We start from the raw sequence: 111,483 nt of genomic DNA, 5'->3' as shown, positions 1-111,483 counted from the left end.
CCTGTTTAATATTGTTTGTCATCCACTTTACTTCAAATTGCGTCCTCTTCTTCACTCGTGGTATACAACTTACCATTGCTGATAACAAATATTCTTTCACAATTTCCCACGCACTAGTGATATCCCGGCCTTCCAATTCCTGCCTCCATGAAACTTCCCGAAGTTGACGTCTAAGACTATTATAATCACCTGCCTTATAATTCCACATAAGTTCCCGTCTTTTTGATACTCCTGCATGTCTATTCATTTTCCAAGTCAACACCATATGGTCACTCTCTCCAACTGGTGGGAGAGACATCAACTCAGTTATTATCAACTCTTCTTATGCTATAACCAAATCCAAAACTTTTGAACCCCTTGTTCCCTCTGTTACATGTTGCCTAAGACATTTGTCCCTCAAGAATTCTAGAAATTCCATTCCCCTATTGCTACATGCATCTTCCTCTCTCCAATTTATACTACTGAAGTTAAAATCTCCCATAACAATCATTCTTCTTGCACTTGCAAAACTTAGCTGTCTAAACATCTCCTGGTCCCCATCCTCTGTGCTCCTGGGTCTGTAGCAACACCCCACTAAATATCCTGTCTTGCCTACCTCTACCTCACACCATACACTCTCAAAATGATTTGTCTCACTTCCTTCCAAATTCTCCACTCTTAGCGGACATAGATCATCACTTATCATAAGCAGTACCCCACCACCACGCTTTCCCCTCCTATCCTGACGAAAAATGCTATACCCAGTGACTTCTATTCCTGTTGTTATATCCCCTTCTGTCAACCACGTCACAGTGATCGCAATAATTTTTGGCCAGACTGATGCTATCTGCGCCACCAATTCCTCTCCCTTATTCCGGATACTCCTGGCATTAGTATAAAGCATATAAATGCCATTGTTTCTATACCCAGCATTATCCCTTCTAGACTCCACTGGGCTCAGTGTTACCTGACATTGTCTCCCTTCTCCCAAGTATCCATTCCCACAAGAGGCCACCCCTGCTATCATCCTCCCTGGGACACACTGACTCGTTCAGAACAGCAATCTCACCAGATGCCTACGTCCTTCCTCATTCAAATGTAAGTGGTCTCTCGCATACAATTCCTCTCTTTCCTCAAACGCACTCCAAGCATCCACAGATACCAGTCCTCTCGTCACACATTCTCGCTATTATGCCATTCAATATCACCGCTCTTCTGCTCAGCTCATCATTATCATACCTAGGCAACACGCACACTATTTTTCCTCTCTCTGTCTTCTTCCGTACAGTCTCAAGCAAAAATCTCATATCTCTCGCTGCCCGACTTACATTACCACTCAAGTCATTCGTTCCTACCATCACAATCATCTCATCCACCCTTTCACCTCTCTTAATTGCCATAGCCACCCTTTCTATTGTTCCTCCTGGCAAACACTCCTCACGCATCCTATCTTGAACACCACGGATCATTGAGTCGCCATACATTATACCTCTTACCATTCCCTCGCTCCTATTGTTTTCATTCTCTCCTCTTCTTTCATTCCCATACCTCTCTCTTCTACTGTTTCCATTCTCTCCTCTTCTAGCACTCCCATACATCTCTCTCATTCCCTCTCTCCTACTGTTTCCATTTTCTCCACTTCTAGCACTTCCATAACCCTCTCTCATTCTGTCTCTCCTACTACTGTTTCCATCCTCTCGTCTTCTAGCATTCCCATACCTCTCTCTTATTCCATCTCTCCTACCGTTTCCATTCTCTCCTTTCCATTCAATTAAATAATATCACCAATAATATTCAATGCTCGCCTACAAGAAATATTTAAAAATCTAAACTGGGAGGGAAAAAAGGTATCAGAATAAATGGTCAATATCTAAGCAATTTAAGATTTGCAAAACACCTGAAGAGCTAAAAGAAATGATTAAAGAATTAAGCACAGAAAGCAACAAATCTGGTCTCAACATAAATACTGATAAAACTAAAAACTAAAATAATGTATAACAAAAACATAAACCACAACCAAAAGACAGAGAAATAGAAAATGTAACTAAATTTAAATATCCAGGTTAAATAATTAACATAGATAGAAACTGGGAACATGAAATAAAATAAAGAATAAACCAAGGATGGAGACAATTTGGAAAATACAATAAAATATTTAAAGAAAACATACCTGTCTAAAAAGAAAAGCATATGAACAATAATGCATCATACCAGCTATGACATATGAAGTAGAAACTAAACTTGGAGCATCACAAGAAGACTGGAAAACAAATTAGGAGTTGCACAGAGAAACATGGAAATATCAATGTTAGCCATAAAAAGAATAGATAAAGTAAAAAACATAGATATTATTCAAGTCTTCTTGCAAGCCCAGAACATCTGCTCTACTATGCATAGTTCATCCCAACTTTGCATTATCTGCAAACAACTGAATACCCCCATCCAAATCTTCCCCAGTATCATTAACATACAGGTTGAATAGCAATGATCTTAAAACAGACCCCTGAGGCACACCACTAGTAACTAAATAAACTGAATACCCCCATCCAAATCTTCCCCAGTATCATTAACATACAGGATGAACAGCAATGATCTTAAAACAGACCCCTGAGGCACGCCACTAGTAACTCTCCTCTTCCGAGATATTGCTCCCCCATACACAACTTGCTGATACTTATCAGATATTTAATCTCCAATCCAATGTACTAGCCTAATATCCAACTCCATCTACTCTAGTCTGACTATCAACATATCAAGTGGTAATCTATCAAAAGCCTTTGCAAAATGTAAGTACAGGTATCCCTTGATTAACGCGATTAATTAATCCCTCGATGTTGCCGTGTATATCAAAATCGTGTTAATCAAATATAATAATTAATGCTAAAAATTACAATTCGTCCACGATCGATTACTGTATTAATAATTTGTTTTATATGGTACTCTTTTAGGAAAGATAAAAAAAAAAAAAATGAATGCAAAGTAAATGTTTACTAAATGCTTGTACCTACATTAGTTACTGCACGTTTTTATCAAAAAAAAGTTATCAAGAGTCGTTTGATCAGTTTTAGTTTTTTTCCTATCAGCATAAATTCTACGATAACAAGCAAAATTACTCTAGACTCGGCAAACAGCATTCCTCGTTTAACATCTGGATCCATATCCATTACTTGCTGCTTAAGTGATACTAAAACTGAAATATTCCATCCAGTTCTTTGATTGTTATCTCCTTTGGAACCTCACCATCACATTCCATTTGTTCGTTGTCTTCATATGCACGTTGTTGTTCAGTTTCAAGAAGATACTGAAATCTTTTGAATCCAATAATTCTTTAACATCTGCATCAAAACCAAAGTCTTCACCAATTGCAATGATTTCTTCAAGCATGTTGTTCACAGGATTTTGAAAACCACCTAAGTCATTAGTGCATTCTGCAAAAGGTATTTCCAAACAGCTCTCACACAGCTAGAAGACATTTGCTTCCACGAATCATGAATGTTTTCAATTGCGTATTTAATGTTAAAATTTTTCCAAAATTCTTGGAGCCTAATTGCATTTCCTCCTGTTGTTTCTATTGCCTCTGAGAATGTCTTTTTTAAGAAAACAGGCTTTGAAAGTTGCAATGACGGCCATGTCTGTGGGTTGTAGCAATGATGTCGTATTTGATGGAATTTTGGTAGATTTAAAGGAGCGTTAATTAAAACTCTTGCCGCGTATATAAAGGGATTGTCGCAATTAATTTTGAGGCGTTAATCAAATCTCGCATTAAGCGAAACCGCGTTAAGAAAGGATACCTGTATATTACTGTGCATCCATCACCTTTGTCCAATGAAGTGGTCACCTTATTACAATAAGGTGACCACTTCATAAGTAGATTACTAAAACATGACCTCCATTTAGCAAATCCATGATAACAGGTCTATAATATGATGCTTCAGTTCTGTCACCTCCTTATGAAGTGGCACAATCTTGCTTTCCTTCCACTCCTTTGAAACTTGATCCAGTGCAAGATTCATATCAAACAAACATGTCAAGACAGATGCCAGTTCCCTGGACATATTCCTTCAAAATATGTGGTGATATATTATCAAGTCCCATAGCCTTATTAACATCAAGTTTGCTCAATTCCCTATATACCTCTTGCTCATTTACAGTCAATCTCTCTTCCTCCTCATTATCAACTGGTCTCAAACTCTCCATGATGTCACATTCACAAGAATGAAAGACCTTTATGAACTTCTTTTTTTTTTTTTTTTGCTAGCTATATATCGAAAGAGAAGCCTCCATAGCTCAGTCAGTACAGACAAAGCCCTTTGGTTGGAAAAACCTGGGTTCAATTCCTGTCCAAGACATGAGGAACCTTTATCTGGTCTCTTTCAACTAAAGGTGAGTTAGCTGGTCTCGTTCGTAGGTAAGGGGTTTTTTCACCACGAAACTCGGATTTTTTGTTCCCCAGAACAGGCAAACTGGCCCTATGAACACATGCATTGACAGACATAGGACACACATAGGAGGCATGGGGCCAACCACCTTATCCTCAAGAGAGTCGCAGCTGTAAAGTCCACAGCTAAAGAACCTTAATGGTTCATGAAAAAGCTTAGGACAAGACATAATCAAAAGAACTCCCTAGGTTTTTTTTGGCTTCATTAGCTAACTGCTGCTCATATTTCACTTTTGCTACCCTTACCAACCAAGTCACCTTCCTTGCCTGTTCTTTGTAATCCTCATGGAATTGATTATTACCACTCCTCTTATGTTACCTCCATAATGCCTTTTTCCTTTGTATTGCATGCTTAATCTCTTCATTCATCAATTTCACACCTACCTTATTTAACCTTCTGACCCTTGGAATACATTTAGACATTGCTTCTACTAGATAGTTCTTGAATATCACCCAAGCAGCACTGATCTACTTTCCAGCTAACTCCTCATTCCATGCTATAACTGCAAGCTACCTCCTGTGCTTCCCATAATCACCAGTCTTCTAGTTCCACATATGCCCTTTACTCACAGAGGTTCCCACACTGCTGGCAACCACTCAGGTAATCACTTCATGGTCACTCTCACCAACTGGAAGATGATTTTACACCTCATAACATCCTCTGCTGAGATGATCAAATCCAAGAGCTTCATTCCTTGTGTGCCCTCTGTTACATATTGCATGTGGTAGTTGTCCCTCAAAAACTTATTTTCTTTTTGGTATCTCATCATCCCAGTCTATATTGGCATAATTAAAATCTCACATAATAATCATCCTTTTCTTATTTGCTTGGCTAATTTGATTATACATTTCATGGTCACTACCATGAAATATATAATCAAACAAAAAAAAATTAACTTTTTTTCTGAAGAGTGTTCATGGAATTAATTGAAATGATCAAACATCCTCAACAGTGCAACAAAAAAAAACAAGGGATGATTTTTACATCGTCTGGTCTTTTCAATTCAACATGACACGCAGACCACAAACAAGCAAACAATTTCATGGTAAATGTGTGCTCTCCATTGCTATTTCTATTTTTAAATATTCATTATGTACATTACTTGTAATAACCTGTTTTTAGAAAACAGTTGAGTAGCCAATAAATTATTTTATCTAAACTGTTTCTCTCATGTGGAACGATACTGGTAAAACATTTCTAATACATTTGTACTTAATTTTGAAAGCAGACTTTTGTAAAAATTTAATGACAAACAATTGTAATTACTTGTTTACTGCAGTTTTGAATACTTTAAGTATTTCTCTCTTTTTTGGGGAATGGAGGGGAGGAATTTTTTTGTACCTCATTTTGTCAGAAAGCCCCCCCCCATTTCTAGCACTCAAGAAAAGCTATAAACTTATAGTACTTTAGCATTAGTATTATGGATGAGATAAAGCATAGATAATATGGAAACTGTGCTCTATAGACTAAATATGGATATTTTTCTTAGCTATTTCAAGATTTAAAAAAAAAAAAAAAAAGTAGGGTGATGGTCTCACACTGGGAAAGAAATTTACCTACCACTTAATTATATTCACACACACTATCTACTCAGTCAACTAGGCTAGTAGTTTTTTAGTTTTTTTTCTTTATATATATATATATATATTAATCCAACTACAAATGAGAGGTTGCAAAATCTACAGCCCATTAGTGCCACATTAGCCTAGAATGATGGGTTGGGTGGGGTGGGGGGAATGAACTGATAATTTTCTTAAAATGGCTGTAGACTTAGGACGCAAGGGAACACTAATACACAAGGCTGTTCAAGAGACAGCAGTAGATAAAATGAAAGAGGATATTTGAAGTTGGACGGTAAAAGCACATCGAGCATTCGCTGGCTGGTTATAAATTTTGATTAGAGAAAATATTTTTCGATAAATATAAGCCATTTTCTTTCATTTTAAATAGTTCCTTTCTTATTCTATCAAATTCTTAGAGCTTAGTATCAACTTAAATAGAATTACTTTATTACATAACTTTGATTGAGCTCATATTCTATGTTTTTAAGTTGTGTGTGTGTGTGTGTGTGTGTGTGTGTGTGTGGTCTTATACAATTATATCTGCTTTACATGGAGGGAAAAACAAAACCAACTCTGACTTGCTTGGGTTATTATTTGGGATTACAGCTGAAACAAATACTATGAGTCCACAGTGTTCTTCTGGCTTGGTTTGCCAGTTTATTAGATGAAAAAGTTGCTGTGAAGAAACCTAAAAAAATTCCTTGTCACTTTGTTAAAAAAAGTGATCTATATCACTTTCTCAAGGGAAACATTACTGTCATAAATCCATGCCTTTTCATTATAAGCAAAACTTATAAGTTTCCCCATTCAAATTTTCAAAGTGATTCTATTCTAAATAAAAAAAATAAATAAACACACAGTGTTCAATAAAATACAAAATTAAAAATGCTGTGTAAATTAGATTAAGTAATCTATTAGTTGAGTTATACAACTTACAGAGCAACAGTTTCTCAGTAAGAAACAAGAAGCAGTTGCCTACACACGAGCTAGAATGCACATACAGAGTTATGCATATATGTATACATTACATTATCAATTAAACTGTTCAATACCTAAAACTGATATGATACAAAACCTAAGCTAAATACTATTTGAATCCTTCTATTTCTTTACGATCATCTACTTCTTTGCGCATGACTCGCTGATACTTGCCAGTTGTTTGGGGAACAAAGTACCATGCTTTAAAGTCATTACGTTCTGACATCAGCTCACGTACCTTCTGCTCTAATTTCCTATTAGCAGAGAGGAAAGAAAAGTTTTTTTAGAAAATGATTACAACATTTACATATGAAAGCTGGCAAAAACAGCAAATTTTTAACTGATTAACAATCTTTTTGTGTGTCATGGTGGTGCATTTCAGAAGAATACACAGGCATCTATTAGATTTAATATTTAACTCATAATAATGTCTGACATGTGTTCCATTAAAACAGCTAGGAATGTTATATAAATGTAGTGAAAACAGGATATACTTATAACTGTGTTTCTTACTCAAGGCATGAGTTTGATAGCATTTATCCTTTTTGTCAGTTAACTCCTATTACTTCAACATCTATTAGATTTGTTTTGTCACACATCTACATGCATATAACAACTTACTCTGAATTAAACCCAGATCTAGTATTTGTAATCAATTGCTGAACAATATAAACTTTGGTTTAAATTAAATTTTAAAATAATACTAATTATTATTAAAAAGATTCCTCCAGGTAGTTCAATGACTCACTGAGGGAAGGACACTTTAGTAAATCATACTTGAATATCCATCATCTCTCTCTTTGAACTATTTCACTGAAGATGCACTCATGACATCTAATGATAGCCTATCCTACATATCATGAGAAGAATTTAGACATTACATGTTTCCCAAGCTAAGTAGAGGGATTGTATCAACAGTTCTAGATGTCATCAAAGTTTACAGGCTAATATGATATAAGGAGGTCAGTTTTTATAATTAAGGTGTAGATTTATAGCTTAGCCTTCACTTCAAAAAAGATTTGTGGATACAGATTATTCAGATAGTTCTTAAGAAAACAAAAAAAATTAGACCTAGATGGTAAGTTAAAATGGCATATGGATGATTAGGATGTAATTAGACAAAACCACATTACTAATGATACTGGCAGATTAACAAAATCATGAATAGCAAAAATGAAGAAATTAAGAACAGTTAATGTAAGTAATTATAAATATAAAAAATTTAAAAATGCAATAAATAAATAAATAAAGCAACACAATTCCAATTAAAAAACCCAGAAACATTAAAAATTCTTACACATATAAAAGCATCCACATCTACAACATCTGTGACTAATAGCAACAAAGAATCACATCACCATTTACTGTCTTCCAAACGAGACCTATCATTCCTCGTGGAACCTCACTATCTCAACAGCCGAAGCCACACCTTACACAATTCCTATTGCCACAAAGGCATGCTTGTGCATTTATTTGAACTTACATGACATGTCAGAGAATGCAAAAACACCTCGAATCCCATTCAATCAAAATCTCCTTCCCAAAATTTGCCGCATTAATTTGTTCTTTCTCTCTCTCTCTCTCTGAACTCTGACAATGATAGCATGGACATTCCATCTACTCATCAGAATATCAAACAACCCTACCACCCTGGTAACACCACAGACTTCTTCCAGTTCTCTCACTAAATACATGTTAGTTCTCCTGGTAACAAGGACCACAAACTTGTCCAAGGTTTGTGTCCAAATAATCTGATTGGTATCAAGCCAGTCATCCCCCCCCACCCCAAGAAAGAATTCTTGGGCACCAATAAGTCATCTGATCCCCATTGGTATCTCCTACACCGTGTTAAAAACTTGTTCTCCAGAACTAACACCAATTCTATATCATATCTTCAATCTTTCCTATTCTACTAGCATCTACCCTACAACACAGTAGCAAGCCTACACTCAGCTCAGTTCATTCCAAAAAGTGATGTCAGCCAACAAAGATGATACAAGTTGGCCAGTCATTCTTTCTTTAGTTCTCTCAAAAAGCATGGAGAGGGTATCAGCAGCAAAATTCTTCACCAATTCAAGGCTCACCAGCTAATCAATGACCAACAATATGGATTCAATCACTTTTGATCCACAAATCTTATAGCCTTCATGATCCACCTTTGGAAATAAGCTATGGAAAGGTTTGGTGAAGCTAATGTGTTTGCTCTTGACATTTCTAAGCATTTAATTGGGTCTGGCACAGAGGCCTGCTCAGCAGACTACCATACTATGGTGTGCTTTCTATCCTTTGCAAATGGACTGCCAGCTTCCTCTCTGGCTGCTAATATATGTCACAGTAGATGGTTCCTCACTAATGCAGGATTACCCCCAAGGTTCTGTAATCTAACCTTCTTCTTCTTGTGCAAAAAATTATCTCGCACTTCAAATCACATTCATTTCTTAAAATTCACACGATAACACAAGAAAAGAATGAATACAATTTAATACAAAGCCATATATTTCAATCTAAAAATTACAGACCATATTTCATGGCATTTAGTAATAGGATACAAGATAGAACTAGAAAAATGAACAAATATAGAATTCTAAGAGCCAAAAACATGGCAAAAAAAAAAACTGAGGAAATATACTATTAGCTATTACTTAATTGTATTATTAAGTATTTAATCATAATAATAAAAATAAAAAAATGGGGTGTCAAAGCTCTATAACTGAGAGGAGACCTCCATATAGCCTTTAAAGGAATGCAGAGAACCGACCAGGGCTTCTGACCTAATGTCCAATTCTCACCTTCTCGTGCTGCACCCTGTTGGGTATCTACCTGGATACTGAGCGAACGAGGATGGGTTGGCAATTTGGGATTAAGCCAACCAAATTGTATTCTTATTGGTTAAACTAAAATAAAAAATGATGGTACAACATGACAAATTTTCAAGCTGGCTGGGGCGTCGCCCGGTTAAACAAAGCCCCCATTGTTTTCACCAGGAAACCAGGGCAAACAGCGAAAAGTCAGCTACTGGAACAAACCTGAAAGCACACCCCAACTCAACATCACCAGAGTTAAAGAACGGTACTATCAACATAAGAGGCCTGAATGGCAAAGAAATGGAGCTAGCTGAGGAATGGGGAATGGAGGAAAGAGTGCTGTAAAAGAAGTTAGAGATGATAAAGGTGACATGAAAACAGGAGAAAAAGATATCCTTGAAGTATGGAGTAATTATTTTACTAAACTGCTAAATGAAACAAGCAGTGATGACAGCACAGTGGTAAAGAACACTGACCAGGTATGCAGTCAGGAATATATATTCATACTTGAAGTAGAAAAATCCATCAAAGCCTTGAAATGTGGAAAGGCAGCAGGAGTAGATGATATTCGACCAGAAATGCTGAAGTATGGTGGTATAAGAGTCTTACAGTGGCTGCATTGCATAGTTCAGAAGGCCTAGACAGAGGGACGAATTCCCGATGATTGGAGTAGAGCTCTCAAAGTACCCATATATAAAAAGGGAAATAAAACTGAACATGAGAATCACAGAGGTATTTCCCTACTGAGTGTTCCTGGCTAGATTTATGCAAGTTTACTTGCAAAACAGTTGAGAAGAATTGTGGAAGAAAAGCTTGGTGAAGAACAAGCTGGATTCAGGCCAAATAGAGGCTGTCAGGATCAGATCTTCACTTTACTACAAATAGTCTAGAAAGCATGGGAATATAACAAAGATCTGTATTTAAGTTTTGTCGATTTGGAAAAGGCATGACAAGGTGCCAAGAGAGAAGCTATTCAATACGCTGCAGTTATATGGTGTCAATGGGGCATTATAGCAAGCAATACTTAGTCTTTATTTGAGTTGTAAGTCAGCAGTTAGAATTGAAGGAAGTACAGGAAGATGGTGTAATGTTAAATCTGGTGTGAGACAAGGATGTACATTATCCCCTCTGTTATTCATTATCTATATGGATCACATTATGAAGGAAAGTGGTATTAAACATGATATCAGAATTGGAGATGTTAATGTCAGCTAATTGCTTTATGCGGACGATGTTATATTTCTAAATAAATTCTCTACAAGATTCCCCGACTAAATTGAATGACTGTTGTAATAGATATGGTATGAAGGTTAGCATTAAAAAGACAAAGACAATGAAAATAAGCAGAAAAATTGAAAATATCAACTGCATTGTGAATGGAGAACTTATAGAACAAGTAAAACATTTCAGTTACTTAGGCACGATTTTTAGTGAAGATGGTAAATTAAATATGGAAATGGACAACAGAATCAACAAAGTTGGTAAGGTAGGAAGTCAACTGAATAAATTCATATGGAATAAGAGAGAAATTAGTCGGAATACTAAATTAGCTGTACACAAGACAGCGTTCAAACCAGTTTTAACTTATGGATCTGAGAGCTGGGTTAGAAGTAAAACACTTGACCAAAGACTAGAGACTCCAGATATGAGAGTCCTGATAAAACTTAGAGGCGTGAACAGGTGGCATCAATGACAATATCATATTAAAAACAAGGATATTAAGAAAGAACTTGACATTGTCAGCATCCAGGAATGCGTTAGCAGAGCTAATCTGAGGTGGTATGGTCACTTAAATAGAATGGGCGAGGAAAGATTAGCAAAACAAGTGTTCTCTGCCAGGTTGGCAAGAAACCGATCCAGAGGAAGACCAAGATATAGGTGGATTGATACGGTACAAAGTGCCTTAGACGGGAGAAATATAAGATCTGATAATGTTGGAGTCTTGACAAGTAACAGACTGATTTGGAGGAAAATTGTAGATAGGAAGTTAGTAATGATGTAAATTTGTCATGTAGTACTATCATATCCTGTACACCCCTTGAGGGTATATGTCAGGAATTTGATGATGAATAAAAAAATCTTGCCTTGCACATAATGGAATAAATACCAACCATAATAGCTTTTGGTCTGAAACACAGCTGTTTCATTAGTGTCACCATAAATTTGATTGTTTATTTAAAGAAAGCGGCGAAGCATTGCTCCATCGTTTGTACTTGAATCAGAATGACTGCCTCTCGTTTTCAAAAATATGGGAAAGTCTTATTTTAATAGCAGCTTGGTTATATAACTTCTAATCCCAAGTATGCAAACAATTGTTTGTGCCTGAAACATAGTTCAAGTCTAAAGATGGTACAACACCAGGGCAACTCATTGTAAAGGTGGGTAAAGCTCTGATCACTATTCTTAGTATTTTCCCATAATGTAAAGCACATCTCACTAAAAGATGTATACTGCAATAGATTATGGGTGGGGTCACTACCCAGACCGGTTTCTGAGGTCTTTTTTTGAGGTCTCCTCAGTGAGTAGCTAGACCCTAAATACCAAGGTTTTAGTAATACAGAACCTTAACAACTTTACCTATAACAGTTGCTGCAAGGTGTTTTTATTTTTAATAAGAATCTCTGGAGGAGATATAGATGTAATTAATTTTTTAACTTGGGGATACTGTATATTAAGGTTACCAAGTAATTTTATAAGCTTGGTTATTTAGCTCCTAATCCCAAGTATGCAAACAAACAAGTTTGCACCTGAAACATAGTTCAAGTCTAAAGATGATACAACACCAGGGCAACTCATTGTAAAGGTGGGTAAAGCTCTGATCACTATTCTTAGAAAATACTAAGAATAATGGGAAAACATTATGGGATAATACTAAGTATAGTGATCAGAGCTTTACTCACCTTTACAATGAGTTGCCCTGGTGTTGTACCATCTTTAGACTTGAACTACGTTTCAGGGGCAAACTTAATTGTTTGCTTACTTGGGATTAGGAGTTAAATAACCAAGCTTATAAAATTACTTGGTAACCCTAATATACAGTATCCTCAAATTAAAAAATTAATTACATCTATATCTCCTCCAGAAATTCTTATTAAAAATAAAAACACCTTGCAGCAACTTCTATAGGTAAAGTTGTTAAGGCTCTGTATTACTAAAACCTTGGTATTTAGGGTCTAGCTACTCACTGAGGAGATCTCAAAAAAGGTTAACGGGTCTGGGTAGTGACCCCACCCATAATGTATTGCAGTATACATCTTTTAGTGAGATGTGCTTTATGGGAAAATACTAAGAATAGTGATCAGAGCTTTACCCACCTTTACAATGAGTTGCTCTGGTGTTGTACCATATTTAGACTTGAACTATGTTTCAGATGCAAACTTAATTGTTTGCATACTTGGGATTAGGAGTTAAATAACCAAGCTTATAAAATTACTTGGTAACCCTAATGTACAGTATCCCCAAGTTAAAAAATTAATTACACATATATATATATATATATATACTTACTAGAATTAAGCAATAGATAACAATAAAGGTATCCCTCTATTAGCATGGTTAATTAATCCCTTAATGGCACTGCGTATATCAAAATGCGTTAATCAAATCTAATAATCAATGGCAAAAAGTACAATTCGTCCCTAATCGATTATTGTACTAATAGTTTGATTTATATGCTACTCTTTTAGGAAAGATAAAAAATGAATGCAAAATAAATGTTTAATAAATACTTGTACCTACATTAGTCACTGCAATTTTTTTTTAATCAAAAGAAGTTATAAAGCGTCGTTTGAACAGTTTTAGTTTTTTTCTTATCAGCATAAATTCTACGATAACAAGTAAAATCACTCTCCAGACCTCAGCAAACAAGCATTCTTCGATTAACATCTGGATCCATATTCATTGCTTGCTGCTTAAGCGATTCTAAAACTGAAATATTCCATCCAGTTCTTTGATTATCTCCTTTGGAACCTCACCTCAACATTCCATTTGTTCGTTGTCTTCATATGTGCATTGTTCAATTTCAAGAAGATCGTTATCAGTGAAATCTTTTGAATTTGAATCCAATAATTCTTTAACATCTTCTGCATCAACACCATCAAAACCGAGGTCTTCACCAATTACAACGATTTCTTTAACCAGGTTGTTCACAGGATTTTGAAAGCAACTTAAGTCATTAACGCATTCTGGCAGAAGGTTTTTTTCCAAACAGCTTTCATGCAACTAGAAGACACTTGCTCCTTGGAGTCACGAATAGCGTGTTTAATGTTACATTTTTTCCAAAATTCGTGAAGCATAATCGCATTTTATTCCGTTGTTGTTTCTATTGCCTTTGAGAATGTCTTTTTAAGAAAATAGGCTTTGAAAGTTGCAATAACGCCCATGTCCATGGGTTGAAGCAATGATGTCGTATTTGGTAGGGAAAATAAAAGTTTCACATTCTCACACAGATCATTAAGAGAATTTGGATGACTACGAGGCTAGCAGCTTCGTGGCGTGAGCATGATTTTGCGTGGTAAATTTAAAGGTGCATTAATCAAAACTCTTGACACGTATATCAAGGGATTGCCGCAATTAATTTTGCCGTGATAATCAAATCCGCATTAAGCAAGGGATACCTGTTCTATGCTTGCTCAGTTTTTGTTTTGCACAGCTGTATGTATAACATCACACAGCCCTCACTGTTTTAAATTTGTCTGCTGTTCTAGTTCTAACTTGTAACCTATTACCTAATGCCCCTGAAAATGATCTATAATTTCCAGATCGAAATATATGGCACAAGTATCCTGACAAAGGGAAGGCAATGATAGTTATGGACTCTACAAACTACACACAAAATGTCTCTCTCTTACTATATGAAAGACTGACTTACTATCAGGAACTGAATTACAATCCCACCTATAATCAACTGAGAAAATTGAACTCTTTATTACATGAATCTTAAGGCTTGATGGAGATACCATAGACACACTTAAAACTTATTTTGCTAGAATCCCTCGGTTCTATAGTCTACATAAGCTCCACAAGGAAGTCATTCCTCCTTGTTCACTGTCAACTGTAGAGATTCTCCTAAATACCGCAACCAAATTTTTAGCACACTTATTAAAAGCTCAGAATGGTAACTCCCACTCCTTCATAAAAAATTCATCTAATTTTCTGGATAGAGTGAAAAATCTTTCCCTCCAACCTGATTTAATAGTCAGTCAATACAGAATCACTTTTCACTAATGTACCTGGGCAAGTTTAAAGGAGGTCTTAAGTTCCTAATAAAGCCAGTTGGGGTTGGTAAGATTATTTTAGAGGTATTTAAAGAAAATATTTCGTCACAAAGATAATTCTAGAAATGTAGAATTAGTATAAGAAACAAGTCGTTAACTCAGGCAGTCGGCAAAGTGGCTCATACTTGTGTACCTGGCAGCATATCAACTGTGTGCCATTGGAAACAAATTTTTAGTGTCCACGCAGATAGATTTTCATTTGGGTGGCATGCTCAGTTTCCTTTAACTGCTATTGCTGTCTCCAAACTTCAGAGCTATTTCTAGTGTCACTAGATATTTTCATTCTGCAGTGTTTAGGAGAGGATTATTCATTTTGTTGGAATTGCTATTGGGGGTCTTTGTTATTACTGAATATTTCCTTAGGAGGTCTCTGACTATAAAGTTTGGAAATCCCAGCCCTAGAAGATACATTTCATCTGTTTTCACAAGACTGTCCAGAGGATTTATTTGACTTTGTTATTCACTCTTGCTATTTTCTTTGTCAAAATGAGTTTTACAGTCAAGTTAAAGGAACTACCATGGGTAGTCCACTCTCACCAACTTCTATTCAGAACTTGATAATGCAATAAATTAAAGATGCCAAGAAATTATATTCTTGGTTTAGTCCTTTGTTGAAGTGTAAGCAAACAATGTTTGGGCATGAAGGATCTTCATGATTGGAATCCTGCTACATGCATGAAGATTTGTGATTGTCTCACACCTTGTGAGACAATAAAACCTTTGACATAGCACAGTATGACCTTTGCTGTCCTTGCACCATTAAAACCATAAATCATCACCATCATCATCATCATAATGCAAAGCACAGCTTTTCGGATGTGTATTATGCTATGTTACTACCCAGGCTGGTTTCAACCTTTATTGAGATGAAAAAGTAAAGGGGTGTTCATCACAGGCCTAGAGTAGTTAGTGTAGGGATGCAAGAGAGCCTCATAGAGACAGACAGATAGTATGAGAGAGAGAGAAAGGCATCAGCTCTTTATTATCATCATATAGCCAAAGACTATCAGTTTTCCTTTTTCAGCAGTCTCATGCAGATGAACAACCAAAATACCAATTGAAACTAAAGCATAAAAATGACTGATACTCAGGTGGTTTCACTTATCCGAGTTAACACCTTGAGTTGGTCTTCTCTACCTGGGATTGCTCTCGAGTCATCCTTGAAATTGATCATAAGACCATATTGAACTAAGATGATGGAACCCTTTAAAAAACCTAAAAAACTTTCATGGTAAAAACTGACAAAATTTTATCTCTCCCTGCTGAATATTGCATAATGTGAGTGGTATACACCACATGGCCAAGAAATCTGATATATCCTAGAATGCTTCTCTTTGAATACAAAAATTGTTTCACTGAACAATAAAATTTCCACAATACAATACAATACAATATTATAAAGTATTTGCATGTCATATTGCTGGTTTTCAAATCCATGTTTCTTCCTAATCTTCCAGAAATGGTATTTTAATTCATTAATTATAAAAATAAAAATTCTTTTCTCATTGCTGAAAGGTGGTGGGTATTGCAAAAAAAAGAACCTATTCTGTCGTAAAAAATGGAATGCCCAACATATTACATAATCTGTTCCAAATATACAGGACAAGAGGACAGCTGTAGAATGCATGTTCTACAGTTTCCAATCAGCAACAGATGTCATAGATTGGCTTGATGATGTTAAAGTACTTCTTCTGAAAGGCAACCATATGCAATTCTCCAAGATCACTCCTGTTGGAAATTCAGTAAGTTATTAAACAAACTGTTGTCAGTACCCAACTGTGGAAGTTCGTGGCAAAAGAGACTTAAGATTTCTTTATACCAAATTTTACTATATTAATGAAAAGAATGTCATGCCAGGATGTTATAGCAATCTTAAAGTTAAGTACAGAATGCTGTTAATATTCAGGAACAATCTCAGCTTTTGGATTTTTATACTCATTTACTGCAAACAGGGGAAGATGGAAATCCAGGTAATACTGGAGAAGGTTAACACATGTATCGGTCTACAACATTTTATAGATTTTTTAAGCTGTATCGCTTAAATAGCAGAACTTTAAGATTGGAAGCCCAAAGCCTCTTTGATAGTTGAAAAAAATTCCTTTTTAACGTCTTGATATCAGTTAGAACAAAAAATTTGCACTAGGCTTACTATATAATTGCTTTTCTTCAGCTTCTGTAATGTCTGTAATATTTATTATGCATAATTGAGCTGGGGGAAAAAAAGATTTTAAGTACTATGGCTTTAGAAGAAAAGGAAAGTGGCCCAATTTTCCAGTCTTCTAAGGTTTCAATGCTTTTGAATACAAGTTCTTGAACTGGTAACATTGAGTAAGTGAAGAAGGGAATTCCAAGTATATTGAGGGGGGTTTTCTCTCTCTTAGGGGTTAGTACAAAAAGAATGCCTCAAAGATCCCACTATCCAAAAATGTTTAATTTTGTGTTGTCTGCATTAGCAGTTAATCCACAGACCTTTCTGAATTTTTTCTACATGGGTCCAATTATATGCAGATTTTTTTCAATAAATATATCGGAAAATTTTTTTGAGATTTGCGACAATTTGAAAAAACTTGCAGATGAACCGCATAACCTAGAAATATCGAAAAATTAAGAAAAAGTTACATATGTCATTAATGCATAAAATATACATACATGCTAGTCTATTTGATCATTTATTACCAGAAAAGATGCACAAATCTATTATAAAAAGTTAAAATTTATCAAAACTTATGCACACAAACACTTACAGACAGTACATGGCACCATTTGCAGTTCAGAGAAATGTAAACAAATGTAAAGAATGCAGTATTAAATCATAACTGGACAAAATTAATTGTTATTAAATAATTAGTTAAATTTACTAATTATATGAAGAGCCAAAGGCTTCAATTCGGTGACATGAACTTATTTAAGTTAAGGGATATTACATCCCATATTGTTTCTTAGCCGAATAAGAAACTCAAAGAGTTTCATGTCGAATATAGAAACTATATAAAGTTCGGCGATTCCAAGCGTAAGCAAATACCTGGATAGTGCAGCACCTGACCCATTTGGTAGTGCAAACTGAGGTAACTCATAGTAAGGATAGATCATGCTCCGATCACTATTCTTGGTATTTACCCATAATGTAAACTTAGCTCCTAGGAGCTGTATTACTGTAGTGACTTTCTCTCATAATGTAGAACAGTAATACAGCTCCTAGGAGCTAAGTTCACATTATGAGTAAATACCAAGAACAGTGATCGGAGCTTGCTCCACCCTTACTATGAGTTGCCTCAGTTTGCACTACCAAATGGGTCAGGTGCTGCACTATCCAGGTATTTGCTTACGCTTAGAATCACCGAACTTTATATAGTTTCTATATTCAGCATGAAACACTGAGTTTCTTATTCGGCTAAGAAACAATATAGTTAAATTTAATTAGCATAAATTAAAAATTTTATAACAATTCATTCATTAGTGGGCTAGGCTACCATAAAGCAATCATATTGCTGCTTCTTTGTTATCAATGCATGAATCGTTATACCTATAAATAAATGTGAATTTCTTTTTCACATTATTTTTTTCATTTTTAATGTCTAGTGTTAGTAATATGTATAACATCTACAGTGTTTTGTATCATATGGTGGAACTGTACTCCAAGAGATTGATGAGGCCAGGGACTTGGGAGTGTTGGTGGATAGGGAGATGAAGTTTAGGGGGGCACACTGCAAAAGTAACTAAATCAGCTCATCAACTCACTTGGTTGTTGAAAAATACCTTGACGAGCAGAGACAAGCAAGTTATTGTACCTCTGTACCGAGCCTTGATAAGACCTCATCTCGACTACTGTGCCCAGATTTGGTCACCTCGGTTCCTTCTTGATGGGGAGGAGGTGGAGAGGATCCAGAGGCGAGTGACTAAGATGATAACAGGTCTATGGAATGAACCATATGAGAACAGGTTGAAGATTTGTGGGTTGCAGAAACTAGTTGATAGGCGGAGGAGGGGAGATATGATTGAGACATTCAAATTACTAAAGGGATTCTATAGGATTAATTCAGAGGATATTTTTGAGATCAGGACCAGAGGTGGGAGAACTAGGGGACACCTATGGAAGCTGGGCAAGAGTGTGGTTAGCAGGGGTGTTAGAGCTGGGTTCTTTACTTTTAGAGTGGTAAATGAGTGGAATAAGCTGCCAGAGTCTGTTGTGGGTGCTATGACGGTGAACGAGTTCAAGACAAGGTATGATAGATACTGTGAGAATGTAATCGCATAGTTGTGTGGACATGATGTTTAGGGCCTCCCTCGATGAGTCTAAGGACTCCTGGAGTCGCCCGAAATAATAATAATAATAATAATAATAATAATAATATAAGAAAATATTGATGTAGGTCCTGACAGACAGACAATTCATCTCGTAAACAGATGGCGTAAACTTGCGGAATCATAAATACAGTAATGTAAATGTATTTTCTCTTCCTTATGATTTTCTTATCTCTAGCTTCCTTTATTGTAAGAATAAAGTACAGGACATAGTACATATAACACACAAAATGTTAATCGACTGTTTATGTTATCGGTAAAGCTTCTAGTCAACATTAGGCTATTAGTAATTAAGTTTTTGGGGAGTCAAAAGTTATACGTGGATTTTCGACTGAGCGGGGGGATCAATGTCTCAAATCCAGGCATTGTTCAAGGGTAACTGTATACGGAATCATTATCTCACAAAGTGCCTACTACACAGGCATCGAAAACCAAAGGATGAACTACATTTTTACCTGTATATAAAAAATTTTCATGACTACAGCCAAATGTGGAAATTTATTGCTAGCATATTAATAAATTATATTACACAACAATATGTTATAAATTTCATACAAATTAAATTGCAATATGTTTTTGGCAAAACAAGAATTAGTCTTTGAAATACTAGGGAAAACACTGGAACAGGGTAGATAACTTTATCTACCTGGGATCAGTGATCAGCACACAAGGAGGAACCAAACAGGACATACAAAATAGAATCCAGAAAGCACAGATTGCATTCAATATGATGAAGAAAATTTGGGGGTCCAAAGAAATAAAATTAAAAACCAAAATTAAGCTCTTCAACACTAATGTTAAACCACTTTTACTATACGGAGCTGAGACATGGTCACTAACAAAGGAAAACATAAATAAAATACAGGTCTATATAAACAAATGCTTCAGGAAGATACTAGGAATATACTGGCCAAACCAGCATCAGAAATGAAATCACTAAAAGAAAATGGAACTGGATAGGTCACACAATCAGGAACCCAGATAAAGAAATAGCAAGAACTGCACTAGAATGGAATCCCCCAAGGCAAGAGGAAAAGAGGCAGACCCAGGATAACATGGAGAAGAGAACTAGAAATAGAGGCAAGGTGGCTGGGACGTTCCTGGAAAGAGATCAAAAGAGAAGCACTGAATAGAGTCAGATGGAAGTCAGTGGTTGAGACCTTATGCTCTGCAGGGAGCAAAGAGGATAGGTAAGGTAATGTTTTTGGCAAAAGTTACAAATTTCCAAAAGACACAGTTAAAGAATTAATGTACAGTGCTTACAGAAAATTACGCAGAGAGACATTTCAGTATGGAATATGTCCACCCCCTAACCGCAATGCAGCTCTTACAATGTCATACCATGCTTAGCACCAAAGTGAATCATTAGTTTTTGAGGCAAACTGATTCACTCCTCCTTCAGAGCAAGAATAAGGCCTAGTTTGTTTTCTGGAGGGGAATTTTTAGCAGCAAGATATCTCCGTATCACATCCGAAATCTATGGGGGTTGAGATCTGGGGAGCATGCAGGTCACTTGATTTGATTAACATCCTCAGTCTCCATAAGTATTTCTACTGCTCGTGTATAATGTGGGGTGGCACTGTCATGCATAAAAATGAATTCTGCACTTACAGCACCATGGAAAAATCAAATACGCAGTTGAAGAACTTTGTTGCAATATTGTTCACCAGTCAGTCACTTTCCAGCACTTGTAGCTCAGTGCATCCATTAAGCATAATATCTCCTCACACAACGATGCCAGCAGCACTGTATTCATCCCTTTCAAAATCATTCTCACAAGTGTCCTCTAGAATTGGAGGAAAGCTTAAAACAACTCTCCTCTGTAAAGAGTACATTAGTTCATTGTGTGTTGTCCAATTTTTATGGATACACCACCACCGAGAATGTGCTCTACAATGAGCTGTGGAAAAATGGACACAGATTACAGGCCTTCCGGAATATAGACCTACTTGTCACAAAAGTCTTGTCAAGGTTTGTCAAGATATTCATGCACCTGTACTTGAATGGAGCCGACTTGTAAGATGACACCGTGTCACATTAATTACACATTTTGCTGTTATAACCAAAAATCTGCGACCTCTTAGCAAATGTTTGGAACACATTCCATTGGTCTGAAACAGTGCCCATTGCCTGGATATAATGCTATGTGAGATTCCAAACTCTCTGGCAATCAGTAATTCTGTGGCCTTCTTCAAGGTTTCCAGTAATTCTTCCACGCATGAAATCATCCAGATGATGTCTTTGAGACATTACAAGACATCCAAGTTTGCACATGTATTTCTTGATGAAAAGAGCTTCCTTCAAACACAATTCACTTAGTGCAGCCTTTTATTCTGTTGAGTGTTACCACATGACCCCTTTGTGTGCAATTTGAAAATTTTCTACTCAAAATCGTTAGTTATACAAATTGCCACAAGCTGATTCATCTGAATTTGCAGCTGTAGTCTTCAGAAATAGTGTTCACCCTTAGGTTTTGGACACCAGTGAACATCATCAGCATATGCTAATAACTATATTCCTTTATAATTGAAGGAACTGTTATTTCTCGCACAGAACAGCACAGCACGTGTATTTTCGACTTCCTGCAAGAAAGGTTCAAGAACCAATGCAAAGAGTAATGGACTAAGAGGGCAATCTTGCCTGACTCATTTTTGAATTTTGACCAGGTTTGATAGGAACCCATTAATGAGGAGGCAGCAGTTGAAGTTGCATAGGCTCCTTTAATAATGGATAGCAGCTTTTTACCTACACCAATTTGATGGAGGATGTGGAACAGAAAAGGATGTCGGACAGTATCAAATGCTTGAGTAAAGTCTACCGATAGCACTGCCATTTGCTGCTTTTTTTTCAAATTAACTAAGCAGAGTAGATCACATAGCAGAAATAGATTAAATTCTACTGCTCATCCTGGAACTCCTCCATATACCTGTCTGCTTTTAATTACATATCTCATTCCCACTTTGAGCATGTTATTGATAATGCAGAAAAAAATGTTGTAGTCAGTATTAGATAGAGAAATAAGTCCCCCAGCTGTTGATTAAGGTATGATCACTATTAGGTTTAGGAATGAGGATGGTATGACTTGCTACAAATTTACTTGGTATGTGTCCTGACAAAAGAAAAAAAAAAATAACAGTATAACTAGAATGAGAAGAATAAAATCTCAGGCCTTGTAGTAAAGTTTAATTCCTAGACCATTATGTCCTGGAGATTTTCTTGTCTGACATTCTTTATAAGCTGTAGTAACTTCAAATGCTGTAATGGGTCTGTCAAGCCCATCTTGGATAAGAACAGGAAAGCTATTAATGTTCCAAGAGTTATAATTTCCCACAGTACTACTGTCTTCAAACAGATTAATTCCTAGACCATTATGTCCTGGAGATTTTCTTGTCTGACATTCTTTATAAGCTGTAGTAACTTCAAATGCTGTAATGGGTCTGTCAAGCCCATCTTGGATAAGAACAGGAAAGCTATTAATGTTCCAAGAGTTATAATTTCCCACAGTACTACTGTCTTCAAACAGATTTTTACAGTGTTTTTGAAAGGAGTCAAGGATGCCTTGAGTGGTGGACATGTCTCATCTTTAAAGCAAATTTGAATGATAGCCCTTTCTGCATGGAATTTTGTAAGTTGTCTACTGAAGAATGCAGCTGAAGAGCCATCTGCTAGGTGCTGCTGTATTCTTATTTTAAAATTTCTTTCTTTCTTCTACTTGTTTCCCCTTTCCACTTCTATCCCTATGTTAATGTTTCTAATGATGTTGCTGCATTCTATACCATTGTGTTGGTTTGCTACAAACCAGCTTCTCCCTTCATACAGGTCTTTCAACTTTTTTTTCCAGGAAAGCCTTTTTCCATTCAATCATATTCTGTTTTACTGCTTGTTTGAATTTTAACAACATATCCCAGTTCCAGGTAACATTACTCCAGTTCATACAGAGGGTTTGGAATTTAGTTGAAAAGATCAATGGAAAATTTGGTGGAAGTCTCCATTGTCCAGAACTGATCTCTACATTTCCATAAGCGGAATTTAAGCAGAACTAGATTACGATCTGACATGTTGATGTCAAAATGTTTTATCTGAATTATCCTATTAATAAGGAAAGAAGAGATATAAATTCGATGAAGATGGGTACCAATACCTTCATTTATGTACATGGAAACCTGGAGATTATGACTGTGAATCCTCCATGTGCCTATTAGTTGAGTATAGTCTGGACTTATTTTTAACTGTGCATATCCCACTTTTTCCTACTGGGGCGTCCTACTTTGTTTAATGTGGGGTTTTCAATACAGTTCTGGTCTCCAGCTGCTATGATGCAATGGGCACAGTAGAAATATGGCTGCAATTCCTGGAAGAATTTTCTTCTAACTGTTCCACTGGATGGAGCATAAACATTTATAAACCTTATTACACATCCACAGCATTTCCAGTCTATTGTAAAGATTCTCCCTTCTGCATCCCTTTGGATACTATAGAATGATCCATGGAGGGGGGGGGGGGCAAGAATAAAAACTCTTTCTTCAGCCCTGTTAAATCTTGTAAAGCTCCAATAAAAAAAGAAGTGGACATCTATCTGTTGAAGTTTTTATATCTTCTGAAGTATGTTTCTTGGAGAAACAAAAATCTGATATTATTGCATAGCATAAGTTTCCATATAGCTTCTTGTTTAATTTGCCTGTGGAATCTTCATACATTTAATGAGGCAATGCAGAAAGGAGATGATATGATTAGTGAAGTGTCACTGGAGTCTTTAATTTGCAGATTATGGATGAACCTGATGAGGTCTTCAATCTGTGAAGGAGCAACTGTGTAGCCTGTTTCTTGTAAAATGTTTTCTAGTTTTTTTAATAGTTGCTTTTCATTATTTCAATTTCATGCCTATCATTCTTGATTTGGAAGCAAGTTATTTTCTTTACATGTAGATGATAATCATTCTGAGAAAACTTTGAATCAGTAAACTTTACTATTTTTTCTTTAATTGTATCTCTTCCTTTCCCTTTATTATCATGAGATGGTTCCTCGTAGTCCATAAAATCATCTAAGCCTAAAGAGTCTTCATTTGATGATCCACAACCTTCTCCATCTTCACATTTGTTATTATTTCTTCTTCTTTTAGATTTTGTTCCTTTTGTTTTAATATGTTGGCATATTAAATTCTTTCAGATGTCTTGCTTGATTTTCTGTTTATTCTTCATTTTCTCCTGGTATAACAGTTTCATTTGTTTGCATTTCATCTTATAAGTTCAGTTGTTATATTAGGTTCATTATTGGTATTTTCAACTAATGTTGTTAAATCTGTATTTGACTAAGAAAATGGCTCTTGCAGTTTGGGATTTTGGTCTAATTTCTGGCTGATTTGGTCATGCACTTTGTGATTTTACAAAGTATAGTTTGTTTGAAAGTGCTGTCATTACTAGACTGAATTGAAATATCTGGGAACTCTTCTTTATGCCTCTCCAATATATCTTCTTCTACTACGCGTTATTCCCGCTTCCCATGCAGGGTCCGCATGTTACTTTAGATGCGACTTCTTTGTTAGTACTACTCCCAACCGACCCGTCGCCTGGTCTGCCGCTGGGGTGGATATATTTTTGACTGTAGAGGCGTATGTTCATGGGCCGGTTTGCCTGTTTGCGGGATGAAAAACGCCAGATAAACTGGCGGAAAAAAACCCTACTGACCGCGCCCAAGACCGGCTAACTTGGCTATGCCTGAGGAAGATCCTCAAATTCCTCGCGTCTTCGACGGGAATCGAACCTTGGACACTCCTTCCCCAAGCATATGGTTGCGAAGCGCAAAGCCACTAGGTTGCGAAGCGCAATGCCTCTCCAATATATACGCTATTCTAATTTGCTCTACCAGTGCTCCCACTCTTTTAGTGAAAGTTTTGAAAGGACAGGAGCTAATACAGTGTTCACAACTTTTGCATTTCTGACAGGGTTTGAGACACTGACTAGCAATATCTGATCTCCAACTATCCCGGAGTGCAGATCTCCATCTGCACTCCGGGATAGTTTACCATAATTCGAGTTGTACCAAAATTTGGTATGGGCAACTTCATTCATTCTGAAAATGACCTCACCAGAAAACCAGTTTGGATCTTCACCTGATATATCCTTTCATATCTTACTGATTTTACCCCATATCTGTATAAGAATTTTATTACTGTTCTCTATACGTATATTCCATTGAAAATTCTTGCTTTTACTGTTTTAACCTGGCTTCCCAACATTACAGGAATTACTGTGCTACTTTAAAATGTAAAACCCTGTAAAAGTGTATCTCTTGTTTCCATATCTTTAACTACAATTAAATATTTCCCTCTGCCATACAAGAATAAATCTTATTAGCCGCAATTATCTTTTTTAAAACCTTAGTTTTAAAACCAAAATTCCTGGAATTTCGATGCCTAGAGTTTGCACCTTTGGAGGAATTGGTACTATTATCTCATGGGAGGAAAAGACTAAAACCTCTGTTTGATTGTAAAAAACCCTTCAGTCATAAGACTGAAAATAAAAATAATCCCGTGATATAGAAACAATTCTACAAAACCACAAACACTATATTTGAGCTACTATAAAATGATGACAGTCATGATATGGTCAAAAGTAATCCCATAACGCAAATATTAACTGCACTATCAGCAATTTTAATATTTATTTAAAAAAGCCATTGCTAGTGGGGAAACTATGACTAGCACCAGTAAAATAAAATCAAAGTGAAAAACCAAGGAAAGAAAACCAAAGTATTTATCTTGCTAAAATCAGAAGTGTCATCAATGAGTGATGTAAAAGTCATATATTTGAACTATATAAGTAGTTAAAAGGTGTTACACCTTAAAATACTCTGGATTAGAGATAAATGCCTAGTTTTTTTTTTAGTTCGTTATACTATAAATTAAAATGCCAAGAAATTATATTCTCAGTTTAATGTGTTTGTCCCATAATGCACTACATTATATACATTCTGAAAAGGTGTGTGTGTATTTTGCATTATGGGATACTAAGGCAATTGATGTGAAGTCATTGTCATTAGCCTCTATATACAAGTAATCCAGTCATGAAGATACCTTACGTGCAAACATTGTTTGATTACACTTGGATAAAGAATTAAACTAATAATATAATTTCTTGGCCTCTCTAATTTATTCTATTCAGAACATTTAGAAGACATCCATGTCTCATACACACACTCACAGTCTTCATTTTGGGTTGCTATCTGGCCCCACAATGAAGAAAAATTATCTATCTTTTTAGCCAATACAAAAAATCTAAATCCACATCCACAAATTAGGAAACAAAAAAAGAAAAACCATCCTTCTAGACATCCTACTCTACTACTCATCTTCAAGTGAACTAATTACAATATTTTTCACTTTATAAGATGCACTGTTGTATTGGATGCATCCCTTTTTTCATGTGAAATTTTTGGGGAAAAATTTTTTTTTTTTTGCAGTATAAGACACAAAGTTTTAACAATAATATATTTTTTTTTAACCTCTGGAGTCAACAGTATTGTTTGAGGGCACATCAGAAGTCAGAGGCACTTCATCCATATTAGCTATCTGTGAAAGTTCAAAACTGTTTTGTTTTCTAGCATTTATGATGAATCTGTGAAACTCGATAATTTTATTTTCAAATTCGTCTGGCATTTTTTGTGTTACTTGCATTTTTGCATGCATGCATAAGTCATTTCTCTTAATAAATCTAAAGCACCATGATGGCGACCCTGTAAAATCGATGATATTTCTTTCTGTTGCCAATAATTTTACTCGTTGAATAATCATTTTTGTGGATACGCAGGAAGTTTTAATTCATTTTTAATTTCTGGCCATTTTGCTGGTTTTCTGAGAAGATTATGTTTTTTAGAATTTGTACTATTAACCCCTTAACATACAAAGACGTCTGTGACACGTCTTTTGTTTATTGCACCACAATTGATTTTGAATTTTGGTTTCACATATAAATACAACCAAATATAGACACTAGACAATCTTGTGCCTATTTCCTTTCAGTTGAGAAAAGTTGCCAACAGCGTTATCGGCTATTTCATTTGCGTTTGCACAAATTCATCATTATTTTTCAAATAATGATGAATATGATTGAGCAAATCACCCTCGCCCAAAAAATTGGCAGAAAAACGACCGCTTTGTGATTTTTAATTGGTACGTTAAGGGGTTAATTGCTGCTCTTGTTTTCTCCAAGTTTGTACCATTTTTTTCTGTAGGCAGAGGCTCAAAGTGCTGCTCTACTGCCTTATTGCCATTCTTTTTTTGCCTACTCAATCATATTACACTTCAATGCAGTCATATATCTATTATCGCTAGCTTGGACGCAGTGTCTTTATTTACCAATGTCTCAGTAGAAGTAATTATCAGTATCCTATACAATCTCTTCCCTGAAGATAGGCTCACCTTTTTTGTCATTGCCTCGAATCTAATTATTTTAAATGGAATGACACGATATATGAACAACTAAATGGCTTAGCTATGGGCAGTCCGTTCCCCTTCATTGCCCTGTGCAGATCTGTTCATGGAAAAGCTAGAAACAGACATTCTTTCAAAATTAGACCCAAAGTTTTTAGTGTGGAAGGGTATGTAGATGATGTCTTCATAATTTGGAAGGACACAAAAACAGCTCTTTTGGACTTTTTAACAAAAATGAATTCTTTCCATCAAAAATTACAATTCACTTTGGAACTGGAAAAAGATAATCAACTACCATTTCTGGATACTCTAATCAAGAAATTAGCAGATGGACAATTTAAGCTAACAGTCTACCACAAACCAACACGCACTGCACGCTACCTTCATTTCAAATCAACTCACCATATTTCCCAGAAGCTCAGCATAATACATATGCTCAAAAATAGAGCCACCAACATCTCAGAAGAAAAAGAAATCTATAATGAACTTACTCATATTTATAAACAATGGCTATCCAAGGAATTTAATCAACAGAATTCTTCATAGCAACCCCCCACAACAACAATCTACCATCACTCAATACAAATCATCCATAGTTATTCCGTATGCAGGTACAGTATCATGAAAGATTGCAAAACTTCTGAGATCTTTCAACATCAGAGTTGTGTTCAAACCTGTCAAGACTGTCCGCCACGTTTTAAGATTGCCAAAAGACATTAATGCTGTCTTCAAACACGCTGGAGTGTACAACATCCCATGCTCTTGTGGTCTAAACTATACAGGGCAGACGCCAAGACGCCTCGAAATCTGAAAAAAAAAAAAAAAAAAATGAACATGTAGGAAATATTAATAACAACAGAACAGACAATTCAGGACTAGCCCATCATTTCACGATTACAAACACCATTTATTGGGATAGGAGCTCCATGCGTTATCTAGAAGAAGACTTCTAGGTTTCTAGTAGTCCTCCGTTCTGGAGAAAATCTTAACAGAAACCAGGGAATGATAATAGCTGACATATGGAAAACCTTAATAAGATCGCTCAGTGTGCCAGAATTTCATTTCTCTGAAAACTACAAAACGTGCTCACACAACAGTGACTAATAAAACACGCTCCATGTAATGTTATGTTCTGTTTCAATTTTTAATTTATACGATAGTATTACTCCAATTTCTCTGTACCAGCCACTTTGAGTTTACTCTTACCATTAGAAGCCAAACAGCTCCGTTGGCGAAACTTGTTGCCGTTGTATATTTATAAATCACTGGTCAATTAAAAATCAATATATATTTCAGTTTAAATTATCTAATTGAGTGATGACCAAATATAGCTTAACAATGAAAAGATTAAAGTCTAAAGACTAAAAGTCCAGATTTTGCAATAGTGCCAAGTCATCCCTGTAATGGACTTTTTTCTGACACTGAAAAAAGCACTATGTGATATTTCTTCAGATGTCACTAACTGCCTTTGGTTCCAAATAGAACAAATGCTTTTTAAGTCCAAACTTCCTCCTCCGAATTTGTGAATTTGTCTTACCCAGAAATGAAGCCCCCCCCCTCTACAGAAGAACAATAACTTTATTATTACTAAAGCAGATAAAGGAAAAGCATCAGTAGTTCAAGATCAAAATGAATACTATAGAAAATTAACTAATATTATGTGCTATTATAGATATCATCATAATCTTGCTAATGATCCTATGAAAACTCATATTAGGAAATTAAACACTCTTATAGATAACGTTTCTAGCTGGGAAGAGGAAACCAAGAAGAAACTCATGCTACAATTGGCACCCCTCCTCATTTATATGGACTTCCAAAAGTCCACAAAACAAATATTCCAATTACATCTTGTGGTAGACTGCACTGGCCCTACTTGCTACAAAACTGCTAAATACCTTTCTAAATTGCTTTCAGTGTTCACAGGAAGGACCTCTTCATGCATCGAAAATAGTTCTCATTTTAAAACAAAGATATCTGAGCTTAGTCTATGCCAGGTAATTTTTTCAGCTTAGATGTTGTGTCTTTATTCACAAATGTTGCTTCAGATGAAACACTTAACTTTCTTAAGCAAGACTTTCTAGCACATGTTTCATCTTATTTGACTTTGTCATTCACTCTGGCTACTCCACATACCAAAATAAATTTTACCAACACATACAAATCAAAAGGTACATCAATGGATAGTCCTCTTTCTCCCACACTAGCTAACGACTTCATGGAATGATTTGAGCAATGGATAATGAATAGCGTCGTTCCTTAAACCGTCCTTATGGTAGAGATATGTAGATGATGTTTTTGCTGCAGTATGGCACGGTTCCCATGCAGATCTACAAGAATTGGTCAATAAGAATCCTTTTCATCATCATATCCAGTACATATTTGAGTTTCAATTTGAATTTCAGATGGCCCTTTTAGATCTCCTGTTACTTCAACCAGATAGTAGTCTTAATTTCTCAGTGTTTAGAAAGAAAACACATACTAGATTTACATCCGTCCTCTTTCACACCATCATAATTGTCAAAAATCTGGCACTATTAAGACTTTGGTACATCAAGTATCTTCTCTCTTTCCTACTGAAATGCTGATATCTCAAGAAATAAATCACATCAAGCTCATCTTCCTAGGTAATGACTTTACCAAATCTTATATCTACAAGATACTGATAATTATAGTTTCCATGTCCTCTTCTCGCTGTGATAGAGGAGGGGGGGGAGGTCTATCATGTTACCATTCCTTATGTTAAAGGTGTCTCAGAAAGTAAAGCCAAATTACTTGGATCTGTTGGTCTACAAGTGTCCTGCCCTATCAACAAGATATCTACTTTCCTAGGCTCAGCTATAGATAAGCTTCTGCCTATATGGCCCATCCTGGAGTGTATCAAATTACTCACTAGTGTGGATTATTGTATTTTGGCCAAACATGGTATATCAGAGCCATCGTGTCATGATGAACATTTAGACTACATTAATTTCCATGAGTCAGACAATCTAACCTTGCAAAACAAGCTATCACCACCAGACATTGAAACCTTAAGAAAAACAATTAAGGTTCTTCATACAAGTAATAACCTCTTAGAACATGCATAGAAAAAAAGTTGTGAAACCTTGTTACATTGACAGAATCTAAATAGATGTGATAGAATTAAATTATCCATCTTATAGGAAATAGTTCTTTCCAAGTTCCAGAATTAATCTTTATTTAATTAATTTATTTTTCAATCTCTTGTTAAATTTATTTTTACTAGAACCATAATGTATTTAGATCATTACATCTACATCATGTATAGTGCAGTTTGCATAGTTTCATTGTTGTATCTACCGGTTTCTGTTCTAGTTGTTTAATTTGAAAATCATACTGAAGATGCCTTTGATACTGGGACAAAAATTTTATGCCAATAAAATATTTATGCAGTTAAAATTTACATTATGTTTAACTAATTATCATGTCTTAGATTTCAATTTGTCCAAGAATTGAATAACATGAAAGGTGGGCAAATGAATGAGATGTTCATACTCACTTGGTGGAGTTATACTGGAGGAAGCAAGAGATCTTGGCTGGTTGATAGAAATTTGAAGTTCAGAGGACATTGACCAAGAGAGATAAAAGGCTGGTAGTCCCATCGTATAAAGCTTTGATCAGGCTACATTTGGATTTTTGTGCTCAGATCTGGTCACCGGGATTTAAAGGGGATGAAGTAACCTTGTAGAGGGTGCAGAGATGGATAACAAAAATTATATCAGGACTGTACAATGTTGATTATGAGGATAGACCGAGGGCATACAGACTGTAGAGTTTGGTGGATAAAAGAGACAAAGGGGAGATATGATTGAGACATTTAAGCTGTTGAAGGGTTACTAATGGATTAACATTCAGGATATTTTTTTATATAGTAATCTGTTAGTAACCCTTCAACAGCTTAAATGTCTCAATCATGGAAGGAACAAGGATAAGGGGCAATCCTTGGAAGTTACAAAAAGGAGTGAGTAAAAATGTAAGAAGTATTTTATATCCCTCTGATACCTTCCAATATTCCATTTCAAAGCTTTTCAATAGCTTTCAGAACATTTTGCCACCTTCATGATACTTGTCTTTCATATTCTTACCAAATTTTTCAAATGACAATTATTTTGCTACTTTTACACATAACTTAGCTCCACATTTGGTCCCCAGAATTTGAAGGGGATAAATTAACTGTGGAAAGGGTGCAGAAGTGGATAACAAAGATGATTTCAGGACTGTACAATGTTAATTATGAAGATCGGCTGAGGGAATGTTGACTGAAGAGTTTAGTAGAAAGAAGGAGATATGATCGAGACTTTTAAACTGTTCAGAGGCAGTTACAGAGTAGATACTGGAGAGCTCTTTTACTTGGTGGAGCAGCAGGAAGGAGCGATGACAAGAGGCCATCCCTGGAAAGTACGAAAGGAAGCTGTGAGCAAGAGGGTGAGGAGTGGTTTCTTTGCGTGGAGGGTGGTGAAATCATGGAATGCACTGCCTGATAGAGTGGTGAGAGCAAGTACGGTCAATGAATGGTATGATAGACTGTGTTTCCTAGGAAGGACCTCCCGCAACGAATCTCTTGACTCCATGGAGGCCTGAATAATAATAATAATAATATGAAGAGCAGCAAGAGCATGGAATACACTGCCTAAGAGGGTAGTGAGAGTGTGCATTATGGATGAGTTTAAGGAATGGTATGATATACTATGTACCAACTAGTGTTGACCTCCCACAACGAGTCTTGTGGCTTCATGAAGGTCAAGCAAATAAAATGTACTCCACACTGCATTCCTCTGGAATATATATTTCCAACAACAGTTCTCAGTGCTAATCTCATTTAACAATCTTTCAAAGTAATTACTCCAGATACATCCCAAATATCTTTATCATCTCTGATCCCTTCTACAATACTCCATTTCCAAGCTTTTCAATAACTTTCAGAACATTTTGCCACCTTCATGATACTTATTTTTTCATCAACATCATCATCATCAAATTCCTGCCACATACCCTCAAGGAGTGTACAGGATATGATAGTACTACATGAAAAATTTACATCATTACTAACTTATTATCTACAATTTTTTCTCCAGATCAGTCTGTTACTTGTCAAGACTCCAATATTATAAGATCTTATATTTCTGTCGTCTAAGGCACTTTGTACCTTATCAATCCACCTACACCTTGGTCTTCCTCTGGGTCGTTTTCCTGTCAACCTGGCAGAGAACACTTGTTTTGTCACACTTTCCTCGCCCAGTCTGTTTAAATGACCATACCACCTGAGATTAGCTCTGCTAAAGCATTCCTGGATGCTGACAATGTCAAGTTCCTTCCTAATATCCTTGTTTTTATTTCCAAATATTGCCATTGATGCCATCTGTTCACGCCTCTAATCTTTCGCAGAATTCTCATATCTGTGGTCTCTAGTCTTTGGTCAAGTGTTTTACCTCTGACCCAGCTCTCAGATCCATAAGTTAAAACTGGTTTGAACACTGTCTTGTATACAGCTAATTTAGTGTTCCGACTAATTTCTCTCTTATTCCATATGAATTTATTCAATTGATTTCCTACTATACCGGCTTTATTGATTCTGTTGTCTATTTCCATATTTAATTTGCCATCTTCACTAAAAATCGTGCCTAAGTAGGTGAAATGTTTTACTTGTTCCACAGGTTCTCAATTCACAATGCAGTTGACATTTTCAACGATTCTGCCCATTTTCATTGTCTTTGTCTTTTTAGTGTTCCGACTAATTTCTCTCTTATTCCATATGAATTTATTCAATTGACTTCCTACTATACCGGCTTTATTGATTCTGTTGTCTATTTCCATATTTAATTTAACATCTTCACTAAAAATCGTACCTAAGTAAATGTTTTACTTATTCCCCAGGTTCTCCATTCACAATGCAGTTGACATTTTCAATGATTCTATCTATTTTCATTGTCTTTGTCTTTTTATTGCTGACTTTCATACCATATCTATTACAACAGTTATTCAATTTAGTCAAGGAATCTTCAAGACTCATAGTGGATTTATTGATATGTCCGCATAAAGCAAAGAGCTGACATTAACATCTCCAATTTCGATATCATGTTTAATACCACTTTCCTTCATTATGTGATCCATATAGATAATGAATAACACAGGGGATAATGTACATCCTTGTCTCACACTAGATTTAACATTAAACCATCTTAATGTACTTCAATTCTAACTGCTGACTTACAACTCAAATAAAGACTAAGTATTGCTTGATATAATTTCCCATCACCATATAACTGTCGCATATTGAATAGCTTCTCTCTTGGCACCTTGTCATATGCCTTTTCCAGATCGACAAAACTTAAATACAGATCTTTGTTATATTCTCATGCTTTCTCAACTATTTGTCGTAAAATAAAGATCTGATCCTGACAGCCTCTATTTGGCCTGAATCCAGCTTGTTCTTCACCAAGCTTTTCTTCTACAATTCTTCTCAACTGTTTCACAAGTATACTTGCATAAATCTGGCCAGGAACACTCAGTAGGGAAATACCTCTGAAATTCTCACGTTCAGTTTTATTTCCCTTTTTACATATTGTACTTTGAGAGCTCTACTACAATCATCGGGAATTCATCCCTCTGTCTAGGCCTTCTGAACTATGCAGTGCAGCCACTGCAAGACTTTTATACCACCATACTTCAGCATTTCTGGTCGAATATCAGCTACTCCTGCTGCCTTTCCACATTTCAAGGCTTTGATGGATTTTTCTACTTCAAGTATGTATATGTATTCCTGACTGCATACCTGGTCAGTGTTCTTTACCACTGTGCTGTCATCACTGCTTGTTTCATTTAGCAGTTTATGAAAATAATTACTCCATACTTCAAGGATATCTTTTTCTCCCGTTTTCATGTCACCTTTATCATCTCTAACTCCTTTTACAGTACTCTTTCCTCCATTTCTAAGCTTCTTCAACAACCCTCGAAAATATTTTGCCACCTTCTTGATATTTATTTTCTATGTTCTTGCCAAAGTCCTCCCATGACTTTTGTTTAGCTAGTTTTACACACTGTTTAGCTTTCTTACATTTCTCTCTGTATTCTCTAAGAGTGCAAGCTGACTTATTTGCCAGGAACTTTTGATATGCTTTCTTCTTTTCCTTCACTGCCTCTTTAACTTCCTGTGTCCACAATGGAGTTCTGATTTTTCTATCCTTGCAGACAACCTCACCACATGCCTCTCTGGCTGAATCAATGAAGGTTTTCTTCAAGGCTTGCCACCGAATCTCTAAAGTTTGGTTCCTGTTCTGAACTCTTTCATTTTTTGTTCAATAATCTTTGTGTATTTTAGTCTACAGTTCACATCTGAGAGCTGCTCAACTTTAATTCACTTTAAAACTTTCTTACATGTTATTCTTTTCAATATGAAATTCAATGTTATTCTGCTCAAGACTAAATAGTGATCACTTCCAATTTCAAATCCTCTGTACACTCTGGTGTCCTGTACAAGGGAGAAAACATCACTATCAACAATAACATAGTCAATGAGACTTTTCTTATTCCTTGCTTCTTCTCTCCATGTGAATTTGTGCACATTTTTATGTTGGAACATGGTGTTAGTAATAACCAGTCCATGTCCTGAGCAGAAATCCAACAGGTATTTGCCATTATTATTAGCTTTGCTCTTTTCTCCAAATTTTCCCAAAATATTTTTGTATGTCTGACAATCATTTGCTACTCTGCTATTTAGATCCCCAACAAGGACCAACTTTTCATTTTTCATTGTGTCTGTTGCTTTTTCTAAAGCCTCAAAAAACTCCTCCACTTCTACCTTAGTAGAACCTTCTGTGGGACCATAGGCACAAATAAGTCTCATTGTCCAGTTCCCCATTCTCGTATTTGCCCACATTACTCTACTTGAGACTGACTGCCATTCAAGAAGATTAGTCTCGTATTTAGTGTTGAATACAATGGCTACTCCTTTTCCTTGATTGTCATTGCCTGAATATAACATTTTGTATTTATTGCTCAGAAAGATCTCAACAATTTTTGTCTTTGATCTGGTACTTATCTAATTCTTCATCTAGCTCCATTTCTTTGCCATTCAGGCTTCTTATGTTGATAGTACCGATCTTTAACTCTGGTGATGTTGAGTTGGGGTGTTTTTTTCAGATTTGTCTCATCTTTCCTATTCTTACTAAATTCTTCCCATGACAGTTATTTTGCTACTTTTACACATAACTTAGCTCTCTTACATTTTTCTCTGTATTCTTTCTTCACAAATGATGATTTACTTGCTAGGAACTTTTGAATCTTTGATAAATTTTGTCTTCCAGGACTGTTTCTTTAACTTCTTGAATCCATTATGGAGTTCTGATTTTCCTATTCTTGCAAAAAACTTTACCACATACCTCCATGGTTGAATCAGGTATGGGAGTGACCACATGGCATTAAATGACATCACACGTAAATATCTAACTCTACCTGAAACTCACTGCCAATCAAGGAATATCTTTTTGGTGCTGAATGCTATGGCTAACATCCCATATTTATTATTTTTTAGCCTTCTTTCTCACTTATGACTGTGTAGCTCTTTTCTAGTTCTTCTGCCATTTTGGCATCATTTTCATTGATACTTATGTTCACAGTGCCTGTCTTTACTTCTGTTGATGTCAGATTTGTTCCAATAGCTGACTTTTCACTGTTCACCCTGGTTCTCTGAGAAAAAACAGCAGAACCTCATTTAACCAGATGATACCACAGCCAGCATGAAATTTCATCATGGCCCATCACATTTGTTTCCAGTTACAATTTGTTCATTTAGTATCCACGTATTCAGTTACACTAACATGGTGCACCATGATCACATGTGGTGCACCACATGATATTCACACCATGATATTCACAAAAAAGAAAATAAATGAACATTAACTGAAATCCTTCAGTTGGTTCTCCTTATTCCATTAAAACCATGTGGAAGTTTCCTGTTAATCAGTTTTAAGTTTAAGCAACTTTTTTGTTTGTTTAAGCTTCTTTTCTTTTCTTTTTTTTTATTTTTAAAGATAGGTGACATAATAGGAGAAAGATCTTCCTTTTGTCTTCCATTTATGTACTCAAGATTCACTGTTTATTGTGTCCCTTTATCTTCCACAAGTATTAGTTTTAAGTATTCCATACCAAGGAAGAAATTGTAAGACTCATATTTTTATGAAAGCATCCAAAATCTCCTTAAAGACTTCAACAGAAAGCAATTACATTGATAAACAATTCCTTGCTCTTTATGAATAGTGAATATTAGAGAAGGTGTACCTGCTCCATGTTTCAGAGATATTCCATTCATCCCAGCTTGCAGCTTAATTTTAACTTTTCCTCCACAGCCTGTTTGAACTCGAGCAGCATCCAAATCACACATTCTTCATCCGACTTTGGATCCCTCTTCCTTGCATAAATTAAGTTGATTATTCTTACTCCTCTTCATTCATCTCTACTAACTCTGCATTAACAAACCTACTACATTATAGTAGGCATTGCAAAGCAAAAGAAAATATTTTCTTTTATCCATTTCATTTAGCTTGCCTATGTCATTAATGTATTTTCAAGATTTCATGGGTAAAAGTATTTAAAAAAATGCAAATAAAAAATGTAATACATTGGCTATAAAGAAAATATATTCAATTTTGAATCTCACTGGTAAGAAGTTATCTTTTAAATTGTTAACTTCAACAAAATTTACCTCAATTTTGCTTTTTCAGTTTCTTCATTTATCATATGCATCATCTTTTCATATGTTTGCTGGGGGTTTGGATAAATGTATCTTGCAAGGAATCGCTGAATGGGATGCTTTAAAAAAATAGAAACGAACAGTGAAACTAAAACAAAATGCAATAGTTAAAATAGATAGTAAACTATTTCTTATCATCATAAATATATTAGGCAATACATAGTGCATATCATCAGATAACATATAAACAAGTATGTATTACAGATTTAAAAGCAGACTATAATAGTATTTGCATTGTTGAAACACTATATCCTTGTCTATACAAGCCTTTAAGAAAGCAAAATCGGCTCACTTCAGAGCAAAGGTAAATTTTATGCATGAAATTATACTAGCGCTAACACCAACATGAACTACCTATGTACTTACTATAACAGTACAGGATGTCTGGGCTACAGGTATCCAAAAATAACGGCTTCTAATGCAAGAACTACTCATTATAATTTATCAAACTACTAAAGCTCAGTCGATAGGAAATCTCTAAGATTTGTTTTGTCACACTTTCAAGGTCACTAGTGCACATGCAAAAAAACTTCTTTTCCTGGACACTGAAACGGAAGAGGAGGCCCAACTGCCTGGTCACACAGATCTCTAGATATGACTCCAGATATGAGTTTTATTAAAAACTGCATGTACCAGAGAAAAGTTCAAGATTTGGATGATTTGAAACACCATATTGTTGCAGCAGTTGCTCTAATAATGCCTCAGATGCTGGAAAACACTTGGCAAGAGTTCTGTCGAGCCACTAAAGGTGCCCACATTGAACTTCACTAATCTTCATAAAACTTTGGTGATTTACTCTGTATAATAAAAAAAATTATTTTAATAAACCTTATAGATGCTCAGATATGTGTGTGTGTATTTTTGGATACATCTAGCCTGGGCACCCTGTATAACAGTATCACTTCCTCTAATCTCAAAATTAGGACATATATCAAACTTTACTTTGTCTTAATGCAACAATCACTACCAAGCAAAAATATACAAACTGAATCAACTACAAGGTACAATTCTTGCATGTGTTCAAATCAAGTCTTAGAAGACAGGGTGGCAACTTACTGTTACTGGTCATTTATCAGAAGACGTCCTTGCTAAAATGAGCTTCCTAAATTTAATACTTAAACCAAACTCTAGAATGATATTATGATTTATGTTGCTCACTACATTATCATTTATGAATATCAAATTGTTATTGTTTTGCTGAGCAATTCCACAGACTATTACCAACCATAGTTGTAGAAAGTTTTTCTGATTGGTTACAAAGTAAGTTAATGGACAAGAAATTATATTCTTGTTTTACTCAAGTATAGGCAAAGTTGTACATGGACTAGATTCACGACAAGTCTACTTGTATATAGATGCTTTTGACAATACATCAATTACTTTAGTATCTAATAATGCACAGCATACCTCCTTTTGGATATATATATACACTGCTATTCATTATGGAAAAATTAGCTACCCAGATCAGCTTCGACCTTTATTGAAGTCTCATCAGTGAGAGATAAACAAATACCGACCCAGACAAATACCAAGATTAAATGATCCAATCAAATGATTAGATATAGCTATACAAAGTTTTTCCATTTCATTACAAAGCAAATTATAATACAGAGTATTATACAGATAATATAGATTATTTTAACATGTAATACATCATTCTACCACTTGTTGATGGAAAATATATGTCCTATTCCTTGATTTAACATCAGTCTCTTCCTCGGTCTAGACCCCATTTAAGTCTCATCAGTTAGGCAAGGATTCTGATGAGACTTCAATATTGGTCAAAACCATCTGGAATGGCTCTGTCCAAAATAGAATACTAAGGCAAGTGATATGAAATCAAAAAACTCTACATACATGCAGCCTAGTCATGAAAATTCATGTTCTCTGCAATGTTGATGGTGAATGTCTAAGTTACTGACTGTTTTCAATGCTCAGATATCTCATCTTAATTATTTATTGGAGGCCAATAAAGAGGATAAAAAGTTTCATATGTGTCTCTAATGCAGAGTCCCTAGATTATTTAACCTTCAGCTCCCCCACATACAATACAATAACTTCTATTAGTAGGAATGACAAAAAAATATTTTGCATTAAAAACTTTAAGAATGCAAGTATGGCTTCTCATGCTTAACTATAATTTTCATTTTCTTTTGGAAAAGAGAATATACTGATTTACATATTAAAAATATTCAGGTGTATGTGATAGTGAGAGCTTCTGTAGCTCTTTCATTACAGATAATGACCTCAAACTGGAAAGATCTGGGTTAAATCCAATCCATGATGCAAAGAACCTTTATCAGGGCTTTTCAAATGAGATCAGTTAGTCTCATACAGAAGTAGAAGAATTTTTCTCACAGAAAACTCTGTTTTTTTTCATCTCACAAAACATGAAAACCAGCCAAACAAACAGAGCCATAGCAGACAATGCAAACAGGATTAGCCACTCTATCATAAGCAGTAATCAGGTTTCTGAGGAACCAAGTTATTTGATTGAGACCATTAAACCTAACAGGAAAGATGAGATTGGGTGTTTGTGTGTGTGTGTGTGAGGGGGGGTGACAAAGAAAATCCAGGATATTTTAACAATCATAAAAATCTATGTATTGCAAATTCCAGTTTATCCTTACACAGCTGGTTCACACTATAGCAAACTCACTGGACCCACAGGTGTAGTTTGTTATAGTAAACAGCTTGCTATAGTAATCAAGGAAATTATTATAGCAAGCTGTCTGATGAGGACTTGTTATAGCGAGTCCATTTGTTATAATTGCATTTGCTATAGTGAGAGTTCACTAGAGCAGCAGTTTATTGCATAAATTAAGTTGATTATTCTTACTCCTCTTCATTCATCTCTACTAACTCTGCATTAACAAACCTATTATATTATAGTTTAACCTAGAATCATAAAAAGTTGAGCACGGTACTATTGCACCAGCGATATTAATTGTGATCCTTAATGTCCACCCCCACCCCCAACCTGTTGCATATCTTACCATGAAGACCAGCAAAAGTAAATGGAGACTAGCGTGGTCTTCATACTTTTAAATATTTATGTCACTACACATTTAGGTCAATACACAGAATACTTGCCAGTTCATCACATATGAGGTGGTCTGAAAAGTACTCGACCTCGACCATAGATGGCAACACTATCGGTAAGATTTTTTTTTTTGTAAGTTAGTACATCTGTCATAAGCATCCATGTCAAACTGCAAGTCATTCCATCAAGTAGTTTGTTTTATACAGCTGTCTGAAACAAAAGTGTTGTCAGTATCCCTTGAAATGGATAAAATTGAGTATCGTGTGGCTATAAAATTCTTCGTAAAAGCAGGTTTAATGCTAAAAGAAATTCATTCAAAGTTCATAAAAGTTTATGGGCACTCTTCTCCTTCGTTTTCGAAAATTAAGAAATGGGTGTCGAGTTTAAGCATAGCCGTACCAGCCTTGAAGATGATCAACATGAAGGATGTCCAAAAAGTGTAACAACACCAGAAATCATCGATCAAGTGCACGATATGGTATTTGATGACCAACGAGTCAAAGCGCGTAAAATTTCTGAGACTATAGGCATTTTGAAAGAATGTGTAGGATATATTTTGCATGAAGAATTGCATATAAAAAAGCTTTGCACAAGATGGGTGCCGCGCTTGCTCACAGCAGATCAAAAAATTATAGTCATACATACTAAAACTAAACATTTTAGAACCCACTTATTAGATACTTAAGGACAGAACCCATAAAGTATCATATGATGTGAATTTCATAAACTTTTATAGTCTATATATATTAAATTATATTATGCATGAATTCTCTTACTCAACTTGAGAGTCAATATCCCCCTGACTTTTCACATTGGAGCAATAACTCGCTTGCTGCAGTAAACAATAAACACAGGTAAAGCAGTAAACACGGGTTCACAGATATTTGCAGACTGTGTAATATATTTCTCAACAAATAGTGCAATTACAGACAACTGGGAATATAAACACTAACTAATGAATCACATCTCTCCCCCTCCAAAAAACTGCTATATACACTCAAGTAAACCACGTTGCAGGTGCAATATATGGTTTTGCTTGACACTACCCCATCATGAACATGTTAAAACTAAGAAATATATAGTGAATGTATTTCGAATATTATGGAAATCGGTTTAAAAGAATTAGCATTTCAATTCAATTGTCAGCTTGTTTTGTTTGGGTCACGTGATCTTTTTGTTAATACCGCACCAATCATATGTACTTCTTTAATAGTTGCTCTTTCTCTGCTGCCTACAATCGCACACATCTTTCACTTCTCATTAGTAATTTGTCAAGGATTGTTCATTACTTATCTCAAGTCTTAAATTACTGGTAATTTTTGCTTGATATAATGGGAAAGAAGATGACTCTATTTGGATAAATAACTTTGATTGCATACAAGGAAACTACTTTCGAGGACAGAAGAAGTGATGGAGAATAGAAGCTTCTTGGCAAGTCATACCCATAATCAGTTTTTTTCCCTGAAAACTTTAGTTTCTGAAAATCCCCGCATATATCTCGCACCGTAATTTTTTAGCTTTAATTTTGGGAAAAAAGTGCGAGTTATATTCGAGTAAAAAAGGTAATTTTTTTAGCTTTCAAATTCTCAAGTATAGATCACTGGTTAAAGACTGGATTTATAAAACACACAAAAGAGAGCAATATAGCAGATGTAGAAATAAGCAATTTCACTCCTCTCATTGATGATAAATTATTTATATTAAGTAAAAATGTATAGTATATCTTTATAAATTTTGCTCTATTAAAAATAAATCATATTTTTTTGTTTAAATGTACATCTAAATTCAAATAAAATACACATTTACAATGAAATATATTTTTATTATTATTTTGATAAGGTACCTGGTAATAATGAAAATTAAAGAAGAAGTACACAGATATCTTGAAGTTTCAGAAACACTGTACAAATATTTAGTCTGAAACATAGGTGTATATTACGTCTGTTTGTTTTCTTAAATTCCGCTTCAAATTTGGATAGACAAAACAACGTGATATGCACTTCTTACATTTTTTTTCAGCATCATTTCAATTTTGAATGTGAAACATTAAGCGTATTGTGTATTCTGTGTTTAAGTGACTTTAGACAATTTTTGACTTGATTTTAATTGTGTACTTATTTTTGGATTTTTGATAGACAAATAAAATTTTAAAGATAAGTAGTTTATAAAAGAGCCTGTGTAGCTCAGTAGATGTGGCATGATTTCGTGGCATGAGACTTGATTTCGAGTCTAGTCAGTGACTAGAGGAAATTTTTCTATGCCTTTTTTTGACCGGTTCCCAAGTTAGTCGACCTCTGGCACGGAGCAAGTGGGTTTTTTCTCCCGGAAACTCAGGTTTTTCGTCCTGTAAACTCAAGAAAATCGACCGTAGAACCTACATTATTTCAGACATTAAATACGAGTGTTAGGGACCACGAGATGGCGGCACTTGTTGAGCCGTCACTCTTCACTGCATGCCGCTTAATTAGTGATACCCTTGGGCCAGCTATCTCTAATTGGGTACCAGTGGAAATTGAACTGCCCACTCAATCTCCAAAAGTTAGATAGGGCTAAAAACAGCCTCGCCTACTCCCTATATATACAGGAATAAAAAGGCATTAGCTGATTTTTTTTAGTAGTTTATAAGTAAAATACATATTAATCAAAGGCGCATTTTGCTAAAATGCCAAAATTGCTCATTGGGCAGCATACTTTACGTCTCACATTGCCCTCAATAATTATAGTTTACCTTTAATTATCAAATTATTGTATAAATTAATTATTTATAGTAAAAATCCATAGAAGGCTTTAAATCAATTTTTTTTAAAATAAGATTTCATTGTTTTAAAACTCTTAAAAATAATAAATAAATTAACTCAAAATTAATAATTAATAGAAAAAGAATAATTTATCAATACGAAATTTATTGTCATTTAGATCAGTAATTTGAAAGAGAAAAAGTTATCGGGAGCTGCTTTTTCTCAAAAGGAAAAGAGAAAAGGAAGAGCAAGTAAAGAAAGCAACAAGCGATATAAGGAGATTTGGAATTTTAACAAAATATACCAAAGAGAATAAGTTTTCAACAGAACCAGCACCAAAAGTTCTAAAAATTTCAGCACCAGCTGTTGGAGCAGCTTCTACATCCTCGTCCACCAATACCAACGATTCCCCTGCATCGGCCATTGATACACTGATACATAACCATTTGTGGCGATTCCAAAAATGATGATAGCGACAAACAGGAATTAGGAACAGATGATCCACCTCTAGTTCATTCAAGCTTAACAACTGAATTAAATCTGCCTTCTACAAGTAGCTATGTTTCACGTGAAATTGAAACAGAAGAGAAAAGTACAATTGAACATCAAAACCAGGAAATCGAGAAGCAATGTAATAATGATAATGCAAAAATAATAATTTTAATGATCCCACAACATGGCACATAACCAATAGTAACATACAAATATTTGTTCAACATGGACCCGAGTTGGGCGATAATATAAGTGTTTATCCTGATACAGAAAATCAGCATTTTGATAAAAAAATGGTTTGTAAAAACCATGTCAAACAGAGAACAAGTACTCAGAAATTGGTTGACATATTGCAAGCAAAAAGATGTACTGTTCTGTTTTCCATGTATTTTTTTTTGGAAAAAATCAGAATGTATGGACCACTGCAGGGTTTCAAGACTGGCAGCATTTGAATCTTATGTTATCACGTCATGAAAATTCATTATATCATAAAAAAAATTTCGTCGAATGGAAAACTTTCGAATCAAAAATTAAGAAAGGCGGTTTTATAGACGATCAATTACAGGAAGCAATTTTAAAAGAAAAAGAAAAAGAAAAGTGGAGGCATATTTTAAAAGTTATTTTGGATGCCATTCTGCACTGCGTAAAAAATAATGACGCTTTGAGAGGAACTTGTGAAAAAATTGGTCATCCCAAATGTGGAAAATTTTTGAAGACGATAGAATAAATTAGTCATTATGATGCTATTACTGCACAACATATTGAAAGTCATAAGAAAAATCAAGTTAATTATTTCTCTCCTATAATACAAAATGATATAATTAATACAGTTGCTTCTAAAATTAGACAGCATATTATTTCAAATATTCAAAACGCAAAATATTTTTCTATTTTATTTGATAGCACACCTGACACTTCTCACCAGGAACAGATAACCCAAATTTTGTGCTATGTTAACATTGATCCTAACACGAATAAATGTAGCATTGACGAAACCTTCATAGATTTTATTGCGACACATGCAAAAACTGGCAAAGCACTTGTGAATGATATCGAAAAAAAGTTGATATCAGACGGATTAAATATTAGAAATATAAGAGGACAGTCATATGATAATGGGGCGAATATGGCAGGTAAATACAAGGGGATACAAGCCAAGATATTACGTTTAAACAATATGGCGAGATTTATTCCATGCACTGCTCACAGCCTTAATTTAATAGGCGTTCATGCTGCACAAACATCTGTTCAAATGAAATCATGTTTTGGAACAATTCAACAACTGTTTAACTTTTTTGTATATTCTACTAGTAAATGGGATCTTATAAAGGAAAAATTATCTGTTCGTCTTAAAGGTTTAAGTGACACGAGGTGGTCCATGAAAGCAAATGCCTTTAATAATACAATTTCTTAATGAAATGTGTGATGGACAAAGACAAGTTACAGTAGACTCTGTAACAAATGCTTGAATGTTGCTAAAATTATTAACAAAATTTAATTTTGTTGTACTATTAATATTTTGGGATACAATATTAGGAAAGATAAATAAAGTAAATTTGTTTTTACAAGAAAAAAAAACAGTCGAAAATGCTGCAAAAATGATAAAAGCTCTAAAAAATGAAATTCAACAGTACCAAAATGATTTTTTCAATTCGCTTCACAATTCGGCAAAAAGTTTAGCCGAAACAATAAATATTGAAACTTGCATTTCAGAAAAGAGACGGCACAAAATAAAAAATATGCCTGGTGAGAAAGCTACTGATGATTCGTTTGCCATGAATGAAACAGCATTACTAAAAAAAGAAATGTGTGAAGTTTTAGATCTAATACTCATACACCTCAATGACAGATTTAATGCTTTAAGAGGCAGCAAACGACTTCAGTTTTTTAAATGGACACGCTTTAAAAATTATGAAGATAGATGATCTCAAACGATGCACAGCTGACCTGGCATTGAAATATAATTGCAACTTAGATGGTCCAGAATTTGTACGTGAAATTGAGAGTTTCAAATATCAAGCTATGGGAGTTTTTGAAAATTTAGGCGATATGGACGCTTTTCAAATCTTGCAAAAAAATTACGGACTCTCATTAGAAAACACGTATTCAAATCTAGACATAGCATTAAGGATTTTCATAACAATGCCTGTAACAACAGCTTCCTGCGAACGTTAGTTTAGCAAATCAAAAACTGTAAAATCGTACCTTCGTTCTTCTCTTGGACAAGAGCGATTGACAAACATGTCTATAATATCAATTGAAAAAGATATTGCAAAAACATTAAATTATGACGATATAATAGATGTGTTTGCAAATGAAAAATCTAGAAAAATTTCTTTATAAAATATGCTGAACTTATTTATGTTTTTATTATATTATTTTATATTATACCTACGTCGTGTATTTCTTTAATTTATTTGTCACTGAATATGAATAAAAATTTGTTCTTATTTAATAGATTATTTATTTATACAAATACATAATTGGATTTACAGGCAACTCATTTTGATGAGGTTAACACGTTCATTGCCAATCATGTGATATCGCATGTTCTCACCAAACGGCCGGTCACGCGTTATCGTGTGGACGTCGCTAACTAAATAAGAAAATTAAAAAAAAATTGGCCACCACACGAAATTCCAATTTTCAGCTTGGCAATGAACGTGTTAATAGCAAGTATTTAACATATTGCATTTAGTAAAATTTAACTTGTTACATTCAAATTTTTCAAAATTTTTGTCATTTTTGGGTTGGGGAGGTGCAAGGTAGACACCTGCCAAAGGCGCTTCATACCCTTGTTACAGCACTGCTTCCACATATATCCGTTGATTACTTAAGTCTTCATATGGCTAACCACAACCCAGGTGATCATTTCGTGATCACTCGTACCAAATTTAAGGAAATGCAAAACCTGACTCACAATTACATCCTCTGATAAAGTGATAAGATCTAAAACTCTCGATAATCATGTGCCCTACTTTACATGCTGTCTTTAATTCCAATCAATACTGACATAATTAAAATCGCCCATAATAATCATCCTTCCATTGTTCACTAACCCAAGTTGCTAATACAGTTGAGCATTGCATGAGGGGGTTAAAGATGCTAACCCCCATCTCCTGCGCAGTCAAAAATCCACCTATCACTTTTGACTCCCCAAAAAAAGTTAACTACTAATAGCCTCCTGTTGACTGGAAGCCTTACTGATAACATAAACAGTCGATTAACACATGTTTTGTATGTTTTATTATTATATACTGTATTCTTACAATAAAGTAAACCAGAGAAAAGAAAATGTTATTAAGAAAATCATAAGAGAAAAAATTTACAGCAACATACAGTAAGCAACGGATACTGTATTTATCGATATCATAAGTTTACGTCATCTGTTTACAAGATGAATTGTCTGTCAGTACCTACATCAATATTGTGATGTAGGTACTGTTTACGTAATGTGAAAAAGAAATTCATTCTTTACAGGTATAATGATAGATGCATTGATAATGAAGCAGCAACAATATGATTGCTTTATGGTAGCCTAGTGTAATCAATATGATTGCTGCACATTATACACCAGTGGTTCTTAACCTTTTCGAAGTCAAGGAACACTTTTGATTATAAGAAAAATTTGGGGAACACCAAAAGCATTAGGGTCATAACACTAACAGTAAAAATATGCATGGACTTGCCTTTCATAAAAATGGAACTTATTTTAATGTTATACTTGAGCCTGTTGGCTTTACAGATTTCAGCAATATCAGGTCTAATATGTTATATAGCTATCCTCATCTTTTTGGCTATATTAGTAAGTCTTTCATGCTTTTTAGTTTGGTTAATATTGAGAAACTGAGCTCACACAAATATGATGTTGAAAACTGCAACCAAATTTTCAGTGCCCTTGTGGAAAGAGCTGGGCAATTCGGCTTGGACAAAATTCCAAAACTCCTCAATAGTCATTTCAGAGAATTTCATTTTTAGAGTACGATCCGCTGACAAGGTAACTAATTGTTTTTCTTGTAACAAAAATTCACAACTTGATGTATTAACTGTGCCAAATGGATTTCGTATCCAGTCATAATTGTGTGTATTTAAGAAAGGAAAGTAACTTGAAATCTTTTCTTCCAATATTGTTAAATGTTCTGTTATAATGGAAATAATTCCCTCGACATTTTTATTATGGAGCAAAGGAAACACATCTACTGTATTTTTTTCTGAAAAGCTGACAATTTGTGAGTGGATGTCAAAATATTTTCATTTTTCCCTTGGATACTTGTGTTAACACTATTTAAGTAGTTAAAAATATCGGCTAAAAATGCCATTTTAGCACACCAAATATCATTTTGAAAACATTTTACAAAATCATCTGTATCTTCATTTTGAAAAAAGGTCAATAATTCATTCTTATTTTCTAAACTTCAGAATAGCATTAGAATAGAATTAATTAGAATAGCAATAGAATAAAATTCAGAATAGGATATATGTGGATCACTGTACCCCTGGATAACCATCTTATTTCAGTATGCAAAAGCAAGGATTCGTACTTCGCTTCCATAGATATGTAAAGTTTTTTAAAAGGCGTGCTTTTAGAGGTCTTGCCTTGATTTACCATTGGAAATATGGTAAATTACATCAATTGCATGACCAGCAATATTAAAACCTTGTACAGGTTTTAATGTTGCCAGTCATGTTTTTGAAACTATGGATTCTCTGTGCAAAAAAGTGCATAGATATAATATTTGGGTTTATTTTATTTGTAAGAGGAACAAATCCTTTAATAGAGCCTATCATTGATACGTCCGTACAAATTCCTACACACAGCTCCCATCTAAGTATGACGAAACAGTCAAAAATATCTTGTCCTGTTGTACGTTCAGTAAGTTCTCTGCAGCACAGAAATTGATTGACTATTTTGTTTTCATTAATGAAACAAACTAATCCTAGTATATGAGTTTTACCACTAATGTCAGTGGATTCGTCAATTTGTAAAGCAAAATGTTGTGTGGAAAGTTTATTCGTAACTGTTTTCTCAATATCATCTGGCATATATTGAATTTTATGTTTTATTGTATTGTCCAAACGAGGAATTTCCATAATTTCCTTTTTTGCTTCATCGCCATATTTCACAACATGCTTGTGAAATAAGAGACTCCGTAGGATGTGATTTTAATTTTACAGCAATTAATTCAGCTACCTTATATGATGTAAGTTGTGCCTTATTGGAAATTAACAGTCTTTTCAAAATATTTTACTTAATTAATTTGCATGTCCAACAATCTCTTGAAATAATCTTTAGTTTTTGAAGCAAGATTGGCATGCTTCTTAGTAAAGTGGCATTTCCAGCTTAGTAGGAACCATTGCACTATTGGATAATTTTTTCCTGCATATAAGACAACGGGAAATAGGACATTCTTCCTTACTGATCCATGTAAAACCGCAACTTAAATATTCATCTTAATATTGTCTATTAATTTTTCTTATTTTACTATGTATAATGCTGTCTTCTGCATGAGACATATTTGCAGCAACTTCATTACTACTATTATAAATTTAGTTTAATCCTTTATCCACGTGTGAGCAAACAAAATTTGCACCTGAAAATATCTTCAGGACTAGGGTAAGGTAGTAACAACACCAGGCAACTTGTAGCAAAGGTGGACCAAGCTAACATCACTCCTATCTCAGTATCTCCCATAATGCAAAACACATCTCCTTGCAGATATGTATAATGGTATGCATTAAGGGAAGGGCCACTCGGCAAGGAGATGTGTTTTGCATTATGAGATATACTGAGATAGAAGTGATGTTAGCTTGGCCCACCTTTGCTACGAGTTGCCCAGTGTTGTACTACCTTACCCAAGTCCTGAAGATACTTTCAGGTGCAAACGTTTTTGCTCACACTTGGATAAAGGATTAAACTAAATTTATTATAGTCTAACCAAGTGAAAAATAAACTTTCAACATCATTACTACTACTTCCAGTTGTACTTGCCCATCATTAATATTTGCCTCAGGACCACGTTTTCATTTAATAATAAATTTATCCATTGTGTGCTACTATGACGTTAAACAACACACAAACCAAACACACATCACTGAATGACTGTAAAAGAGATGCTCCTTCCCACCCCTCCTGCAAACACATTACCTATAAAAGATATTCTATTGGTTTAGAAGTCAACGCGCATAGCAGTCTTCAGTTGTCAGGATCAGAGTAGCCAATTACACTCAGAACTGTGTCATGTGACATCTTTCACCAGCAGAATACTTGTAACCAGCTTGCAGAATGCAAGTGTTCCAGGGAACATCAGCTAGAAACCGCTGCTATACAAATATGAATCATTATAATTTTTTATTTTATGCTAATTAATTCAATTTAATTAATCAATTAATTAATAACAGCTAATTTTATTTAGTTATCACTTAATACTGCATCTTTACGTTTGTTTGCATTTCTCTCGACTGCAAATGACGCCATGTAGGGTCCATAGTGTTTGTGTGCACAAGTTTGATAAATTTTAACTTTTCACAATAGATTCATGTATATTTTATGGTAGTAAATGATAAAATAGACTAGTATCTATATACATTTTATGCATTCATGACATACCTTTTTCTTAATTTTTTCAATATTTCTAGGTGGTTCATCCGAGAATTTTTTCAAATTGTCGCAAAGCTCAAAAAAATTTTCTAATATATTTATTGAAAAAAATCAGAGTATAAATGAACCCATGCAGTTGAAATCCGTGTTCTTCAAGGATCAACTGTACATTTCTTCATCACCACCCACCACATTCCTTGGCCTATAGCAGCAACATTCAACTGAATATCTCTTCCTATCAATGTCCACCTCACACCAAACTACGTCAAAACCATTGCCACTATTTCAATCAAATACAGGATGTTTCAAAACAGGGGGGATACAACTTTGAATGACAACAGAAAGTAAATAGCGATAGATGAATAATTTTTATAACTGTACAAATGTAGCGTAACACTTGAAGTTTTAACACAGACAGTTAAAGTTCGATATCATTGCCTCCAGTAATTCTGCAGACGTCCAATTTGTAATCAGTTTCCTGCCACACACGGCAGAGTATATCTGGTGTAATTTCAGCAATGGCAGCAGTAATTCTGGAATACAGCTCATCCAAATTAGCTGGTAGTGGTAGTACAAACATTCAATCTTTAGCAAAAGCCCCACAAGAAAAAAGCTAACAGTGTAAAGTCGGATCAACAGGGTGGCCATGCTACTATAGGCACCTCTCTACCAATCCATCTGTTTGGGAAACGGGTGTTAAAGTACGATCTTAGGTCGGTATCCGGAGAGTTCATCGAAAAAGCAATTCATCGAATGACAATTCGTCGCAAATGCAATTCATCGAAAAAACAGTTCACCGAAATTTTAAAAGTTTCGAAATATTATGAGAAAATTGATCCATTTAGAACAAAACCTGAACCGTGAATAAGGAGAATACAATGCTACTTTCATAGGGAAAAATTATGGAACAATATGGTTCTTATAGTCTTTCTTGTCCGATAACTGTTTCATGTCTGTTCATGGGACTGATTTGCCTGTTTCCGGAAAAAAAGCCCAGCCGTATCTATATTATGCCTGCTAACTTACCTTTAGCAGAACAGGACTGATAAAAATAATGCCTAAATGGGATCCAACTACCCAGGTCTTTCTAACTAAACGACTTCATTTTTACCGACTGAACTATGCGGGCTTCATTATTGTTATTATTGTTGCTAGTAGTAATATGCGACTTCAATACAGCAATTATTATGGAATGAATTTTACTCAGATTCGCTATCTGAAACTTTTACAAGAAAATGTAGAACCGTTCCAGTTTTCAGTTCAGCTATATTCGGGGCGACAAAGAAATAATGTGTCCAAATTCTGTACTGTATTACAAAAACTCTCTGACTTAAATAACTTAGTAGAAGTTGTTGGTATAAGAAGCTGTCTGCATGGTTCAGTTTTTGTTCTAAATGGATTACTTTTACCATATAATTATCGAAAATTTAAAATTTTCGGTGAATTGTTTTTCGATGAATTGTTCATTCGATGAATTTTCCTGTAACCCTTAGGTCTGTCAGGTAATGAGGAGGTGCTCCTTCTTGCTGGAAATGCAAGCATCCGTTGTGGTCATTATCATCTAATTGTGGTATTAGGTACCCTTGTAGCATGTCCAGATACACACCACCAGTAATGGTGGACTCTGGAAAAAGAAAAAAAAAAGAAGAAGAAGGGGGTCCATACACCCCCTTCTTCTTGCTTATGGCACAAAAAATGTTCTACAATGGCATATGGATTTTCGCTTCCCCAAATTCTGCAGTTGAGAGTGTTTATTTGCCCACCTACGTGAAAAGAGCTCATCACTGAAAATGATCGTGTCCAAAAAGTCCTCATTTTGTTCTATCCAACTGATCATTTACAAACAGAAATCCCGGGGTATCATCTTATCGTCTTCCTTCAAATGTTGTAAAAGAGCAAATCTGTAGGGCCTTAAATGTAGATGCTGTCATAAAACACACCACAGAGTCACATGTGGAATTCCAATTTGACAAGATGCCTATCTGGTTGACTTTCCAGGCCTTCTCTGGAAACTTTCCCAAACTTCTTCCACAATAGCATTTGCAGCATGCGGCCTTCCTATTGACCTTGGATGACACACACATACACATACACAGAGAACAGCCTGTTTCCACAAAATTCTTGTGCCACATGTACATCATGCACCTTCTAGAAGGTTCTTTGCTGTATTGTGTGCAGAAATTCCTCTGAACTTGTGTTGCAGACTTCATTTTCTGAAACCAAAACACACAATATGCTCGCTCTGCACCATCAAAAGTCATTTTCGAATGGTGTGCCATATCATGCCATCTAGTGTTGTCATTTGGTAATAAAGTTACATAACCAAAAATTGATGTGTTTCACTACATTATGACACTACTCACTCAGCTTTTGTACGTCTTCTGAGTTATTCTTTGTTCTCCTGCAGTCATCTTGTAGAAAAAGTAATTTAAAACCTAAAATCTGGAAAGGCAGCTGTAGTAGATGAAATTTGACTTGAAATGCTCAGATATGGAGGTATAAAAGTTATAATGTCTGATTGCATAATTCAGAAGGTCTGGTCAGGGGATCAAATTCCAGATGACTGGAGTAGAGGTCTCATAATACCCATATATAAAAAGGGAAATAAAACTAAATGTGAGGTGTTTCCCTACTAGGTGTTCCTAGTAAGATTTATGCAAGTATACTTCAGAAACGACTAAGAAAAATTGTAGAAGGGTAGCTCGATGAAGAACAAGCCGGATTTAAGTTAAACAGAGGTTGTCGGAATCAGACCATTTTAAGACAAATAGCTGAGAAATCTTGGGAATATAACAAGGATTTGTATTTAATTTTTGTAGATCTGGAAAAGACATATGACAAGTGCCAACAGGAAGGCTCTTCAAAATGCTACAGTCATATGATGTAAATGAGACATTACATTAAACAATACGTAGTCTCTATTTAAGCTATATGTCAGCTGTTAGAATTGAAGAAGGTATATGGTTTGATGTTAAATAAGATGTGCAACAAGAGTGCACATTATCTCCACTGTTATTCATTATCTATATGAATTACATTATGAAGGAAAGTGATATTAAATCTGATATCAAAATTGGTGACGTTAATCTTAGCTCTTTACTTTATGCAGATGATTTCTTCTTAATAAATTCAGTACAAGTCTACAATATTTCTTGACTAAACATCAACTGTATCATGAATGGCGAACCTAGAGAACAAATAAAACATTTCAGCTATTTAGACACGGTTTTTAGTGAAGATGGCAAATTAAATATGGAAATAGACAACAGAATTAGTAAAGCTGGTATGGTAGAAAGTCAACTGAATAAATTTATACAGAATAAGAGAGAAATTAGAAAATACTAAACTAGTTGTATACAAGACAGTGTTCATATCAATTTTATCTTATGGATCTGAGAGCTGTGTTAGAAATAAAACACTTGATCAAAGACTGGAGACCTCTGATATGAGAGTTATGAGAAAAATTAGTGGAGTGAACAGATGGCATTATCACATTAAAAATGAGAGTATTAGGAAAGAACTTGCCATTGTTAGCGTTCAGGAATGTGTTAGTAGAGCTAACCTCAAGTGGTATGGTCACTTAAATAGAATGGAAGAGAAAAGATTAGCAAAACAAGTGTTCTTTGCTAGGCTGCAAGAAAAAAGACTCAGAGGATGACCAAGATCTCAGTGGATTTATAATTAAATAGTGCCTTAAAAGAAAGAAATATAAGATCTGATAATATTGGAGTTTTGAGAGATAACAGATTAATTTGGAAAAAAATTTTTAACGGGAGTTAGTAATAGTGTGACTTTTTCATGTAGTATTATCATAATTATTCTGTATGCCCCTGAGAATGCATATCTGGAATTTGATGCTGCTAATGATGATGATGATAAATTCAATCACCTTTATCACTGCTCACCACATATATCTGCTCATTCTCAACTACTCTACTCGTATCCTGATTTATACCATTTCTATAATGATCATCCTCATATATATATACAACATACATCCAATCTCTCCAACTTGGCTTGCCCTATTATACCGAGGGGCAGTTTCATTCATACAAATTGTATCAAACTGCCCCTCAATGGGAAACCCTCATCGGCAGACAGTCAGCCCAACAGCCAAGAACACACAACCAAAGTCAACAGGTGGCATCTACCTGTATATAACTATCTACCTGTGTAGGTCTACCTGTATCTCTCCTGTTTCTATCTTTATTACTGAAGTGTGTCTGTGTGCACATACTTTTAGTTATTATCAAGTCTACATTGTTAATTTCCTTAAACAATATACAATGATGATATAGTTAGAACAATGTAAAAATCTGGCAAACTATACTGTTGGATAAAAAGTCATAGATGGCCTTAAAATGCAGTCTCCCATAATTTTGATAAATTAAGATTAAGAGATATAAATATAAATAAATTAAGAGATTGTCCTCCCTGGGAATTTGAACATCCATGACACAAAATGGCTCCCCTACTCCAACTTCACAGACTAAACTGGAAGGGAAGTTGAATCATTTGCTATCAGACATGACCTAATGCAAATAGCTAATCTACCAACCAAAATAATCATTATTCTTCCAAACGCTGGACCTTTTCTTAAGTAGCTGTCACTCCAAATACTGTGGATGTCTCTCTCCTTGGCAATTCTGACCACAATCTTATTTAAGTCTCCTTCTCTACAGTTCATCCCCTTCTCAGCCTTGTACCCTATGGTACCCCATGTGCTAACTGGGATGATTGCTAGAATTTTTATGCCTCTTTTCCATGGTCAGATTGCTGCTTTCATTCTTCTAATCGAAAACTTCTGCATTGAACTAATAACTGAAATAATCCTCAATGAGAGCCTTCATTCCCATGCCAATGCAAGCATCCACCCTGTAACCAAGCTCTGGCTCTTAAAAAAACATACCTCTTAAGTCCATGATAAACATGCAGCTTATGGTCAATGGCTTAAATTAAAAACTCCAGCTTATCATTCAACTAAAACAAATGTAAAAAAAGTCAAAGATTTCAAAGAAGCTGAGATCAGAATGAAATGCAATAACCTTGCCTCCTGCTCAATGGGAGTCAAGCCTTTACTAAGGCAGTTGAGCATAACTTCTGTCCTATCCTGTTCCCACCTCTCATTAATCCTGATAACACCATGGTAACCTCGTCCAAGGAAAAGGCATCAGTTTTTTCCCTACAACTCTTGTCTAGATGATTGGCAAATCATCTCCTGTACTACTACAAACTGACCACTGCATGCCTCCTCTGAACTTTTGCCACAAGGACATCAGGAAAACCCTTAATCTTGATACCAATAAGGCTCCTGGTCTAGATGGTATTCCTCCAGTTGTGCTCAAGACCTGTGCTCCAGAACTGATACCCATCCTGTATGGACTATTACCTATCATATTCTTCTCACATCTACTCAGTAGCATGGAAGCAAGCCTACATCTAGCCTATACTCAAAAAGGGAAACAAAAGTCAGTCATCTAACTATTGATACACTGCTCTCACCTCAGTACTTTCAAAAGTGATGGAGAAGGTAATCATTAGCTACAACCAGCTTCTTCATTACTTGGAGACCCAACAGTTAATTAGTGATCACCAATACGGATTCTGCCATTCTCGTTCTATAGCTGGCCTCCTAGTTAATCTTACCTACCTTTGAACATGAGCCATAGAAAGATTTGGAAAAATCCATGTTACCACTCTCAATACTTCAAAGGCATTCAATTGCATCTGGCACCTAGACCTCCTCAACAACCTGCCATCTTATGGCATACCTCCTGTACTTTGTTATTGAATCACCAGCTTCCTCTCACCAGATTTCTTCATCCATGCTGGAATGCCCAGGGTTCTGTGCTCTCACCCACATACTTCCTTCTTTACATCAATGACCTCTCTCTCTAACTTCAAATTCTATTCATAGCTTTGCCAACAACAGTACTCTTCCTCATTCAATTAATCCTGCAGTAATCTAATGTCAGATGCCAGATCTTCCATAATAGGGACTTAAACACTGACCTCCTCAACATCATCAAATGGGGTGAAGACAACTTAAATTTTAATATAAAAAAACTCAAGCCTGCCATATTACTTGTAAGAAAAATCCTACCTTATCCTCTCTCACACTTTTGATAATGTTCCAATTTCCTTTCAAGATCAGTTCCAGTTTATCCTGGCACAAACATAATACATACATAGCCTCTTCAGCGTATTATGTCTCAGATCGGACAACCTTGGATTATTGTTCCCACATTTGGGGTGGAGCACTCAAGCCCTCCCTAAGAATTCTTAATAATATTCAGAAGAGGGCAATCTGCTTAACAGATGCCCCTTCCACCACAGGCTCCCTTCAGTCATTTTATCGTAGGTGTTTGTTTCTGTGCTGTGCATTTTCTATAGGCGCTTTCATGGGCATTGCTCCTCTGAATTGGCTGCTACCATTCCTCCACTTTCTTTTAGCCATGTAAGAGCTAGGACAGCCACTGGCCAACACTCATACACTGTCCAGCTCCAAAACACACCAACTAACTTCTCATCATCTTCCTTCATTTCATCCACCTCTATTCTTTGGAACAATCTCCCCAATATGTTTTTCCCACTTAGTACAACCTCCCATTCTTTAAGAAACATATCAATAGGCTATATTTCTCCTTAATCACTTGCCCACACGTGGTGTGTAGTGTTATGAGGGGGACTGAAAAGTTCTGATAAACACCTAGAACAAAAATGATATTAAAGCAACTGATATAACCACAAGAAAGAACACATCTTAAAACCCTTGAATCCTTCCCATGTTTTATCAAATTGCAATAATTTGTTCTTTTTCTTTTAGAATATATAAAAAGACATGTCAGAGGTTTTGAAGAAATTTGAAGACAGAGGTATGGGCTGTCATCAAGTTTTTTGTGCTGCACGAAAAGTCTACAACTGAGATTTGCCAAACTTTCTGTCTTTAGGGGACTGTGCCCTGGCATATTCAACAGTTGCCAGATGAGTGGCTATTAATGATGGGTATCCTGACAACAGATGCCCCCAGGTCAGGAAGAACTTCCACAGTGATCACACCTGAAAACATCAATGCAGTGCATGCCATGATCCTTGATGATAGACAAATACCAACTAAAATCATTGCAAAGACTCTGGAGATATCCAAGGAATGACATCCACCAATATCTGGACTTGCAGAAGCCCTCAGAGAAGTCCTCAAATGTTTGAATGCTGACCAAAAGAGAACGTGTGCTGTCATCTCAAGGGATTTTGGGTCATTTTGAGAAATTAGGTGCACATTTTTTGACTTATATTGTGACTTTGATGAAACACTGACTTCATCACTATGATCCAGAGACCAAACAACAGTCAATGGAGTGGAGACAGAGTTTCTCCACAGCCAAAGAAGTTCCAAACCCACAAGTCAGCAGGGAAGGTTCTTGTCATTATCTTTTGGGATATCGATGATATAATCCTTACCAAGTACCCCAAAACAGCAGAAGCAGTTTATTCAACAGCTCTGAAGGAATCGAAGGAGGTACTGATGGAAAAATGCCACGGGAAATTGAGCAGAGGCATGTTGCTTTTGCAGGACAAAAACACACCTGCTTGCATTGCTCATGAAACCCAACAGACAATACACAACTTGGGTTTTCAATGTCTGCTTCACCCACCCTATTCAACAGACCTGGATCCATCTGACTATTTCCTATTCTCAAATTTAATGAAACACTTGAAAGGAACAAAATTTACCACAGATGATGAAGTCATATCTGCAGCTGAGGTATGATTGTTGCAAATCAAGGAAAAAATGTTTTCCTTGATTTGCAACAAGGAAAACACTTTTTTTCTCAGAGGATTGCAAATGATGGAACAACATTGTAACAAGTATGTAAAACTTCATGGAGAATATGTAGAATAATGTGCAAATTACATGGTTTACCTCAATTGCTTCATGGTGATTATCACAACTTTTCAGCACACCCTCATACAGGTCTTGTGACCTTTCATGTGGGGTCATCATAAAAAAAAAAGGATACACTTTTTTTTAAGCTGACCAGGCACATTATAACCAACCATGGTTCCTAATGCACCACAAGAAACCAAAACAATGGACACATCCAAGGCACATCAAAAAAGATAATCACAACAATGCTTAATAAATATATATAAGTAAAATAAATAAGTATAAATATATGAACATACAAAATAAAAAAGTATAAATAAATATAAGCTCTACTCACCATTTGAACCATGTCAAACTAGCAAGTCTCATAAAGGATGAATTCTTAATGACATCCAGGAGTGTATTAAGCACCTTGTACCTGTGAAATGGCTGCTATAAACAGACAAGATCTGTCTTCAAGAACATATTAATGTTTGCTACCATCCTCATGCCAAGTTAGGACTAGTAGGTTATGCATTAGATATCCCTTCGTGCTGACTCCCACTATTTCCAATCCTTTTAGTAACTTAAATGCTTCAACCATATCACCACTTTACAACAGTTAATTAACAAATCCTCAGTCTGTATCATAAGGAGCATTCTACAGACCCATAATCTTCAACCACTTGCCTCTGGATCCTTTCCACCATGCCCTCATTCTCAAGAAACCAGTTGACCAGACCAGACAATAATTGAAATGTGGCTGTATCAAGGCATTACAAAGAGGAACAATCGTTTCCTTTTATCTGCTTGTTAGTGTGCTTTTCAATAATCAAGTAATCCTCTCAGTTACTTGGGCTGCCTTTACAATATATCCTCTGAACTTCAATTCTCTATCTGCCAACACCCAAATCCCTAGCCTAATCATTTCCTGGAGTAGAGTACAGGTACATCGATATGGTACATCACATGTAACTTTTTATCCAAAAATGCATAACTTTACACTTTTCCGCATTAAACTGGCATATATTACATTCTGATTTTACTTCACAGTATAAACAACACGACAAAGGAAAAAATAAATCAATTTTTTTAGCTTACTAATATTTCGCTTGTTTTCTATCTAGAATCTTCAGAGCACAAATTTTAACTGTGACAAGCACACAAATTATTATTATCATTAAGAGAGAGACTTCCAGGGAATCAGGGACTCATCGAGGGAGGCATACTACATGCACCAGCTATCATACATATTCTTGAATTCATTCACACTGCTTACACTCACAACATCCAATGGCAATCCATTCCAATCAATTTGATTGGATGGCAAAATGACATCCTTATTTTTACATGTGAATTTTCGTTTCAACATTGCAATTATCTTTTGAGTTGTATTTACAATATTTGCTACATGGCCCCTGAACTTCAACTTCCTATCTACTAACACTCCAAGATCTCTAGCATGATCAGTTTCTTCAAGCATAATCCCACCAATATAAAACAACATCGGATATCTAATCACGCTGAAGTGCATAACTTTACATTTACTGACACTGAACTGACACCCATTTTCCCATACCCACAATTCCAGCCTATTGAAATCATTCTGCAAATTCTGCATATCAGCAGCATTCCTGAATACTACTATCTTTGCATAATCAGCAAATAGCTGTATGTCGCTTGTCAAATTCTGCCCAGTATCATTAATATATAGATTGAATAACAGTGGACCAAGCACTGATCCTTCTGGTACACCACTAATTACCTTAAATCTTGCAGACTCACATTCCCCGTATACCACTTTTTGATAACTGTCAGTCTGCCATCCTCTTATCGATGCCAACAATTTATAATCCAATCCCATATTTTCCAATTTATGTAGCAGTCTGCCAAAAGCCTTAGCAAAATCCAAAAGTATCTTGGTGTATCCATTCCCCTTGTCTAGTTCAATAGAAACATTGTTATAGAATGTGAGCAAGTTGCTAAAACGTGACCTTCCCTTAGTAAACCCATGTTGCTCATTGCAAAGTAGAGATTCACTGTCAACCCATTTCTGAATGCGAGCCTTAATCAATTTTTCCAAAATCTTCACCACTCCTGAGATACTGATTGGTTGATAGTTGACACATAGGTCTTTGCACCACCCTTATGCAAAGGAATTACCATACATTCTTTCCATTCCTGTGGATTCTTCCTTGTTTTGAGACTCATAATAAACAGTCTGGTCAAAGGAATAGCCAATTCAGCTGAACACACTTTTAGCACAAGTACTGATATCTCATCAGTCCTTATTGCTGAATTCTTATTCAGTTTGCGCAACAGCTCTAATACCTCATCCTCATACACCTGAATTTCTTCATTCAGTGAAGAGGTAGCAGTAAGCTCAATGTCCCATACACCAAGTTGATAGCTTTTAAAAAAATGGGCACTCATTAGTTGAACAACCTCTTCAGCATCTGTAACCCTCACACCATCTGCATTTAGAAGAGTTATTCTTTCATATTCATTCTTTCTTTTACTTGCAGCATATCGACAGAATTCTTGTGGGTTGTCTTTAGCATGCAGAGTTAGTTGCTTTTCATGCTAGACTTTGTTTTCTGTACAATAGTTGTGACTATTCAAGCCTGCTGCTTATAATTTTCATAATGCACATCATCCTTATGAACATGGTATTCTGTCCACATCATGCTTTTTTTATTTTATTTTTTTTAAAAATTTTTTATGCATCTCTTGCTTAATAAGATTACACATCTATTTGATTCCTACCCTATTTATTCTTCGAACTCTCGGGACACACTCTGATATCGCAACATTTAAGTATTGTTTAAATGCTTCCCATGCAATGTCGATATTCTTCCAATCCATTAACTGATCCCATTCCTCTGAAATCAGAATACTCCTCATTTGGTCATAATTTTCTGCTTTGCAGTTCAGCATGTAAACTTTTCTGAATGAAACATCCATAAACTCAGTCACTTCCCAAGTGAGTACTGCATGATCACTGTCACCAACCGGAGGCAGAATAGTTACATCTTTAACTGAAATGCCCTCTGACACTATACCCAAATCTAACACTCTTTGACCTCGAGTTCCTTCTGTCACATGCTGCTTGAGAAAGTTTCCCGCAACAGCTCAATAAATGCATTTTCGTTCTTCTCATGAGATTCTACTGCTACCCAATCAATATTTGGATAATTAAAGTCTCCATTATAATTACTCTTTTTGTGCTCATCTTGTCTATTTGGTGATGCATTTCTTCATCACTAGCAACTAATCCAACAGGTCTGTAACAACACCCCATTATATAATTGATCTTGTTAGATTCCACCCTCACACCAGATGGCTTCAAACTCACTGCCACATGAAATACTGTTAGTTGTATTACTACAGCCATAAGTCTCAACTCTAACTGGATTCAAGTCATTTGATTTCATTAGCAGCATGCCGCCTCCTCTCTATTCATCCTAAAAATAGTGTATCCTTTACACTTGATACCAGTTAGTACGTCTGATTCTGATGGCCAGGTCTTACTAATGCTTACAATCTGAGGTCCCAACATATTGACTAAGGCAACAAACTCTACCCCTTTGTTTCTGATACTTCTAGCATTCATGTATAGACATAATAATAATCTACCTGCATGTTTTTTTGTATACTCTTGTCTGCAGTCTGCATGACACAGTTGGACAACTTGCAGATCTCCATTCTTCTCTAGTGCCTTATACATGTAGACATCTTTGCACACGTTTCACGGGTCCAAATCAGCTGAACACAGAGTCAAAATCGTTCTCTCCTTGTCAACATTTATATGACAAAGCCTATTCCCGTCATTAACACAGTTACATAACATTGTTGCTCTTACATTCTCACCATTCCTCCCTTCATAATTTAATATTCCTGACTCTCTGTGTTAGGTCTCATACCAGTTATTAGTTTGTCTAGACTCCTGATACCAAACGCATTCAGGTGTAGGCCGTCCCTCTTATACAAATCAAATCTTCCCCCAAACTTACTCCACACATCCAAAAATGCGCATGCATTCCTTCTACACTGCCAACGCATCAAATCGTTTGTCATCATAGCCCTTCTTCTTAATTCATTTTTATCATATCGATGTAAAATACTGACTATTTTCACTTTCTTCCTCTTCACTCTCACATCTTCGAACACCCCTTTCATGTCCTCTCTCATACCGAACTTATCGCAAGTTAAGTCATTAGTACCTACAACAATTAAGATTTCATTTACTTTTCTTTTCTGTTTTTGAATTGCTTCCTTTATATTCTTAACTAGGGGTGATACCCCCCCCCCCCCCGAGTTCCAGACTGGTAGGCCGGTTCTCCTTGAATTTTGATGACTACTCGAATTTTAAAGACTCGAAAGGGGGTTTCGAGTCTTCAAAACGCTTTCGAGCTGATCTTTCATTTTTCAAAATATAGGTGAGTTTTGGCATATTTTTCCAATATAACCTTGATTCATCAGCATTGAACACCTGGTCTGCATTATAAATGTTTATAAACTGTGAGAGTTTTTTGTTTAATAAGATTTCCATCCAAAGGAATTTTCTTTTGAGTGTATCTTCTTTCCAAATCATTGATTTCTTCATTTTTCTCTTAGAAAATTGAGCATGAGCAATGAGCTTTGCACTTACCATTGACCCAGCAATAAACACTTTCTCGGATTTTATGTTCATTGTGCTTGATTGTTTGAATTTTTGATTCATTTAAATTCAAAGTCCTTACAAAAACTAGTTTTTCCCCATTTTTCAACCCATCCATGATTTTCATTTTTTTTCTTCGAGAGAAATTTTCTTTTCAATATTCATTTTTTCCCTTTCAATGCAATTTGTGGCCATTACCATAAAAATAATTTTTTTACATAAAAAAGCATTACATATTAATTATGTAACTCACCAGAAAATAAAGTGCTCAGCTTGAGATAACAAACTTATGATTTTCAATGCACTTTCCTGGCAGAAAACGAAGACAATTTCTAACAATAAACACTTTATACGGTATACAATTGACGTACATGCGTGCTGTGTTTCCCATAGTATAAATTCGCTACTTATAACTACCAAATTTAACGAAGATAAAATTTGATTTTTAAGTCGCATGGTGAAAAATATATGAAAAAAAGGGTTACTACAATTTCTAGACTGTGTTTTTGTCAAAACCGCATTGTATAAGTACCGAGTTGAATAAGTACCGCATTATACGAGGGTTACCTGTATTCAGTTGTTTACTGATGATGCAAAATTGAGTAGAGCAATAGTCAATAAAGATGTGGCAAAGGTTATGCATTTTGGGGTGAAAAGATTACCAGCTGTGTACTATATTATTATTATTTCAGTAAACTCCATGGAGTCAACAGGCTCATCATGGGAGGCTCACTCAACAAGCAACATGTCCATCAAATGAACTTTGAAGTTATTTACACTCCCAGCATTCACAACGCACTCCGGCAATGTATTCCACTCACCAACAACTCTCTCCATAAAAAGTCTACTTCTCCAACCCTTCTTCACCACATCTTCATACAATTTCCAGAGATAGCCTCTCGTTCTTCCCATCTTGACATGAACCCTTTTGATAATGCTTTCTGTGTTAATCTGGTAGAAACCCGTAGCTAAACTGAAGGTCTCTATCACATCTCTTCTTTTCCACTTATCCACCAAACTCTGTAACCAAACATTCCCCAAATTGCTCTACATAACCAACACTCCAGAGTCCTGATATCACTTTGCTCATTTGTCTTTATACCCTCTAGTGTTTTCACATCAAAATGAAAACTAGGCAACCAAACATTCATGGACCTGTACTCCAGGAAATTGACGATGCCAGGGATTTGGGGATGTTAGTGGATAGGGAGATGAAGAGGAGTATATTGAATATTGCAAAATTGGCTAAAATAACTCATTGGATTACTAAATTACTAAGGAATACCCTACGAGGCAGAGATAAGCAGGTTAATATGCTTCTCTATAACAACTTTGTAAGACCCCATCCTGACTGGTATGCACAGATATGGTCAGCTTGGTTACTTGGTGAGAGGATCCAGAGGTGAATGACCAAGATGGAATGTACCTTATGAGGATAAATTGAAGATTGTGGATTACAGAAATCAGTTGAGAGGAAGAAAAGGGGCAATATGATGGAGACACAAATTGGTGAAGGGTTTTTAGAGGATTAATACAGAGGAAATTTTTCATAACAGGTTTGGTGGGAGAAGTAGGAACCATCCTCGAAAATACTTATTTGTATAATTGAGACATACAAAAGGATTTTTATAGGATTAATATAGAGGATATTTTTCAAAAATTGAATAAGAATGCATTTAACAAGGATGTGAGGACCAGATTTTTTGCTTGGAGAGTGGTGAATGAGTGGAATAGGTTGCAAGTATCTGTTGTGGGTGCTATGACTGCAGAGTTGAAAGCCTCTCTCCCAATGAGTCTGCATGAATGAGACTGCATGAAGTTACCCATATAATAATAATAATAATTTTGGTTTGGCAATTTAATTAAGCTTTTTCTTTCTTTGCATGCTGAGTTTGGAGACTGTAGCCTGTTTTTAATGACTGGTCCACTGCTTAAGCCAATCATGTGAATTATGTTATCTCAGGTATAATTAAGCCAGTATGAGAGGAATGGTTACTTCTTGTGAAGAGAAATGATTGGGGCTACTCTCCCATGGTGATCTAATTTTTTACGAGTATTTCTGTGTGTGTGTGTGTACTACACTTTGCATGCCCTCACCCTTTGACCAGTCTGGCCAAGTGATGCCTTATGAGGAGCTGAAGCTCATGCCTGTAGAAGTCCTCATTATTATGCATGTGTGAATGTGCATGCACATGCTCAATAAGTCAGAGCTCTTTAAGTCATTAGTGCATATTAACCTTGCGACAATAAGGCAGTAGTACAAGAGTTTCACATGGAAAACCTGTGTAGTTCTATCATTAATCTTTTACACTTCTTCAGGATATAGATGAGGAAATGTGCAACTTAATGAGATTTCGATGCAAATATTTTTGAAACTCAAACGTTAACTCTTAACCAGATTCAACCAATGAGTTTTGTTACAAGTTAAACTTATTAACTAGGTGGGTGCTTAAGGGTCAAAGCTATATAACTGAGAGGAGACCTCCACATAGCCTTTAAAGGAATGTTGAGAACTGACCAAGGCTTCTGACCTAATCTCCAATCATCACATTCTCATGGTTCACCCTGTTAGGTATCTACCTGGATACTGAACAAATGAGGATGGGCTGGCAATTTAAGATTTAGCCAACCAAATTGTATTCTTACTGGCTTAAACCACAATATTAAATGATGGTACAACATGATAGAATTTCATGCTGGCTGGGGCATCGCCCGGTTAAACAAGGCCCCCACATTGTTTTCGCCAGAGGACCAAAGCGAACAGTGAAAAGTCAGCTACTGGAACAAATCCCAAAACACACTCCAACTCAATATCGCCAGAATTGAAGATCGTTACTATCAACATAAGAATCCTGAATGGCAAAGAAATGGAGCTAGCTGAGGAATTAGATAAGTACCAGATCGACATAATAGGGGTGACTGAAACAAAAAAGACCAAAACTGGTGAGCTCTTTCTGAGCAATAAATACAAAATATTATAATTCAGGAAATGACAATCAAGGAAAAGAAGGAGTAGCCATAGTATTCAACACTAAATATGAGGCTAATCTTCTTGAATGGCAGGCAATTTCAAGTAAAGTGATGTGGCAAATATCAGAATGGGGAACTGGACAATGAGACTTATTTGTGCCTATAATCCCACAGGTTCTCCTAAGGCAGAAGTGGAGGAATTTTTTTAAGCATTAGAGAAAGCAACTGACACAATGAAAAATTGGTCCTTGTTGGGGATCTAAATAGCAGAGTAGGAAATGATTGTCAGACATACAAAAATATTTTGGGAAAATTTGGGGGAAAGAGCAAAGTTAATAATAATGGCAAATAGTTGTTGGATTTCTGCTCAGGACATGGACTGGTTATTACTAACACAATGTTCCAACACAAAAATGTGCAAAAAATTCACATGGAGGGAAGAGGCAAGGAATAAGAAAAGTCTCACTGATTATATTATTGTTGATACTTATGTTTTCTCTCCGGTAAAGGACACTAGAGTGTACAGAGGATTTGAAATTGGAAGTGATCATCATTTATTCTTAAGCAGGATAAAATTGAATTTCATATTGAAAAGAAGAACATGTAAGAAAGTTTTAAAACGAATAAAAGTTTGGAGCAGCTCTCAGATGTGAACTGTAGACTAAAATAAACAAACATTACTCAAGAAAAAATGAAAGAGTTTGAGAACAGGAATCAAACCTTGGAGATTCAGTGGAAAGTTCTGAAGAAAACATTGATTCTGCCAGAGAGGGATGTGGTGAGGTTGTCTGCAAGGATAGAAAAATCAGAACTCCCTGGTGGACACAGGAAGTTAAAGAAAAGACGAAAGCATATCAAAAGTTCCTGGCAAATAAGTCAGCTTGTGCTCTTAGAGAATACAGAGATAAATGTAAGAAAGCTAAACACTGTGTAAAACTAGCTAAACAGAAGTCATGGGAAAACTTTGGTAAGAATATATAAAATAAATATCAAGAAGGTTGCAAGATATTCTGGAGGTTGTTGAAGAAGTTGCGAAATAGAGGAAAGAGTGCTGTAAAAGAGATGATAAAGGTGATATGAAAACTGGAGAAAAAGATATCCTTGAAGTATGGAGTAATTATTTCGAAAAATTGCTAAATGAAACTAGCAGTGATGACAGCAGAGTGATAAAAAATACCAAGCATGCAACCAGGAATACATATCCATGCTTGAAGTAGAAAAAGCCATCAATAGTCTGAAATGTGGAAAGGCAGCTGGAGTAGATCATATTAGACCAGAAATGCTCAAGTATGGAGGTATAAAAGTTTTACAGTGGCTACACTGCATAGTTCAGAGGACCTGGACAGAAGGACGAATTCCAGATGATTGGAGTAGAGCTCTCATAGTACCCATATATAAAAAGGGAAATAAAACTGATTGTGAGAATTACAGAGGTATTTCTCTACTGAATGTTCCTGGTAAGATTTATGCCAGTATACTTGAGAAATGGTTGAGAAAGATTGTGGAAGAGAAGCTTGGTGAGGAACAAGCTGGATTCAGGCCAAACAGAGGTTGTCAGGATCAGATCTTCACTTTACGACAAATAGTCGAGAAAGCATGGGAATATAACAAAGATCTGTATTTAAGTTTTGTCGATTTGGAAAAGGCATATGACAAGGTGCCAAGAGAGAAGCTATTCAATACGCTACAGTTATATGGTGTCAATGGGAAATTATATCAAGCAATACCTAGTGTTTATTTGAGTTGTAAGTCAGCAGTTAGAATTGAAGTAAGTACAAGAAGATGGTTTAATGTTAAATCTGGTGTGAGACAAGAATGTACATTTACACCTCTGTTACTCATTATCTATATGGATTACGTTATGAATGAAAGTGGTATTAAACTTGATATCAAAATTGGAGATGTTAATATCAGCTTCTTGCTTTATGCAGGTGATGTTATACTTCTTAATAAATCTGCTACAAGTCTGCAAGATTCCCTGACTAAATTGAATAACTGTTGTGATAGATATGGTATGAAGGTCAGCAATAACAAGACAAAGATAATGAAAATAGGCAGAAACATTGAAAATATCAGCTGCATTGTGAATGGAGAACCTATAGAACAAGTAAAACATTTCAGCTACTTAGGCACAATTTTTAGTGAAGATGGTAAATTAAATATGGTAATAGACAACAGAATCAACAAAGCTGGTATGGAGGAAGTCAACTGAATAAATTTATATGGAATAAGAGAGAAATAAGTCAAAACACTAAAGTAGTTGTATAGAAGACGGTGATCAAACCAATTTTAGCTTATGGATCTGAGAGCTGGGTCAGAAGTAAAACACTTGACCAAAGACTAGAGACCGCAGATATGAGTTCTGAGAAAGATTGGTGGGGGGCATGAACAGATGGCATCGATGGCAAAATCATATTAAAAACGAGGATATTAGGAAAGCACTTGACATTGTCAGCATCCAGGAATGCGTTAGCAGAACTAATCTCAGGTGGTATGGTCACTTAAATTGAATAGGCAAGAAAAGATTAGCTAAACAAGTATGCTCTGCCAGGTTGGTTGGAAAAAAGACCCAGAGGAAGACCAAGATATAGGTGGATTGATACGGTAAAAAGTGCCTTAGAATATAGATATATAAATATAGGATCTGACAATGTTGTAACTTTGACAGGTAACAGACTGATTTGGCAGAAAATTGTAGGTAGGAAGTTAGTAATAATGTAAATTTTACATGTAGTACTATCATATCCTGTACACCCCCTTGAGGATAAATGTCAGGAATTTGATGATCATGATTACGTGCAACTTCCATAATGTATTTTCATTCTTTTTATTTGAAATGTTTGGGTAAATGAGAAATTAATATGTAGGGTCATCATAAGCATTATCTGACTCAATATGTTATATAAGATATTGAAATACTATATCCTACAGATATTCAAATCTGATTTGCTAACTTTTTTTTTTTTGTTCTTGTGTGGACAAAATAAAAAGAAAGAAAACTCAAAACAGCTGTTACAGTATTTCCTGTCATATTATATAATTATTTTAAACTGAATACTTACTGGATAATACTCCCAGTGTTTAGGTTCATAACCATCTGGTATTTCAGCAAGCTCAGCAGGTCCAATGAAAACATTGACACAGAATACAAGAAGTGATAATGGTATTACACCCAATAATATATAGAAATGCACATAATCTTTAAATTTCTTCCACTGATATTGTGATGGACGAATTATCATATGTTGTTTCTCTGACATATAACGAACATGATCTAAAATAAGAATATTTGGGATAAAAACTGTAAAATATTAAAAGTTTTTTTTATTATTAAAGTATTATTTCACAACATTAAAGAATATCACAATAACACTGAATATTACTGGTTTATTAGGACAATATTTGTTTGGGAGATAATTTGTTTGTAACTGTGATAATTGCATTTAAATTTTTGTAATCAATTTAATTTCAATCATTTTCAGTTTTAATATCAATTTTGATTTCACAGTAAAAATTTGGTGAAATCAAAACTGGATTGTAAATACTACTACTACATATACACACTTTTTTTTTTTTATGAAGAAAAAAAAGTTTGTGCTTTGCTATAAATTACCATTAGTTTTATTTCAGCCCATTATGGAGTCATAGGTCTCATGCTGGAGGTCTGCTCTAGCCACTGCAATGCCTCTTATCCCTAACTCATTCAACATCAGTGTCATTATAATCCCTCTGGAAATGCATTCCAGAGATGGAATTCCTGCTGGGTATGTTCGTCCTGATGCTCTGCACAAAATCTTTTCTATATGAATCTGAAAATTGCTCCTCACAAAAATTATAATCACTTGATTGGGTGTGGGGGGGGGATGTCAAGAAGAAACCTGTGGATATGTTTTATTTGAACAACCAGAGGTTGTAGTTTTCATAAAAAACTGTGTGGGGGAAACGTAAACAGATGGTAAGCAACTAGCAGTTGCCTGTGTGTTTACAGATTTAAAGAGAAATGGAGAAATGGTGGCAGCCATTTTAGTGGAACAGAATCCAGGTAAATACAATTAAAAGAGAATAAGTCTGTGTGAGAGAGAGAGAGAGAGAAAGAGAGGTCACCAAACCAGTTAACCACACAGCATCTTCCAGGTTTACTTGAATATAACTCGTCCTTGCATATAACTCGCACCCCTGATTTTACTTTAGAAAATAAAAAAAAAAGTTTCATTCACATCTTGCACATGAAAAAAAGTTTAAACACATTCACGTCAGCATGATAGCAACTCACTCCCTCGGTAAACAACACGCCCTTCCCAATAGCCATTATACTGTAGATGCAAGAAAAACAAGTAATTTTATTGTATCACTGAATAAGGTACAGAGACATTTGTAGTCTGTGTAATATATTTCTCAACAAATAGTGCAATTAAAGACAGCTGGGATAAAAACGGGAAATTATGCTGTATAGACTCAAGCAAAACCACATGTTGCACTGGCAAACACAGTATCTAACTAATTATTAATTAATAATTAGTTAGATACTACTAAAAATAATAATTACAATTATTGTTTTTAGTAGTAGATCACTGAGAAGAATAGAGTTTAGACTTCCTTTGGTGATATGCTTCACATACTACTCAAAAGCTTTTCTATATGTTCAACAGGTGCATTTCTGCAAGTTAAGAAATGTTTTGGACTTTCCTCAACTCATTATCAGGTTTGTTGGTAGCTTGCTCCACCTTTGCTACAAGTCGCAAAGTGTTGTACTACTTACCCTGGTAAGATAGTACAACACCATATTCAGTCCTGAAGATATTTTCAGGCGCAAACTTTGTTTGCTCTCACTTGGATAAAGGATTAAACTAAATTTATTATATTACATTATCAGGTTGTATGTAAGTAATTTGCACTGTGAGCAAAAGGCAGAACAGTTGCATATTCGACTGATTTGAATTCTAGTAAGGATGCTTACCTTTCTCTTGTACGGTATTTAAACAACTGAAGACATCATGCATGCGGTACTGGAAAAGCTGAAGAGAGGAATTCGGATAGGTGGTAGATGGGCCAGCAACCTGAGATATGTAGTACTACTTTGTAATAAACAGGGAAGAGCTAAGATGAATCCATGATTGAGGACAAATTCAGTCCTAGGTTTTTATTTTTAATAGGATGACCCCACACATGAAAGGTCACAAGACCTATAACACTATAGTGCCATGTGTGGGCAAGTGATTAAGAAGAAAATGTAGCCTATTGATGTTTCTTAAAGAAGGGGAAGAGGTTGAATTCAATGAGAAAAACAGTATAGGAGAGATTGTTTCAAAAAATAACTGTGGATGGAATGAAGGAAGAGGACGAGAAGTTAGTGGGAGTGTGGAGCTGGACAGTGTATGAGCGTTGGCCAGTGGCTGCTCTAGTTCTTAGATAGTTGAAAGAAAATGAAAGTAGCAGCCAATTTGGAGGAGCAATGCCCATGAAAACTGCCTACGGAAAAAGCATCTATGATAAACTGAGTGAAGGGAGCTGTGAGGGAAGGATCATCTATTAAGTGGATTGCTCTCTTCTGAATATTACCAAGAATTTTTAGATGCTCCACCCCCAAATATGGAAAGAATACTCCAAGGTTGGTCAGATCTGAGACTTATAGTGTTAGGAGTTGAGAGGAAGAGAACATCAAGTTTTTTAGAAGCTAGGGAGGCTATGTGAGTAATATGTTTGTGACAGGATAAACTGGATGTGACATTCAACCCAAGAAAAGAAAGTTGATCTTGAAAGGAAACTGGAACATTATCAAAAGTGACAGGAGATGAGGTAGGATTTTTCTTGCAAGTAATAAAGCAGGCTTGAATTTTTTTGGTACTGAAATTTACTAAGTTGGCTTCATGCCATTTGAGGATGTTGAGGAGGTCAGTGTTTAAGTCCCTATTATGGAAGATCTTGACACATCTAACATTAGAATACTACAAGGTTTATTGAATGAGGAAGAGGAATGAAGAGTCATCAAAACTGCAAATAAGATTTAAAGTCAAAGAAAGGAGGTCATTGACGTAAAGGAGGAAGAGTGTTGGTGAGAGCACAGAACTCTGGGCCACTCCAGCAATGATGGAGAAATCTGATGAGGAAACTAGCAATCCAATCATAGAGTGCAGGAGGGAGGCCATAACGTGGCAGCTTGTTGTTGAGGCCTGTGTCAGACACAATCGATCAAATGCCTTTGAAATATCAAGAATAACATGAGTTTCTCCAAATCTTTCCATGGGCTGTGTCCAAAGGAAGTTGAGATTGGCTAGGAAGTCAGCTGTAGAATGAGAATGGTGGAATCCATATTGGTGATCACTAATTAACTGTTGGGTCTCCATGTAATGTTGAAGCTGGTTAGAAAGATTATTGTTGAAGTATACATAGAGAAGGGTGTGGGAAACATGTATATTAATGGAGAAAATAATTGGTGGTCAGCAAATTTGGGTATCTCAGGTCCATTATCAATGTCAAGAATGGCAGCTCATAAGAACGTTCAGAAGAATGGCAGTTCTAGAAGAAGATCAAGAATGGTTAGTATAATAGTCACTTTAAGTCTGGAAAAAGATCCTTCACAACTAGAACCAAGTTGAGGATTCTGAATGCAGCTATTTTGGAAATCACAATTTATTATGTGAAACTTGGAACCGAAGAAAGTCTAATATTAAATGGATAACTGCATTTGAGATAGTGTTACAGGAGAGTCTCATACAAGCAGATGGATATGAAAGATAACTGACAGGACTTTTAAGACACCTAAAGACCACTGACAAAAGAAAGCTGAAATATTTGAGATATATAAAAGAAAGAAAATGAGGATATCTCAAAAAAGTAACAGACTACCTGGGAAATGGGGGAGGGCAGACCCTCTATGAGAGGTGAATGGATGGATGGCATGTTGGGAGTGACAAGTCTTCAGAGAGTTGAAGTTTCAAAACAATTCTGCACATGGCCATCTAATATTGAACAATACTGCAATGTGTTAAGGCATTCTGCTGAAACACCTGTGCCATTTGGGAAGAAAATCACCATGAAGGGATGTATATGCACCTGCCAGCTACAATGGATAGGTACTCTGAAGCATTCACAGAATAGTCTATGGATATTGGGGCTTCAAGATATTCCCAGTAAAATATCCCTTTTCTCCTAATATTGCCTGTTTCTACTATACCATAGCATCAAGGCAAATTCTCTACTTAGCTTTTCTGCCTAACCCATCAGACAGCACAGCAGGAAACAAGATTCATCTGAAAGGGCAACTTTTTTCTGTTCTTTAATGGTCCAGTGAAGTCCCTCAGATGCAAAATGTATAGTGTTTCAATGATTTGGCATAAGCATGTATATCTTGACTTGGCACCTATTTTAGAAGCCTATATTTTAGAAGAGTGAATATTGGATTGTGGCTCTGAGAAACACTGCTATTTGTCCCAGGATCCAATTCCATGGCCAGTCATTTCATAGTTATTATCTACAGACCTGCCCAAGGGATTATTGGCCTAGCAACTACTGTTCTGACCAGTATCCTTCTATTTTTGGAACACCATAACTACAGCATTGCACAAATAGCCTGCCATCGTCATGTAGTACCCAAAAATCATACTTCTCTGTTACATTGTATCTCTGTATGTACACTGTATGTCAAGCAGCAAATTGAAATAAACAGTATAAACAGTACATCACACACCTCCAGTATCACATATAGTAGCTTTCATTATGAAACAAATGGCACCTGGTGGGATGAAACTGGCCAAGTGTGAAGGGGGGGGGGGGGATCATAATATTTTGAGTGGATTGTACATGCAACTACAGAATCCAGAATACCAGCAATTGCATCAACCATTATCCTATGCAATAATTCCCCTGTATCTATTGATAGGCTCTTCTCATCAACTTATGTCTCAATCATATCACCCCTCCTATCTGCCAAGCTCTGAAAACCTCATCTATCCTCATACTCAATATTCCAGAGTCCAAAGACAGTCTTAGTTAGTTGACTCTGCACTGTCCAGTGTATCCTGAATCACCAATGTAGCTAGGTGACCAGATCTGTGCACAAAAATCCAGATAAGGAGGTGATGTAACTAACACCTCCTTATCCATCATTTATATATAAATCTTACAACTTCGACAGTGTGTACCTTGAACTTTAGTTTCCTATCCACCAACATCCCCCAGATTCCATGCCTCCTCCTGAAGCAAATTTCAATGACATCCCCATTCTTCAGTAAAAAGCACCAACCTATTCAAATCCTCTTGTAAACAACATATCATAACTTTGTGACATTGCTCTTCCTAATTTAACCAAGGTTCTGTTCTGGAACAAGTGATTCCAGAACAGAACCCTGTGGTACCCCATTCATCATCTTCCATTTTCAGAACTGCACCTCCATACACGACTCATTGGCTCTTATCAATCAACTATTCCCATAACCAAGCTACCAAATGACCATCCATTACCATCCTTCTCAATCTCAACAATAGTTTGTCATGTGGTACTTGATCAACCACCTCAGCAAAATTCAGATAAATTACATATAAAATGTAACCAAGTTACTATAGCATCAATTCCCCTTAACAAACCTGATACTCCCTCTCTTGAAAGAATTCCATTCTTATCAACTCAGGTTTGTATTCTGTCTCTAACACCTTCATCGCTACACTTGATATATATATACACTGGCCTATAGTTTGATACTACTAACTTGATTTTCCCTTTTGCTGTGGCATTTTAATTTCTTTCCACTCTTCTGGGATTGTTCCGGTTGCCAGATTTCTGTTAAACAATCAACTCAAGGGCACTGCCATCTCAACACATCAGCAGGTTCCTTCTATATCGCTTAATCATATCATACAGAGCAATGCTATAGGTTTTGAAGCCTCCTATATGTATTACATGAAGGGATTAATATATTATTATTTTTAGGTATCTCCATAGAGTCAAATACGCATCATGGGATATCCACTAACAATTCTTTACACAATACCTACCATACCTCTCCTTGAGCTCATTGCACTGATGAAGCACTGTTGGAACGTACATCCTAGTTTCGAATCCGCCATTTTGTTGTAACGTACTCTTATTAATAAAATCTATTAATTGCCAATTGATCACTAATACAAATATAGAGAAATTTATATTTATACTGCGCCACCCTATATTTAGATTAGTCTATATAAAATAGTAGAATCAATTTTCAATTAAATTAGCAGTCTCCTTACTCATTCAGGCCGAATTCAATATTTTTCACTTGAGGCTCCCGCTAGATTCGAATTATTTATGAACGGTGCAATGAAAAAGAATCAGGCAAACACAGTATTGAAATTAATAAAACAGAACATTTAATATAAGGTTATATGATAAATACATGAATTCCACTTCTAAAATGAGACATTACAATTAAGTTAGTACATCGGGTCAAATCATTCATATTAATTCAGTCTTCAAAATCTTCACATACAAGTTTCACAGTTTTCTCAATTACAAGATTCCTTACTCAGATTAATACAACAGAATTTCTTGTTTAATTAGTTTGCTCATATTTCTCAGTTATACTCCACACTTAACTCTCAGCTGGCATTTATCACATCATTAAACACGGCAGATATTATTTCAAGGCAAATTATTTTTAACTTCTAACTTCGGCGATATGCCACAGTAAATGTTAGAATGAGCAAAATGGAACTATCACTCAAGTCTTCATACACAGAAACAAATAAAATATGACTGTCCTTACCGGAATTAATCTTCAGCACGTCAGATTTAATGTGAGTACATCTTCAAATTATATTTATTACACCTATGGAACACATTTAAAAGGAATTCTTCAAGGTCATAACTAGATTATTATTTGTCGCGCTTCACAATTCTCGACGGCAACTATAGGGCAGATTGATATCCTTGTTTACTACTTCACAACAAATTAAGCTCTGTACAATTCTTCCTAAAAGCAATATAGAAATAAGTAGTAATTCTAAGCCTAACTGGATCTATTCTGAATCCTTCATTAATCTTCCAGTCCTTTAATTATCCAAATACGGCACCAAATCCCTATTAATGCCACTGCTGACTTTACTTTCAACTATCTATACGTTTTCACTTCGTCTTAGCACACTTTTAAATACTACTCTCTTGAATTCCTGCCCTTCAGTCCTTTTTATTTACTTTCACCCACTTGCTTATATCCTTCCTTTTTCCCCTTTCAAAAACTCTCCCCTTCTTTTTACTCTTATATTTTCACCCATATATAATTTTTCTCTCCTCGTTATCGAAGCTCACAGTCTACCCACATGTGTTCCATTTTATTTCTCTCTCCATGGCAACGAACAAAACGTAAACATTCACGTTAATGTTACATAAGGCTATACTTTTACATTGAGTAATTATTATTATTATTATTGTTCCGGGAAACTCCAAGGAGTCGACAGACTCATCGAGGGAGGCCCTAACATCATGTCTGCAACAACTATTCAACATTCACACAGTATCTATCATATCTTGCCTTGAACTCATTCACGGTCATAGCACCAACAACAGACTCTGGAAGCTTATTCCACTCATTCACCACTCTCCAAGTAAAAAACCTAGCTCTAAAACCCTTGTCAACCACGCTCTTGCCCAGCTTCCATGCATGGCCCCTAGTCCTCCCACCACCAGTCATATTTTCAAAAATATCTTCTGGATCAATCTTATAAAAACCTTCAGTAATTTGAATGTCTCAATCATATCACCCCTCCTTCGCCTATCGTCCAATTTCTGCAACCCACAAATCTTCAACCTGTTCTCAGAAGGTTCAGTCCATAGACTTGCTATCATCTTGGTCACTAATCTCTGGACCCTCTCCACTTCCTCCCCATCATGAAGAAACCCTGGTGCCCATAACTGGGCACAGAAGTCCAGATGGGGTCTTATCACGGCTCGATACAGAGGAACAACAACTTGTTTGTCTCTGCATGTTAAAGTATTTTTCAGAACCCAAGTGATTTGGTGAGCTGTTTTAGTCACTTTTGCAATGTGCCCCCTAAACTTCAACTCCCTATCCACCAGCACTCCCAAATCCCTGGCCTCATCAATCACCTGGAGCACGGTTCCACCAATGCGATATACTGCTGCTATTCTTTTCACCCCAAAGTGCATAACCTTACACTTTGCCACATTAAACTGACATCCATTTTTCCTAGCCCAGTCCTCCAAACTATCCAAATCATCCTGTAAAATTTTGACATCCTGTGCACTCACAATTGCTCTACCCAACTTTGCATCATCAGCAAACAAGTAAACACTTCCTCTCAAATCCTTTCCAATATCATTGATGAACAAATTGAAAAGCAGTGGTCCAAGAACAGAGCCCTGCGGCACTCCACTAGCCACAAGATGTCTTTTTGACTCCACTCCTGAATAAACCACTCTCTGGTATCTCTCCTTCAACCACCCTCCTATCCATCTCATCAAACCTATATCCATCCCCATCTGCTTGAGTTTACTGATTAGGGTTCCATGTGGTATCCTATCAAAGGCCTTGGCAAGGTCCAGTAGTATCACTGTAAACCCACTACCCCTATCCAGTTCAGTCGTCACTGTGTTATAAAACGTGAGCAAGTTACTGAGGAATGATCTACCCTTCACAAAACCATGTTGTCCCCCATACAATATCCCATTTTCATCTATCCAATCCTGTATTCTTTTTTTGACTAATTTTTCTAAGACCTTGACAATGATTCCTGATATGCTAATCGGTCGGCAATTTACAACAGCAGTCTTGGAACCACCTTTATGAAGTGGAACTATTTTCCCCTCCTTCCACCCGCTCGGGACTAACCCAGACCCGAGACTCAAATTAAACAAAATGGTCAAGGGTACTGACAATTCTTTAGCTGCTTCTCGTACTACACGAGCTGGTATGCCATCCAATCCCACAGATGTATTGACATTGAGGTTATGCAATAGACTACTCACCTCCTCTTCATTCACCACAATTCCCGTATAATCTACTGGTTTATTCGTTTCTGCAATGTCACCACCTGGATGATATATTCTTGCAAAGTGCTCACTCAGTAACTCAACTATCTCAACTGATTCAGTTACCTCCCTACCATCGGCATTCTTTAAAATCATTCTGCCATGTACATTTTTCCTTTTACTTGCTACATATCTAAAAAACTGTTTAGGATTCTCTTTAGCTTGCATGGCCAATGTTCTTTCGTAATCCTTTTTTGCTTTTCTTACCACACTCGTCACCCTTCTGGCCTGCAATTTATACCATTCATGTGCCTGCCGGTCACCTTTCTCCTTAAATTCCCTCCATAGTTGTTTCTTTCTTTGCAGCTCAAGCTTAATGGTGTTAGTCATCCATTTAACCCCTACTTGATCTATTATTCGGACTCTAGGTATACAGTCAGCCATTGCTTCATGCAAGCACTTCTTAACTACCTCCCATGCACTATCAACTTCTAGTCCTTGCAGTTGTACATGCCATGGCACTGAGCCAATCAAACTCCTAAGCTTGTCATACTTTCCAGCCCGATAATTCCACATGTACCCTGTCTTAATTGAAAATTCTACACCTTTAGCCACCTCCCAAGTCAAGACCCTATGATCACTCTCACCGATTGGTGGCAATGTGGTCATATTTGTTACAGCCAAATCCTCAGATGTAATTACTAGGTCAAGCACTCTCTGACCCCTAGTATTTTCCATTACATGCTGTCGCAGATAGTTATCCCTTAATAACCGCATAAAATCCATTTCCTTCCTCCCGTGTGTCCTCTCTTCACTCCAATCAATGCGACCATAGTTGAAATCTCCCATAATAATCACCCTCCTTCCACTCATTTCTTCTATTTGCTTGTGCATACTGTCACCACCATCTTTTCCATCACCTGGTCTATAGCAGCACCCAATTGTATATTTAATTCTGATAGCCACAATCTCACACCAAATGGCCTCAAATGTGCTCTTTTCTCTATCCTGCAATTCAACTTCTATTCTCCTTGGCTGTAGCTCATCAGCTATCATCAACAATACTCCTCCCCCCATTTTATTCTCTCTGTCATTCCTGAACACACTATACCCATCACATTCAATCCCACTAGCTATCTCATCTACAGTCAGCCATGTTTCACTAATACCAATAACCTGTGGTCTGCAAGTGCCAACCATGGCCAAAAACTCTTCCTTCCTGTTCCTAATACTCCTAGTATTAGTGTACATGAATTTAAGACCCCCATTAGCCCCAACCCTACCTTGATGCCTTATATTAACTATCCCACTCTGGTTTGTTGTCCTTATTTGCTCTAGCATATTATATTCATTCTTACATTCAACTGCATCCCTAAGGACTGTATATCTACTCCCCCCCCCCCTTAACAAATCTAGTTTCCCTGAATTTGCACATCCACTACATTCAGCAACACTTTCTCAAGTCTTCTTACACCGTAACCATTCAAATGCAAGCCATCCATCTTATATAGATCCTTTCGCCCATCAAACTCACTCCACACATCCACAAATTCCACACCACTCGTCATACATAACCAACGCATAAAGTCATTTGCAATTATGGCCCTCCTTTTAAACATTTCACTGTCATACCGTGGCAAAAGACTAATCATTCTAACTCTCTCACTCTTTTCTTTTGCTACCTCAAACAATTCATTCAGGTCTTCTATCATTTCCATTTTATCTCCTTTCAAATCATGAAAGGAGATAAAATGGAAATAAGGCTACTGCATGTAATGAAAGTAATGTAAATGTATTGTAATGTAATGTAAGAAAGTAATGAAAAACATTAATAAAAATATTACAGTTACTTAATTTTTTCCTTCATTTCATTTACAATTAATAATAATAAAATATATGTTACAATATATATATAAGGTATATTAAATTATATACATATAATTTCTCATAATATTATTGAAAGAATAAAGTAAATAAGATAAATGATATTTATCACTGAGTCCTTCCAATAGCAAAATATACATTAAAATTATTTAATCAAATAATAGCTGATAAAATTCAGGAATAATACATGAATAATAATTCTTAGGCAAGGGATTAACAAATAATTTTTAAACAAGTCATGCTTAATATATGATAGGTTATGTTAAATGTGAATGAAGAACAAAATATACATAATAATTTCATTCACAGTTTAACAGCACTCACAACCACCTCAGTAAACTCAGTCACCACCCTGAAGCAAAAAATCTAGTCCTAAAACCCTTGATAACCCACTCTTATACAATTTCCAGGAGTAACGTTCCCCCTTGCTCCTTTGTTCTCTTTCTTTTTGCCATGTATTGGAAAAGTCTTCAGTATCAATCCTATGAAATTCTTTTTATAATTGATTATGTTTTTAGCATGTCTCCTCTTATTTGTCTATCAGTTAGTTTTTGAAGCACACAGACATTCAATCTATTCGCATGGAGGACATTCCATAGATCTACAACAATCTTGGTCCCTCACCTCTGGGGTTCTCTCCACTTCTTCATAGCTATGAAATCAAGGTGACTAGATTTACATGCAGTAGCCTTATTCAAAGAGAATAATAACCACCTTATCCCTACTTGGTAGTGTGTTCACCATGTTGCAAACTTACTAAATCTATGCCTAGAAGAGAGGAAGATAACAGAAAACTGGAAAAATGCTACTATGATAGCATTTTTCCCTTCAAGAAATATTTAATAATATAAACTGGACAAACTCTTGGTATAAAAATTAATAACAGAAACTTCACACACCTAAGATAAGCAGATGATATCATAATTTTTGCAAACACTCCAGAAGACCTTAATATAATGATAGAAGACCTATATGACGAAAAGAACATTCGGTCTAAAAATAAACAGAGAAAAACTAAAATCATATTTAATCATTTTGTAACACCAAAAAACATAATAATAGAAAACAATTTCTTGGAAAGAGTCTTCATATACATACTTAGGTCATACAAAATAAAGATTTATTGTAACAAAGACCATATATTTACAATGTACTTAAGCTCTTACAAATTGCCTACCGGTTTCGCTAGTAACTGACCAGCTTTCTCAAGGCTTGCATAGTACAAAAGAGGTAAATGCAAAAAAGGTTTCAAAATACAAAGAACCGTTAGTACCTGTTAGGTAGCTAGGGTGACACGTTCGCGTGACATAACTACTCAGCATCATGAACATGCGTTACATGCAAACGCGTAATATGATTATTTGCGTACTGTAGCTCTGTTGAACTGAGGGAGTTAATTAGATTTTTCCAGGTATCGTTCAGAATGGCCCCTTGATTTCTGTTTAGGTTACTTCCCATACGTAGTAACAACTGCCGCTTCTTTAAATACTCTATATCTGTAATCCTCGTCTACGTAGGGCATGGAGCTGTTATTCCAGTCTATAGTGTGGTTCGAAGTTGAAAAGTGATGTGCCAATCCTGAGGTGATCGTTCTGTTGTGATTAACATCGCCTATATGTTCTTTCTGTCTTATTTCCAGGCTTCTCGAAGTCTGTCCGATGTAGGAAAGACCGCACGTGCATGGAATATTATACACACCTGGATATTTATAAAATGGCACACTGTCTTTAGGGGATCTTAGGACCTGTCTTATGCTATTTGTTGGTTTAAATACAACCCTGATGTTATGTGTCTTTAACAATCTTGCAATTTTTATTGAAGTTGAACCTATAAAGGGGATGACTGCTGTTGAGATATGCTGGGCGACTGTTCTTTCTTGTTGGTTATCTATGTATAGAAATTTGTTGATGATGTGTCTAGGATAACCATTTTGTGATAGAGTTGTAGCTATTTGAGAGTGTTCTGTTTGAACTTCTTCCTCGTCAGAGATAAATTTTCTAGCTCGATTTCTTTGGCACATTTCTTTGGATTGGCACATCACTTTTCAACTTCGAACCACACTATAGACTGGAATAACAGCTCCATGCCCTACGTAGACGAGGATTACAGATATCGAGTATTTAAAGAAGCAGCAGTTGTACTACGTACGGGAAGTAACTTAAACAGAAATCAAGGGGCCATTCTGAACGATACCTGGAAAAATCTAATTAACTCCCTCAGTTCAACAGAGCTACAGTACGCAAATAATCATATTACGCGTGTTCATGATGCTGAGTAGTTATGTCACGCGAACGTGTCACCCTAGCTACCTAACAGGTACTAACGGTTCTTTGTATTTTGAAACCTTTTTTGCATTTACCTCTTTTTTGTACTATGCAAGACTTGAGAAAGCTGGTCAGTTACTAGTGAAACCGGTAGGCAATTTGTAAGAGCTTAAGTACGTTGTAAATATATGGTCTTTGTAACAATAAATCTTTATTGTGTAATACTTTATGACCAAAACATGTACAATTTAAATACTTAGGTCATCTCATTGACCTAAACTTGGAACTCCAAAAGGAAATAAATAGGAGAGTTCAACTTGCCTGGTGCATTCAGAAAACTGAAAAGCATTTTTCAAAACAATGATGTCCCACTCTGTTTTAAAAGGAAGACATTTAACCAGTGTATACTTTCAGCCATCACATATGGTTGTGAAACTTAGTCGCTAACAAAAAGCACTGGCAAATAAACTAACTCAAAGAAAAATGGAGAGGTTGATGGTAGGCATCACATTAAAAGATAAGAAGTGAAACACTTGGATAAGAAGCCAGACTCACATCACTGATATCATTCTTCATCATACGCGACTAAAATGGAAATGGGATGGACATCTATCCACAAGAGAAGATGAGTGATGGACCACCATACTAATGAACTGGATTCCAAAAGAAGGGAAACGAGGCCGAGGACATCCTAAAAGAAGGTGGAGTGATGAACTGTCAAATTTTGTTGGGAAAAACTGGTCAACCATTGCCAAGAATAGAGAAAAGTGGAAAGAGCTGGAGGAGGCCTTTGTCCAGCAGTGGACAGAAAATGGCTGAAAAGAAGGGAAGATAATAAGTCAAATTAACCTCATTTCTTTCTCTAAAAAGTTTTATTTTTGAGTGACCATTATAAAGGGATATTTCATCTTCCCTGTACATAAGGTTTACAGATATTAAGTTTTACAAATATAAAATCAACTGTTTCTAATCACTTGAACACATTCTGTAAAAATGACTAGTGTATATCAGATACAATAAAATCAAGAAAGTATTTATTACAGGATGTTAGGAGTTCTTAGCAGTGGGGTAGCTAGAACTTTTGTCGCCCGGGGAGGTTCCTGAGTTTGTCGCCCCTCTCATCACACACCAAAAATACTACAAAGTCAAAATGACGTATAGGGAAATAAATTAAATTAATGCATACAACTAAAATAAACACTATGTTTATTTTAGTTGTAAGTATAGTTGTTAAAAACTAATTATTAAGTAAGTAATACAAATTACTAAGTTAACATAAATAAAAGAATCATCGAAAAATAAAATTGTGTCTCACATGAAAAATGTGAGACACAATTTTTTGACGTAGTTTTGGCGTAGCTGGAGACCCCTCCAGCTACGCCACTGGTTCTTAGATGATAATCTGGATGTAAGAATAATATTTTCTTTGATAATCCATCTTCTGCAAGTACATGATCTATCTTCAAAAATATCATATCCAATAATTTCAACTAAATTGAGTCTTATATTAGCCCAGGTCCCAAAGGAATGGAAAGATAGCAAAATTGTTCCACTTCATAAAAGAGATGATAAGGCTAATGCTTCGAATCATAGGTCAATTTGCTTGTCTGGAGTTGTGATTAAGGTGTTGAAGAAGCTAGTGAGGACAAGGATTCAGAACTGGGTGGATAACAGTAGAATTCTCTTTAATGGACAGCAAGGGTTTGGTATAGGAAAATCGTGTTTTGGCAATCTACTTATTATAACAAGGTGATAAATACATTGGACAAGGGGGGGTATGCATCCACAGTAGTATATTTAGATTTTGCAAAGGCTTTTGATAGATTACTACATGACAAATTAGTAGTAACAGATGAGGTTGGAGTAGAGTGGTGCATTGGATTGGAGATTGGCTGTCTGATAGGCATCAACAGGCTGTGTATGGGGAAGTGATATCCAAGAAAAGGTAAGTCACTAGTAGCATGCCCCAGGGGTCTATTTTGGGGCTATTCTTTAAGTTATATGCAAATGACATTGTAAAGGGCTTAAGTTATGTTGATGTTGTAGCTTTGCAAGAGAACCTGAATAGACTAATGAATGGATGAGCATATGGGGTCAGTTTAATGTTGCTAAGTGTAAGATTTTCAAATTTGAGAAGCAAAGATGGGATGTGTAGTAAAGGACTGATGGAGATATGAGACGTATAAGTTGGTAAGGAGTAATTACAGATTAACATGTATGGGATTTTTCAAGAATATTTGGAGACAGGAGGAGAATAAGAGGCTATCCCTGAAAGCTATATAAGGTGGGTGTGAGAAAGGGGATGAGGAGTAGATTTCTTGCATGGAGAGTGGTGGGTGATTGGAATGCACTGCTTGAGAGGTTGCGAGTGCAGGGCCAGTGAATGTATTAAGTACAGGTATGATGAGAGTGGGACTGCCCATGATGAGTCTCTTGACTCCATGGAGGTTTGTTAATAATAATCAATTTGAGTACAGTAGTCCAACTTCTAAGTTGCACATATATATTTAGGTGGAAGATGATTTTTCATTGCTCAGTGGAGGTCTGAAGTAATTGGGAAAAAAAAAAAATTAAATATTTGCTCTCTAGAGCAGGGATTGACTAACATTACGTTACTCTGGGAGTAAGGCCTATATGTTAGCTATTCGCTACTGTATTTTTTTAAGGAAATTACAACATAGACTATATACTAACTAAAATAAGTTTAATTAATACTTTGCAATATTTTGAAAAATCAAATTATCATCATCAGGAAACACCGAGGACACATAATTTAGCCCACTGTGAGGCACTATTTAGGACTTGAGGCTTACTCTCAATTGACATGCTTTGGTCTCCTTACTTAGTGTAGTGCCTGCATGCATATCTCACTATATTTTGTTTCTAATTTGACTTTGCCAAAATATTGCAAGTATTTATTAATTAATTTCATTTATAATATATGTTGCAATTTCTTTAAAAACTTACACCACTCATGATACTAATATACAATAAGCTTACTGCCTTTGATGTATACAAATTCACATGAAAAGGTTTTGTATCATCTTTTATTATTTTTTTTCTTTATGTATATATATACATATATAGGGCATACTACGTTTCAGTAAAATTTGTATATTTTTATGTGAATTCAGTATCATTAAAAAGTGTAATCCTTTCATACATTGGAGCTGTGGGTCAGCTAAGGATAAGATAATCCAGAAACCATGTTCTTGAGACCACACATCAGTTGTTTTTTTTGGGGGGGGGGGGGCTTGAAGTGACTGCAGAGTGTGAAAGAGCACCACCTTACATGGACATTCACAAACATCCTGTGTCCTCAGGATACCATCTGGAGAGCAGAAGTGTTACCCAATCAGCCAACCAGCTCAAGTATGGTACTGCTGATTATTAAATATTATCCAGTTAAGCAAAAAATGAAAAACACTGCTCCTACATCCAAGATCTTAACATTAACTAGAAAGGGTGTGTTGAGGATGATGGGCACACAGATCACACTTAAAATGCAACTGAATAAAATTCTACTGGATGTTACACATTAGTTGAGTACAAGTAAGTTAATGTCTCAAAGATGTTCCACAGGGCTGCATTGCACAAGTTACGAAGATGTCCTGTGGATATTGGCAATGATGCAGAGGACCCTGACATGCAGAAATAAAGAGCTTTTGATGCCATTTTATAAGCTCTTGATCAGGCCTCATATGGATTATTGTACACAGATTTGGTCACCGAGTTTTCATGGTGGTGAGGATATGTTAGAAAGGGTCCAGAGAAGATTCACAAAAGTGGTCGGTGGTCTTGGGAATGTATAGTACGAGGTTGCTATCAGATTGACATGGAAGAGATATTTCATAGAATGGGAGAAGGGGATAGAACAAGAGGCCATCCTAGAAACTATATAAGGAGGGTGTGTGAGCATGTTCTTTTATGGAGAGTGGAATGCATTGCTTGAGGGTGTTGCGAATGTAGACACGGTGAATCAGTTTACGGCAGAGCTGACCGAGCTTTGTTATGTGATAGTGTGTACCTCTCACGATGAGTCTCTGACTCCATGGAGGTCAGATGTTAATAATAATAAGTAAGCAGTTCGACAAATTGTTATGCTCGACTGAAAACAGTGTAACCTTTTCCTGTTATTTATTATTTCAAGAAATGTGGTTTCATTCTGTCTACACATATCAAGAAACTGCTAACTCATAATCAATCTGGGTGATTTGAATTATTATAAACAGACAAAAATCACTGAAGAATCTGTGAATAAAATAAGAACTGTGAGTTGATATCACTCCAAAACACACGTGAGGGCAGTGACAAAGAAGTGTCAAATGCACTTAAAAGATAATTGAGAAACTCCTTAGGAGTCATTAAAATAAAATTCTTATGGAAACAGTGAGGGTCATTATGTGCTCAAAAATGCAAAGGAATGGGGGGGGGAAGAAACAAAACTATAATTGGCAACTGTCTTATCGCACAATTTCTTTTCCTGTATAAAGTGCTGACTGTTCGACTTTGCTTCCAAAGTTGTAGCATCTGCTGCGAACTTATCGCTTCCAAGCATTTCTCTTTTAAAAAAATTGATACAAAGCGAAAACCATGGATTTAATCTAGCTGGTTGGAAGAAATGACCTACCACTGCACTTGTTGTTGCTGATAATCTGCAATCTAAAAGAAAACATATTTTTAATTCGCATCAGAGTAACTCACAAAGTATTGATTAATGTAACTCATAATGTGTACCTATTCTCGACGATCTTCCACAGGATACCACATTAAATTTCTGAAGCAACGAGGGTGAATATCGCAATTTACTCAATACGCTTAATACTGCCATCACACACCGCACTCTGGACGACAACTTTTACATAATAAAAATAATAGAGAGCAGGATGTTGTGAGCTTAACCAACAGATACACAATAATTAGGAGCATTCGGAAGAAGTTTTCCCCCCTTATTTCAAATTGTATCAACAATAATAATAATAATAATAATAATGAATTTTTAACACAGCAGGTAATAAAATATTCTAGAATATTTCAAAAACGTTTGGTGACTAACAATTTCTGAGATATATAATTATGTGCATTAGTATTCTGGAAAAAATAAATCCTAGAAATGCTCGTGATGAAACAATATAGAAATACTGAATAATATCAGCAGAATCAAATAAACATTTAGAGTGAAAATGAATGCTTATCTGCAGGAACTTTCCATTATTTTAATCGCAAAATGCAAATCTGAATTTCCCTAATATCAATAAGCTGATAACTAAGTTGGAACGGACAGGGTTCGAATAGACACACTTCAGATCCTCCTTAAAGGGTTTAATATACCACCACCAATGCCTCTGTGACAGATTTTAGCTGGTGGAAGGTCTTGATATTTTGTACAAAATGATGGGACTGAGAGGTTACAATTAATTTTGAAGAAAAGGGGGAATGGAGGGATCTAGGAGTGGTGGTGCACAGAGACATGAAGTTGAGGGATCACATTTCTAACTTCGTGAGAACAATGCAAAAGATTATTGGCAGGCCGGTTTTATCATTAGGCGAACCTAGGCAATCGCCTAGAGATACTAAGACTTCGGGGAGCAAGAAACAGACTTAGGGGGGAAAAAAAAGAAAGAATTTATGTATGATGCAGAGGATGAATTCATAACAGATTTTAAACAAAAATTTTATATAGATTTTTATTTTTCAATTATTGATACCGCAATTGCATATGTTGATGAAAAATTCAAGCACATGTCTATCTACAATTAACGAAAAGTTTGGTTTTCTTTTAAGTATTATTATTTATTATTATTATTCCTGATACCTCCAAGGAGTCCGAAGACTCATCGCGGGAGGACATCTTCAACTGACTCTACACCTTACCTCTACTACGAATCAACGCCATCTACCGCCCACCTCCAACACCACCACAACTAGTAATTTTTGTCTGTAAATTGCGTGTGTTCTGAAGGGCCGATTTGTATGTATGCGGGATGAAAAACCCGAGTTTCCGGGAGAAAAATCCCTGCTACCTCCGAATGAGATCGGCTAACTCACCATCGATTGAAATCAACCAGATAAAGATTCCTCCCGTCGCGACGAGAATCGAACTTAGGCCTATTCCAATCGAAGGGCGCAATGTACCGTCGTTCTTCCAATTGCGCTACGGAGGCGCTTAGTATATATGAATTGCAAAATATTACTTCAGCAGAACTGCTTAAAAAATGTTTGATATTGGAAAATTATTTAACACATGATAATTCTAGAGATATTGACGGAACAGATTTACGTAGTAAATTACAAATAATAGGAAGGCGAATTCCAGAAAATACTTCCTCATTAGATGTCCTGTCATACATATGCAAAAATAATTTACAAAATAGTATTCCAAATGTGTTTATTGCTTTGAGAATTTTTTACATTGCCTGTATTGGTAGCAAGTTCAGAAAGGAGGTTCTCGAAATTAAAACTTACAAAAACTTACACTCGCTCTACGATGGTTCAGGTACGACTCCCTGATCTAGCAATAATATCTATAGAGCATGAAATTGCATCTACAATCAATATAGATGAATTAATTCAAAACTTTGCCAAAGCAAAAGCCCTAAAGATTAATTTTTCATAATTTTTGTATTTAAGATGTAATAATTTTCTTGCTATACAGAAAATTATTACATCTTTTATATTAGGAGTAATCATATATGTATACAAATGTATTGGTTTTGATTAATAATTTTTTTAATGTTCATAATGATATTATTTTTATAAATATCCACATGTGTAGGTGTACGTGTATTTGTCTGAGTATGACAAAAATATATAGACAATGTATAGGGGACGCCTAAATTTTCTTTGCCTGGGTGCATCAGATACTCTCGGATCGGCCCTAATTATTGGCAATGATCAGAAGGACTATAACATGTAGCAGAAAATATGTTGTAGTTTCCTTGTATGAGGCTTTGATCAAATCACACATGTACAACTTCAGATAAGATTATTATTATTATTACTATGGGATCCTTAGATTTTTTATTGAGGGGGGAGAAATCCTTAGACTCATCATGTCAAGCATTATCCAAAATCTATCATACTCCTCTTTGAACTCATTCATAGTCATCGCAACCCATTCGATTGATTGATATGATTGTATACACTTTTCCATGTGTCAACCAGTCTCTCTAACCCACAATTCAACCTATTCTTGTAAGGCTCATACCATAGACACGCTACAATCTTGGTCACTCAACTCTGGATCTTCTCTGACTCTTCCTCATTACCAAGAAACCCAGGCGACGAGATCTGCACGCAGTACACATGGGATCTTATCAAGTCTCGATAAAGAGAAATAATAACCTGCTTGCCTCTGATCATCAAAGTATTCTTCAGTAACCAATTAATCCGATGAGCTGATTTAGCGACTTTTGCTATGTGCCCTCTAAACTTTTAATCCGAATCCAATAACACGCCAAATCTTTGAATTCGTCATGGAGATTTCCTGGAGTATAGTTCCATCAATATGGTATACAGCTGGTAATCTTTTCATCCGAGAATGCGTAACTTTACACTTTGTGACATTAAACTGATATCCATTCTCCTTCACCAAGACCAAGACTGCCAGTCAATCCAAATCATCCTGCAAAATTTTAACAAATTCTGTATTAACCATTGCACTACCCAACTTTGCATAATCAATAAACAACTGAAGAGTTCCTCTCTGATCCTTTCCTATATCGTTAATGTACAACATACACAGTAGTTTCCCAAGAACAAAGTACTGTGACACGTCACTAGCCACAGGCCTTCTTCTGGACTCTACTACTGAATAAACTACTCTCTTATCCTCCTCACCAACCCTATATACATCCCCATGTGCAGCAGTTTATTGATTAGAATTTCATGTGGTGTCTTGTTGAAGGCCTTTGCAAAGTTCACCAGTATCACTGTAAATCTTTATACAACTCAGTTGTCACTGTTGTACAAGACATGAGCAAGTTACTGAAGTATGACTTACCCTTCGCAAAACCATGTCTATCCATTCGTGTATTTTGCTCATGACTAACTTCTCCAGTGCCTTGACAACAACCCCTGAGAGGCTGATCGGTGGGTAATTTGCTATATCAGTCTTGAAACCTCCTTTATGCAATGGAAATATATTCTCCTCTTTCCACCCCTCCCTCGGGACTAACCTGAAGCTAAGACTTAGATTGAACGATGTGGATAAAGGTACCAATAATATCCCTAGCACTTCCACTTAAAAACTCGTGGGGATATACCATTTATCCATAGCTGTATTAACATTAAGATCCTGTAATATGCTATGCACCTCCATTTCATTTAGCTCAATTCCCATACCAGCCTTTGCCTCTCTCTCTCTCGTTACTGCAATATCTTTACCTGGATATATATATACTCTTGCAAAGTGTTCACTTAGTAATTATACTATTTTGACTGATTCTGTTAATCCACCACAATCGGCATTCATTAAAATCATTCTGCCTTAAACATTCTTCCGTTCATTTGCGACATATCGACAGAACTATTTGGGATTATCTCTTGGGTAACCTGCTAATTTCCTTTCATCTGCTAATTTCCTTTCATACTCTGCTTTGCCTTACTTTCCACATGGGTTACCCTTCTTGCCTGTGCTTTGTACTGTTCATGTGCCTGCTGGTTACCTTTACACTTGAATTCCCTCCACAAATCTTTCTTTTCTGAAGTTCCAGCTTAATGATGATATTCATCCATTTAACTCCAATATGTGTCATCTCCTCCTTCCAATCGATGATCACATAGTTAAAATGCTCCATAATAATTACCCACCTGCACTAATTGAGCCTATTTGCCGAGCTCAATGTAGGTGATGCTTGCGTCCTACGCGCTAGGCCGCCCGAAGATAGACCTAAAGTTCTAGTCTAGTCGCTCACTGCAGGAACTTTTCTAAGCGTTTCTTCATCCTGTTCCTGAGTTAATCGATCTCTGGTTCAGGCAAGCGGATTTTTCCCCGGAAACTAATGCTTTTCGTACCGTAAACTCAAGAAATCGACCGCAGAACCCACATTATTAACTCACTACATTCACCGGCTGGTTGGCTGAGTTGTTAGCATATCTGCTCTCCAGCCAAAAGGCTGCAGGTTCGAATACCGCCGTAGGCATGGATGTTTGTGATTCTCTGTAAAAATACTAGTATTGGTAGTGGACGGTAGATAGCGGTGGTGTGAAGGATGATGGTATTTACGGATCATTGTAGTTGATGGATTGAGTGTTGGAGACAGAGAGTTGTAGAGTGGATGCCCTCCTTCGATGAGTCTTTGGACTCCCTGGAGGTGTCATGTAATAATAATATCCTGTCAGGGTTAGGTAGCGAGAGATGGCTGCAATTGTTTCACAGTCTCTTCATCGGTTTCCGCCTGTAATTAGTGATAGTCATGAGCCAGTTATTCCTAATTGGCTATCAGAGGAGGTAGAACTGCCCACTCAATCTCCAAAAGCTGCATGAGGTTAAACGATCACGCCTACTCCCTATTAGTGAATAAAAGAAGTTAACCTATTACATATTGCTTACTATTCCCCATTATCTGTTCCATCTCCTGGTCTATAACAGCATTCAACTGTATGTTTTTTATGCTGGGCTCTATCTCACACAAGATAGCCTTTGATGTGCTATATTCAGTGGTCTACAGTTGAACTTCTACTCTTTTGTTGCAGTTCATAGGCTATCATAAATAAACTCATCCCTAATTCTTTTTTCTCTATCCTCCCTGAAATCACTATACCCTTCACATTCTATCCCACTAACAATATCATCTTCTATCACTCATGTTTCATTAATGCCAATAAACTTCGACCAGAATGAACTAACCAATCCCAAAAATTCCTCCCGTTTGTTTTGAATACTCCTAGCATTTGTGTACATAAAGTCCATAAAGCACAAAAGCCCCTTATGCCCACTGCAATCCTGACACTTTATACTAACTCAAAGATTCATGAAAACAGTGTTAGATCTCCGGAATGTGGGGTATTCATATTGAGAAAATACAATTTGTAGAGCATTTTGAACAGTAGAAGGCGAGGGACATGACTGACATATAAAATAGTAAAGGAGACATTGCAGAGTACAGAGAAACAAAGGTGGAACAAAGAACTGTCCCATCCCTGGTATCTGTATAACGAGAGTGGGAGCAAGGGAGTAAGGAGCTCATTGTGTGCAGTATGGCTGGTATGGGGAATGCATTGCTTGAAAGAGCTGTGAGTGCAGAAACTGCAAATGGGTTTAAGAGATGGTTCAATGATTTTTGTGTGTAACATTTGGATGCTCTACAATGAATCTTCAGACATCGTCGAGAAATTACTACTACTACAAATAATAATAATAATAATAATAATAATAAATAATAATAATAATAATCATAATAATAATAATAATAATAATAATAATAATAATAATGTAAGAGTGTGGTTAACAAGGGTGTTAGGACTAGATTTTTTACTTGGAGGGTTGTGAATGGGTGGAATGCTTTGCCAGAACTGGTTGTGAATGCTTCAACTGTGAATGAATTTAAGGAGTGGTATGACAGGTATTGTGTAAATAATGGTTAGTGTGTCAATGTCGGGTCTCCCGCGATGAGTCTTTTGACTCCATGGAAACACTGTTAAAATAATAATAATAATAATAATAATAATAATATTTTTTATTGATTGCTAAAATATTTACTCATAAAATAATCATCTTGAGTGACATTGCAACTTATAATTTTACAAAATTCAACACTAAGTGCTGCATTTCCTACATCGGATTTCAATTAAAATTTTTAATAATACTTTTTTGCCCTCTATATTATGTATTTACAACACATGTTCTTCTATTAATAATGAAGATTATACAAAACATTTTATATAATAATAAGAATATATATATTTATTTAACATTTTCACATTTTATTTATCATCATACAGAGTATTTACAAATATAACAAAGTAAAAAAAAATTAGCTAACACCTTTTTATTCCCGTATATAAAGTATAGTATTACTTTTTCTGTTCAGTGCTAAATGTAGTGTATAGTGTTGTTGTTTTTAATATAAATATACATATTTTTTTTTCAATATCAATATCATAGCTTATTATTATACAGCCTATTTACATATACACGATTTTTTTTTTTTTAATATCAGTATCTTCATTATTGTTATACACCTTACTGACTGTTTTGCTAGATAATCTGCAGTCTTTGATTGTGAGGATTACGTGTAGATGAGTGAGTCTACTTCGAAGTTTGGGTTAGCTTTTATGAAGAGAGTGGGATTAGCCTTCACTATTTATTTAAGTTAAGGGATATATATCCCATATCGTTTCTTAGAATATGAAACTCAAAGAGTTTCATGCCGAACATAGTAGAAACTATATAAAGTTCGGCGATTCCAAGCGTAAGCAAATACCTGGAATCGCCGAACTTTATATAGTTTCTACTACATTCGGCATGAAACTCTTTGAGTTTCATATTCGGCTAAGAAACGATATGGGATATATATCCCTTAACTTAAACAAGTTATATGTCGCCGAATTGAAGCCTTTGGCTCTTCGTATGTCTAATAATTCACTATTTATGTTGTTGTTAATGTTTATGTATGGGATGTAGGCATTGGATTCTGGTTATTTGTGATGTGTTTATTAGTGTTAATGGTATATTAACTTTGTTGGTATATTTAACAGAGTTCGTGTTTTAATGTTCTGTAGTTATCTATGTGTTTTAAATTTCTTGGTAGGTGGTTGAGTTGCGTGGGTATCTGATGTGATCTCACAAAAGAACCGTATGAGTTGTTGAAGGGTGTAGGGATGTAAAGAGTTGTTGTAGGTCGTGTTATACGATATGTGTCTCTGTTGTTTCGATAGGTGATGTTGAAGTAATTCCTTATTAATGTTATGTAGTATTTCAGGTTTTTAATGCTCAAGATTCTGTGTGTCACCATGTGCTGGTATATACTTAATATCCCGTATTGTAAAACACCTTCCCTCCAGCTTGAGACATGCTTAAGATCCATTTAATATAATGTAAGTGGATCTTACATTATAGTAAGATCCACTACGTAGTATGGTTTCGGCCTTTATTGAGGTTTCATTAATAGGAGCAGGATCAAGAACAGATATCAGGTTGAAGGAAAGCTGAAGTCATAAATTTTGTATATAGAAGTAGTGAAAATGTGTATCGTCTGAAACTGTTATGGGTAGTGCTCCTTGTATAGTGCATAGCATTACACATGTCCGAAACAGATGTGCTTTGCATTATGGGATACTAAGGCAATTGATGTGAAGTCATTAGCCTCTATATACAAGTAGCCCAGTCACGAAGATTCACATGCATGTTTGTATGCTTACACTTAGATAAATGATTAAACCAAGAATATAATGTCTTGACATCTTTAATTTAATAATAATAATAATAACATACACAAAACACACCCGATATCATTTCTAGGTTTGTTTATTGTTCTTGCGTTTTGGATCAATGTATGCACATCATATGAAACAAGGATCGCATAATAACTTTTTTGTTCAGTTTTGTATAAAGAATTTCCACAAAAGACTAAACACCATGAAGAATCAAAAAAAAAAAAAGAAGACCAAATGAGGAGGAGGAGGAACTGCAGCAAAATAGAGGAGGTGCCAACAAACTGAATGCTCTGCAGACAACTTCATGAAATCCATATTCTGATAATTCTATGGAGTTCTGTCCCTAATAATCCAGCATTATGTCAGTAAAGAAATTACAAGGAAAAATTAAAGAAGTATTGATCACAGAATTGGGCTTGTTCTCTGAAAGTACATGTCTTACAAAATGTTGTTGAGATGCTCATCATGAAAGGCCAATATGCTTCGTTTTGGCTGTCTAGCAGCAGCAGTGATGGAAGCATGATAAAATTTTATAATCCATAGCAGGAGGCACTCTTTCATCAACAGATTTCTTTGAAATCGGTTTGTCGTTGTTGTCTCCACCCTAGAAATCACCAGATGAGTCGCTTTCTAGACAGCATGTTAAAGACCAAGGTGATGCTAGACAAGTTTCACAATCTCGTTTTCACAATAATTCTTCTTCTTTCTCTTCTTATTTATTTATTTATTTTTTTTTGATGCTCTACTGTCAAGGGTAAAATAGATAAGGTAAGATAAGTGGTAGTAATCCTAGTTGCTGGAGGAGGAAACATAACTTGTCTGAGTGAAAGATTCAACAAAATTGAAAATCGGTTAAAAATCATATCCAAAAAAGTTCCAAAAGTCAGGCATTAAGAACAAACTTATGTCTTGATTCTGTCTTTATGGAAATATGTGGAAATGATGAAAGTAACAAAGAAATCACACTCAAACTTAGAATTAGTACCTTTATGGCTAAAATCGCAAAAAAAAAAAAATTGATTTAATCAAATTGGCCTTCGTTCTTTAGCTGGTTTGCATATTTTCTGGGATAGAGCCTTTCATTTCCGAGCATGTAAGACCATTATGCCTCTATATAAGGCGAACTAATTCACTTGCAGGTAAAATTTTTTTAGATTGCTCACATCAATGAAGATATAGGAATCCAGGTCATACCTGCAGATGAAGATATATTGCATCTTCCTTGAGTGTGCATAACAAAGGTTCATGTAAACCAGACATTAAAAAATAATTTAAAATTTCATTATTATTTTTAAGTGGTTCCATTTTGTTTGCTTTTTTTTCCAATCCATACCTTCCATCACTCTGCTCTTTCACCAAACTTGGCATTTGATGGTTGAACCAAGAAGTGTTATAACGTACATGTTGATTAATAATCATACTCAGAGGAAAATGGGGAGATTGCTTAGTGGTTTAATTAAAGAAGCATTTCTTCCCGAAAACTCGGGTTTTTTATTCCGTAAATCGACCGTAGTACCCACATTATTTCAGACAGTAACCTATCTTGTTATGGTTAGGTATTAAAAGATGGCAGCACTTGTTTGCCAGCCTCTTCATCGATGGCTGCTATAATTGGTGATAGACGTGGATCAGCTATCTCTGATTGGCTACCGGTGGAGATTGAACTGCCCTTTCTCAGTCCCCAAAAGCTAGATAGGGTATAAAGGCCTTGCCTACTCCCTATAAGGGGAGTATGGTTTTTTATCCTGTAAAGGTTTTTTATCCTGTAAACTCAAGAAAATCGATCGTAATACCCACATTATTTCAGACAGTAACATATCTCGTTAGGTTTAGGTACCAAGAGATGGCAGCACTTGTTTGCCAGCCTCTTCATCGGTGGCTGCCTATAATTAGTGATAGACATGGGCCAGCCATCTCTGATTGGCTACCGGTGGAAATTGAACTGCCCACTCAGTCTCCAAAAGATAGATAGATAGGGTATAAACGCCTTGCCTATTCCCTATAAGGGAATAAAAGGCGTTAGCTTCTTTATATATATATATATTAAACTCAATTCTGTGAACATTCTGTAAACTAAACAAAATCAACTGCAGAATCCATACTATTAAAATAAAAAACCTACTGTTTTTTATGGTTGTGGACCACGAGTTGGTCCACATGTCAGTAGTCTCCCTCGCTGGATGCTACTTATAATTAGTGAGAGTCTTGGACCAGTTATCTCTGTTCGCTACTGGGGATTCAACTAAGTCTCTATAAGTTAGAAAAGGGCTAAAACGGCCTTTCTTGCTCTTTATAAGGGAGTGGAAGGCTTTATTTGATTATATATACATGTGATCAAAATAAAAGTATCCTGTTTAAGGCGTTGTGCGGCACCACCAAATGATCCACATATTGTGACACTTCGGAGGAATAGCACTGTGCATATGCGTAATCGATATCTGAGGAAACAAAATTCAAAATTCACCACCAGAGTACCGCTGCCTGGTGTACCCAAATATAGATGAAATGAGTTTCTCTGTATGTAAAAACAAGAACGGCAACACAAGCATAAATAACACGTTTTTATTCACTTCAATTATGCATTCACAGCTTTCATGGCTCAAAAATTATCGGGATAATTCGATAAATCTGTATTTTAGAAATCACCACAGCCAGTAGTCACAAGAGGTCAAATCAGGTGAACGAGGCAGCAGCCATGCTGTGAGAAATGCACTGCTGATCACACCAGGTTCTCTGACATGTTTTTGATAAACTCCTGTACTTATCGACTGATGTGTGGAGGGGCTCAACTTTTCATAAAAATGACGAAATTCATGCATAGGTGATGCTGTGGTTCTGGCAAAAGAGAATTCTTTATAATATCATGATATCTCTCAGCAGTAACTGAGTGGGTCACAATGCGTTAATGGCAAATTTCATAAAAAAAAATGTCTAATGATAAACGAAGTTCTAAATTAACACAAGAACTTGGCATTTCAAACAATAGCTTTGAGTGAATGCAGAGTGATTTGTTGGTAATTATAGATATTCAGAGCACTCCCCCACTTCAGGTGAAGGTGAGCTTCGGCTACCCACGAAATCATCTACACTCACGCAGTGTCCAATTCACTCTCGAGAAAGGAATATTAACATTTGTGTCAGTTGACTTTCCAAGTTCTGTGGATGCAAATCCTATGCCAGGGTTATTTTGAATGGCTAGAAATGCAAAATATTCCGTAGTAGTTTCCAAACAGTTTTGTAAGGCACACCCACGAGTCTTGATATAGTATGTGTACTTCAGGAAACAACACTGTTATTAATGGTCTACTCCACAACTGCAGTAGTAACTTCATTCACTTGTTCTGAACAGATTAGTTTGCAGCTTCTGCATATAGCACATGACTATAGTGGACCTCGTTGACGTTTGTTCAGGACATGAAATAAACGCAGTGCATCAATAAGATTACAGTTCTTTACGTAGTGCAACTTTCATGAGCAAAGCACATTGGGGGACAGATTGCTGCCATCACTAGCATGGTATTAACAACCACAGTGTCCATCTTTTCAATCCTTTCTGGTACCTGCCGAGTTGTGTGTTATGCAAATTTAGTGAAATTGGTGTTTACAATACTCCTGATGTGAATTTTGGAACTATTTCCTCACATATCGTTTCTTAATGATGTATAAGTATTCAAGCACAGTTTTACTATATTCAGAAACGTATATGGTGCACCAAGGACCTTCAACAAAGGGATACTTCAATTTTGATCACCCTGCACCAGGGCCGTGCATCAATAGTGATAGTCAGGGATTGCAATTTCTGATTGGTTACCGATGGAAATTGAACTGTCTTTCTCAGTCTCCAAAAGTTAGAATGGGCTAAAAATGGACTCATCTCCTTCCTATAGGGGAGTAAAAGACGTTATATATATATATATATATATATATATATGTTAAGAATACCAAGCAATTTTTAAACCTGGTTTTTATTCCATTTCCCAAGTAAGCAAACAGACAAATAAGTCAAGTTTGCACCTGCAAGTGATGCAAGTCTAGCTGATCCTACAGGTAGTGCAAGACCAAGGCAACTCGTGGTAAAGGTGGCATGAGCACTGATCACTAATCTTTATATTTACCCTTAATGCCAAAACACATCTCCAAGAAGGAGATGCATGATGTTTTGTATTAAAGGCAAGAGGCCACCCCAGACCGGTTTCGACCTTTATTAAGGTCTCATCAGTGGCAGCTAGGCTAGAAATACCAAGATTTAGTAATACAGAGCTCATAAGTATTTTACCAGAACAAGTTGCCATAAGGTGTTTTAACCTTATTAAATAAAAATCTCTGGAGGAGATATAAATGTAGAAAGTATTTTACCTTGGGTAAAATAAATGTTAAGAATACCAAGCAATTTTTAAACCTGGTTTTTACTCCATTTCCCAAGTAAGCAAACAGACAAATAAGTCAAGTTTGCACCTGCAAGTGATGCAAGTCTAGCTGATACCCAAGGTAAAATACTTTCTACATTTATATCTCCTCCAGAGATTTTTATTTAATAAGGTTAAAACACCTTATGGCAACTTGTTCTGGTAAAATACTTATGAGCTCTGTATTACTAAATCTTGGTATTTCTAGCCTAGCTCCCACTGATGAGACCTCAATAAAGGTCGAAACCGGTCTGGGTAGTGGCCTCTTGCCTTTAATACAAAACATGATGCATCTCCTTCTTGGAGATGTGTTTTGGCATTAAGGGTAAATATAAAGATTAGTGATCAGAGCTCATGCCACCTTTACCACGAGTTGCCTTGGTCTTGCACTACCTGCAGGATCAGCTAGACTTGCATCACTTGCAGGCGCAAACTTGACTTATTTGTCTGTTTGCTTACTTGGGAAATGGAGTAAAAACCAGGTTTAAAAATTGCTTGGTATTCTTAACATTTATTTTACCCAAGGTAAAATACTTTCTACATATATACATACATATATATATATATAAATATATATATATATAATATATATATATATATATATATATATATATATATATATATATATATATATATATATATATATAGAAATTATTTTTACCTTGGGTATAAATATGTTAAAGATACCAAGCAATTTTAAACCTGGTTTTACTCCATTTCCCAAGTAAGCAAACAGACTAAAAGTCAAGTTTGCGCCTGCAATTGATGCAAGTCTAACTGATCCCACAGGTAGTGCAAGACCAGGGCAACTCGTGGTAAAGGTGGAACAAGTTCCGATCACTAATCTTAATATTTACCTTTAATGCCAAAACACATCTCCAAGAAGGGGGATGTATGATGTTTTGTATTAAACGCAAGGGGCCACTACCCAGACTGGTTTCGACCTTTATTGAGGCCTCATCATATATATATATATATATATATATATATATATATATATATATATATATATATATATATATATATATATATATATATATATATATATATATATATATATATATATATATATATATATATATATATATATATATATATATATATATATATATATATATATATATATATATATATATATATATATATATATAAAGAGAGACAGACAGAGAGAGAGAGAGGGGGGGGATATCAAAAGTAAATTATAAATATAAAAATAAATCAGCTAACACCATTTATTCCCTTATTGGGAGTAGCCAAGGCCTTTAAACCCTACTCAGCTTTTGGAGACTGAATGGGCAGTTCAATCGCCTCCAGTAGCCAATCAGAGACAGTTGGCCCATGACATCACTAATGATAAGTGGCCACAAATCTAAAGACCAGTAAACAAGTGCTGCTGCTGCTCTCTCTTTGTCCCTAACCCTAACAGGATATGTTACTGTCCGAAATAATGAAAAACTGGCCGATATTCTTGAGTTTACTGGATGAAAAGTCCGAGTTTCCGGGAGAAAATGCCTGTTTGCTCGTCACAGTGATCGACTGACTCGGAAATCAGTCGAAGATATGCTTAGAAAACATTTATCCAGTTGGCGAAAAGACTTGAACCTAAGCCTAACTTCGAGCGACCTTGCACAGAGGATGCAAGCGCCACTCCCACTGAACTACACAGGTCTCTTTTTAAAAAATAAATCGGCTAATGCCTTTTATTCCCATATAGGGAGAAGGCGAGGCCTTTAAACCCTATCTAACTTTAGGAGACTGAGTGCGCAGTTCAATCCTGCCTGTAGCCAATCAGAGATATCTGGCCATCGTCTATTACTAAATTAATATACTAATTATAATAAGTAATACACTAATTATAATAATTACGAATTAATTGCTTTTTCTTCAAAATCCTTAAGAAATATGTCAGCAAGAATCGGAGACAGCGGACTGCCCATAGTTAAACATGAGTTTTGTTTATAAATCTTGTTATCCTGTATTATTTCCCTCTTATTATTGTTTCTTGATATTGTTTCCCTCTTCACAAATGTAACTACCCAAGAAGTTCTAAATCTTCTCCAGAAGAAACTACCCCAAAAAATTTTTTTCCTTACTTTCTCACTGTATGAACTCAGGATACTTCAAATATCATAACAAGATTTATAAACAAAACTCAGGTTTAACTATGGAAGTCCGCTGTGTCCGATTCTAGCTGACATATTTCTTAAGGATTTTGAAGAAAAAGCAATTAATTCCTCGATTCTTAAACTTAAAGTATGGTATCGTTATAGTTACGATGTATTTCTCATCTGGGAACACGGTGTCAACAACCTCAACTTTTTTCTGGACCACCTTAACAAGTTTCATTAGAAAATCAATTTCACGTGTGAACTGGAATCCGACGACAGTCTTCCCTTTCTGGACTTCAAACTTACGAGATGCACTGAAAATATCAAAATCTCCATTTTTAGAAAACCCACTCACACACCGACAGATACCTTCATGTTTCTTCCAATCACTACCCTCCACAAAAGTTTGGTATTATTTCAACCCTGGCACATCGAGCCAGATCTTTATTAACAGATGAAACAGAAATGGAATATGAACTTAATTTTCTTAAAAAGTTTTTTGTTAACAACGGATTCTGTCTTAAAAATATTAATAAATTTCTCTCTGTCCACCGCTCAGCTGCTTTTGAAGATTCTTCTCCGCCAAGAGCTTTTATTTCGTTACCATACATCAGATCTCTCTCCCCAAAACGCTTCAGAAATTCAACATTAGGACTTGCTTCACTACGTTTCCTAAACTTCGATCCATACTAAGTAGACCTAAAATGAAACATCTTCTTACTCAGTATCCAGGAGTCTACAAGATTTTGTGTGATTGTGGGAAACCATACTACGGCCAGACAGCTAAATCCATCCTTTTACACATGGAAGAACCCCCAAAGAGACATTTCCTACAACAGAACCAGGGCCAGCACTCTCTGTAGCCACGTACGTTCTCTTCTCTATCAACTCGGATGAAGGCCGCCAACACCTCGTGGACTGGCCACAAACTTCTAATGTTCATGTATGCTATAATGAACTTGAAAGAAGAATAATTGAATCTAGAGAAATATCGCTTGATTCATCTCATATTAATAACAGCCTTAGCTACAATATTTCTGATGCACACATTGCCACTGTTTAATACTGGCGCACTCGCGTCAGCTCACGCACGTAGTCAACTTCAGTTGGAACTCTAGCATGCATTCCTGTTTTTTTTTTTTAAATGTACTTGTGTGTTTTATACTAGATCTGTTAATGTATTTTATCGTGTCTCTGTTATTTGTTATGTAATTCCTTGCCTCTGATACCTGAAGAAGTTGAATTTCAACTAGTCGTATCGCAATATTAGACTTTCTTTCTCGGTATAGAGTAATTTAAATTCATACTTATATATGAATTTAAATGTGTGTGTGTGTGTGTGTGTGTGTGTGTGTGTGTGTGTGTGTGTGTGTGTGTGTGTGTGTGTGTGTGTGTGTGTGTGTGTGTGTGTGTGTGTGTGTGTGTGTGTGTGTGTGTGTGTGTGTGTGTGTGTGTGTGTGTGTGTGTGTGTGTGTGTGTGTGTGTGTGTGTACAGGATTTCTTGAGATCATTCAGATATCTTGCCAGCTCTGAAAGACAGCATAACGCAGCGTGTGGGCCACATCTGCATTCTGCCATTGACCAGAGTGTGCAAAGGATGAAGTTTGGGCAGGAGATTGAACAGTGCACCAAGTGAAAATGAATTAAATTGTTATATGATGCTTGTTTTGTTATCAAGGTGAGATCTTTATATGTGCACACACAAAAAAATTACTACGTTAAATTCGGTGCATCTTACCGCGCCTTTGGCGGTCAACTTTGGAACTACATTTTTTCACATATTCTTACTCATGATTAACAGTATATTCTTCGAAAGTTTCGCAGCATTCGGATCATTGGATGCCCTTATCAAAGCCTTAAACAGCACATTTTAATTTTGATTAGCATGTATATAGGTATATCCTATTGAGATATACGCAAAGTATTCCTTTTTCTTTCGTTATACATCTCAAAATAAATGTGGAAATAATGCCCACATTTGGAGCAAGGGCCCACCGACTCATCAATGAAAAGGATGAACTAGACAAAGAACTTCGACATTCAAATAACAATTTTCTTCCTAATGCCTATAATGACTGCAACATCTCCAGACTACTCAATCGACAAGAGACCAGAGAATCTAATCAAGACGAAAACAAAGGATTCGTCACGTTTCCATATACACCGTCCGATCAAAATTATTCTAACACCTACTCGAAACTGTAATCAGGCTTTCCCTCTGACACACTTTCCAGTAGTGGACATTAATGAGGGGTATATCCACTCTTTGCCTCTATGACAGCCCTAATCCTGCCAGAGAGACTCTCTACCAGTTGTCAGAACTGGTAGAAATGGTAGAATAGCAGCCTATTCTTCCTGAAAAGCTGTAGCTAGAGCAATTTGTCATGTGGTTCGTTGGGATCTGGAGCGAAGTTCTCATTCATCCCAAAGGTGTTCTATTGGATTTAGGTCAGGGCTCTGGGTCGGCTAGTCCATTTCTGGAACGTTCTTGTCCACAGACCTTGCTTTATGGCAGGTAGCAGTGTAATGCTGTATACAGACAATAGTCATCACCGAATTGATCTTCTGTCATAGATAGTATGCAAGTCAAAATTTCTTGTATCCTTCCGCATTTAGATTTCCCTGTAGTATTACGAGAGGGTCAAGTCCATTCCATGAAAAACATCCCCACACTGTGTCCCCACCTCCTCCAAATTTCACTGTTGGCACTACGCACGCTTGCAGGAAACGTTCTCCAGGCATTTTCCACACCCAGACCCTCCCATCTGACTACTAGATGGCAAATTATGATTCACCACTCCAAATCACACGATTCCAGTTGTCCGCTGTCCAGTGGCGTCGATCTTTACACCACTTCAGGCTGCGCTTAGCGTTCACAGGAGAAATGTTTGGTTTATGAGCAGCTGCTCGACCATAAAACCCCATTACTTTCGACGCACAGGCATGGTGTTGGCTGGACAGATAGTGACACTGCAGAACTCCTGGTGATTGTAAATGACAGACGGTCCCTGTCTGTCATTAAACGCGTCTAACCGACGTTGGTATTATTGTGGTTATGCATTCACGTTTCACTTCACAATCACGTCGTCAACTGTTGACTTGAGCAACTCGAGTATGGTCGAAATGACTCTGACAGATTTCTTACCGCTGTGGCAACCAATAACTAGTCCACGTTCGAATCACTGAGCTCCCTTGACCTACCCATTCTGCTCGTACTTCTTATCACTGAACAAAGCACAGCTCCGTGCCTTATTTTATACCGGGAAGTGAGGTCGTAGTGACACCTAGACGAATTACGAATTACAGATGGGGTGTCTGGATACTTTGATGAGATAGTGTATTAGCTCTATTTCCATAAAACTAGCAAAAATACTTAAGGAATATAAAATCAGAGTAGTATTTACCCATTTATCAAGGGGAGATCATCAGCTTACCCAAATTCGACTTCTGGATCAGCTGAGGATCTATTCGAAAACATCAAATAATACGAGATAAATGGAAATAGTTACACCTTTACTATGATACAATGGAGGAGAAAAGCTGGACGTCTATGGAAAATGGCATTAGAACCTGAACATCTAAATATTAATCGAAGTATCAACTTTTCTCGATATATCCAATCCTTGATTAGATAAACGCATGCATAAATGAGTAAACACTCCCACGGTTCTAAAAAAATTGACCATACAGTTAGAAATATTTTAAAATGACATCAGTTTTTTCTATAAGGGCATAATAGTTATCAGTTTTGCTAGTTCATACTATTTTGCCTACTATTTTCTATGTTTACGTGTGAACAAATCCTGTGCAATTAGAACGAAACGTCATATTGTGAAGTAAAATTAATGTCATCATCTTATCCCGGTGTTCTGCGTTATAAACCCTTAGTCATATATGTATACATCGTCATGATTGCCCATGGGTCCAATGCCTGTATCACCATCCTTTGCCACTTGTCTCTGGCCACCGCCAGATGACTGAAATTCTACGAACTCTTTCCACACCTGTCATTCACATAATCTACTCACCGCCTTGATTGTCCTCTTTTATTTACACAGTCAATTGTTCCGAGCATGAAGGTTTGATCTTTCTACTGTTATCAATTCAGCACTTTTTCTTTGGAGTTTACTTTGCGATACATTTCTTCATTTGTTACCTTTTTAGCCATCCAATTCGAATAATTTTTCTATAACATATTCTTGCGAAAGCCGATATTCGTCTCACACAGATTTTGACCATTACCCATGACTCACAACCACAGATAGCACTTGTGGGTATTTTTGTTTCCAGCAGTCTTATCTTTATGGGAAGGCTCATTGATTTACTTTTCCTTGTAGGTTTACTTTAGCTTTTGTTATCCGGGATTTTATTTCTTTCTTATAGTGTAAATCATGCGATCTGTTTTTCCTAAGTATGTGAAGTTCCATTCCCCTACTTCTTCTTGTTCGATGACCTTTAATTGCTTTTTCAACCTCTTTTCTGCAAATATCATTTCTTTTTTTTTTCGATGTTCTTTATCAGTACATATCAATTCCTTTTCGCTTAACTTCAGCGCTTTTCTTCCTGGATCAAAAAGACACTTTATCGTGTTCACTAATGGCTATATCATCTAAAAATCACATGTTGTTTATCTTTGTACCTTAAATTGTAATTCCATTTATATAATCCTTTATGACATCCATTGTTCTTTCTAAAAGCAGATAACGATGCTTGGGAATATTTGGTCTCCTTGTCTAGTCCCGCTTGTTGTGTGGAACTATCTTCCTGTTTTTCCACGGTTTCTCACGGCAGACTTTGCATTATCATGGATGTTTTGCAAGACACATATCAGGTTGTTGTCCACCTCATAAGATTCGAGTACAGTTCATGCCGATTTCTGATCCATAGTGTCTAATTCTTTCTGAAAGTCAAAAATCGTACACTTTTCTTTACAATTAACCTTAACTTTTGTATTTGGTGTACAGTATTTCAGTCTCTTGTAAAACCTGCTTGCTTGTCTTTCAGATTTTCCTCCATTAATTTCCATATTCATTCTGTTAATATCATCAGAAGTAATTTTCTCTCCTATCCAACTTCTTCACTTGATCATATTTCTCTATACTCTTCTTTAGTTTATACAGAGATCTCTGTCCTAATCTTTAAAGTTATTTTTTCCGGAATTATATAGTGTTCCACTGCTTCATTGATTGCAGACACCACTTCGCTGCTTATATCCTCCAGTTCCTTTTTTTTGTAATGGATTGAATTTCTCTCTTTCGCACTTTCCTACATACTTTCCCTGTAATTTCTTGTCGATTGAGTTTCAAGTTAATACTGGTAATCACTAAGCTATGATCTGATTCCATGTCTGCTCCTTGAAACGTTTGACACTGCTAAACTGATGTGCCCAATCCCTTGTTTATTGCTATCAGTCTATCTTGGTTCTTTGTTCTTAGTTCTTCCATCTTTTTACTGCCATGCTCACTTACTGTAATGTTTTTGCTGGCAAATGTATGTTACAAATTACCATGTCATTCTTCAAGGCAAATTCAAGCATTTTTTCCCCTCGGTGATTGCTTTCTCTATCTGCACGCACGCATGCACGCACGCACGCACGCACGGACGCACGCACGCACGCACGCACGCACACACACACACACACACACACACACACACACACACACACACACACACACACACACACACACACACACACACACACACACACACACAATTTTATTACAAAAAGACAAAATTTCAATTGTACAGGTCAAAAAAAAAGAAAAAATCAGCTAATGCCTATTTGTTCCCGTATAGGGAGTAGGCGGGGCCGTTTACCCTATTTAACTTTTTTGGAGACTGAGTGGGCAGTTCAATCTCCACTGGTAGCCAATCAGAGAGATAGCTGGCTCAAGGCTATCACTGATTCATCGGTACGCTGTGAAGAAGACGGCAAGCTAGTGCCGCCATCTCGTGGTCCCTAACCCGAACACAATATTTTTTTAATGTGTGAAAATAGTGTGGGTTCGACGGTCGATTTTCTTGAGTTTACGGGACAAAAAACCCGAGTTTCCGGGAGGAAAAACCCGCAAGCCGTGCCAGAGATCGACTAACTCGGGAACCGGTCGAAAAAAGGTTTAGAAAAATTTCCTCTAGTCGGCGACTAGATTTGAACCACCAAATCCTTTCTTCGTGCGGTCAAGCGCCGTAGAGTAGAGTGCAAACGCCACTTCTACTGAGTATATTTTTATTAACACTAAAGCATCTATGTACAATCAAAATAAATATATACATTTGTACATAGAATGCTTATTCTAATTGGCATTTTGATTTACATTTCTTGAGGCTACTTCTACTGAGTTTATTTGTATCAACAACAGCAGCTGTGTACATTTAAAAATAAATATATATATATATACAGCTATTTACAATTTGTACTTAGGCTGCTAATTCTATTAGGCATTTTCATTTACTCGTTAAAATATACTTATGACACCTGTTTTACAATCACTGTTTAAATAAGATACAACATGTCACATGCTCAATTTCTATTTTCCTTATTGTCCTATTGAATTGTTTGAGCTGTTATTTTTTGTTTGTATATGTTGTTACATGGTGATTTCAGTCTATTTATAAGTTCCATTATCAGATCAGTCTATTCTCGTTTAAAAGAATTCCATCTTGCTTTAACATTATATTGTTTGCTTAACTTAAGAGGTAAATCTGTAATTTCTTATATACAAAGTTTTCTGAATTGCAGAATTAGTTACAGGTCTATAAATGGATAATATATCCTATTAACATTTTGGGTTATTATCATGTTATGAACTTATGTTATCTGCATTTCTTACAATTGACATATCTACAGTCCTTGTGTCTGTATATACAAGAACACATACATATTTGTGGTAATATATCTTAATCTACATATTTATTACTAGAGTAGTATTGACTTATCTTAAGGAATAATTTACTATTTACATTTCCTTTTTTTTTTTTTTCCTTTACACAATTAGATATACATATATATATATATAACATTCTTATCCTTTATATATAGGCGTACCTATATATTATTATTAATATTTTTATTATTTTTTAAACTTTTATTTATTTATTTATTTTAATTATTATTTTATATATATATATATATTTTTAGTCACTTTTTTTAAAAAATTTATTTATTTTTATTTTATTTTCTTTATTAGATTTGATATCTTGTTGTCATTATTCCTCTCATTGTGGCGAATGGGCCTACGTTAACAGCACCTTTGTCTGGGATTATGCTTTTTGTTCAGATAGTGGGTTGTCATTATTGTTTACCACTAACTACGAGGGTTCCATTATCGGTATAAGTTTTATTTTTCCTTCTTCTTCTCCTTCTTCAATTAGGCCGAGTTTCTTCCATTGCTGTGTTGTTGTGGTCTTAGTTTGTGTAGTGTTTATGATAATTTCCTTTAAATAATTGTTAATTTTTGCTAGTATGTTTGGTCTGGTGTCTCTTCCGTGTATTTTGTCACATCTGTGGGACCATATTGCATACATTGTTATTATTATGATTATTAGTTCTGTTTTTTTTTTCATTTTTTGGTCTTCCAACCAAAATAATGTGTTTTCAGAGAATGGTTGTGTCTTATGTAGGAGTTTCTGTATGGTGTTCCATACTGTGGACGTTTTGCTACAGAACATCATTATATGATATATTGTTTCTGGGTTGGGACAGAAATGACACTTCGCTGGGCTTTGTAATGGGATTTTTTTTGCTATACACCACATTTTTGTGGGGAGACAGGCATAATGTACTTTATAGAAGAATGTTTTGTATTTTGGTGATATTGGAAGTCGGAAGATTTTGTTAAACACCGGACTTAGCCTAATTTCTCCTTTTCTTATTTCCCTGTGTTGGGGAGGCGGGAATGTCACTTGACTTAATGTTTTGTATAGTTTTCTTGGTTTGATTGTCACTGAGTTTTGGGTATCTGAGTGTTTCATTATATATGTGTACCCTTCGGCTATTTCTTTGAACATTCTCGGGCTTGTTTTTTTTTATATCTGGAAGTGAACTTATAAACCTATGCGGCAAACACTTTTGTAAGAAGGTTGCCGCATAAGCATGATAGGTTTTTGTGTGTGCTCGGGCTGCTGTTATTGCCCTGCCGATGAGAGTTTTCAGATGGATGTTTAGCAATGCTAAACCTCCAGCTTCAACTTCATGGAAGAGTGTTGATCTGCGCATGGGTTCATACTGAGAGCCCCAGATGTATGTAGCGCAGAGCCTGTGTATTTTTTCGGCCCACCTTCCGTGATACGGGGTGTTGTGTATCTTGTACCACAGGCGAGATGTTAGGTAGATGTTGCAAACCCGGGCCCTTCCTCTGATGGACAGTTGTCTAGGGCGTATTGCATTAATTTTCTTCTTTATGCAGTCATGGAGTTCTTTCCACTGTTCTACGTGTGATTCTGAGCTTCCAATGTTGATGCCCAGAACCGGTATGTAATTATTCACATGTATTCCTGAAGGAATCCTTGGTTGGTTTTCCCACTTTCCAATTATTTTGCAGTGGGATTTTGCCAGATTCACATTCAGTGCTGAGGCTTTGCTGAATTTTTTTATTATTTTGAGTGTTGTGTTCCTAGTGTTAAAGTGACGTCATCAGCATATGCCAAAATTTTGGCGTCACTTTCTCCGTGTATATGTGTTCCTTTGATATTGTTGTTTGTGTTAATGGCTATAATGAGTGGTTCTAGGGCTAGAACAAATAAAGCCACGGATAGTGGGTCTCCTTGCAAGAAAGAACATTTTATTGGGAAAGAGGCTGAGAGATTTTTATTAATGATCAGCCTACTTTCCGCGTTTCTGTACAAAAGCTTAATCGTTTCTTTCCAGTTTACTCCAACTCCTATTCGGTCTAGTGTTTCATACAGGTATTGGTGGCTTACTGTGTCAAATGCCTTTTGAATATCTAGCCCTATTACAATACATGGATTTTCTGTGAGGCTGTAATAATCGCAAATGCATTGGAGGTGCATTATTGTGTCAAGAATATTTCTTCCTTTCACTGCACATGATTGTGCCGGTGAGATAAGTTTATGGAGGTGCTTTTGTATTCTGTTTGTAAGTATTTTAGATATTATTTTGTAATCAGTATTCAGTAGGGTTATGACTCTCCAGTTTTTTATGTCTTGTAACTTCTGTTTATCCCCAACCTTTGGTAGTAGTACAATGTGTCCTGTTGAATTTTGCTGGCATTGTCTGTGTTGCAATCATCGTGTTGATCATTTTGATAAAAATATGTTCAAATTTTGGGAAGTATTCTTTATAGAATTCGCCTGTTAATCCGTCTTCACCTGGTGATTTGTTATCCGGGAGCTGTTTCACTATAAGACGGCATTCTGCTAAGGTGATTGGTGCGTCGATCTCCTCGGCCTCCTGCTGGGTGATTTTGGGGAGGAGTGAAAGGAATCTTTCTCTTTCTTCCTGACTGCTGGGTTTTTCTTGAAATAGTGAAGAAAAGTATTTTTGAACACCACGAATTTTTTCGGAGTCTTTGTTTAGAGTTTGGCCTTCGTATGTTATGGTTTTTATTCTCTGTTTTGCTTCCATTGTTTCTCAAACAGCCATGCTGTCGAGGTCTTCCCGTCATCATTTTCAATTATTTTGAGACCAGCACGTAGCCACGCCCCTTCTATTTCCTGAAACTGTTTCGCTGCGATGCAGTTTTTAATTTCTTCTATTTCTGTTCTGATGTTTTCATTATTTCTATCATGGTGGTGATACAATTTTGATAATTTCTTCATGTCCACGTTCTGTTTGTTCCTTTGTTGCTGCGTTTTTATTCTACTAATTTTGATTGCTGTTTGTTTTGTCATGTGTTTAAATTTCTCACAGGCTGTTATAGCATTTTCTATGGATTCTATTTCCTCAACTCTTTTCTCTATGTTTTTGTTGAATTCATCGTCATCTTTAAGGTGTTTATTAAATTTCCATAGGGGGAAATTTCTGTTTGTAAACTTATCAGCTGTTTCTGTTTGTTGATATTGTAGTTCAGCCATCACCATATGGTGATCGCTGAACATGACAGGTGTGTGTTGTACAGTTTTGACCTTTATATTTCTGAATGTCTGGATGTATATACGGTCTATTCTAGAGGCGTTTCCGGGTGCAAAATATGTGAATTCCTTCTTTTGGGGATGCAAGATTCTGAAGGCATCTGATAGGCCACAGTGAGTGAAAACTCTTGTGAAATTTTTCTGCGGAAGTAAGTTTGGGTGTTCTTGATCCTTTTGTGGTTGTTCTATAAAGTTCATATCTCCTGCTGTTATTGGGTTATTTTTTTGTTGAATATAGTCTCGCACTTCCTCCCAGAAGGTGGTCTTATGATTATGTGTGGCTGGTCCATATATGTTAATTATGTTGTGTATTTTTTTCTGCCAAAGGAGCTCGACCTCCAGAACTCTATGCCTGATTACGACATTATGGGATAATATTTGGAGGTTACCCGATTTTTTTATTAGTGTAGTAACTCCACCTATTCCATTGGTCTGAGCCCCTTCGGCAACGATATGGTACATTGTTTGTAACTTGCATTTGAAGCTGTTT

At 35.9% G+C, this 111,483-nt stretch overlaps 1 protein-coding gene across 1 annotated transcript; it reads right to left on the bottom strand.

Annotated features, from left to right (window-relative positions):
• Positions 1-6,873: 6,873 nt before the first annotated feature.
• ND-SGDH (NADH dehydrogenase (ubiquinone) SGDH subunit) lies at positions 6,874-86,904 on the bottom strand. Its single transcript, XM_090394744.1, has 4 exons — positions 86,750-86,904; positions 68,968-69,179; positions 37,490-37,596; positions 6,874-7,212 (listed from the first exon to the last, which is right to left on the bottom strand). Exons 1-4 carry the CDS (start codon positions 86,841-86,843, stop codon positions 7,068-7,070), a joined length of 558 nt encoding a protein of 185 aa, XP_090250870.1. The 5' UTR covers positions 86,844-86,904; the 3' UTR covers positions 6,874-7,067.
• Between the last annotated feature and the right edge of the window lie 24,579 nt (positions 86,905-111,483).

The sequence above is a fragment of the Typopeltis vanoorti genome, chromosome 6 (genome assembly GCF_054136105.1).
Source record: "Typopeltis vanoorti isolate ZY-2024b chromosome 6, IOZ_Tvanoo_1.0, whole genome shotgun sequence".
Classification (NCBI taxonomy): domain Eukaryota; kingdom Metazoa; phylum Arthropoda; class Arachnida; order Uropygi; family Thelyphonidae; genus Typopeltis; species Typopeltis vanoorti.
Note: the sequence above shows the minus strand (reverse complement) of the source record. Positions and strands in the feature narration are given on the sequence as shown.

Bases quoted from the DNA above. Each gene is read 5' to 3' on its own strand.
- ND-SGDH (XM_090394744.1), bottom strand. From the start codon at position 86,843: ATGGCAGTATTAAGCGTATTGAGTAAATTGCGATATTCACCCTCGTTG. The intron at 69,180-86,749 runs GTACACATTATG...TTCTTATTTTAG, and splicing joins TGGAAGATCGTCGAGAATAG to ATCATGTTCGTTATATGTCA. The intron at 7,213-37,489 runs GTAAATTTTGTT...CTCTGCTAATAG, and splicing joins ACTGAAAAAGCAAAATTGAG to GAAATTAGAGCAGAAGGTAC.